Consider the following 108,761-nt stretch of genomic DNA (forward strand, 5'->3'; position numbering starts at 1 on the left):
TTTATAATGGCCGATATTAATTTAGTGATCAAATTCAATAACCTTATGGAAATATGATAACATTTTGTAATGATCATTTAAATCGGATAATTTTTCCAATTGTTTCTCATAAATCAACATCTCAGGAAAATGTTATTAGGTTTGAAATCAAAATATGACTTTCTTTTACGAAGCATGATATCCATTTCATACATGTCCACTATAGAGGACACTAAAAGCATGTTTATTGCACATTTTGGGAGACAACAAATGGACAGAAATTATATTTCAATATTCCTTTGAAATATAAGATATTATTATGAAAATCTTGCCAATTATTATTCCCATTATTAAACTTTTTTTTTCTTTACATGTTGACCAAAATAACAAATTAATATGCAAATTATATACAGTGAATGTACATTGCAAATTATGGGACCGCCCGTTTATGGCCATTTTACGCACATGCTGCATTAAATAAAATTGTAGCCTATTCCCACCTTTCACCAAATTTCCTGTCTGGAATTATATTGGAATAAAAACCTAGTTTTCTCGACGTGATAACAGAGAATCTGTTTTATTTCGTCGAATGAATTATTACGTCAGCAATGAGGAAAAAAAAGCTCTTCAAGCATAAAGTATTTTGGAAAATGAGGTCAAAGTTAGGGTGACGCTGTCAGGTCGACGTGAAGCAGTAGAGTAGCAGAGGGTATCACATGTTTCAATAACAGAGCGAAAACATCTCAGCCAGTCTGTTTCAAAAAGCAGCAATTAGAGAAATCGTCTTACACGAGATAATTAAATGAAGTCCATTAAATTCGTTTACAACATTAATCTTTCATAGGTATAAAGAGCTCGACTCTGTAAAATCTGCTTTTAGTGCCCGTTTCCACCAGGACAACCTCCAGGTTTTTAACTGGTAGAGAGCTGCTCCACATAATCCTCAACTGTAGCCTAATGTAACATAACTAAAACTAGGCCTAAATGTGATCATACTGCAGAAAAAGGAGGGATGGATGGAGATCATTAGAGGTCACTCTGAATATTAATCTCAGATTAATCTTTTTTTTTTTTTTTATTAAAACAACACCAACAATATTACTACTACTAATAATTATTATTATTGTTATTATTATTATATTAATATTATTATTATTGCAGCAACAATATATATATATATATATATATATATATATATATATATATATATATATATATATATATATATATATATATATATATATTGTAACTTGTGAACATATAGGCTAATGAACTAATAATTTCATATAATAATTTCTTAAATCGATCAAGAAAATGAAAAAAAAATTAATTATAATGGAACCTTTTTTAGCAATTATTTCATATAAATAGATACATTGTGAAATTGCGTTAACATAATTTCCTCACACTGTTTTCTATTTCAAACGCAAACCCTTATATATTGTTAATTTAGCTAGTTAATTATTTTGATTCTATTGTAAAATATTTTTGAAACCATTTAAGTAACGCATCTTTCAGAGTAAAAATAAAAATTCTTGACGGCTGATTTTTGGTCTTGCTTTTGTTTTTAGGCAGATCAAACAATTTAACGGAAACAGACGAATAAAACAAATCCTTACAGAAATCATGGCGCTGAAAGTAACTGAAGCGAACAACACACAACCTGTGCTTGCGTTAAAGTGAGGGAACAAATTATGTTATTTTAAGGGCCAGCTTACAAGGCTGGGTTTCATGGTGTCATCAGATAGGATAATCCTGGATTAAACTAATCAGTAAATGTTTCTCCGCTCATTATTTTCCAGAGAAGATTTCCAACCGATTCTCCTCCGCCAAGATTATTAATCTTTTAAAGAGCGTAACATCAAAAAATCGCTCTTTGCTCTAATTTTCTCTGGACATGGCGCGCGGCACATATATGGAGGTTGTTTGACTAATAGACGTGCCACGTGTCCCAATTCTGAGCAGCATCCGCCTCTGGGAAGAGCAGCAGCCCCGCACGCGCGCACTCGTCACCCACCCAACGAGCTGCAAGCAGACTGGCTATTAAGCAATGGGATTTCATACAGATTTCACATTTAATATAGGAGAAAATATTAGATTTTATAAATTAATCTAAGTATGTAAAAAAAAAAAAAAAAAAATATATATATATATATATATATATATATATATATATATATATATATATATATATATATATATTTGCAGTTTCTTAATTATTTGTGAGACTTTTTTTCAATGTAAACAAGAAAAATTACCACAGGACCTTCACATTTTTCTTGAATGGCTTTAGAGGAACAAGATTTCTCAAAGGATGCTTATTGTACAACATTGAGCAGATGTTCAAATCTGAATCCAAATCCTCGACTCTTGGGTAGCTGTGTGTGTCTGTGCTCAAAGGTCAGAGGTCTTATGCGTTTGTTGTGGAAACATCTGGGCCCTTAGATTTCCAGATGTTCCACCCAATCTATTAAGATTCCAGCTGATTTGTAATCATCAAGAACATGACACACTGCTACTTAAACTCAATCTGACCAATCGTCAGTGCTCAACAACTTCTCATTGCTTTTCAACAACACTAGACGATCACGCTAGACAACTTGTTTAATGTTCCACAAATACGCCATCTGGATCACTTAGTAGTCTAAGAAATTCAATCAGAAGAAAGCTGCAACGTCAAGGTTAAGCTTCATCCTGAAATGGCAAACAAGCTGTAACCCAGCATCCTATTTGTCCCAAACCAGAGCAAAATATTAAAAGCGTATATTATTTGTAAGCAAAATGAAATGCCCTCATCCCAACCCTATATAATCTTTTATAAAATAATGAAAAACCGATGCAGATGTCCATTTGAATGCTTTCAAACATGCAAAGGGAGACCAGCCCGATAATCATTTTGCTGCATTAGAGGAGAACAGGCTTAACAGCATTTGTGCACAAAATTTCTGAGGGCAAAGATTTGCGTTTTGACGGGTAATATTCTGTAAGCTGCTGATCGTTTTTCCCCCTAAACGTATGCCACATTAATGCCATGAAATGTAATCACAAAAGTATTCATCCTCATGGTAAATAATTTATGTTGAGATTAGGTTTTTGCATTCTTAGCTCCTCTGGCAATTCATTCTGTTTTTGAAATTGGATTTCCTTTTGTTGCTTCACTATCCTTACACACTCTAATAATTGCTCGTCTGCGTCTGTATGTTTATTTTCACTGGATCTTCAATAAGTCCAGTTCTCATGAGCCAGCAAACCCTGCAAGGTTCAAGCATGCTCTTAGAAATGATTCTCCTCACTGAAATGTATCAATTTTGTTTCACATAATTTCTTTCTCGCAAAAGACATTTGAACATCACTGAACATTGATTTAAACTGTATGAAAAAAATTGCCAGAAAAAACGAAAGTCAGGAACGACATGAGAGCAACTAAATGACAGAATTTACATTATTGGGGAACTCTCTCTTTAAATTTGAATCAATGCATGACATGGCAGGTATTTGACAGGTATTGAATACCTTATGACTTGTTTATCAGTATTAAATGTCTTGCTACTGACAAACATCTTTAGAATCTGTTACCAACCACTGAGAGCAATAAAGGCAAAAAACTAACACACACACACGCTCAAATAGATGCATTGTGGGAGGACGTGTGCTACAGAGAGTGTGTGAAGCGGTAGGACGCGGTTTTCTCCCGCTTTGGGGAATAAGTACAAAAGCACGGAAGAGCCCACCTGGGACTAAGAGAGCTGGGTTAATTAAAAACCTTATGCACACACACTCTCATATTCACACTCTGATCAGATGACCTCTGATATCCCTTCTGTGTCAGTTACACTCAAAAGCAAAGATAAATTGGCAGGTCAGTTACAGCTATGAATCACTTATATTATGTGAATTTGCCCCTCGGGAAGACACTCCAAATTAAGCTAAACTGCTGCTTTAAAATATATATTTTTTTGTGTGAGCATGCTGGATAACAGTCTACTAGAATGTGGATTAGTGAAGTCCAATGTGTCTAGTTGTAGAAAATGTTGCAGATTTTAGGGGTTTCATTAGTTAGGTCACACTTCAGTTTGGGGACCAGTTATCAATATTAACTAATTATTAACTACAACTTTTGCCTCAATAAACTCCTGGTTTGGTGCTTATTTATAGTCATAAGGTAGTTGTTAATGGTGTAGGATTAATGAATCTAAACTATGGTAATGCATTAATATTTGCTTTATAAGTACTAATAAACAGCCAATATGCTAGTTATATGTATGCTAATAAGCAGCAGCTAGTTACACATAGTGTCATAGACTTGAGTATCTTTTTAGTTTATCTTCCACAGAAGGAGGAAATGAATACAGCTTTGGAACAACATTAGGGTGACTTAAATAAACTAAAAGGGATAGTTCACCCAAAAATGAAAATTTTGTCATCATTTACTCATACTCATTTACTCATGTTGTTCCAAACCTGTATGACTTTCTTCTGTTGAGCAAAAAGACATTCTGAAGAATGCTGATAATTCTACTTCTGTTGTATGGACAAAAACAAAAAAAAGGGTGCATAAACTGTTTGGTTACCATCATTCTTCAAAACACCTTGTTTTATGTTCCACAGCAGAAAAAAGACAAATTGGTTTGGAACGACATGAGGATGAGTAAATGATGACAGAATTTTTATCTTTGGGTGGACGATCCCTTTATATGTATCATTACACCTTTAACAGAATCAACAAAAGCTTTAACTGTTAAAAGGCAAGGCAATTTGGCAGATGGAAAAGGAACTCATAATTTGAATCTTGAGTGTTTGCGCGGCACATTGTAAACGATAGCAGTAATTGCTATAATTCTGTATCCAGACAGTGATTATGTCCTGGGTCATCTTTAACAATGCCCTATAAACACCAGACCCAAATGAGTTTGTTTTTAATTGTTTAGCTGGTCTATTGTTTATACTAGATAAGGAGGCAACAATAGTCTGGCCACGCGTCACCCCCTTCAAATCACACCCGTTCACCGCCTCTGGCCCACTAATTATTCAAAAATGCACATTTATGCAAATAGCCCTTGTAGATTAACCTAATTCAGTGATGTAAACAATGGATAGTCGTGGGGTTGAAGTTTTGTAAATTAGTCAAGACCACTAATGATATCTGATGTCTGTCAAGTCTGTGGATATTTGGTCTTCTTAGAGCTTTATAGTCTTGTGGTAATCTCACGTCTGAAGTGAGGCCACGCCACGCGGTGCGAGACACGTTACAAATATGTCAACTTGCGTAAACAACGTTTAGCAGAGTAACAGTTTAGGATTAAAATATTATTAGGGGATGCACAGGGTCAGAGGTATTTTATAAATATTGTAAATAAACTCCATTAGCCTTCCTTTGTAATTATGTTTGCCTTTATATGCAAATCAGCCATGTGCTCAATACAAAGCAAGCTAGATTCTGGCAAGATGCTAGTTTGGGATGGTTCAAGGTAATTTTGGATAATTCAGTCATATTAGAACTTTTTTACATTTTATATGATAACTATGATAATATGATATGAAATATTATAATCAAAGAATAGTGATTGAGTCTTAATCGTCTGGTCCATTGCTTAAGTGTCCCATCTTCAACACTTTCACTAAAGCTGCACATGCAGCTTCGGTCATCCTGAGACACACATGATTAGCAAAGCTTTGTGACCCTGAAAGCATACATTCAATAAAGGAAAGTTTCTTTCTGCAAACATTAATATAAAATAATTAAGAGCCGAAATAGTGGTTTAGACAGCATGTCTGTATTTATTTATTTCTATGTGGGCAAAGCTGCATTTTCAGCATCGTTACTCGAGTCTTCAGTTTCACATGATCCTTCAGAAATAATTTGGAAACTGTTTTTCTGCTCAATATTGAGGATTACTGAGGAAACTGTGCCTTTTTTCAGGATTTTCTGATGAATTGAAATTCACATTTATTTGAAATAGAAATCTTTTGTAACAAATGTATGTATCACTTCTTATCAATTTAATGCATCCTTGCTTAATAAAAGTATTAATTTCCTTAAATCTTACTGAACTCAAAAATGTGAATGATAGTGCACACATATTACTACTGGATGATTGACTGGAAAGCTACACACACAATGAAACAGCTATTTTTAGAAATAAACTATATATATTTTTTTTGTATAAAATAACAAATGTAGTTTAGTTACATCACTGCCAGTAGCTAGTTACACTCCAACACTGATTACTAGTTACTAGACACATGATTTCACAATTTAAAAAAAAGAAAAAGAAAAAAGAAAAAACATTTTGGGGGAGGATAAGCAAGATGAATGAGAATGAGACAGATGAGGCGAAAATATAAAGGTTAACAGATGCGCCTAACCACTGGTTGAGCGCTGGGTTTGTGTGATGAGTAAGCCAGTTCACTAATGAACGACACTCTTTGTATAGCTAAACTAACTGAACAAGACACACTAAGTTCATTAGTGAACTGGCTTACTCATATTCACACGCCATAACAGGCCTGTCTGACTCACTCAACCTATTAGACCATGATTCTTCTTTCACCCACTCCTTCCCTTTCCCCCTCACTCCTGTCTCACTCTACCTTCTTTCTATTTTTTTTTTCTCCCAATTTACTTAAAGTGTGCTAATTGGAAGGAATCAGGTCAATTAAAAGATGGGGCCTCATTATGAAGCCGTGATCAGTGACACAATGTAATGTCCAGACAACCAACCGTCACTGTGCCGCACCATGGAAAAAGAGCCAATGCACTCTTTATCTAAATGTGGCAATAAAAAGCCTCTGTGTCTCAGCTATCTGACTTAGATTTTTAGGTGCTCTGGAATGTTTCATTCTGATTGCTCAGGTGTGGAATTCTGCAGCTGGATATTTTCATTCGATGACCTCGAAACTATATAATTAATCAATGACCCAGGCAAATGATTTCTGTGCTCTCTCGTGGGTCACATTAGAGAATATCTATTCAAATCAATATGATTTCTGTTTTCACTGACTGCACATTATTCCTTACTACACATTATATCCTTACATCTATGTCCAAGAGATGATCGGTCTTTCATTCATAGACTATTGCTCAAAATGTTTTTTGTTAATTAAATATTTGATTCAGCAAGGACATATTATATTGTTCAAGTGTGTCAGTTAAGACATTTATAATGTTATAAAAGATTTCTATTTCAAGTAAATGCTGTTCTTTTGAACTTTCTCTTCATCAGAGCATCCTGAAAACAACATGTACTATGCATTCCCTAAAATTATTAAGCAGCACAACTGTTTTCAAACTTGGTAATAATAAGAAATGTTTCTTAAGCATCAAATCAGCATATTAGAATGTTACTAGATCAGGTGATATTGAAATAATGAATGCTGAAAATTCTGCTTTTCATCAAAGGTATAAATTGCATTTTAAAATGTAACAATAGAAAACATTTATTGTACAATATTTGTACAATGAGATCAGATGAACTAAAGATGTAGAAACAGATGTAGATTTAAATAACACATGTACACTTTGGCCATATTAGAAATTTGACAAAGCTGAACTTAAATTGACTCAATGCACCCCTTGTCCTCAATGGATGGAGAGGAGCGGTTTAGCTTTAACTGGCAGAGGACTTTTCTGAAAGTGATCGCTAGAAATCATAAGAGTATTATAAAAGAACAATGAAAACAAAATCTGCCTTTGATTTGAATAATAGTTGCGATATTAAATCGGACAAAGGGATTATTAAAAGAGTGGAGGGACTATTGTCCTTTTTTATGTCCATCTTAAAAATAATCACATACGTTATGAGGCATATGGTTCATATCTGGGCGGAGGGGAAAGGAAAGAGCAATCTTGCACATGGATTACCAACTTATATCTGCAAGTATCTTTTCTCACAACGATGATGACGTGATTATAATTCAACATCCAGGTCAATGGCAGAAAGTAATCTGTCTTTAACTGTTAGGTTACTGTATAATTGTCCTGTTGAGGGGTTAAGAAATATATTTTTACATTGATATTGATATAAATAGATAATATATTTTCTAATATAAAATCACTTGTCCAAGGGTTGCAAGATACAATAAATCTTAAGGAATTAAAAAAAATTATATTAAAACCATTAATTAGCAGAACATGAGGTTTGATGAAGTGCCCTAAGACCTGTGGTGTTTGGTGCTGAGTGGCAGATGTTGAGTGCTAGGATTCAAAAACTAACCTTGAGGAGTGAGACAGCCTTGAAAGTTCCTAGCCCTTGTCACAATGTCTCTCAGTCTGGCTTCAATGTGTCACAGGTGATGCAGAGCTCCATGAGTGCACAGGTTTCCCTTTCCCCAAGGCCATCCCATCCACCTCATCTGACAAGATAACTACATTTGCCTTTAGATTGAAGTTCTAGTGCCTCAAAATTCCTTTTAAGAACAAAATATATGAGGGAAATTAACAATGAATATAAAAGGAAGAGGCATGGAGTGATGACGATTTTAAAATGAATAAACATTTTACATAAAGTACGTAGAGAAAAATAAAAAATAGGTGAGTTGCAAATAAATTCTTGCATTTAAACCAACTACAACCCATATTTATGAGGCGATTGTAGTATACATTCAGCTCATTTTCTCAGTTAAGTGCCATTACCCATAATCCAGCATAAGCACTGGAGAGCGCTTGTCCCCATCTCTGAGTCCATCTCACCCTTCTTTACCGCCAACCATCATCCACTCACCCGCCACAGCCACCCCACCCTCTGCGGAGGCAGGATTAGGCCAAATGAGGCTAAGAACAGATTGAAAAAAAGGAAGAAAAGGAAAATAAGAAGAAAATCGGATTTAAAAAAAATGCAAACACTTATTCACAATGGATAACAAATGAATTATCCAGTCCTTTCATTTAGAAATCAAAAGTTTGTGGTAAACAGGCACAAATTTAAGTGAAATTTTCATTAAACTGGGAGAAAACATGACAATTACATTGATCATTGGTCTTTTGTTCTATATGCCCAGTGGAAAATAAAAAAATGTACATCTAATAATATATATATATATATATATATATATATATTATTCATTACATTTATACTTATATAGTGCTTTTCTAGGCACTCAAAGCGCTTACATAGTCAGGGGGTATCTCCTCCACCACCAGTGTGCAGCATCCACTTGGATGATGCGACAGCAGCCATATTGCACCAGAACGCCCACCACACACACCAGCTTACTGGTGGAGAGGAGACAGAGTGATGAAGCCAATCAGCAGATATGGAGATTGTTAGGAGGCCAGTGGGTGAATTAAGCCATCCTTGGATTTTTATTGACCACAGAGAGTCAGGACCTCGGTTTAACGTCTCATCCGAAGGATGGTGCTTGTTGACAGAATGGTGTGTCCCCATCACTACACTGGGGCGCTAGGACCCACACAGACCACAGGGTGAGCACCCCCTGCTGGCCTCACTAGCACCTCTTCCAGCAGCAACCTCCCATCCAGGTACTGACCAGGCTCAGCCCTGCTTAGCTTCAGTGGGCAACCAGTCTTGGGCTCCAGGCTGATATGGCTGCCAGCCATATATACATATGTTAGTGCTGTCAAATGATTAAGCGTGATTAATTTCATCCAAAATAAAAGTTTTTGTTTACATAGTATATGTGTATGTATTGTTTATTTATTAAGTATATATAAAAACAGACACATGCTGTATATATTTAAGAAAAAAAATGTTATGTTTATATTTTAAATATATTTATATATAATATACATTTTATGGATATAAATATAATATATAAATATAATATAATATAAATATACATATAAATATTTTCAAAATATATGCTGTATGTGTGTGTATTTATATAAAAATAATAAATACAAAGTACACACACATAAATTATGTAAACTTTTATTTTGGATGCGATTAATCATTGGACAGCAACAATTTATTTTACATTAAATTTGTTAAGGTAATAAGATGATTGTTTACATGAATGACGAATGGGCTATTTGTGTTTTAAAGATTAAAGATTACATTAATCGATTAAGATTAAGGCAATTTAATCATGATTAATCAGAATTCTCATGATTAATCAATCAGTTAATCGCAGAGAATGTAATTCGGTGGTAAATGATATTAGAAAAGTATTTATTTTAACAAAAAAACTGGAAACACTTCAGGAGTGTCGAAGTCACCATCAGATTTCCTGAATTCTACAGGATTTCCGGGGGAAGTGTGTGTCACTATCTTGTAACGATCCACCGGGAAAATGCCTGGAATTGTGGCGACATTTCCATGCCCCGAAACGTGATGCTAAACGAAACGAACTGTGATTGGTTGCTTGACATGTTGGTCATACGGCCTCATCGGGGGGCCTTGGCCAACGAAAGCTGCCATAAATTCCAGACCTTCAGCAATCAATCTGAAGGTGTAGCTATGTTAGAGACCCGTCTGTCTCCCTCCCTCAATGGCGTCCTCAGGCAATTTATGATTTTGATTTGTTTGTTTTTATCTCGAAGAACATTTTGTGATTATAATTTTGTTAATATGTCATGGGCCAAGGCTTCAAAACTTACATTGAAATACTCACACTGGATATAGAGGTGTTTACATGACATACACTACAGATGAGAGGTTTCTGAAAGAACTTTTTTTTAGCAAGGGTGCATTAAATTGATCATAAGTGAAAGTAAATAATTTTACTGTACATTGTTACTAAATCTTCACTTGAAATGTGTGCTTGTGTTATATTGCTCTAATGCCGCTTGAATTTATATTTTGTTAACTGACCCAATAACATTCATGCATAATAAGTAAGCAGTTTTTGGGGCCACTATATGTGTGTGAGCAAACTCAAAATACACACTCAAAGGACACACCAGTGATTTATAATGTGTGTCCATTTTGTTCAAAAGAATGCTTGAATCTGAATTCTAAAGTCACTTATGAAATTATTCTTCATATTTTTGTACAATTAAACATATAACAAGCATTATCATTTGATAGATTTAAGGCCTGTGCTTCAGAAGATTCTTTTACTGCATGCATTAGAAATGTCATTGAAATGTAAGCAATATTTAAATATCATTTAATGACGATGATAAAGAGAATCTTATTGATGGCATATCACTTAATTTTATGGATTATGTCATTGCAGGCCAGAAATCCAAGATAACACAGATTAAATAATCACAGGAAAGACATCAGGAGGCAGACATCTTTATGAGTTAATCTTCTCACCCACTAATGAGTCTTCTACTGGATTGCTTAAATTAAAAGCAAATGTTAAGAGTGATTTGGTTGGCTTGCTGAGAGCCATCCTACATAAAGCATTAAGTTATTTGACTTCGCTCTCATTACTGTTATTATGCCCTGATAGGACAAAACAATGAAATGACCAGGTTATTCGGATATTAAACGGTTCCTGTTCAGAGCTCAATCAGCGTTAATGACAACAGGGTGGCAAACAGAGCTGAACAAAAGAAGGGAGACTTTGAGAGAGGGCTGTAAGATTTAGGGCTTGAGTACTACTTGAGCTGCTTGATGTCATTTATTATTTACTGACTTTAACAAGCTGTGAATGCATTTTCATTCAAATCTGATTTTCCAGTAAAAGCTCCTCTCCTGTTGTTGTAACACAGTGACATGCTTATGTTAAGGACACTTTATTTAAGGCTTACAATGATAAAACAGAAATATGTTTTCGTTATATTTCTGATTAAAGTTGAGATCACATGCTTTAGTGCTGATCTTAGCTCTGCCGGCTTTCTGGTGCATGCGAAGGGGATTTTAGACAGTGACAGTAATCATCCTTTCATTTTAGAACAAAGAACAGCTAATCCTCATAATATTTTATAGCTAATACCAAAGCAGGGTTTTTTTTTAATGTAAAGCGTGGAATTGGTATAGAAAGTGATGTCAAAGTGGACAGGCCATCAAATCTGTTGCTAAAAAATACCAGAAGCATTTTTTTCTTTCTTGTTGTTAAGCATGACATTGTAAGAAATGTTAAAGTGGACAGACCACTGGATCTGTTTGATTAATACCAGATTGTCCCTGAAATGAGAGTTATGCACTTATAGCAACATGCACTGCCATACAAAAGTGTGGAAATGGATAAGACCATGATTTTAGCACATAGATTCATTTCTACATATTTTTGTGAAATATATATGAAAGTCAGAAAATCATAATTGCCAAAAATGTAATCATAATTATAAAGTATGTGCATTATTTTATTTTACTCATTTATTTTTGCTCTAATAAACTAAAGTAATTGATGGTGAGAGAGTCAGAGAGGATATGCTTTTAGTTGGGATTCTCCCTGTTTTTGTGATTTACGGAACATTTCTTTGAGATTAGCCAAACCCACGCAAAGCACATTAACTAAAGTAAATTTACTTAAATTATTCCATTATTATTATTATTTTCCTTGTCCGCTCTCAGAAAAACATTATATAATGAATCAAAAGGCATTAGCCCTTTTATCCTTTTATATTCCATCTATAAATGGTAGAATGTTGGTGGATGAGAATTGGATTTGAACAAGCCATCCATAACAAATGAGAGTCTGGATGAGGTTTTAACGTGCAGCAGAGCATCATGGGAAATCTCAGAGCTGTTACCTTCACTAAGGACAAACTGATTATTATTTTTATTTTTTTTGGGGTTAAATCATATCATGATACACTTAAAAATTATCCTATAATCAAGGAAATAATCTAAGTTGAATAATTTTATTTTATTTTTTAAATTAGAAACTCTTTTTTTATTATAAAGATCTTGCACGTTTCACAGTTTACATTGGAGGCAAAATTTTCTGACATTTTCTGCGAAAGACACACTTGCATAATGACTCACAAAATGAAAAAGGTGAATTATGCTTATAACAGTAATTATGAACTTTTCCAAATGCGACATTTGGTCTGAAAACAAAAGAAGATTATAATTACCTCACATACATATTGACCCTTTTGTGATTGCATGTAAACAAAAACCCAATTTAAGAAGAAAAAAGGAAGAAAAAAAAAAATGATATTAAGTTGAATACTTTTTAAGTGTTTTATTTTATTTTTCTGAAGTTTTGTCAACATACAACTTTCAGGAACACTTCTAGAAGTTAATGCATCTTGATGAAGCTTTTAAAATATATTATTTTTCTTTTTTTTCAAACTGATCTGCAAGAAAAGTAAGGTCAATTAAATGTGTGGTTTTTCAACAGTCATAATTAATTAACTATAGTTAGTCCTTATTATTCTGTGAGATATGATTGTGTTGCAATAAAGATGGTTTTTGATTGTTGCATGACTAATTTGACTCTTAGTTCATAATTAAAAACTAAAGGAGCTTGAAGAATCTCATTATGTTATGTCAGCGTTAAGCATTGGTGGTCAAAACCTTTTAAATGCTTTCAGAATTGGTTCTAGTTAAAAATCTCTCATCATTTTTAAATACATCTATAATACTTTGCCTTAATCAGAAAATACTGAAAGACAGGGTATACCATGTGATTGCCCCCCGCTCTCTTTATTTACACTCTTTCACATACATGTAATACACGTGATTCTGTATAAGAAGGATTATTAGAAAGGATTTAGAGCAGGATTTTATTCACAATAAGTATATTAGAATAATTGTTAATCGATGACTCCTATTACATCTCTTAAATCTTCAGTTGGATTACAAGAACATCTGGAAAGCAAGAAATTTCTAATTTATCCTCTATAGTTATTGTATAAGCAGCCCACGTGGGGTTTCTGATGTTCAGATATGGGGTACAGTTTGGTTGTAATTGCTTGTGTCAATCGTCTGCTCACTCTGTTACATAGAGAGCAAAAATGTTAGATCCTTAAGAGCCTTAAATCACATTGGATTATTTACACTGCCCTCTACATGAAAATATATAAGATACAAAAATGAAATCAAAATGTATGTGCAATAGGATTTTCAGGGAATTCCCGGCTATGCTTCCTGGAAAAAAAAAAAAACACTCTGATAATAAGGAAGAATAACTAATTCCGTTACAGTACATATAATATTATATTGAATGTTCTGAGGTCTTTTATTCTCAGATTAACAGAGCAGGGTTAGACTATTGTTTCATTCTAGGAAGATCTTAGATATCTTATTTCCTGTGTTTGAGCATAGACCTGAAAGAAATAATCTGTTATGAAACAGAGTTTATAATAACGAAATACTATTAAAAGACTTGTACAAGTGGTATAAATATCAGAATTAAGGACGTTTACACAGAGGGGATCACATTATTACATGATCCATTGAACGCCAATGAATTAAGAGAAAAATACGTTTGTATAGGATAAATATGCAAATTTGCTATGCAAACATGCAACATTAGAATATAGGGAAATAAAATCATATATAATGTATAACTAATTTAGACTAGTAAATCCATCTGGATTTTGGTCACTTGTTTTGAAATTATGAAATATTATGTTTCACCTTAAAAGGGGTGTTTGGGGGTATTGGTGATGGTCTTTGTATTTCCATCCATTTTATGTCATCTGAGTCTAAAGACTCAGGTTTAATCATCATTGTTAAAAATATGTGATTAAGGGACCATTAAACATTAAATTGCCTGAAAGCTATTAGGAGCTTACATGCACCATACAAAAAGTAATTTTAACTGTAAAAGATTATAAAAATGCAGTAAAAACATATTCATTGTTCAGTTTTTTTTTATTTTACAGTAAAATATTATTAAATGTACAATTTATGGAAGTGAAATAATTAAGTCATCTTATAATTTACACTGGATTTTTTTTAAATTACATATTAAAACTCTGATGCTATATTGAGGAGTTTAAGAGTGTGAGTGGAAAAGTAGTTACAGAAGAAAACTTGTTCAGACAAACACACTGGAAGATAAATTACCCAGAAAGACTTGTGGTGGAGAACTAACACTGTCTCTTCATCTAAATAAAGAAAATGAACAGCAGATGTTTTGTTAAAACTCCTTTTATCAGCAATACATGCATTTCTTGACCTTCCTTCCCTTTTTTCTCTCTATCCATTTTTTACATTTACATTACATTTATTACATAAAAATCTATTGTTGTCTTACTTTTTAAAGTATTCTCAACAATTTATTTTATACAGTGTAGGAGAAGCCATGTATGCATTGTTCTTTGAGGGGGGTGGTCAGAGTGCAACAGTTTGGAGGGATGGCCATCATCCCCTTCCCCCTCACAGCTGTCTGCCCACACAGATTTTTGATAAGTGAGAATGGTCTAATATTAAGGGGGCCGTGGCCCCTCACCCCCTGTTGGACCTTGTGTCCTAGATAGATGCGCTAACACACATGCACGTAAAATGAGAGCATATTGTCCTTTCAAGCCTGCACTGTGCTTGCAGACACACTCAGTGGGAAGCGTCAAATGAATATCATCAAAACCATCTCCATTGCCTTCATTATGGGTCACTCATTGGCTTAAATTCATGCTAGGATGGGGGCATCACATGTTGCATGAGAAAGTGTAGGAGGGAACCACAGACTGGACCATACAACAGGCCTAATGATGGTTAATTAAGGTAATGAATGGAGATGTGCCACAGGTCATGTAGCTGCCACAGCCTGGTAAACTTTAACAAAACTTAGAGGGCCTTGGTGGAGAAACCAGCTGGTGCCATACTGAAAACAGCACAATGAAAGTGTAATTGGCTCTCTGGGTCTCAGGAGCTTAAGAGGAAAGCATTAAACAGTGGAAATGGGGCTTGAAAATGGCAAAGGTAACTTTAAAAAATTTGTGCAGAACCTGTTGCTCATATGACAGGCACATTTCAAGCAAATTATTTCATTAATGGAAGATTGTATGTTTGTAAATCATTAAATAGATGTATTGTTCAAAATTTAGACAAACATATTTAGAATAATGCCACTTTGATATTTTGTTTTCTTGTGCAATTAAATCTGGCTCAAATGCCCTAATGCAAATCTGCTCAAATAAAATGGATCAACAGATTCAAATTATAATTTGGACTTTTTGGGGGTGGGAAGTATCAATTAACCAATTATTTTCTTACAATCTAAACTGAAAATCAAAATAACTAAAACTAACTTTAATAGTGTTAGTTTTAGGCGTGTGTTCATGAATATAAATATGTATATATATGTAACTAAACAGGAAGGGAATAAAGGCATTATTATCAACTATAATTCTGAATTTGTCAAACGAAAATATTTGAATTTAAAAAAAAAATTATGTAAGTAATTTGGAACCTATAGTCTTTTTTTTTTATTTATAAGCACTCGTTTATTATAACATTGCTGCCAGTACACTGCTGGGTGTGTACGAGGGAGCGCGCCTTTGTATCATTACATCGAGAGCGCTTCGAAAGCTTAAGGAGCCGTCTGCTCTCCATACCAGTCCTCCTCGCGGTACTTTTTGATGTCAAACACCGATCAGTCTGTGTAGCGTCGCTTCAAGTCGAACAAACCTATTGGAACGAGTAGTAAATATGATCCTAGTATTGCGGTTCCGAAACTGCAGTCTCCGAATGAAGTATATTGATTGGAATGTGTGACGTGCTATTCGCTCCACGTCACCTCCACGCTGGACGTTACTGACGTAATCAAAACGAGACAAGAACGACTTTTGACGATATTTCAAAGGGAATATCATGCCAAATTCTGACAATGGGTATTCATCGACAACGAAAACACGACTCGCATTCGAAGGAGTATGATCTCGCCACAGAAAGCTAGGTATAACCGTCTTAAATATATAACTACATTGACTCATAATACGGAGATTGATATCCATTCTCACACTGTGTTCTTGAGAAAGGAAGCATAAGTTAGTTTAAATAAAGTAAAAGTAAAGTATAAAGTAAGTATTTTGGATCAATATGCTCACCACACCTGTTTTGGTGACTCTCTAGTTTGTATTTTCTCACTTAGCGTTAGTGTATGTGCTTATCGCCCACAAACCGATTTAATGCGTCAAATAATGATGATAAATATTGGGAAATCGACTATTCACTTAAATGAATAGCGTACATAGCTATATTTTGAACTGTCATCACAGTCAGAAAATCAGTGTTGACAAAATAACCTTATTTTTCATATAACGCATACATAATGCAGCAGCGGTTTGTTTTTTCATATAAATAATTTTTTTATATAATATGTTATACGAGAACAGGGATGTAAATATGTTTTGGATTTGTTAAACATGTAAATGTTTGTTATCTGTAAATCAGACAACATTGTTTTCACTTGGGTGGGTGATATTTCAGACTAGTTTTATAGCAAATTAAATCTCCTTTTTGTGATGTTTTGTTGTTGTTGTTGTTTTGGAGGTAGTGGAGAGAGTCGAGAAGCCTGCTGCTGCATTAGGAAATTGACTCCACATCATGTACCTCTGGCTCCCATTATGAGGTTCCCAAAGCTAGCTTTCATCTTTATGTTTGTGGTCTGCCTGGTGGTCTACCTCACCTACGTCAAACGTCATTATGACGACTCCAAAACACCAGTATCTGACCAGCTGCCCCAGCATAGGATGGATACCCATAAACAGTGGACCTCAGCTCAGGTGGTCAGTGATAATTTCCAGTATGGCATTATGTTTGATGCTGGAAGCACTGGAACCCGGATTCACATTTTCAAATTTCAGATCGAGCCAAATGGTATGTTAAAATTTTAAAGGTATTTGAGTCCACTTGTCCATTTCAGTCCACTTAAGGACACACTGCAAATAAGACCGCATTTTCGGCCTGTTCAAAATAACAAAAGCTTTCTTCTGTAAATGTAGTCTGGTAACTTCAAATATGTTCACTATATACAAAAAATTAGCATGCAGTGTAATTGTTATTAAATAAAACATTTTAAAAAAATTAATTGATACGAAGCTGAAATAAATAAAAATGTAAATGTTAGCTGAAAAGTAAAATTACTAAAATATATATAAAATAAAAAGAAATAAAAAGAAAATAAATGAAAAGGAAAAAAATCTAAATTGAAAATAATTAAAAAGGACAAAAGCACAGAAATGACTGTAATAGTTTATAAAATAGCTCTATGGTAAATTAGTATGGTAATATTTCCCACCAAAATCCATAAAGTCATCGGTAAATGGTAAAAAAAAGTAATTACGATAAATACAGCTATGGTATTTTGGTGGAAATACTGTGGTAAATGTCTGTATTTCCTGGTTGGATCAATTTGACTATTTAAATAAAACAAACTGATATTTGAAACCAGTAGCCAAACCATATTTTTACAGTTGTGGCTGTCATTGAAATACCGTAATGCTTACTCGCCTAATTATTTATCAAGTTACCTTACTGCCAAATACCATAGCGTTGCTATAGTAAAGCCATGGATATGTTGACTGTGTGGGCGTTATCCACAGATACTAGGTTTACTGCCTAGTGCAGCACTATTTGTCTAATGCCATAGTTATCAAATCCCAATTCTGAGCTAAATCAGTTAAGTGCTGCTTTAGCCTTTATTGTTAAACCTATGATTGTCATATTATAATAGACAGCAAATAGTCTATGCCATTAGGCACACTTTCTCATCCACATACATGCATGTATACATCATAGCTGAGCCTGATGGGTCAAAGGTCAAACTGGAGAGTATGGTTGGATTTGATCAGAGGCTGAAACATTTGTTTATATTGTTTATTATGCAAACATTAATATAAGCCATGAGAACACATGATTGTACTGTTATATACATTATTACTTTTCAAAAGTTTGTTTTTAAAAGATGTTTTTGAAAAGAAGACTTTTCTGCTTGTCTTTGTGTATTAACAGAAGCTCCCAAATTAGCCCATGAGACTTTTAGAGCTATAAAACCTGGACTGTCTGCATATGCTGATGACCCAGAAAAGGTAACCAGTAAAATGTGATTAAGTTTTATAATTGTGAACCTCAAGGTTGTATCTTTTATGTCTGGAGTTTAAATATGATATTAATGTTGTTTTACAGAGTAAGGAGGGGCTTTTGGACCTGTTAAAAGTTGCTAAAGACACTGTTCCTGAGAGATTATGGGGTTCTTCCCCTCTCGTACTCCGAGCCACGGCAGGGCTCAGACTGCTGCCTGGTGAGAAGGCCACAATCCTGCTGGACAAGGTCAGTGAACCATTAGCTGCCAAGTGAACATTCACTATATACCCTCTAACAGTTAGTACTTATGGCTAGTGCTTTCAGTTAACTAAATGCATACGATTATTAAGGTTTTAAGGGATCTGAATTGCATTCACATTTATTAATCTGTCAGAGGTTTTAATACTGTAACCCAATTTGGGAGATGTTAAATGACATGGTAACGTTAGAAATGCTGTAATGCAAACAAAGTTCCAAATCAACTTTAAAGATGGAAGTAACATCTATTATTTGTTTAAATGCATTAAAGGCTTAGTAAATATTATAGAAGTGTGTTAAAGGTTACCGAGACTAGAGCTATGTTTTCAGGCATTTCGTGTTCAACCAGTCGACTTGGTATATCCTAATTATTTCAGTATCTGTAATGCTGTGTTAACTCTAAAGTCTCTTTGCTCCAGGTGCGGGAGGTGTTTAGCGAATCCTTGTTCCTGTATAGACCAGACAGTGTGTCCATCATGGATGGCACAGATGAAGGTATTGTGTTAATTACTCCTGTCCCATATGTTAATAATGTCAGTTTCATAATAAAAAGAGTAATAATTTTCTAATTGTAATAGATTCTAATTTATAATTTAGATAATTAAGCATTGTGTAGCCTATGATATCTGTTTGGATTGCATTTTGAAAGGAATAATCTATTCCAGGGTCACTTTTTAGACTTTACAGTCTGAGCTAACAAACCACAAAAGCTTTGAGTGGCAGCACATTTTTAAGTTGTTGTTTAAATATTCGGAAACCTAGGAAGCACGTCCTGAAAGTTCAAACGGATGACAATGTATTATGTTAGATCGGCAACTAAATGAAATAAAACAACTAAAATTACAAATACAATAATACAATAATAATAAAAATAAATTAATAATTAAATGTAAATCTTTAAACAAAATAAAAAGGATGAAAGTACATGACACAATTACTAAAACTTAAACTAAACTTAAAATAAAAATAAAAACTAATTAAACATTTTATTAAATAACATAATAATTCTAAAGTAGCACTGTGGAGTGGTAAATATGTTTCCCATTAAAATACCAGTGCTGCTAAAGATGGTAAAATCCTTAAAAAAAGAAAAAGATCTCATATTTATAATTTATTATGAATTTGCAGTATGTGCTGGTTAGAGCAGCATTTTAACATGTTAGGATTTATATTTGGAAACCTAAGGAAGCATATCCTGAATGTTCAAAACATGACGTTGCTTCTCATTTCCATGATTGTAATTTTGCAGTGTTTTGCTGTGCTATGATCCATGCTCAAATCTGTCCACCATGAATGTGAAACCAGCAGATGTTACTGTACATCTAGTCGTCAAAAGCATCTGATCACTGTGGTCAAGCATTTGCACTTCTGGAAGGAAGATATAAGTTTTAAATTGTAATTTTCTTCAGTAATAGCTTGAGCTGTGTGTGTTTTAAAGATAGATAATGCATATATGGGACTTTAAATCAATCTTTAAAAATAGTTCACACTAGTAATAATGATCCCAGGGGATAATGTCCCATGTGCACTATAATCTCAGTAAAAAGATTAGCACCCATTAATTTGCTATGCAGTAAAGTCTTTTTTAAAGATACAAAAACTAGTATTTAGCAAAAGCCAAGTTGATAATACTTTTTTGTTGACATACAGTTGCTTTTTCTTAATGGGCACCAATTTGTATTTGAGATTTTGTTGTAAAATGAATGTTTAAACTCTATAATAATCTGAGTCTTATTATCGGTGTGAGTCTAAACTCTCCTGGACGCACAAGCTTACCCAACCAGTTTAGTCCATCGCAGCAAATCATACAGATTTATTGTTAATGCTGTGCCTAAGTAGTATATGTCAGGGAAAGAGCAGGGATGGGAGTTTATAGACACTAAGCGAGTTTGGTTATTTCTGAGTGCTAAAGCCCCATTCTTTGTTAAGAAGTAACCTACATTCAAAACAAACATACCATTTATAGGAGTTTTAGCATAAAGATCCAATGATGCCCTCATTCGATGTCTTTGTGATCCGGTCGGACCTTAACTTGATGTTAATGCTAAACTCTCTAAATTCACCAGCATATGTTGTACACTCAGATTTGATTAAAAAAATATATATTAATATTTTTATTCAGCGATAATTAATTACATTAATCAAATGTGACAGCAAAGACATTTATAATGTTAGTTACTAAAGATTTCTATTTGAAATAAATAACTTTTATTAATCAAAGGAAAAAAATGAATCTTGGTTCCCACTTAAATAATGGTCAATGCAGTTGTTTTCAGCATTGATAATAATAAAAAATGTTCCTTTGGCAGCAAATCAGCATATTAGAATGATTTCTGAAGAAACGTGAGACTGATGGCTGGAGTAAAATGGCTTCTGAAAATTCAGCTGTGCCCGCACAGCAATTTTACAGTGTTTTTGATATAATATATTTCAGACTTAAGACACTTAAGAGCATAAGACACTTCTTTCAAAAACATAAAAAAAAATCTTACCAACCCTAAACTTTGTAATGGTATGATAGCTTAGATTTGTTATACTTTAAAGGTCTCATATGATGTTTTTATATACCTATGCTTTTATGTACCTTTGGTACACTGATAATGTTGGTCATCATTTATTTCATGGCCCTTAAAATTAAGTCTGTTTTTTTTTTTTAAGCTATATACGATAATGCTATATGCAATTTCAATAAGCCTGTCCTGATGTTTTTGCTCTGACCAATTATGCAAACATGAGTTGTAAATGTGAACTGATGGATCATCAAATCTAAACGATTAAGGCTCTAAGATGTATATTTGTTATTTAAATAATGATTGAAGATAATTGTTTAAATTATGTAGTTGATACTTTTGATACATCTCTTTTCTTAAAAAATGTTTAAAGGCTGAAATGTGAAGTTGATTATTTTATATAGCCTTTTGATTACTTGAAAACCTGTATCTGAACTGTAATTCATGCTTTTACAGTCATTTTAAATTAAATTAAAATTAAATTAAATTAAATTAAATTAAATTTATGCATTTATCAGATGCTTTTATCCAAAGCGACTTACAGTGCATTCAGACTATAAATTTTTACATATCATGTGTTCCCGGGGAATCGAACCCCCAACCTTGATAGCCCAGTGCTCTACCAATTGAGCTACAGGAAAACTACATTTTACAGTTTAATATGTCATCATAGACATTGCTCTACGCTGCTCATATGATATTAATTGTATTTGTACAGGTCTCTAAAAGTCTTAAGTCTAAAATGTTATTTTGAAAATCCTGCAGATACCGTGTATGCAGAATTCTTGTACTAACAATTAATGAACATTTGTATTAACATAGGCATGTCAGCTTGGATTACCATCAACTTTTTAGCAGGTAAGAAAATCTTAGTAGTCACATTATATTTCATGTCATAACTGATTAATTTGGACACAAATTTATTACCCTGCCCTAATGCAGTTTTATTCTTTACTGTTACTTGAAAATGTTTGGTTGGATATTAATATAATTATTTAAAGTCTCTCTCTCTCTCTCTCTCTCTCTCTCTCTCTCTCTCTCTCAGGTGGTCTTCATGGTACTGACACTCCTACAGTAGGCATGCTGGATTTAGGAGGGGGCTCGACCCAGATCACATTTGCTCTACAGGATGAAGTGAGCCATGTATATTCATATACGTGCACATATAGCTCTAAATCCCCTCTAATGAAGCTATGTCACTCCTAACAAACTACCTTGATGGTCTCCTGTCCTATGCATTAATTTTATCCACAAATGTCCTGCTAATCCGATACATAACGGTTGTTGTACATTTGGCTGAGAGAGTTAGAGAGACTCTTGCTCTTGAACTAGGTCAGGTCTTGTACAGGGGATTGAGGACCAATTTATAATGTCATGACTCCGTTTCTCCGAGAGCTTTAGTTTCAAACATGAGCTCAGAGGAGAAGTGCTTTGGCGATTTCTGCATAGTTATAGTTGATGACAGATATTGTGTTAAATATATAGTCTTGACAAGAAACTTGCTGAAGCAGGCTGTGATGAGATTAGTATTAGAATAGTAATATTTGTCATTCTACCAAATTTCTACTTAAGAAGAGAAGAAAGCAACCTGTAATGCATCAATATTTGATTGTTTGTGTTTTGTTCCTGTGCAGAAAACCATCCAGACCTTACCCATTGATTATGTGACATCGTTTCAGATGTTCAACATCAGTCACACTCTCTACTCACACAGGTAAAGTGACCGGGGCTTAGGTTGGCATCAGAATTATGTGGCAAATCATGTAATGAATAAAGCATTGTTAAATGGTTGAGTTTCTGAATATTGATCTGATATTGATACTTCTGGTGTGCGATATTGTTATAAGAATGTGCAAGCTGACATAATTAAGAATGTCACTCATTTTGCAATAAATAAGCATAAAAATGTCCAAAAGCATTCACTACATGATGAAGCCTGTCAGCCAATAACTGATATAGTGCTGATATCATGCAGCCATCAGACTAGTCTTCATTACATCCCATTTAATAATCTTCAGCACTCAGAAATGCAGTATCACCATATTACTCCATCTGTTTAAAACTTCTCTGTGGCTTTTCTGTACAGTGATGTGCATTGCAATAGGGTCAAACCTCTGGCCCATGTTTGACACCCCCACCCATTGGTTCCTCTGCTCGGCCAGGGCTTTCTAGGTTATGTGAGCTCAGTGTTTAGTGCAGGCAGCACAAGTGTTTATGAGGCAGTGTGTGTGTTCGCTTTGCCTCCCCTCGCTCTCCTGATTAGAGCGTAATCACACAAGCCTCAAATTACAATCCCATCTCGGGACTCATCTCCAGATTACTAGAATTACTAGTTATTCACGGAGGGAGATTGGACACAAAAAACCCTCCTGCAGGGACCAACCAACGTCTGTACTCCCTGACATTTGAAAGGCAAGATGGTGATGAGGATTGTATGTGGGGTCATCGGTGCATTGCTTCAGAAGTGTGCAATTCTCATATCTCAATCATTCATATGAAATATAAATTTATATATATATATATATAATTTCTATTAAATATTTAACAAAATAAAAAATATATTCATAATAAATAAAATAATAATTGTTTTGTATATTCATCCAAATTAATGTCTGTTCTTTTTTTCTGTAGTTATCTTGGCCTGGGGTTGATGTCAACCAGACTTGCTGTGTTGGGAGGGATTGAAGGACAGCCTTGTATGTGGTCTACAATCTCTCTTTATCTTTGGCTTTTAAAGTCCTCATTCGCTTGATAAATAAGCCATTATCTAATCTCTTAATAATGCACTGAAGATTAATTCCTTGGTGGCCAGCTGTTGCACTGGATTTAGCTGAGGCCAGCGAGGAAAAACTGCCATCAGTGCAATAGCTTCCGCCTGCAGTTTACTACTGCGATTTTCATTTATTACTCTACAGATGTAATCAGATTTCTTTGTTTATAGTTTTGTACATTGTGTAAGTGTATCCCGCTTCTCTCTGAGTGAGCTGTAATGTTATTAAAACCGAAGACATGCATGTTTGTGTAAACGTGTTTTTATGTTTAACCACCAGGTGGCAATATAGAACTGGTAAAAAAAAAAAAAAAAGTTTGATGTGCATAAATAATTAATTTGGTTGCTGTGTGTGTGTGTTTTTATCTTCAGTAGCAGTACCCCAAGAGCTGGTTAGTCCATGTCTCGCCCCAGATTACTCTGGACAGTGGGAGCATGCTGAAGTACTCTACACTATTAAAGGACAGAAAGCAGGTATGAAAAATACTGTCTGCCTGGGTTAGGTTTTTGTATGTTCATTTTTCTGTACATTCAGTTTTACTCCCCGAAGATTTATCATTATAATCTGATCTTTTAGAAAAAATTAGTTTTTTATTAATTTATTATTTATTCAGTGGTGCTTTCTAAGGTACATAATAATTATGATAACAATTCTTATTAAATAATAATAATAATTTAACTTTAATTTAATTTGTTAATTACAATACATTTTGTGTCAATCATCCAACTTAAAACAGCATCACTTGTGTGTTTGCTCTCTTTAAGGGGAGCCCATCTATGAGACTTGCCTAACAAAAGTGGAAAAGATGATCTACAAACGTGTGAAAAAAATCGAGGGAGTGAAAGACATGGACTTCTACGCATTCTCCTACTACTACGACAGGGCTGTGGATCTGGGCCTCATTGGTATGAGATTAGTTTGATTGCTGTCATTAGCTTTCATTCAAACATTGTTTTTCAGATTTAAGTGAAGAAAATACATTGACTTTCTGTGTCTCCGACTCAGATGAAAGCACAGGGGGGACTGTCAGAGTCAGTGATTACATTGAAGGTGCCAAGAAAGGTAAGTGTGATTAACTGATTTTATTGTGATTTTAATGATTTTATATATATATATATATTTAATGATTTTTATATATATAACTTGCTGCGGGAAAAATGTAATGTCATCGTGCCATTATTACTATAATGTTAGATTATTAGAGCTGCTCAAATGCAAATGTAGACCTTTAATGCAGTCAATTTGGAAAAAGCATCTGTCAAATGCATAAATGTAAATGCATAAATTTCGAAAATAATCCACTATACTTTTGCGAAAAAAATCAGTTTACTTTTGCTTAAAAATAAAAAAATCATGAATTCTTCTGCTCCAGTGTGCAATAACATGTCAGCCGGAGGAATAAAGGAGTCTCCGTTTCTGTGTTTGGATCTCACCTACATCTCTGTACTTCTTCAGGAACTTGACTTCCCACCTGATAAAGAGCTGAAGGTGTGCTACTCTTGCTTTATGATTCCTGACTAAATAGGACTGTGAAATAGTTAGTGTGTGGTGACTTTTGGACACCATTAACTACAGCAGTGTGTGATTTATCTGTAATGTTTTGAAGAACAAATGTCAGGGGTGATCCTGTGATTTGGTTTAACCCTGTCATTTCTGTTTAAATTTCAGCTGGCAAGACAAATAAATAACGTGGAGACTAGCTGGGCCCTCGGTGCCACTTTCTATTGCATAGAGTCACTCCATAAACATGCAACGTGCTGAAAACATAAGACACTTGCAACATTTGAACCGCTCCACAACCCAGTAAAGCATGAATTGCTTTTAATGCTCTGGGAAAAATATCTACATTGATTGTATTTGCCATTTTGTCATTGAATTTATTCAAAATGTGAGTTTTTATACATACCTCTGACTTTCTGAATGTTTCTGTTTTCTTACTAGTATGTTAAGATATGTGTGAAGGTTAAATGTATGTGCTGGTTTGGGTGTTTACAGCATGTCAGAATCATATTAGTCAGGGTTAAAACTGATCAAAAACACTTGATTGCCTCAAGCTTGTAACAAGAAGTTATTTCATTTTTATATATTTAATTACTTTGTAGCTTGGAGATTGGTTTAATATATTACATACAGTATGTTTTAACAAATCATGTGTTTGGTATTAAATATGATCTGCTCTCAGAGGGAAGAAAAACAGACCAGAGCTGTTACTGTCATGTCCATGTACTTTTACTTGCTGTTTAATGTGTCCATTATTAGACGTATCAAATGTTTATATAAAATAACATATAAATACAATCTGAGAATGTTGAAAATTTTGCTCTCTGTGAAATATTGAGAAATTGGACATAAAGTTCACGAAGGTCTTAAAGTGAAACAGCAGGATGTGGTCTGCCTTGTGTTCGCTCCCATCACATCTTTCACCGGTTCAGAAAGTAAACTTTCACATCAGCAGGTGTCACAATACTAAAGCCTGCAGGGGTTGGGCTTGGGCATTCCAAATGTGGCAATATATTGCTCCGTGTTATTCACAGGATGTTGATTAAGGTTTTTAGAAAGTGTGATTTATTTTCAAATCCATATAGTATTCACTAAATGATTTTTATGATTTTTTTTTTTACCTCTATGGACCTGAATAAACATATCTATGCCTGGGAAGCATAAGCAGTAATCTCAGTGTGGCAGTGGAAGCCATTGTCCATATAATGAAAAGAGTTCATTGTAAAGAATATATTGAAAAGATGTCTTTTGCCTGAGAGCACAGCTATTCCTCTCTAAACCCATGAAATAATTGCATTGCATTAAAATAACACTTGACTCATGAATTTGTAAATGTACAAATATTACCTGTAATTAGTCAATATGAGATTATAAAATATATTATTTAAAGCCATCTTTCAAGAAACTCAAAGGCAATTTGCATAATATAAATTAATTTAATAATAATTATGAATAAAAAGTCTGTAAAACTATATAGTAACGGAATTTCGGCTCTTATGAAATCAAGAAAATTGGTAAATCTTTAGTTAAAAGAGACAATACTAAACTATTATATAACAGTTCCTGGCCAAAGTTGTTTATAAAGAAAATTTTGGTGCGTAAACCTGAAGCCCGTTAGCGTTGCAAAGATGATTGACATATCTCGCAGCCTATGAAGACGGAAATACGAAAGCGTCACTGGCAGTCTGTAAAGCCCCGCCTACTTTCTCTCCAGTTGACATAAAGGGGTGTGTGTCTCTAGGGAACAGTGCTTGTAAAGTACTTGTACATCGCACCAACCTGTTCACAAGGAGTCAAGGGGTCCAGAGTTTCATTATTTGCTTTTTAAACGTGTTGTCAACATGTCCAAACCTTTAACCGACCATGAAAAGCGCAAGCAGATCAGTGTTCGAGGTATAGCCGGACTGGGTGATGTTGCCGAAGTCAAAAAAAGCTTCAACAGGCATCTTCACTTCACCTTAGTGAAGGACCGCAATGTGGCCACCCCGCGGGATTATTACTTCGCGCTGGCGCACACGGTGCGGGATCACCTGGTGGGCCGCTGGATCCGCACTCAGCAGTATTACTATGAGAAAGACCCGAAGGTACGGAGCTCTTCCTCTTCTTCTCTGTGCAGGCAGGAAGAATGAAGTGGCATGTTTGTGCAATAGTGGAAAATCCAAAAATGCATGTAATATCGAATTATTACGTAGCCCTGTTTTACATACATCTGTAACGGCATAGTAGACATAAATGCGTTTTTTAATAAATGGATAAATAGTTTGATGCTCCAACATTGCATCACTGCAGAATTGTGATACAAGTGACTTCTGTTAAGATTAAATGCATAAACCATAGTGAATCTTAATGTTGAATATAACATAGACAGTTAAATCTTTTATTGTGAGTCATTCATTAATTTCACTGTTATATTTGGAAAGTAAAGATGTTCTTTGCGCAGACATCCATTGACATGGGGTAGTCAGTTGTTAGTTTGGGCTTCTTGTGGCAATTGTGATCTGTCCCTTGTCACATTAGGCCGTGTTTAGTAACTAAAGTATTTTGCAACCACTTGATCTTCTGTGCTCACTAGCAAGTACAGATTAACACCATGATACTGTCAAACCCAGTAGAAGATAACAGGCCTTATCTAATTAATTGACATGATCCATGTGCAGAATCACTAGTGGCTATTAATAGACTCCTTTTACTTTGGAGCTTTACTATGATTTGGGAGGTTATGATGTGTCTTTTTTTTTTTTTTTGGAGAGTAACAAGCTGAAAGTGGTTTTAAAGTCCGGTCTTTTTTGGTTCCACTAATGGCTCTTCCACTATAAAGTCATGTTTCTGAAAAACCTGATGTTACTTGTTTGTTGATGAATATGAAATTTAGTCTTGTATTTTGTCAAAGCAGCCCTCTGTGTGAATCTTCTGAACTTTAGGCCTTTTGGAATTAATTAATTTTTATTTTTATTAAAACACTATCACTTTTTTTTAAAACCTAGAGTATGTTGTGATTAAGCACCATCTACGCATGTTAAACCAAAGCAAGCATTTATTTATTAATGTGGTACTCAAATCTTGTTCAGTGTGGATTTGAGGCCTTCAGCAGGCTGTAAACTCCTCGCAGTGCAGACATCTTATGAATGGACCCTTATGAAAAGTTGATCCCAAGCCAAAGAGATCAAATTAAGCATGTTGTACTTGAGCAACCTAGAAGTGACATGACCAGATTATGATTTTGACTTGGTTAAGAGGGAAAGCGTAATAATTTGTTGTTTTTATTCATTTGTGATTGCATTACAAATGATTCCATTGATTATTACTGAAATGGCATAATTTTTATAGCTCCGTGTTTTACTCTCTTGTTCTGCTTTGAAAATGTACTCTAGAAAAAAACGCAATATATTGGTTTACCATTACTTGGGTATTGTCAGACCATTACTTAAATACATTTGCATCTTATATTGTCATGTTTTTATATGGTCTTCTCTTCTGCCTACATGATCTGCTTCAGATGTCTCTGAACACTCATGCAGTCACTTTTATCGGGGATATATATATATATATATATATATATTTATTATTATTATTATTTTTTTTAATAATAATTTATTATTATTATTATTTTTTGCAGCGCATCCACTATCTGTCTCTGGAGTTCTACATGGGCAGAACTCTACAGAACACCATGATTAACCTTGGGCTACAGAATGCTTGTGACGAGGCCATCTACCAGGTAAAGTGCATCACCTATGATAGCAAATGTAATATTCTAGTACAGCATTTGTTATTTAATTGCAGAACTGGCCCACAGCTCTATTACCTAAACATCCTGAATCTTTAGAAACAGCTGATGTTTTTGCCCTGCTCACCCACAGAGAGTTCAATGAGGATGTACTTTAGACCAACTGCTACAGGCTTGAAAAATGTTCTAAACTCCTTTTCTGAATGTGAAACACTGAAGTTGTCAAAATATTAAACTTTATGAAGTTTAGATGATCAGTAAAAATGTTGTTGCCCGTTATGGAACATTTGTGTTGTTTGTGTATGTTTTTATAATAAGATGTTTTTTTTTTTTGGACATGATGGTGCTGATCTTCAGCTTGGACTAGACTTAGAAGAGCTGGAGGAGATTGAGGAGGATGCAGGACTGGGAAATGGAGGTCTTGGGCGACTTGCAGGTACCTTTTAAAACACCCTACACCTTCCAGTAGAGTATATGACCCCATCATAATGGGTGTTTGGTGTCTGTTTTCTCTCACAGCTTGTTTCCTGGACTCCATGGCATCTCTGGGTTTGGCGGCATATGGTTATGGCATTCGCTATGAGTTTGGCATCTTCAATCAGAAGATCACCAATGGCTGGCAGGTAAACTGAATTTGAAAAATGTTGATATATAAGTTTAACGTTTAACTCTGGAACAACTTAATTTTTTAGGTCGAGGAAGCTGACGATTGGCTGCGTTACGGTAACCCTTGGGAGAAGGCCCGTCCAGAGTACATGCTGCCCGTGCATTTCTATGGCCGAGTGGAGCATGCAGATGAGGGACCGAAGTGGGTTGATACCCAGGTCAGTCAGTCTTGACCTATTTCAGTGAATGATAGGTAGTGATGCTAAAATGATTCTGTTCTGATAGAATCACAGGAGAGAAAAAAAAAACATAGCCTAATTAAAATAATAAAATTCAACCACATACAGATTTTGTTTTTGAATAAAGACTCCCCAAGGCTGCATTTATTTGATCATAATACTATAAAAACAGTATTGTTATGCTGCTTTATATTTCTGTGAAAAGTGTGGTAATTTTTTTTTTTTTTTTTTTTTTTAGGATTCTTTGATGAATATGAAGTTCAAAAGAGCAGCATTTATTAAAACTTGATATTTTTTTGTAACGATAAATGTATTTATTGTCACTTGCTGAATAAAAGTATTAATAAAAAAAATTATCCTACTGACCCCAAACATTTGAATGGTAGTGTAATGGAATTGTTTGTTATAATGGTAAAAACGATGCAATTTTTAAAAGATGAAAGAGAAAGGAACGACATACGTTTGTGTGTCCAATCAAACTTTACTTGGTGCATTAGGCACAAGGTCATCATTTCATGGAAATGTTTAATATGTTAATTGTTTAATTTTGTACAATAACAAATTTTAGCACTGGCTTGGGTTGACCAAAAACCTGGCTAAAATTTCAGAATTAAAAAATAAGAATCAATTGATGTCTTAGTGTCTTTTCTTTGGCAGGTGGTGCTTGCGATGCCTTATGACACCCCCGTGCCTGGTTATAAAAACAACACTGTGAATACTATGAGACTATGGTCTGCCAAAGCTCCTAATGATTTCAACCTGCAAGAATGTGAGTCCACAGAATGATTAGCTCGCATGTGTTTATACACACTCTCTCTCAGACACACACACACACACACACACACACACATGCATTGAGTCCTTATCCAGAAAAAAATAAATAAAAAATAAAAAGTGAGAGGTAAATACTTTTGTAAGTAAGATTTTAAATAAATGCTTTTAAAGAACCCTGAAAAAGAAAATGTATCACGGTCTGACCACTAACATGTGAAAACAAAAGTAGTGTGGCAAAAACGTTACTGTACATGCTGGGAGTATTCCATCTGGATTATCATTGATTTATAAAAAATGTATACTTCTAAATATAGTATGATTTTGAAATGCTCTCTGTTAATTGTAGTTAATGTTGGAGATTACATCCAGGCTGTGCTGGACCGAAACCTGGCGGAGAACATCTCCCGGGTGCTCTACCCTAATGACAATGTAAGTGTGTGTGTGCCTGATGGTGTAAATGTGCAGAGAGAGAGACAACCGAGAGCAAGAATTTGTGATGTGTATTACTGGTATGCAACATATGCTGTAGCTGTCTGGCCTAAGCAGACTGAAAACTCTTAATATTATGCAGTAGTGCCACAGATATGTGTAATGCAATGAGGAAGTATGAAACCACAACATGGAGTCCTGAGCAACTCTGTTGGCTGATATTTCATCATACACTAGTGTATATTAATATTGTTCACACAGCTACTGTATAATACAGGCAGAAAACACCATGCTTTATTCTAGTGGAAAAATCTAGACCGAAAATAAAGTGTTTTGTATTTTTGTAAAGCTTTCAGTGAGTATGCCTTTAATATTAATTCATTTCTTTGTATGTTCATGTGTTAGTTTTTTGAAGGGAAGGAGCTCCGTTTGAAGCAGGAGTACTTTGTGGTGGCTGCTACTCTGCAGGACATCATCAGACGCTTTAAATCTTCAAAGTTTGGCTGCAGGGATCCCGTGCGCACCTCTTTTGAAGCTTTCCCTGAAAAGGTGACCCAAGACATTTCAATTGGTTGGTGTTTTTAAATCTGACACGCATTTCTTGTGCGATTCAACCTAGTATAATGCTTTCAAAACAACTCTCAGGTGGCAATCCAGTTGAATGATACTCATCCAGCTCTGGCGATTCCTGAACTCATGAGGATCCTGGTGGATATAGAGCGGCTGGACTGGGAAAAGGTGTGATGTTCAGGCTGTCCAACTGTGTGTTAAGATAAAGGAATAATAGTAACTAATAACTCATTTGTTCATAGACATGCATTTACTGAAATTAGTAGATTTGGATGTTTTACGGCAGAAATGTAAAGCAAACCAATTCCTTGGTTGTTTTGTTGTTCTGCATTTTTCTGCTTCCTCATTCTGACATAAATAATAGATATAGCAATGTTAATGTAAAGAAAAGTATAGTTCACAAAGCGAGCCAACTTATAAAATGACAAAGGAAGTTGTTTGCATATTTTTTTTGGTATTTAATTTGTTGATTTCAATTTATTTTATGGATTATTTTATAATTTTTATTTTTAATAGAATTTATCAAAATTAGTATAAAAGTGTGTGTGTGTAGCAGGTTTTCCCTACATTTGAGGACCAAATACAGGTCAATTGTGACCTTGTGGGGAAATTTTTTTGGTCCCCTGATGAAACAAGCTTATAAATCATGCAGAATTAAAATATATATATATTTTAATCTAAAACTGCTGAAGGTTTTGTTTTGTGGGCTAGGTTTAGGGTAAGATAGAAATTACGGTTATACAGTATAAAAAGCATTACATCTATGGAATGTCCCGAAAAAACATGAAAACCTGTGTGTGTGTGTGTGTGTGTGTGTAGGCGTGGGAGATCACCACAAAGACTTGCGCATACACAAACCACACAGTGTTACCCGAGGCTCTGGAGCGCTGGCCTATCCACATGTTTGAGACCCTTCTGCCACGACACCTGCAGATCATCTACGAGATCAACCAGCAACATCTGGATGTGAGCATTCTCACTTACGCCAACTCAAGATCATCATGTCGTTAAATGAACTGCTTTGTCTGATGGAGTCTCTTTTGTAGAGAGTTGCTGCGCTGTATCCAGGCGACAGCGATCGTTTGTGCAGGATGTCCCTGATCGAGGAGGGCAACCCAAAGAGGATCAACATGGCTCACCTTTGTGTGGTTGGGTCACACGCCGTTAATGGAGTTGCACGGATTCACTCAGACATCGTCAAAACCACTGTGTGAGCAGAGCGCATCAGTCATTATGCAAGAATATTTGACAGAGGAATGATGTTTATTACATTTATTACAAATACAATTTTATATATATATATATATATATATATATATATATATATATATATATATATATATATATATATATATATATTAATCGGTTTCAAAATTGCATTCTGTGTAGAGGTACTAGTTAGGTCAATTGTATATTGATATGATGGATATTTACTGTAGAAGTTGGAGACACTTAAGACATGTTTTGGTGGTTTAAGATTTAAGGACTTCTGTGACATCGAGCCGGAGAAGTTCCAGAACAAGACAAACGGCATCACACCTCGTCGCTGGCTGCTGCTGTGCAACCCCGGCCTGGCTGACATCATCGCTGAGGTGACCTTCTGAAAGAAGTAGCTCTTGCTTGCTTTACCCACAGGTTTTCTTTCTGTCTTATGCTTGTTTTTCCTTTCAGAAAATTGGTGAGGAATTCCTGACAGATCTTTTCCAGCTAAGGAAACTGTTGGACTTTGTCAATGATGCACAGTTCATTCGGGATGTGGCCAACGTCAAACAGGTCTACAATTATGTTGTTGTTGTTGTTGTGTTTTTTTTTATGTATCTTCTGTGTTTGGTATTTATTGTGTCAGTCTTTTTTTTTTTTTTCAAAAGTAAAACTTTCTTGTTCATGTAATTTATTTATTTTAGGAGAATAAGCTGAAGTTTGCAGCTTATCTGGAGAGTGAATACAAAGTAAAGATAAACCCTGAGTCCATCTTTGACATCCAGGTCAAAAGAATCCATGAGTACAAGAGACAACTGCTCAACTGCCTTCATGTCATCACTTTATACAACAGTAAGAATTACATGTACACACAGAAACGTGTTCACACGGGGTTGATCAGTCTGAAGACAGAGGAAGTGACCAAAGATTTTACACTTTCATTAATATCGTTTTTTCTTTTACTGATGTAGGTTATTTTATTCAGTTAGATATATAGACAGGGTGTACATAAGTGATGCACATACTGTATGGGACCAAAATAAAAAATGCATTGGGTAAATAAGTTTAGACCGCTCATTTGTGCACCGATATGGTTGACCGCTATTAATGCTCCCATAATCACCATTTTAGATCAACTAATACTGAAATACTTTGTCTAGATTTATGCATTCAGTTTGAATGGAAATCTTATAATGTGCTGCTGGTTTAACAGCAAAACTGTGGCATTTCATTCACTGGTGTGCTTCTCTCGATAGCGCTAAAACCAGCAGCGCATAGGTGTACTTGCCAATGCAATCTGCTTTCAGGTTTGAAAATATTGAACATATACGTATGTGTGTGTGTGTATAAGAAAATTTAAATATTAGCATTGTATTTTTAAATGTACTATAAAATAACTACTTTTATTTCTTACTCTTTTTATATATATATATATATATATATATATATATATATATATATATATATATATATATATATATATATAAATATATATATATATATATATATATATATAAACTAATATAATATTTTAGTTTATCATTTTATTAAAAAAAAAAACTAAATACAGTGAAGTAATACTATTATTACTGTTATTAAGTTTTTTTTTTTTTTATTAAATTTATAGTTAATGGCTCCCGCTATATGCAGTGTAGTGCCCCAAACCAAATCTCCAGGTGCTCTCATGAAAACCAGACTGAAAAACCCTGCACCCCTGTATAGATGTCTCCTCTATAGCTGCTTTTTCTAGAGTTGTATTAAAATATTTCTTTTGTTTATCAGAGTTTCCATTTTTTTTAAACTCAAATGAGTGGTATTCTGCACTTTCTAGGGATTAAAAAGGATCCAAACAAGAAGTTTGTTCCCAGGACAGTAATGATTGGAGGAAAGGTATGTGCTTTCAATTTAAATCAGTTCACTTTTTAAATCGTTGTTGTTGTTGTTGTTGTTATTATTATTATTATATAGATATGCAGATCATGGTTATACCTGCTTTTGAAGCATTTTAAAGCTGGGGTCGTCAAACCACTAGAGGGCCTCAGCAAATATCTTAGGGGGGCTACAGGTTGGCTTCAAATGATACGAATTTATATATAATATGTAATGAAAATATCAAACTTAACTGAAAACAAGCTGCTTTGGGCCTTTGAATCTTGTGCTGGACAGTGGGAGGCATTCAGTTAAAAAAGATTGAGAACCATCGCTTTAAAAGAGTCCTAAAAGGTATTTTTGTGTTGTCCTGCACTGCCTCCTGCAGGCAGCACCAGGCTATCACATGGCAAAGATGATCATTAAACTGTTCACCTCAGTGGGGGAGGTGGTCAATCATGATCCTGTGGTGGGAGACAGACTCAAGGTCATTTTCCTGGAGAACTATAGAGTCTCTTTAGCTGAGAAGGGTGAGTAAACGTAAACAACTGTTAATGTATAGCCAAAAAAAAAAAATTGAATCCGGTTTAAGTTTATATATATATTTATTTATTTGTTTTTGATGTAATGGTTTATGCAGATATTTGACTGAATGTGTATCATATGCTCTGTTCTTCAGTGATCCCTGCTGCCGATCTGTCCGAACAAATCTCTACGGCAGGTACAGAAGCCTCCGGTACAGGAAACATGAAGTTCATGCTTAACGGCGCGCTGACCATCGGCACCATGGATGGTGCTAATGTGGAGATGGCAGAAGAAGCTGGAGAGGAAAACCTGTTCATCTTTGGCATGAGGGTCGAGGATGTGGAGGCCATGGACAAAAAGGGGTGAGAGTGTATGGATATAAATGGGATAAACAGGAAACAAAAAAGGTATAGGTTCAAGCAATGTTTCTCAATTGGTGGGTCACGACCCAAAAGTAGGTCGCAAGACTTTTCTTAGTGGGTCGTGGAATATGCAGTCAAAGAAACATCATCAACAACAAAAAGCTAATTCTAAATGTTTTTCTGATGCGGCACACACTGCATTTCACTTTACTGAAGCGCAAGAGAAACTTTATTTTAGGTTTTAGTCTACAATAACAGCACTGTTTGTGATGCAGATACAATGCCAGGGAATACTACGAACGTCTGCCTGAACTGAAGCAGGTGATGGATCAGATCAGCGCTGGATTCTTCAGCCCCAAAGAGCCTGAACTCTTCAAAGACATCGTCAACATGCTCATGAATCATGACAGGTGGGTGTTTGCAACCTCTTTAAAAAAAAAAAGTTAGCATTTTCTTATGTGGCTTTTACAGGTATATCGAATTTATTTGTTTTTATAAATGAGAATACTTACTACAGTTTTAATTTTTAATTGTACCCCAATATATTGATGTTTGTAATTCATAGCCGTTTTATGCAACAATTATCAGATTTATTTTTGCTTTAGTAAGAGGTGCCTACCTTCTGTTTTTCTCTCTCAGGTTTAAGGTTTTTGCAGACTATGAAGCATATATCAGCTGTCAAGAAAAAGTTAATGAACTCTACAGGGTGAGTAAGGACTTCTCAGTGGCTGAGCCCATTATAGTAATACCTGAAAACTGAAAATTATTCCATTGAATGCAAATTTGTATTTTTATTTTTTTACTAATGTGATATGTAATAAAAGCTTTACAAAAAAGATCTTTATAGATTTGTCATTCTCTATTGTTAATTATATATTATTAAACTGTAAAATATTTGAGAACTGAAAATGTCTGTATCTGACACAAGGGGGCGCCAACACTTCTGTTAATAGTTAGGTGAGGGTGATATAATCTCAAAATGACCACTGTTTTGATTGGTCTTACTTTACTTAGTCTATCACTGCTCAAAAGGAATAACTGACCTTGATGAATGGACATGTTTGTAAAACTGCTAACACAGCTGGTTTCCAATAGCTGCTGTTTTATTTTTTTATTTGGACTTTTTCCTTCGTTATGTGTAAAATTCCCCTCTCTTTTCTTCAGAATCCTAAAGAATGGACCAAAAAGGTCATCAGAAACATTGCTGCTTCTGGAAAGTTTTCTAGTGACCGCACCATCACAGAGTATGCACGTGAGATTTGGGGCGTAGAGCCGTCTGATGTCAAGATCCCTCCACCCAATGAACCACGTGAATGAGGGAGTGAGCAACGTGATGGTTAGATGGTGTCTACTGACTCCGTCTTTCCCAGTGTGCTGGTGTGCCTTGACTGGCTTTACCTGATTCAGATTCAGGTTTCTCTCTCATTCTCAGCCTCCTTGAACTTCATTACTTTAGACTACACACAACACAGAACTCTTTCAGGTGCACTTACGTTGTAGTATGCTTTAAATCACTTACTTTCACATGCACATCCAATTACCATGGTTCCATTATGCAAATTCAATTTGTTGGTCATATGAGACTCTTTATACATCAGTTGCATTCCTTGTTTTACTTTTGAGAGTGGCTGTTGTGTCGAATTGTTACAGAGATCATGCTTTAAGGACAACTGATTTCAAGAACACAGTGGGACCGAACAAGAGCCTTTGAGTATTTTATGTAGCTAAATCTGCAACCTAAAAAACCAGTGGAGACTTTACAATCATTCACATTCTCAAATATTTCTTAAATGCATGTCAGACTATTTGACCACCAACCACCTTTTCTCTGTTTGAATTCAGTAGAAATAGTCTTTTTGCTTTTAAAATGCACGATATAACCAGTCAGAAACAACAGCCTTTTTTTTTTTTTTTTTTTTCAGAAGCAGGTTAAAGGGTGCCTTGTGTGCATACTGTGCAATATTAACAACACTAGAAGAACACACCCCTTTGAAATGCTTCATAAAAAAAATGATAGTGGAGGATCTATGGCAGCTGGCTGATGCAAACTCAGGTTGGCGCTGATTCAGTTTTTTGCTTTACCATTTCACATTGTATTACCAAATCACGAGATGTGTGTCATTGTATCGGTTCATTTTACAAAGCACCTTGAATTTTGGCAAATGGAGATTCATAAAGCAAACCCTGCCTTGAGCTTCAGATTGCAGTCTGTCTTGAATGTATGCTTATGGATGTGACTTTGAACATTCACCCATTGTACTGAGGCCTTTTTTTCTTGCTACCTTTTACACAAGTACTGTATAAAATTGATGGTTTTAAAACCATGTTAACAAATAATAAAATGCTGAAAACATAAACAATATGCTGTTGACTTAAAATGAATAAAGGCAATTCTAATCGGATGTTGGAGCGATAGAATAGGTTGATTGTTTTAAAGATTGAATGCTGTTGTCATGTAACACAATATTCGTATCTGTCAGAATAGTAACGAATGACCTGAACAGGTGCTGGGTGTGGTAAAAGTGTACACATGAATGAGGTATTGCCTAAACCTGGTACAGTAAACAAAACGGCTTATCAGCACGTTAATTCAGTTAAAATACCCCAAGCTTCTCATACGTGCTTCCTCGCACTGCTTTAACTAGTTCAACAGGATTCTTCTGTCCCAGTCTAGTAAAATTATTCAACCGGTCATTACAAGAAAAGTAATAATGTGTAAATGTGTCATTTTTTACCATATATTTTTTTTCTGCTGTAAACTTTTTTGATGTTGTATAAAAGCCTTGTAAATAATTGATATCAGAAAGTGATCCATTTCTTTTCCAGTCTTTTTATTGTTTACAAGCAAACATACTGTACTTCCATCTGTGCATGTGTCCAGTAAGGTTTAGCAGCTTAGAAGAAAACAAACATTGTAAACCATTTGGTACAGTTCGCAAAAAGTAACAGTTGTTGTAATAACTGGGCAGTATTTCATTTAATTACTATATATGTATATATTGAATTAAAATATGCAAAATTTGGTCAACATCAACAAAGATGGCAGAATCAAATCTGTGTTCAGAACAGTAACGTCCAAATATTCTGTGGTCCATTTTTGCATCCTAGTACAATGGAATACAGAAGTGAGCCGCTTAATATACATACAGTATAGGTATATATGGGTTGGGGTCTTGTATATGGTTATCCTTCAGCTTTATATGAAATTATTGCACCTGGTGATCTTGTTCAAATGAATTTTTTATGTTATTTCTACATAGTTCTGCACAAAAATCTACTTCACTAACTATAAAGAGATTTTTGATGTTTTTCTTTCAGTGCATCAGTCACACACTGGCAGAGGAAAACTTATTAAAATGATTGTGATACAAATTCTTTCTGAGAATAATCAGCAGAGAGACTATATCTACGATTGAAGCTTGCATGCACACATGACCTTGTTAACATTATTTCCCCTTAACAAAAATAATTAAGCAGAAAGATTTGAGATAAAACAAATACAACCTGACACACCGAGCAACAATACAGCAGATTTGGAGTCTTAAAGGGTCTGCGTTACAGTGAAAACAACTTGAAATATGCAGATAAGAATTATGAAATGGTCAGTGCACAGTGAAGAATATATAGTTAGTATATTTACATGACAAGATGTAAGAGCAAGCCAAAGATGTGTCATTATTGCTCAATGTTTCGTAGAGTCATGGATCTTGGTATCAAAGTCCTTGACTTGAGTATTGCCTCATTTACTTTGTGCATGTTGAAATACATTGCACATATTCCACCTAATTAAAATACACAATTATGAAACATTGCAAGATACACTGAAAGGATCAATTAGAATGGACTTGTTAACGTTACTTCTAAATGTAAATTATTATTTTTTTCCTTTAAAAAAAAAAAAAAAAAAAAATTATATATGTATATATATATATATATATATATATTTATATTCCTGATTTTACTGAACTTCTGATCAATTATAAAGCAGCCTTGGTGAGCATGAGACAAAAAGGTTTCCAATTTTGGTATCCAGCATATTATGGTAATAATAATTTGATTTATTTTATCAAATTTTATTTTTTTTTGGAATGTGCAAAGAGTGCAAAAAGACAAAGAAAATATAAAACCCACATAACCAAGAAAAGGAAAGGTTTTCTCATACTGTTTTGTTATCTTTTGACTGTGCAACAATCTTTTTCCAGTAACAGGCATGCAAACTTGTATTGATCTACAAAATACATTAAAATAATGAAACATCCGTGGATTTAGAGAGTCATAAAAAAAAAGTCATTTCTAAAGCGCATTCAGTTTCTGATTGCAGCGGAGTTGCAATAATATCAACTAAACACGACAGCATAAGCAAAATACATCCCATAAAAATATCAGTTTTAATGCCAAGGCAGCATAAAATTCTGCAATTTAAATTACTATTTCAATTGGAAGAAAAATAACGACAGAAAAAAAAGAATACATTTTATTGTACACAATTCAAGTTCAACCTAAAACAACTCACTGTTTACATTGAGTGCATTTCAGACTTTAAATAAGGTCCATGATATTGTCGACAAGTTTGTTGTTGTACGTTCATAAAAAAAAAAATAAGAGTGAATTGCAGTCAGCAAGCACTGACAATGACATCATTATAGTATGTTGTCCTGCTTCTTCCCTTTGACTGTAATTCTTGTGTGGTCTTCAGAGCACCATCGCTAAAACTTCATCAGTGCGTCTCTCCTTAGAAGAGGGTTGTTGACTTGAACATTATTTCAGTGCATATCAGCATATTATTTTGCATACTTTGTGCTCCAGCTGCCCCTTTAGATCTGTTACCATAGCACCAGGAAGTGGTGTAAGAAATCACCCAGCCCTGACACACTCCAAATGACTCTCTCCCTCCATAGGTTTTAAGTTAACAAAGGAATGCAGAAGAACTTCAGTCCATGATTGTGTATGTGCATGAACACATTAGTACATTGTGTATGTGTTTAACTGAGAGTGTGTGAGAGAGAGGAGTCGGCTGAAATGATCCTGATTACACGTGAGGATGAGGCGCATTGAGAAAATCACTAAGAGAGAGAGAGAGAGAGAAAAAAATTATTTTAACTCAACCACTTTTATAGAAAATATAATGCTCAAATAAACAATAAAAATCTGTATTTAAATCAATATAAATTCCATTAAATGTGTATACAAAACAAAATAAGCACCCTTTTTCGCAAAAAAGTTGGCATTTTTTTCCAATTCTAAAACAATAGCTATATTAAATATATCCAGTAAAAATGACCTTGCAACCAGTTGCTTAAAAGTAATTGAAAAAAAAAAATGTCTAAGCAAGGCAGTTGTGTGAAAAAGTCTTATACAACAATATATTTTGTTATCCAATGCAAATTCATATAATTCACATGTGGACTCATTGTTAAACTTAAATCTTATTTGACAAATATAAGTCAATAGTTAAACTGAATTAATAATATTATGTATAAAACTAAACCTTATTACCGATACTTAAAATCTCAGGTTACTTCACAGAAATAATTTAGATCACATCAGTTTTGTTGACAAATTGTTTGACCTCTGGTGTTCCTCCTAAAGAAATGTGCAGGGTTGCCTTCCTGAATGATCATTAGCAACCGCCCCATCTCAAATAAAACCATATCTCTGTATTCAGACAGGGTTGATGTTCAGTATCAGCACAAACTGGAACATACAGACAGTGACTTCAGTCTGAATTATTATCGCCACAGCTGTTTCTCTGGGACCTGGAGCAGAATGTAGAAACTACACCACCTGGCACAATCCTAAAAATAGCTTGTATTCTCACCAATAGACTAAAAAGATGAACGGAGCCAAACTGTTTGGTCAGCACTAAGCAGTGGGGAAAAACTACAAATAGCAGCAGTTTGTAAAGTGTACACACCTGAGTATATTTGGTAGCTGGGGGCTCTTGTAGATGAACTTGTGTCTGTAGCCCAGAGAGCTGGGGAACGGGATGAACTGAACCTTGTGACCTCTCAGACTCTTGCTCTGAGCTGCCAAATCATACAGCTGTGAAAAAAATTTAGATCTTTAATATATTATATTATATTATATATATATATATATATACACACACACACACACACACACACACACATTAGGAACTATTATGATTGATTATTATTAATGCAATAAGGAGTTATTGTTGTTGTTGTAATATATATTTATTATAATTAACTTCAAATAGCTATAGCACTCTAGTTCTGTTTTATATATAGCATAATAATGTTTGTAAAACAAAACCAGTTTTAATGTAACCTTTTTCAATATATGATTTTCTTTGACATGTAATAATTAATAATTCATTTATTCTCAGTGTTATAATCTGTTGCTTAGCCTGACAACAATGGCAGATAAAGGTAAAAAGTGATCAAATGATGTGCTTTTACAATAGCCTGGAACATGGCTCCTCCAATCAGAATTTCGAGTCTGAAGTATCAGTTTTACAGTTTTAAATGAACCGTCTTATTGTCTGACGCTGATGATATACCTTCTTTCCCAGCTGGAAGGGTACAACAGTGTCATCTTCTGCATGCAGGATCAGAACCGGACAGGATATGTGGTTGACACTAACAAGACAAACAGATAATTCAGTAATATCAGTAACTCTAAATAAGTACTTCCTTATAGGGATTCAGGACACAGGACTGTTTTTGTAGTCTGGGACCTTGCACTGGAGGATTGTGTAATGAATTACATGATCACTTCATCTATGACTCAACAATCAATGCCCACATGCCACTGAATCCTCAAGCGGTTTATTTATACACATGTACATCTAGTATGTTTCTAAAGCAAGTTCTCAGAGAAAGACATGGACTATAGCATGTGAAAGTGCTACAGAATAGAGACCGGGATGATTATCTCAACACAGCTGCAAGGACACTGTGCTATATAAACACAGAACAGACTTTGTAGATAAACAAGTAAACTTACAGAGAAATGGACGAAATAAAAGAACCTACTTCTCGTCACTGGCAAAGCGAATGTCATTTGCAGCAATAGAATCCAGGAAGAACCAGTCAAAGCCTGGTAGATATCTGTAAACCTGTTCAAATAACATAAATATTATTTGTTGCACAATGGCAGTATGTGACACCTTGAGATTGAGCAGGAAGTTGGTTTCTCACCATGGAGAAGGGATGGCTCTTGGCTTCCTCTCTGATATTGGTAAAGGGTGACTCTAAAATTAGGGAGTCTGGGGGCGTTCCTGCAAGCACAGTGGAAGAAAGCTTGCATCATTCCTTCATGTTTAAAATAGTGCCTCAACTACAGGCTTGTGCATCTTAAAGACTTATTGGAAGTGCTTTGTGATTAAATCAGTTCAGTCTTAATCCAGTAAAGCCAGTGCCTATGAAAGGTTGCCTATTTCTGAAACATCAACACAGTCATCGCTTACTTAGATTCATAAACGCTTTCTTTACGGAGATTTAATTCACCTTCATGGTTCATAATATGAGCGAACTTCTTTCAACTAATTTTAAACCCAAATTAAAACGTTAGTTGTTTACACTCAAATTTGAATTTCTTATAACTTAAATACAGCTATTTTGTGATTATTAAAATGTAAGACTTATAATTTGGCATGCGGATTTGGTGCTTTTGTAAAATTGTCTTTACATTCGCTTTGTTAATTTTAATGCATCTTTAATGAAAAAGGTGTTAATTTCTTAAAAAAAAAAAACATTTGAACAGTACTGTACACACATATAAAGTTTTTTTTTTCTTCATAATTTTTCCAGGCCTTGAAGTCAAACTTTTGGATATTTATGATTTTCCAGGGCTGTGTAAAGCCTGATCATTATTTAGTCCCTTTTCCTTGGGGACAAGTCCACAAGGTTATGCTTTTCTTAGGTGACATAGCGTTCATTCATGTATTCACAGTGATTTGTAAATGGCTGGTTGCAATTGAAGAATAAAGCCATTGTTGGAAGTTTCTGCTCTGTTTGTAGTTTCACACTGCAGGCTACTATTTGTTTCAGTTGCAGCATTCTAAGAAAACACAAATGCATGAATGTATGTCCACATACCCCTGTCACAGAGCCGTCTCACTAGGTTAGTGGCCACTCTGGAAAAACAGGATCGTACAGCATCAGCAGCAGTTCAAAAATGCCACAGGGAGTTACACAATCAATTCCTTTACATCAAAGAAAAGCTCAAATGTAATTCCAAGAACTACAGTATATACATCTAGAGAAGGAAACACCATCAACAGTGTTCTTTGAGATGACTCTGGAAAATTCATCTCACCCTGTGCCGAGTGAGTGACCCCATATGTACAGGGGCTTCTGACCAATCCGCTGCCTTATCCACTGGTAGAGGAAGAGAGCGTCTGATGTCATGACTTTCTCTGAAGGGCTTCCATCAGAGTCACCCCAACCTGCACGAAAAAAAACCATGTGGTGCTTCACTCAAGGACAGCGAATTGAATTGGGAATTGCATGATAGGATAATGCATTAAAACTGACACTTAACGTACCTCTATAATCGAATGTGACTACATGGTAGCCTAATGAACAAAGAACCTGCAGAGACAAGCATATAAAAAAAGTGTCTAACATTAACTCAAACAGACAGATGGACAATAAGACAAGCAGTGGTTTCAAATCTTAAGAAACATTTCTTATTATTATAAATATTGAACACAGTTGTGCTGCTTAGTATTTTTGGGGAAATGTGATACATTTTTCAGGATCCTTTGATTAACTATTAGCCAACACATCTTTTGAGTAATATACCTTTTGGCGATTATAAGTGTGGAGGCTGTCAACAATGCATTTGTACACATGAAACAAACCTGTAATCATCCATTTACAGGAAAAGGTTTTAAGATCTGAGGAACGATTTCTTGTAAAACAACTAATGTCATTTATATGTTGCATTGTCCCTGTGGACTGGGCTACATGGGTAAAACAAGCAGACTGCTTAAAACTCAAATTGCTGAACTTCGAAGCGCAACTAGACATCATGACCCAAGAAGTCCTTTCCTCTAATTATGACACTATATGTAATATTTATTACACTATATGTGATATTATATTTTGTTTTGGTGTGTGTTAGTTTAGTTTTTTGCAATTAGGTATTTTTTGGTTGATTTTCGTGTAAGATATTGTTCATTTATATTTACATACATTTATTTATATATATATATATATATATTTTTTTTGCAGACAGGTATTTCTTGATATGTATATGGTTAGTGTTTTCAGTCAATCGTAGTTTTCACTTGTATGCAATATGTTTATTGCCATAATGTGTTTTTATATGTGGGTGATCATGTGATTTAGGTTTGTGCTGTATATGAGGGCTGAGCTGTGTATTTGTTCATTGTCTGATGAAGAGCTTTTAGGCTCGAGACATCACCTGTGGTGAGAACATATTTTTTGTGGTTGAGCAACTTGAGTTAAAGCTTTCAGCCTGTTGGATGTGCGCTCTTTGGGTGAAATTTTAAAAAGAATTATAAAATCTTACTGACCCCAAACTTTCGAATGATAGTATAAATTCAAAGCAGTTGCTCTTATTTCTTATACCTTGTACAGCTGAACTCTGTGATCCCCTCCTCTGAAACAAACACAAAAACACACTTAAGTAAAATGACCAGAGAACTGCAAATTTATCAAATTACAGAAGAAAAATTGGACTCCATTCCCTAACCGACTGAGGATCACACACTAATGTTCAAATAATTCCGAACACGACAGACTCACACAGAAATACACGCCTTGTTGCTAGTAAATGCATAATAAATGAAGGCGATACGCTTTCTAAAATTTGGTTCAAAATATTAAACCGGTTTGTTCTCCAATGATTAGACAGAGTCATAGTTGGTGCACATCATACATTACACAACTGTATGTCAAATCCACAGATCTGATCTCCCAGACTATAAAGCAGTGTAAGTGTAGTGCATTGCAGTCTTAACTCACACTGAATTGTTTTACAACACAGAGTTGGTTTTATAAAGTGATGCTGATCTCTTGTCCCTTAGTGTTTGTGTACCTTGTTCCAGTGTTGCCATGGAGGTAGAGGATGACAGGATGACTGGACTGGAAGCTTTCGTCATACCATTCAGCATCTTTTTCCTGAGCCTCCCTCCACATCACTGAAGGTACTGTGTGCCTGAGAGAGACAGATGGATAAAGAGATGACATGATATACAAAAGAGATACGCAGCTGTTAGATTTCTGCTTCCTACGCATGAAATGGTGAAAAAGAGTACATTAAGTACATGACATGTGCTAGTGTTCAAAAAATGTTTAAATGTTTTTGAAAAAATTGTCTCATGTTCATCGAAATACAGTAAAAACAGTAATATTGTGAATTCTTCTCAAAGTTCAAAAGAACAGCATTTGTTTGAAATAGAAATGGTAACATTAGAAATGGCTTTACAGTCACTTTTAACTGTAATGCATCCTTCCGGAATTAAAAAGTATTATTATTATTTTTATTTTAAAAGAAAAAAAACTGACTGACCCCAAACTTTTGAATGGTAGTGTAGTCTTTACATAGCTTGTTCACTTCCCCAACACTTTAGCATCAAAGATTCTATTCAATACTGAATCTGACCAGTGCACAGCGTATTTATGCATAGAAAACTGCATAAAGCGGCATGAAGTTTATAGGTTTATAAGTTCACTGTTACTTAGTAAAAGTCAAACACACACAGTCACACTCAATGGCCAGCAGCCACAGGGATTTACACATTTTGGGCCACAGGCTGCATTTCAACAAGCGCAGGACTTTTTCCACGCCCTTCAGAAATACAGCCATGGCCATAAGGCAGATAGAGAGGGACAGAAATCTGTAGGGTTGAGAACTTGAGATCAGAGAGTCAGATAAGGCAGAGAGATGGATGGTGGAGGTAGGCCAGTCTGTGTCTGTGTCTGTGCTCTCACCACACTCCAATGTTGATTCCCTCCTCGGGCTGCAGGTAGAAGTTGTGAGTGTGATTCAAGCCCTGATCCTGTGGTCTCTTCAGATCTATAAAATATGGCACTCGCACTGAAAGAGAGAGACAGAAAAGAGTCAACATGAAACTGAATCCGATGCATTTCTGAGTCAAACAGGATATTGATATATATAATTTTTAAGGATATTTTAAAATGGGGAGGTTTTTCCGTCTCTTAAATACAGATACAGTTTGACAGAATAAGAAATAGTTATTGAACATTTACAAATATGGTTGTAAGTAATTTAATACAGAAGTTTTAGCAATTCCTCATACTGCCATGTTTGGTCTGAAAATGGAAAACAGTCATGTAAATTTGAATCATGACTTGCTGCAAGAAACTGCGTGCCACAAGCTTTCTCAGGAGACTGATGACTTTAAGTTCACTGACCTTAGTCACATATTTTTCTCTGAGGAAAGCAGACACAGGGATGCTTACAGTCACACTTTTACACACATTCTGTGCATTATTAGCTCAAACTGAAAAACAGTAGCAGAACTGAGTGTGAAGAAACACATCAGCTGACAGGAGCAATGCAATCACTGCTGACACTACTTCTGCTAACATCAGCCCAAAACACAACACAACAGAACGTGACTAATATCAGAGAAATGAAACTATGATGTGACATAGGAATTATTTGAGAAGACGGAGAGATGTGGGTGAGAGGCTGAGCGGCAAACAGAGTAGACATTTATCTGGATTGATGGATGAATGATATCTTTGTTTTGTCGTTTCAGTGAAAGGCTGACTATGGATTCAAACTCCAACGTTTCGAAATGTCTTAATGAATGGCATGAGATCCAGCAGACTCTGTTCTGTGATGGACATCAATTTAAACAAAAGACATCAAGTGGCAAAACAGGTGTTGAGGCATCAGTAATTAAAAACAAAGTAGAGATTGTGGGACTTTATGTTGATCAAAAATGACTACAAAAGCGTGCGTGACTGAATGTTTCTCAAGAGTTGTTCTGAGCATCCTGAATATTTCACAAGGGAAAATGCAGTGTAACAATCTCCTTGGATACTACATTCCCCTTGAGGCTAATTGCTCTAAGATTGTCCTTTCCTTTGCAGCAGCATAAGATTATAGAGACTGACCCATATTACCATATTAATTTTTTTTAAAATCTACAGAAACTAATGTACAGTAGCATCCAATCCAAAATATAATGAAAACTTACATGGCAGTTTAGCTTGAATAAACAAAATGCTAATGGAAAATGACTGGTCTAAATATAAAGGGTTAAACAAGTCAGGCTAGATCATCAAGACACTCTAAAAATGTAAATAAATAAAAAGTTTACAACGATAGGCTTAATACTTACCAAATGTAACAAAGACAGGGCTAAATACTCACATAAAAAACTGACATGAATACCAAAGTTGACAAATTAGGACTGACCAAGAAACTTGCCAAAGATAGCAAAAGTATGTCTAAAAAAACTCAAATAATCTTTAAAAACTCTAGCCTAACTATCAATGTTTACACACTGTTTGGCCAAACCATTCCCTGAAGTTAAAGAAAGACTGAAAATACTCACCAAAGTTTAAAAATACTAATTTAGCTTGTATTGATGGACAGACTTTGATGATAACAGGGATGGCGATGTAGATTCCCAGCACACAGATCAGAAGCTTCTTCAGCCTCCACATCAAACCACCCCTGCAGACACAGAGAGAAGAACTGATTACATTAAACACGCTTTCCTGTAACACCAGTGTTGGGAACGTTACTTTAAAAAAGTAATTAGTTATAGTTACTCACTACTTGTTCCAAAAAGTAACTGAGTTAGTAACTGAATTACTCTATAATAAAAGTAACTCGTTACCAGGGAAAGTAACTATTTGCGTTACTGTAAAAAGTGTTTTTGGCCACTAGCTTTGTAGATGGGTGTCACACATTACATGCACGTTCTTGCCTTTAACCACAATGAATTTGAAGTAATGCTAATATCTTCACCTTGAAAATGCCAACTTTTCATCGGATTGCTCCTCACTCGCCATCTCTGCTGCGAATCTGTGTAGCTGTTGCGTGTGTGTGTGTGTGTGTGTGTGTGTGTCTGTGTTTGGCGACGCTGGCACAGCCACGTGTGCCGGCATGTGTGTAAAAACACTGGCTCTGATTGGCTACGATGAAACACATGACTCTGCCTTAGCCAATCACAACCGCTTATCTCGTCATTAACCCACCTGCTCACTCGCTGTGTGAGTCAGGGGTCCGATCGGATAGTTTATTAATGCATAGTAACGCACCGCATTTAACGTTCAGTAACGTTAGCGGCGTTGTAACGACTGGAAAAGTAATTAGTTAAATTACCGCGTTACTGAAAAAATAACGTCGTTACCTAACGCCGTTCTTTTAAACGCCGTTATTCCAAACACTGTTTAACACACATATAGTAGATAAAGTAATAAATATAGTACTGTGTCCTATTCAACAAGACCTGCGATGATTGGTTAAGAACAACATTCTCTCGAATTTAATTGGCTGAAAAACAGTTGTAGCATATATTAAGGGAATCTTACATTTTTGGAAAATTTAGGAATGTTTTCGGACATACTCTTCTCTTTTGAACTGAAGGGTTAAAAATCCTCATAACATGGCCTGTCTTTCTCTTGGTCTCTCTCACACTCAGAGGTCAGACAGTAAGCATCTTAGTGGCCAGCGGTGACCTCTAAATTGTGCCGGGGTGTATAAAGTGTCATGATTCAAATTACAGGAGAAAGCAAGAGGAACAAACTCACCCTGTCTGACTTACAGCCCTGATCTCTACTTTATGTGTTTGTGTGCCTTTTTATGCAAAATAAATGGGGTCATATGATGCAATTTCAAGTTTTCCTTTCTCTTTGGAGTGTTATAAGCTGTTTGTGAATAGATAAGATCCCTTAAGTTGCAAAGACTAGTCTCAAACCCAAAGAGATATTTTTTATAAAAGTTAAGACTCGTCCATGCCCACCTGAAATGCCTTGTTTCAAACATGCCCCCACATGTCTATGTCACTGTGTGGGAAGATTTGCATAACTCCGCATTTATGAACAACTAACTTTAATTCCTCGCTGTTGCCCCTGGCGCCATGTCAGATCCAAATTTGAAAATGAAACTACTTTGTTTTGCCTTCCAAAAGAGGACACAACTAGAAATCAGTGGTTAAGTTGTATGTACAACATACAACTGTGTTCTGGAAAAGTTCAACTCAAATATTCAGATGTGTGCAGCACATATTATGGAGGACTATTTCCTGATCCTGGGAGAGAAGACTACAATGTCAGCTGTTCTGAGTCACAGTCTGTAAGTACGTTTACATATTTAAAGGATTTGTCACAGATGATTCAAATGTGAGTTTTGAGAGTAGCGCCTTTTGTTTGTCGTTTCTCTGATCACAAATGCAGACATGGTTAAGGGGAAGTCGTGGCCTAGTGGTTAGAGAGTTTGACTCCTAACCCGAGGATTGTGGGTTTGAATCTCGGACTGGCAATACCACGACTTAGGAGCCCTTGAGCAAGGCACTGAAACCCCAACTGCTCCCAAGTCCCCACTGGATGCTACAAATGCGTTTGTAATGGGTTTTATTGTTTTTGTCTTGTTGCTCCGGTGTTCTGACCGGGCCACGCATCACAGTATGGTAAGGGGCGTAACATTTCCGTTACACGCTTGAGGCATTCGGCCAATCAAAACGCACTGAATAGCTGGCCAATCAGAGCACACCTCGCTTTTCAGACTGATGAGCTTTGTAAAAAAAACTATGCATTTCAGAAAGGCGGGGCATAGAGTAGAAACAACAATGTTCAGTATCTGGAAAATAATGTTTTTTATTTTATTTTATTTATTTTTTTACCATAAACCACATAAACACATTACACCAAATATACAAAATAATGTACTTTTTTTTAGCAACATCATATGACCCCTTTAAAGTGTGACTTTACGATTCTAGGAGGTTTGTGGTGAAAAGCTGCTTTAATCAAGCTCGTTTCATTTCCTTAAACTCTCAAAGGAATTTTCCTACCCAACTCATGACCAGGGGATTATTTAAACACTCAAATACTAACACGCAGACACGCACGTATGCACATGCAAGCTCTCTCATACACATTATACATATGTAAAACTTTATTATGGTTTCCACAAGAATATAAAGCAGCACACAATTAGCACATTTTAATGATTTCTGAAGGACCATGTGACACTGAAGACTAATGGCATTCTAAAATACACTAAAACAGACAACAGTTGATTGTAATAATATTTTATATTTCAGTTTTTACTATATTTTAAAGGTACAGGTTATAGGACCTGCCTCGAGAGGGCACACTACCAAAACAATAACATTCGCATGGTTTGATGACGCTAAGAAGAAGCGTGGAATGATGGGATTTCAACTATTTGCATGAGTAGATTACATACAAAGTCAATGCAAAGGTGACTATGGATCAGACGCATCCTCGTGCGGTCCTAGAGACGCGATGCCCCGCATTTGCCGTGAAGCTGCTTCTGCATTTGACCACGAAACTGTTGTCATGTGGTTTCTACGTCAGTAAAGGTGGTAACAAAGGGTAACTAACGTCATTGACAGGCGACTGCACTGCCCCGTGTCACTGTTTAGAATGGGAATTTTCTCATGATTTACAAGTAGTTGAAAACGTTAGAGACATTGTTAGTAATCAGCTGGACAAAATATATAACACTAGCCTAGTAGTTTTTGGATATTTTACTGCGATCTTACAAACTGTACCTTTTATATAATAAATGCATCCTTGTTGAGCATAATAGACTTGAAAAACTAGAAAAAAGAAAAGAAAAGATTTTTTACAGCTCTGTTTATACTGTATACATTTTACCTTCTTCACAGTAAATGCATACATAAAGATGCAGTCATATGACACCTCAATGATATTCCTAAAACTATTAATAATGCAGAACTGAGAGCGAGTCAGCAAAGGCAGGACATGAAGAAGTGAGAGAATGTCCCAGACAGGGTGAAAAAAAAGAGAAAAAGCAATTATCCAGGAAGCAACGGAGCATCCGGTTTGATCCAGCTGACCCTGGATCAATTCCATAATGGCATCTATAACATCACTACGACCTTTCCTCTGCACTCGACTAGCTAGTATGAAGAAAAACAGTTTAGAATTTCAATTTACAAATGTAAACAAATTTGAACAAACTGAAAAGAAAATTTTTGTTCTGCATTTATGGAAAGGATTACAGGAAATGATGGAAGAATCTATCACCTATCAATGTGTCAGCATGCAAATAACCAATAAGCCACAGCTCTAACCATATTATACTTATTCCAGGTGATTAATGCAGCAGGGAGCTGATCTTGTGTTCCCTGCAGAGATAAGACTGTGTGGTCACTTGGCAGTGAGTCACAGAAGGTTTGATCCGAGTGTGTGTGTCCATGTAGTGCATGTAAGTTTTTGCTTGTGTGTGAGAGTGCAAGTTGACTGTGATGAAGAGCAAGACTATTGTGCAACAACAGCACTGTTCAGAGACTCATTACTGAACAGTGCTTGCACAAAATACTAACAAGGAGCTGTTTGTGTGTGTGTGTGCCCATGTGTACAAACTTTATGGATGTTATTGATTATCTACGCAATAGTATCTGTTAAAACTAGCCATTTATTTGTCTATGTGGCTGGTTAGGTTAAAAGATACAGTTCTGTGCTTGTACGCACCAGTTTTGCAGGTGCATGTCTGCACAGAACATCCAAACCAGAGCTTAAACACCTTCAGGGTAACACTAATGTGTTAAGTCATGCTGATCCAGTGCCATATGGGCATTATTACGGCTGTATGGACATCAGGAGTCCAGACTGCACTGGGACAGAGTGTTTCTGAGTAGTGCACTGAGCAAAAAGACAGGAAGAAATAAGACAAAATAGGCTGAAAATCTTGGCCAAAAATAGAAACAGAAATATATTTAACAGATAGGATAACAGAAAGCTTATTCATATATTAAATTAAGTGTCACAACATGTACATAAAACATTCATCTCTGTAGTTTTTGGCTGAATCACAATATCTCAGTATTTTCTATATTTTTGTATATAATATATCTACATAGAGCATAACATGAATCATGAATCCCTGCATTGATTCATATTTTTACTGCTTACTGATCTGTAATTAAGACAGTTTTGGTTCTGTTCTAGTGCACCACTTTAGTAATTTTCTTCAGTTTGTGTGTGTGTGTGTGTGTGTGTATCAGTCTCTCCGTTTGACAGGATGCAACTCTCTCAAAATGATAACCTCCAACACACTACTCCTACACACCCCAACACTCAAACACCACAACACTTCACACTGAAATCACCAAGTCAAGAGCATGCATCTTAAAATAGAGATGAGATTTTAAACTTGAAAAACCACTAGTTAGTTTATTCTGAAGTCGCAGATGGTTATCCAATGACCTATTAATAACTATTTAGTTATTAATTGAAAATTCATAGTAGAAAGTCCCTAACTTACCACATTTCTTGGTCAATCTGAAATCTACTGTGATATCAGCAATGCCCAAAAAATAAAACTAAGCAGTTGTTTGACTATTTAGCCATTTTAGTGTAATTGTACATAGCAGGCATTAACCATGTAGGAAAAGTGAGAGCCTAAATGCACGTCTGATTCTACATGAATAAAAGATCGAGTCATTTTCAGGTCACCATTTTTGAACAGATGTATAATTGTGTATTACCAGAGCAGACAGGCACTTACATCCTGCTGTACCGAAATGATAAACCTACTTTAGGATTAAAAACTTCACAAGAACATTGAAGTATGCAAGAAACAACCTGAACAACATTTCATCATACCCATTCTACAATACAGCACTACTGAGAAAATACTGAGACATTTATCAATGCATCTTCTTTTGTATTCCACAGAAGAAAGAAAGTTATGCAGGCCGACTTTGTTTTTGATGGATCTCAAGGGCTTCAGATTCAAACGTAACTTCTAAGCCCAAATCAAACCAGCTTAATCCCTCCTCCAACCTCAAACTGTGATCTTGAAAGCCAGTTAGATCACTTCCTCTCGATTCTTAAGAAGTCAGTTTGAAAATGTCTCAGGAAAACTTTTGTCTCTTTCTTCTCTGTCAGACACCAAAGGCTCGTCTCATGTCTGCAGGTACCAGACAACAGCTCCCTAAGTGGCAGACGTTGGCATGAGATATGCTCTTAGACCTCTCAGCTGCAGCTGTCTAGATCAATGTCCTAAATATCCTGGTATGGTTATAGAGCACTGACTGCCTAATACTAGCTCTATCAGTGACCATGATCGATTAGCAGTCAAAGTGGAGGGGGTAAAGACATATATACTTTTTTACATTATACTGGATAATGCTAACAGATAAGTAGTTCAAATACAAACAAAACATTATATAGAACTAATATTGTCTCACGTCAACATAAAGATCAGATTCTTTTATATCTGTTCTGAGCCACTTCCAGTTGTGGTTTTACAATGAATCATATACACATCCAATATCTGGACATCTGACCTTTGTCTAAACATATATCTGGTTTTCATTGGAATTCAAAGCCACCACAAGGAGAGGACAACATGTTTGTCCATAAAGATAATTTCTCTTAATGATGTATTGTGAACCAGACATGCCCCAACGCACCCCAACAAATTAAAAAAATCTTTATTTCAGAAATTGTCCGATTTTCAGAACAGATATATAAAAAAAGGACTAGACATGAGATTTGGACAGACTTTAAATCTGTTCAACATGAAGATGTTAATAAAAAAAGAAAACAGTGGAAGTAGAGAAAAGTGGAGCACTTTAAAAAACCTGCAGCTACAGCTACATTTGATAGTTTATGACAGGTCTGACGGACCGGACTCTCTGAGAGATACTGAGGTGACATTGAGAAACCGAGGTCTGGTAACACAGCTAGGGGTAGGAAGAGGACTTTAATGCTTCCTGCTTTTAGCACAGAAAAAAAAAAAACTGTCTTCTGGTAACATGATACAGGAAGTTATCTGCTAGCTTCCCTCATTAGACAAAATTAAATGGCATTCATAATGCATTTATCTTCAGTAATGTGACGTGTTTTCAGAAGAAACTAGCTTTACAATGGTAATTCCACACTTACTGAATACTTTGATTCTTGGAATAAATGAATCAAGGCATGAGCATTTCTATAACGGCACCTGAAACTGAAAACAACATAAATCAAGTTTCAAATAATCTCCACAAACAAGAACAAGGACTTTTTGAAGGAAGTAAATGTGTCAAGTTTTGATTTCCTTTAAACAACAGCTGATGTAGAATTGCATGCCACACGGTCTGCCATTGCAATGAACTACGTAACAGTAACGCAAATGGGATGAGATCAAGTAAAACACATATACAAAGGACATGTGAAACTGTAGACGCTGCACTCCTAAGGCTGAAAAAGAGATCGAAGCGTGCTACATCTCAAGCTCTCTACTTCCTCCCTCACTCCTTCCATCTTCACTTTCACTCTTCTCTTCTTTCACTCGCTCCACTGAGTGTCTCTGATCCTTCAGTGGAGCTCGGAAGAGACGTTTTGACAGAGATGCCAGAATTAGTTATGGCTCTGTTTGACCCAAGATTAGGCTCCTTTAAACGGCCTCGGGAAGGACCACTATTTGACCAACCCAGAATGAGGAGTTGGAAAACTACATTTATTCAGTATCAAGAAATGGGATTGCTGCCTCAATGTCTAGTCAGCCTTAAAGAAGCTTTTAAAGGTTGGTTTCAGGTTCACCTAATATTGGGATTTCGGAAAGCATTTTTTTTTTTTTTTGCACGATGCAGTTCTTCATTTTTTGCACGATGCAAGAACAGACCAGAATTTCAGGTTGAAATGTGCAGTGTGAATAATAGATGGTTTAAAGAGAAGCAGGGGTTCATTATTTAGGTTGAAGGCTAGTCCACACCTTCTTTAGATGAATGTCTTTACGAACAAGGGAATGCAACCAAGCCATTTATTTTAAAAGATCCCATCAAATCAAACTGACGTTTTTCAGTGTTTCAGCTCTTAAAATCATGATGGAACAGAAATAGCAACCGATCTTTTCTTCCATATTGTCACATTCAGTTAAAACTGATGACTGGAAATAAAAAATGTAAGGTGGCGAGAGAGGAGAGAGATAGAAGTCTGTCGTTTCGCAAGAAGATCGAGTTAATATCTTTTTAGATAACTCATGAGGTCAAAAATAAAGTAAAAATTATACATATGCTTAGATGAATCATGCGCAATAAGATAAGAAACATTTAGAAAAAAAGACATGGTGAAATTTCATTAAATAGTAAAGTAAAAAATGTACCATCACTTCCATCTTCCTGGAAGAAATACTGACACCCAAATTTCCTCTTTCTATTAACAAATAAGTCAACACAGGAAAGAGCACTGTGCTCTTAAACAGTTTAATGGGGTCTTTAACTTTGAAATCCATGTGCAATTTTTACAGCGGATTTTAATTTCATAGATCTTGTGAACTAAAGCTACCCTTTTCACCTTGCACCCGGCCTGCCACGTAAAGGTCACTGCAACCAGACTAACCAGCGGCAGCTCTTGTGTCGGACACATGACCGGCTCCAGCACACAATACCCCAGACCCATACAGCACCGCAGGAGAGTCCGATTACTGTGCCATCAGATAGCATTACAGTTCAAATCAGATGTGATGGTAGAACTTTACAGTACCATTTCCTGCTAGAGTTTCATGCTAATTTGGCAGACAACATCTTTTAAAACAGGACATTTTCCAGGTTTGTTATACTGGAATCTTTCATAACATCAGCTCAGTTGCAACTGCCTGACATAACATCATTGTTCGTAAAATTATTAAAGTTAAGAGCTGTAAGTTTTTCCACATACTGCTAAATCACACTATAAATAAAATTAATCAGATCATATAACATTACAAGCTCATTTATTAAAAATAAGTATCATATTCTTACGAAGGATGCATTCATCTGATCAAACATATAGTCAAATATTACTATTGAAAATAATTGTTTTCTATTTGCATACATTTTAAAATAATATTTATTTGTTATTCAATCCAGTCTACAGTATCACATGATCCTTTGGTTAAGTTATGTTTTGCAGTTTTTTTTGTTTTTGTTTTTGTGGAAGACTGTGATACATTTTGTTTTCAGGATTATTTAATGAATGGAAAGTTTAAAAGAACTGCATGTATTTAAAATAGAAATCTTCTATGCCTTTACTATCACTTTTTATCAACTTAATGCGTCCTTGCTTAAAAAAAAATTTCAATCTTTAAAAAAAAAAAAATTATTAATGCCACAAATTCTTTTGAATAGTAGTGAAACAAGGAAACAATAGCAAACATGAGACACAGGTCTCTAACTGACCTCCAGGATCAAAGGTCACAGGCAATTCACTCAAAGCCAGATAGTATTTTCATGTGACGTGGCAACCATGAAACCTAATACAATCCTGTTATCTTAAAAGCATTTTGGGGTTGCAACACACCAGCTGAGAAGCTGTGATCTGTGGGACATCCTCCAGGAACCCAACTTGCAACATGTTCTGGCAGTACTTATTGTTTCTTTGCCGAGTGTACAATTTTTTACTACCATATCGCTGGAACAAAACATTCATCTTCCTCACACTTTGATCAGCAGAGCAAGTCCTGGCTGAGAAGAATGACGTCACTACACCTTAATTTTTTTTACTGTTTAAACTCAGCCATCACAAGACCAAACAAACAGGAGAAATTTCTAGAACCTTTGCACATAAGGCCTAATATTATGCCTGATAATGTGAGTCATGTACAGAGATATGCCTAGACAACAGCTGAACACGACTATTCCCACCATGCATCCTCCTACAGTGATGCAATCTTACATTATTTTAAATTTAGCAAAAAACATAAACTGTATGACTCAGCTCTGCTTTGAGGAAATCTAAAAAGTTATCACCTTGCATCCACTGAAGCATTTAACCAAGCATTAGTAAAATAACTCTCCCCTGTGAGTAAGGGACCTATGATGGGCTTTAAATCTGGCTTTCCAGATTCTTCCACTCAACAGAATACTCTATTTGAAGCAAAAGAGCTACCATGTACAAGGTCAATGCAATTTAAAAAATGGTAAAGATTGTGATTAGTGACAAAAATAGAGATAACTTCCCAAAGTCAACAATACTTGTGCCACAATTGTACCTCCAATTTACATACAATGGTAATGTAAAACCATATTTCAAGGTTTGCCATCAGAAATAGAATTAGGTTTACAGCACAAAAATATGTAAAAAAAAAAGAAAAAAAAAGGAACATCACTTTTTTTTTTACTGAAACTAAGTTAAAACCTTAATAGTCTTGTCACATATTAAAATAATGATATATATATATCAGCTGAACATTATATATATATATATATATATATAAATATATAAACCTTGCCTGTAATAATTAAATATAAATAAATAAATAAAATAGATAGATAGATAAACATTTTAAATATAAATAAATAATCTGTAATTTCTCAACTTTTAGGAGTACACTGGCATTCAGCATACAGACCTTGTGTCTACACATAGTTTTTAAACTTTGCACAAATATCCCAGACTTACAAGCATCTGCCATAAGACTGCCATACTGAAACAATCTCTTCACACCCCACCCAGAAGTTGCTGATCTAGTTTTGTGACAGGACAACCTAAATACTGCTTAGCGTCTCAAGAGAGTCACGTGGGACTCTGATTCAATCATAGAGAATCATCTATGTGACTTCATGCCTCAGAATAGTTTAAAGCCAACTAAGATTTGAGTGGACTGACAATAGTGCATGTAATATCATATTAAAAAGCATCAAACTGGACTTTGATGCTGAAAATACATAAGATAATGATGAAAACCTATAACATCAACACCGAACCATGGTTTTTAACCAGGAGCCAGTGGAGAAGATATACATCGTGTAATTTGCAGGTAAACAGTTTCCTGCCTTTCTTACCTATTAAATGATTTTGAACTAATGTAGAACTGCTGTAAAAAGTTATCACACAGAATTTTATAATACTGGGGTCTGTACAGGTTGAAAAAAGTTTTGAGTAAGCTTTTCACTGGTAAAAACAGATACAGAGGCAGAGAGCACCAGTGGCACATGTGCAGCAGCAGCTGTCAGTCTCACCTCCTGTAGCGTCTCCCCATCTCGGTCCCCGGTCCTCCTGGCTCAGGAGCAGCGTCTGTCTTTTCGTGGCACTGCTTTAGATCGGAGCTGTCTTCCAGTACTGTACCCGTGAACGAGCTGTCATGGTCTGCGCTGCCTTTTCGCTTTCGCATCACTGAAACTTGAAACAGCAAAGATAAACACACTCAGATGAGACTGGAGATATTATACCGCAGTCCCGCGCGTATCTTCACTGAATCAGGCGGCAATGCTTATAACACAATCTTGCAGCAGAGCTGAATCCGTTTGCTCTCGCGACGGTGTGTGTGATCCGGTGTTTCTCCTCCCGGCGCTTGTGACATTGAGCACTTTTCTCTCTCTACCGTTAAATTGTTTTGCAGGAGTCAGATATCTCTGCAGAGACCAGCTGATCAGCTCAGCCTTTCCCCCTTCCTTCCCTGTACTTAACCAATCACACACAGCGCTTAGTTCACTCCGACGATGCACCAGCCAATCACACACCGCTCTGTTCCTCCAATGGCCAATCACAAGAGCCGTAGCGCCCTCTCTCGTTCAGTGTAGTGTATGTTTACCGGATCATTTGTAACATGTAACGTTAATCTTGTATACTTTTTCTTTACATCTGTGTAAGTATGCAGCATTAGCGCCATAGAGCGCTGCACGCTTTTGCCATGTTATGTTGCACTACAAAGCAAATAGAGTGAATTATTTAAAAAGATCTGGCAACATCAAATTTGTCCTAAAGAGACTTCCGTACGGACCAAACCTGCTGCTCAGCCCGCTCGGGGACTTAAAACATGTCAGCCTCAGTGCCATAGACAATAAGACTAAGTGGTCTTGTCACGTTTTAACAAATAAGTCTTAGGTTTCGCCTGTTTTTGTTTAATGTATGAGATGCGCTAAGAATCTAATAACATGTTTAACTATCGAGCAGCAAAACCGTCGCACCCTCGTCCATATCTAAATAATCAAACACACACTGTGCATGGTTAACTACGACGGGATTCAATAAACTGTGTTTTAAAAGTTTAAAATATAAATGCACATATTAGAGAAGAATTAAGTACAAAACAGTCTCGTTTGCGTCAACATGACAGCACTATCGAACTAATAAAAACATAAGTAACGTTATCCGAGTCCATGCATATGAAGTTGTTGTCATGAATTCAGTAATTATATGAATCATAAAGCCAAACCTGTTCATTCTGATGGATTTCATTGTAGAGGTGTTGTTTTGACAGGACACGTGGACTTCCCAGAGTTCTTCCAGTGAATTTCCTCTCACGTGACCATAACCCAACAATAAATGAAGCGGAAGGAGCCAAGAGGTCCTGAGCATGAGATCGCTGTTTCCAGTGCCTTTAAAATAGTGGCATTTATTTATTTTTTTCAAATGAATGACGGTGTATATGAAGATTATTATATTATTTTGGTTAAGTATATGTCAAAGAAAACACATTATTATAAATATTGTATTATTAAGGTGTGCATTTAAAAAATGAATGTATTTATTATGACACACAAAAAAATAAAGTTATTGGATTAAAACTAATAACATGTAAAATGTTCTACCCATGTTGTAACAGATTAAACTACTACAGGTAGATTAGATTTTTGGGACACGAGCACTGCCATAGGCTAGGCTCACATTTAATGTTTTGAGTTGTTTTGGACAAAAGGTGGCAGTATACCATCACTTCTGTCTGCAGATTCACAATGAAGGAGGGCAATCCTTTTTTTTTTTTTTTTTTTTTTTTTTTTTTACATCTTTATTAAATCTTTACGATACAAACAATAAGAACACACAAATAGAGTCATTAATACAGAAACAAACAAAATATAAAAGAACAGAGCCAGGGGGAGTTTCAAATAAATACATTAAAGATAGAGCATAACTGAATGGTTTTAGCAGCCTTCTTATTTTTTGAATCATGGATGGAATTGATGTACTGTTCTGTCTCCTTACCAAAAGCAATAAAAGAAGGTTTAGAATTACTAAATTTCGCTTTGTGAATATGATATTTCCCTAAAATGATCAATAGATTAACTAGGTATATTTCTTTCTGTTTTTTGTTATCATGGAAGCCAAACAGTACATTTTTCCAAAACAAAGAAAAATCTGCAATAAGATTAACAGAAATGTATCGAAGGAGGGCAATCCTTTCACCCGACCACTTTCACAAAATTACACACGAAAAGTGTGGCGTTTAACGACACAATACTTTCAAGACATACCTCTTCTGTGCCTTTTCACATATTTACCAGTAGCTCAACTGTCTGGCTTGATTTGGTTTAATATCTAACACTTAAAATGTCAAGGAAGTCTGTCATAACACCAACAAGATTAAACAAAAAAAGGTACAAAACTGTCACTGTTGCAAAGTTACACTTTTTTGTGCTGGCAAAAAAAATAAAATTCTTTGATGCTTTTGTACATTAGGGTCACGGTGCAAATTTTTTTTTTTGGGTGGGGGGGGGGGGGTGTTTTGTACCACATATACCACATGTATAATATCATATGGTGATCATCTTCACACTAGCTGCTTCTACTAAGGGCTACAATTGGTTTCTATGTAAGCCCATCAAAAAAAGAACAGAAAAAACAAAACCAAGTAAAAAAAAAAGTTTGAAAAAAGAGTTTGATTTTATGATTTATAGTTTGATTTTTATTTTTTTTATCTAACACTCAGTCTGACAAGCAACATATGTCTCCCATCCATTAGCTCTAGTGCTTTTCTCTCCTGAAGCCATTCTTCTCATTGAGACTGTTTTTAACACTCAAATTAAAAGCAGTTACTGTTGTTCATCTGAATGCTTCTGTGTGTGACATGTGGGTGCATGAGCCCTTCACGTCCGTCGAAGCCTCTCCTCCTCTGTAGGGTCGACGTGACTCGCAAAACTTCTCCTCACATTGATGCTGACAGAAATTTTTGTTGCTTTTGTGCAAACAGCAGTCAGATTGGGCTCTAAATTACATGTTAACGGTCCTCTGATCCTTTTCACATCTCCGCTCAAAGTGCAAGCCCTCTTTTAATATGTCACACGCATGAGAGTCATTTCTAAAGGCTGCTTGAGTGCGTTTGTGTGTGACGCACTCTCATTAATCTGTCCCATGCTGCTTTATGAAGTCCTGATTGCCGGCTCATTGTTTTCTCATTCACTTGTTTGAATACCCAACCTATAATCAGAGCTGTAAAAATAAGGCATTAAAAAGGCATGCTGCCATTTTCATGGTGACACTAACAAAGTACATTTGCATTCACACTGACTTTTTACTCATTTAAGCCATCAAAACTTACAATGCCCATCAGAACAATCTCCAGGCTTCAGCTCTGAGTAAAACTGCATTATGGTGTTAGAATCTGAATTAAACCATGGCAATTGAAGAGGAGGGGTTGAATGCCCTCAAATATGCACACATCTCTCTCGCTGTCACTCTTTCTTTTCCTCTTTTCTTATTTCTTCATTGGGCACAAAGCTAATAATAACATAGATCTCTGATTCCAGTAATTAGAGTTGACTTATCAGAAGGAATATCCGGATGACAGCATGCTCCCATGATGAATAGCAGAATGGAAAGTTTGAAAACAAGCTTCAGGCCGATTTGCCCTTGCTCTGCCACAGTTTCAGTATTCTCAATCAAACTTAATGGTCTCTGCTAAGGCTAAAATGGAAGCTTTAACTACATTTCAAGCAGAAAATTTCAGCAAAAGGTTTTAAATTTTTAGACTGTCAAAACGAGACAATTTTGAAACCTTAATACACTTAAAATGTAATATTATATTGCATTATATAACAAAGCAAGCTGCAATATGACATTAAAAATACAAATAACCTGTCTAAAATTAAAAACAAATGGACAAAAAAAAATTGACACTTTTTTGTGATAATGGGATAGAGTGATATATCCACTAAAATGACTAAAACATTAGTGATAAATTCACCAAAACAACGTTAATGGCTATGAAGTTATACTGTCCAGAAGTTACAGAGGAAATCGTTTGTTTGCACTTGGTTTTATAATTAATTATATAATGCACAGAAAATTATTAATTTCAGACGAGATGTAAGCGTGATGTAAAATACATACACTACTGTTCATGGATAGTTTGGATTAGTCAGATATTTTTTCTTGAAAGTCTCTTATGCTTACCGAGGCTGCATTTATTACTGTGTTGACCAAACATACACCATATTGTGAAATATTATTACAATTCAAAATAATTGTTTTCTATTTTAATATACTTTAAATAATTTGAATTACCAGTGTTGTTCTGTCTAATAAGCTCACTTTTTGTGGACAGCATTGATTTGAAACATTTACATTTACATTTATTCATTTAGCTGACACTTTTATCCAAAGCGACTTACAATTGCTATATATATGTCAGAAGTCGCACGCCTCTGGAGCAACTAGGGGTTAAATGTCTTGCTCAGGGACACATTGGTGTCTCAAAATGTTTTATAATAATGTGAAAGTCTTTACTGTCATTTTTGATAATTGATATGATATAATAAACATGTAATCCAGCTCTGTTCTCATCACTGGACACATACAGAACAGTACAGTATATACATTTTACTGACGCATAGTTTGACTTCAAAAATACCCAGTTAAATCATTTCGGCCCTCATTTCAGTTTTCAGGGCCCTTGTTTGACTTAGTTGTGGGTGTTTCTGTTAAACAAACAAATAACCAGACAATGAAATAATTACAGGATTACCTGATAGAGGGGCGAGGAACATGTGCTTCACAATGCTGAAAATGTGTCAAGCGTCCACTTCTCATGATTTCATGATTCTGTTGGTGACAGAGTTGTGTGTGGGCAGCACCTCTGAAGATGCTCTCTCATTATCACCCTAGCAACCAGCCAAGTTCTGACTGATGATCCCACCTCATTGATAAGCTTCCTAAATCTCTCTATCTCTCTCAAACACACACACACACAGAGAGAGAGAGAGAGACCCTGTCCTGTTTGAAGTTGAGTGGTCCTCCACTCTCTCCTCTGTTAAAATAACACACACACCCCTGTCGCTTGTACAAATAGAATCAGAAGAGCTTTGCGTTTAGACTCATATTTAGACGGGGTGGGATCCTGGATGAGGGTGCTTGAGTCTAACTATAATTGCTGGGTTCATAATAAAATCCTTTTATTAATACTTACCGGCCGGGCGTATGGGCGGGGACTAGTGAGGATGATGTTTTAGTGGCGAGTAAAGTACCCTCAGCACTGGAAAAAGGGGTTAATAAAAACATCCTGTAAGTGAATGATATTAAACTACTTCACACAGCCAGTTCTTTTGTTCAGTTTACTTCTGAAATGTCAGTCAACTCTATACACATAGCATTTTAAAATATAAAAAAATTGCTCTATGCGTTTAATAATTAAATATTTTTTGTGATACTTTAAATATATCTTAAATATATTGTAAGCTAATTTTATCGTATTATTATTGTATTTGTAAAAAAAAAAAATCATATAACAGACACTAGGCGGCAGTGTTGACTCTTTAACGTTATCTTTTTTTCAGCACTAAAATGTGCTTTGGCTTCTCAAATTATCAGATTTTATTTCTCTAATGCCAGGAATTGTTTCTATGCAGAAATTACTTTTAGGAAATACCTAAAGGTAGGCCAGAGTTTAGTCCAATGCATTAATACACACTTTATTCGTTTTGAATAGAAGGAATGCTTTCACATCACTATACTAATAGACTGAAGTAGTTTTTGGTTTTTGTTGGGGTTGTAGTAGGCCACAGCAGTCTGCTATATTGCTTTTGCTGGCGTTTAATACTTTGCTTAACCATAATAATAGTTTAAAAAGTGTGACAGCAGATCTTTGAAAAACAGCATTTCTGAGCTTGGTTTCAATAAAAGCTGTTTTTAAATTAACAAGACAGTTGTGAGTTTTGAAACTTACAGGATGTTTTTATAGTACACTGACCTATTCTATATCAAAAGATCAAGGGATAATTGATTTCTCAATTCATGACCCCTTTAAGGCCCTGAAATCTTTAAGAGTTTTAATTGTTGTACACTCAAATTCAGCTTCAGTCAAGCCAGTCTATAGAAGACCAAAATGTCCTTGATTTCAAATAATCCAGCAAGTATATGTTCTTGTCGGAACAAGAAAACAGTGGCATTTCCCTTTTGAACTGAATCAGTCATTCTTCGCAGGACACAGGAGTTAAGTGGCCACTTCTCAGTATAAAAACCTCATTGAATGGAACAGGTTACAGTTCAATGTCTCCTACATTATAGCTCATTGTCGAAGGACCTAAAATGTACTCTGTGAAAACAAACCAAAAAATGAAGGACCCTTTTCCTTCTAAACAAAAGCATATACTCTTGACGCATCCATAGAAAATGAAAAAAGGCTTATAAACTCTTAAAATCTGGTGCCATTATATACTTTAAGTTGTCAATGTCAATGAACTAAATCAAAGTCGGTGAGAATATTGCTTTTATTTTTGTATAGAATGGTTGAATTTACAAATGGCAAATCTGCCTTTGCAATTAAAAGACAGTTTTAAAGAGGCACTGTACTGCTGTACTGCACATAACTGAAGTAACACTGCCATGAATTCATCTGAAAGAAATCTATTGTAAAGTCAAGGTCTGTCTAAAACCACCTGTTGACAGGAGGTCGGTTAAAATTGATTTCTTGGAGGATGTAAAGAAAGTGTAATAACAGGGGCACCACATTTATAAGGGAATTAGTATCCAGAAAGAAATTAGCTTTAGAGTGTCATAGAATTCAAACAAGCAGCACCCTGCTTACTAAACCATTTTTATTTCAGAACGGCCATATTAATAAAGCACCCTACAGCCCATACACTTATATAAGAAATCTATGAATCAGTTTGTGGGATTGATCTGATTTGGTTAAATACAAATCCAATCAAAAATAAATTCAGACAAAAATAATGTAAATTCATAAATTGTGCCATGACAATTTGTAACCATTTTAGACTTTGGCAAATTGGTAGCTAATTTTTACAAATTCGTTCAAGCTCATTTGTATGTTTTCCTTCGATCTGCTCATGCCCCACTAATGTTTAGATTCATTTGTAGACCTATGCTTACTTTTTTTCTAGACATCATATGTTTCTGTATGAATCACATCATACAAATTCAGCCTCCCTCAGATTTAAAAGAGAAGAATGCTTTAGCACAAGGTCACTCCTGTAACATTTCATGCACAAGAAACACTACAGTCATTTTTTGAAATACACATACTTTTTATTGGGTGACAGTTTAGCTGTTAGTACTTGGCATTGAATCTTTTTGGATATGCATATGGCAAGAGCAGTGACACTGTATCCACTGATTAAAAGTAACCCAGTGGGTATAGTTTGTGAGTTTACACAGCGAGTGGAAGTCCACGTCAGCTCTAGTGAATGACTAAGAGACTTTCAAGCATTTAAAGCACAGACTCTAGCAAACATTGAAATTCTTCTGTTTTTCTAATCCTATGAACTGGTCGGTTTTCTTTTAGCAAAAACCAGTTAAATAAAAGAATTCCAAAAAGCCATTCAAAATCAAATTCACAGTGAATTATTAGCAAACGTCCCTCTACAGCAATGTACCTCTTAATAATTCAGGCTGAGTGATCAAAATTAAACTGATAAACAAAAAAAGAACAAATGGATAGAGCTCTTTATGCACTTGTACAAGCAAGAACTACATTTTATAAAGAGGCTATACTTTGTGTTATCAAAAAAGAAAAAAAATGCACATGAGAAGAAAAAAGCAAATGTTTAAACCAGATTTAATCTTTTAACATTCACCCTATCAGTGCAAAAAGTGTGTTTAATCCACAAATCTGGAGTGTGTCTATGTGTGTGTGCTCTGCCCTACAAGTGCATGCACACATTACACGTGATGACATCACTTCCTGCTTCTATTGCCTTGCACATCAAATGAGAGAGTGATCTGTGGTAGCTTGGATTTTATTATCCAAAGATTTACAATAGAATATTACCAAAAAATAAAAAAAGGTCTCATTTGTTGGTCTCTCATGCGAATCGTGCAGATCATATGTAATTATTAGCAATTAACAATCAAATGAGCAGCGAATCCAGATTACATTGATAAGCTTAAGCATTTTATCCTGCGTGTATCTTGCTATTTTTTTTTTATGATATTATATTATTTGATGATGTTTTATTCACAATCTGTGCAGATGCTTTGTATGATTTTCTAGAGGGAAACTTCTGATCCATCATGTTTTGATCCAGGATCTCTGCTATTCTCACAAATATTAACTGTCCTGTGCGAAAACTATTTGCCGCTTCTTGTCTTGTATTGCTATTGCAAATCTATGGAAAAGCAACTGCATGACAGAGATCCCAAAGATCGCCGTAGTTGAGTTACACACTGACTTTCAAACAATAAAAATGTTCAGTTATCATCAGCTCAATGATCTAAAATGGTTGATTAATACATTTCCATAGCAACATTACAATTTTGCAGCTGAAGCTTTGACACACAGACTTCACAATGGCAGAACAGCATGATGGAATAAGTGGGAATACATTGTAGAACGTCACATTGCAATACCTTTATTGCTTTCTTTTTTTTTTAGCATTGCATTTATCTCAGTGCCTTCCAAACCAAACACATGAATATTGCCTGTCATTAGTGGCATAATCTACAGACCACAAATCAGTCACCTCATTTCCCAAACAAAGTTCTTGTTTCAAATGATAACTGTGATTAAAGATAAGTTCAAAGGTTTTTTCAAAGGTCTTGTTTCTTATAGAGTAAACAAATGCATTTGGGAATTTGAAAATGGGAAATTAGAGGTTTGTTTGGGGTTAAGTTACAAATGGTCTACAGGGGGTGTAGTTTGGGGGTTATGGTTTTTGGGAATGGCATTACATTTCAGACTTGGGGGTCATGTTTGGGTTTGGATTAGGTTAATAAATTAATTTAGTATACAAATGAAAGCTGGTGAGAGTGGAAGAAAGAATGTGTGCTCTTAAGGCCTGCATACACACACTGTTCATAAAGCTGCTAATGCAAAAACAACACTAAAAACCTGTACAATCTCTTTAAATACTTTATATACAGAAATAAACATTTATTTTGTCACATATTCCCCAAAATAATCTCCTAAACAAAAATAGAGAGAAAAACAAATCTGTGGCTTCTCTTTCTAAGGAGCAGGATTAAAGGCAACTAGCATATAGCAATGGCTATTTTTTCAAATCATGTTGCAGGTACAGCTAGCTGTTTCTCTGTCACTGCCACTTCTAACGATTATTAAGATTCACATTCTAGGATTTATGCATTCTCATTCTGCTTAGCGCAACATACTGACCAACAATAAGATATGCTGAATTTCACGGTCCATAACTTCTCACATGCCTTGACTTACAAAAAATAAAATAAAAACAGACAAAAAGTCAACATAATGAGATGTAAGAACAATAAATATTAATAAAAAAAATGTTTTGCCACAGCCCTGTAGCACTAGTGAGAAAAAATGCTGTTTTATAACAAAGTTCGGGAGGAACAGTCGCAGTTCATTAACCTGATTAACACAAGTGGAGACCAATCAGTAATCAACTCATGAAAAGGTATAAATAACAGCAGAACCTATCTCTGTTCATTGACAGTTTTCAGCATCCCTCCTCCACCCCATTTCTCCTCACTTATAGATCCATCTACTCTTACCACAACCGGGGGGAGTACTTTGGATTCGGGCCACATCCCGAGCTCGGAGCCCTCCACCCGGACAGCACGCCAAATACGCATAAACCTACGGTATTAATATACGTAGATGTGAACTCGTGAACTGATAGTAATGTTGTCACAGGAATCAGCACCTTTGTGATGTGTAGCTCAGGTTTCGGTACCATTCTCAATAGTCCTAAATGTTTGCGATGGAGAACATACTGAGTCTATGTTTCAGACTAACAAATTGGTCACAAATCCAGTAGTCAAAACCATCTGCTTTACCTCATCATGGTATCTGGACTGGGCCCTGAAGGTAATAGACCAGAGTTTAAGAGCAAAGCAGTATGTTTTCTAAGAGAAAAATTGTATAGTTCTGCCATGGTGTGTATTTAAGGCTAATGTAGCTGCCTTAACCTGAACTTGTCTTGCTAAGTTATTATAGAGTGCTATCCCAAATTGCACTACTAGCAATATGCAGCTGTATTTAGGCTCTATCCATGCAGAGTTTGCATCTCTGTGCAGAAAATAGCCACTAAGAATGCAAACAGACTAAAATAGAAGCATAAAGAGAATAAGGGACTGAGACTAGATGAGAATCAATGAGACAAAATGAACTCAGCATTGGCCAGATATGAGAAGTTTCATCTTGTGGAGTTCAGTTGTGGATTAGAAATGAAAGAACCAAATAAAATAACACAAATCGCACAACTACTAAAGCAAATGTCACATGGAAGGTCAGCAAAACATGGTATATTAGAGACTCCAAACCTTCATCTCTCATTCATTCTCTATTTTGAATTTTATCTTTCTTTCATGTATTCTTCTATATTGACAACATTTTACTCTGCATTCTGTTTTGCTTTCCAGTCAAAATATCTATACATCCTTTAAACAAAAAAATAATAAATTGAGATGCAAAACTGCACAAGATATTAATACTATTTTAAAGAATACATCTTGAATTAAGTTTTCCTTTTTTGTAAGCATATTTTAAAGATTAAGTGGTTTATGTTTGTAACAAGAAAACAAAAGCATTTGCAAATTTTGTTATTTGTAATTATTACCATAACTCCAGCCTACCGTGTCACATGATTCTTCAGAGATCTTTTGAATATGCTATTTTGGGGCTTAAGATAACATTTCTTATTTTTATCAATTTTGAAAAGAGATGAGCTGCTTAATATTTTAGTGGAACGCACGATACATGTGTTTTTTTCTGGATCCTATGATAAAGTACTGTATTTTTACATTTGAAATAGAAATCTTTAGTAACAAACATGTCACTTTGGAATTTGTATCAATTGAATGTGCAAGTATTCATTTTAAAAAAAAAAAGCAATTTTAAAAGGAACAAATATATCATGTTTTAAGGATGTTTGGTTATTTTTACTGGAAAACTACAATGCTGAGTTTCTGCAGTGTGTGGTTTATGCATGCCTCATCTTCTTCTATTGGTTAAGGAAATCGATGCTAGCTTTGACACTGCGAGAGGTTGCCACGTCGAGAGCCATGGCTCTTATCTCAGTGTCTCCGAACTGCATGAGCGTCTGGATCTCTCTTCGTGCCGCTGTGCTCTCAGTACCGCTCACATCCAGCTTCAGCGTACCACACTTCCTCACACCTGGGTCCGTGATGAAACTGACCGACTCTTTTTCTGAGCAGTATACGTGAATGACGATCACTTGCTGTGATGGCTTCGCCGGCGTGTAGCTGCGTTTTACTGTTTCACCCAGCGCCACTGACTGATCGGCAGAGATGAACGTATCGAAGACGTCGGTGCACCAGTGCGTACCTTCCTTCACAAGCATCTTCTCCGGTGGGTGCTTCCCCTCTACGAAACGGTTCAGGACACCCACGCCGTAGGTGAGTGGAGAGCGGCGCACCTTTATGACGCTGGGATCCAGGCCGAACAGCACCGCCCCCTTGAGGATGGTCAAGCCCACATCATTGGGAATAATGATTCGGCTGCGGCCCTGAAGCATCTTCTGAACTGCCTGTTGCAGCAGAGGAGACTCTGCGAATCCTCCCACCAGGAAAAGAAACTTAATGTCTGTCACCTCTGGCCTATCAAATAACTCGGCTGGAGAACATATAGAAGAATCAAAGTGGAGAAACAGGATTTTGGGAAAAAAAATGGCATTAGTTCATTACAAGATTAATCACAAAACGTTTCAACACATGGGCATTTAACCAAAGAATGTTATGCACTCCTCCGGTTTTCAACAAAAATCCAGTTTACTAGCAGTGATGTCCCTGCTTGTAGTTTTTGATACAGATCACAGCTGGGCTCAACCAACATAAGAGCCAAGGGACTGAGTTCTGACCCAGTTCTGTGTGAGTATTTTGGGCAGATTGTCGAGACTCCCCTGACTGGGCCAATGCTTGCCCTAATTGTGTCTCCCAGTAGCTCATTAGTTTATACAGCTGGAAACATTCTACTAATGCCTGGAATACACTACACAACTTTTGCCCAGATCTTTGCCCCAATTTGCAGTCTGGAGGAGTTGGCACTAGTTGTCTAAATATTGAGCACATACTGGGTCAGTTGACAGATTTCACAGAAAATCACATGATATATAATGTGCACAGAAATTTTTGGCTATTTATCAACTTCAGGTTGTGGCTCCATGTTTGATATTTTGGGATACTTTACCAATAAAAAGAAATATAAATATTAGATGGGGAAACTTAAATGAAAATGAAAAAAGGCGCCTTGGCATCTAACTAAGGTGAAGTGCTAAAATAACTAAAACTGAAATACAAATTAAAAGAATGCTATAAATAAATATTGCTTTAAACTCTAGAAATATCATTTTAAACTCTAGAAATCAATATCATATTAGTGTTCCAGTGAATTACTGCGTAGTTACTCACTCAGGTGCTGTATAATGTGGTCTATAGTTGGTTTGAAAAGTGCATTCATTGCATCTGGATTCATCCTCAGCATGCCCTGCGAAGACCACTTCACAAACTCCACACTGTAGAAGAGACGAAACTAGAGTTATAGACTGAAACAAATAACTGATTTTCCTCATTTGGCCTTGGTGCATTTTTTTAAATCATCTTGACATATTGAAGAAATTTGAGAAACTTGATATTATTGAGTTTTCATTATTAGGTTTTCCACTGCTATAAAAAAGTCAGTGCATGTGTGCTAATAGGTTTCCAGTAAACAGATGCATATATTCCCAATATGGCTGTGCTGTGCAGTTTGATGCAGGGCTGAACGAACGGGCTTGTATTAAAAACTGTCCCCTGTTGGACACGAGAGCTTAAAATCCATAACATTCAAGTTAGAGAAGTCTTACTCATTGCTCGCAAATTATTTTTTAATTACCATGTTAGGAAAGAATATAAAAACCATAAGAACCATTAAATGATGCAAATAATATAACAGGTTCACATTTTTTTAATAAAAAGATAAAACTCTTAATTGGATATTTTGTGTCAGATCTGATACTTCTGCTCAGGAAGCATCCATTACAACTAGTTTTAGAAGACATAAATAAAACTAGTTGAAATTAAATAGACATGATATTTAAAGTAATTTTCTGAGAATTTTTTTCTATCGGCTGCGATGCTAAGAAATTATAGAAGCCTCTGTAAGCAATTATCTAATTTAAAAAATGACTTGCCTATGATCAAATCATTAGAGCTACTTGGTGAAAGTGACATAAATTAATATTCACGACAAGCTGAAAATAATGCATAACGTCCCCTCTCTCTGCTGTTTTTTAGATTTTCTTGTTCCTATGCCCTTTGATTATGAGTGTTTCGCACAAAGTCAGCAATCACACACACAAACAAACATGGTATTCATTCAGCTGACGTGGCCATCTTTATACAGGCCCTGATGGCTTATTGAATGGCTGTGTGTAAAGTATTGACAGCAGTCATGAATAGACAGATTAACTCTCCAGGGGCTGTAGGTCACACATGCCTGACCTCAAAAGAGACCGACAACAATTACCACAAAGGCGGAGAGTCAGCAGGACTCACAAAAGTCACCGCTTTATGAATACAGAGAAAAGCATCAAACTTGACTGGATCGTATTAATGGGTGATTTCTCCTACAGCGTTTTAGACACTCACTTGCTCTTCCTCAGCGCATGCTCTACGCTGTGTCCTCTGAATTTCTTGTAGTAGTCGATGAAAGAGAAGGGCAGGTTAATATTTAATGGGTTGCTTCGGTCAGGAGTCGCTGCCCTTTTACGGGACTCAAACGCAATCATCAGATCCACCCAGGCAGCAGGACGCTTGATCTTAAACTGGTCAATGAAATCCTGTCCGAATATCTTACACAGGAGCTTCTCAAATTCATAATCTATGCCAATAGAGCCATACGGGCCTCCTGCGGAGAGAATGGAAAGATATAAAAATCATTTCGGATGAATGGAAATAATGACATTTCAGAATAGCAGGACGCTTTTCATAGGAAATATATGTTTTTTAAGCAAAATATTAATCTCAAGCTACAGGACATAAAAGCTGTGTCTTGTACCTGAGGCTTTGTAAAGCTCCTTCAAGTGCCCTTCTGGCATACAGATCTGATGCACTGTAAGATCCACCGTCCCTCCTCCACAATCCACAACCACATAACGGTCACCTAGAGAGCAGAGCACATTTGAGTCACCATCAAAAAATAATTCATCAGGGTGGATTTACATCTCGTCTGGCGACATTTTACACTTTTTCTCAGGTACTCTCTGCAGATATTGGATGTGAGTGATGCTGACATGTCCGCCAAGTACTTTTGAGAGGAACAGTGACCTACATTCACGGTTCACTGATTGATAACTCAAGTAGAAGTCTTTGGAATTAAAACTCTATGTAGGTTCTGTTGAATATACACAAACTGTATATTTAAAGAGACAGTTCACCCAAAAAATGGTTGGAGGAATGTACTCTCTCATGATGGTCCAAACCCATATGACTTTTTCCAAAAAATGGCATTTTGGACATTATGCAAAATATATTCACTTGTATTCCACAGAAGAAGAAATAAAATCATACAGACATGGAATAAAATACAATGAGTAATTTGAACTAAAATAAAATTTGAACTATTTTGAAGAAATGTAATTTGTGTGGGGGTTATTCCAGCAGTGTTGAATAGGAAAAGCGTGCTGAGGCAATACTGATGTCTGAGCAGCTGCTGATTCAGACAGCAGAATAAGGGCAGAGCTCACCAGAGCAGGGATTTCAAACTAAGCATCTTATCTTCTCAGCAAGGGTGCATCTAGTCTCAGGAAACACATTCAAGGACCACCCACAGTCTGTTTGCTGACTCCAATGCATATTACAAGCAAGAACAGCAAGTGCTGGCAAAAATCTTTGGTTCCAATCTGACCGACTTTATGACCGATTATCAGCAATATGATCATAATAATAATGTTAAAAGACTATGAAAAAAAAATGCTACATTAAAAACCTGTTAATTGGTGAATGGTAAGTTCCCTATTGTTTATGGTGAAAAACTATAATGGGATATTTAATGTAATTTTATAATAAATTACTGCCACCTTATCATTTACAGTGAAAAAAAAAGTAAAGTGACAAGAAATTCACAGAATTCTCTGTTATAGCCCCCATTTGACAGTTTCTTTATTCAGTGATGTATTTTATTCTATTTAAATGTTTAAACAAAAAGTTTCTACAGTGTAAGCACAGACAGGCTAAAATTCTAAACATTTTGCCTATACACATTTTCCACTATTTTAAATGCATTTTCTATATAACCACATATTAAAACCAACCAAACACCAACTGGTCACGTTACGTGTCAGTCAGACAGTCTCTTCCTGTTTGAGTGGGTGATTCTTGAGCAGAATAAGCTGCACTGAAGTACATTTTTATGCTGAAAGGTCTGGCTATGTGAGACTAGTGTGCATCCTTCCTAAGAGCTTCAGAATTTGGGATTTCTTAACTTACTGTATGACAGCAGCATCAGAAACAGCAGGAGCAAAATACTACAAGAAAAAAAAAGTGTGTGAGAAGACAGACTCTACCTTCAGTGAGTTCAGACCAGAGCTCTCCTATGACATTCTCCACCACAAAGGTACGGCTCTGTCGGTTACGGCGCACATGCTCCTTGGCTGGTTATTGAAAGAGAGAGACAGGAGGTGTGTGTGAGAGGGAAGGCAGCATGAAGCTGTTTGTGTGTGTGTGTGGCAGTTTTATAGGCAATGCGACAGGATGGAAAAGGAACATGGGCTGAATGTGGTTTCTGTAAGCAGAGGGATGCTGCTGGAAAAGAAGTTCCAATGGAACGCAAAACTCATTTAACTTCAGGGAAATTCAAAGAAAATTTAAAGAAAAGCAGTAAAACTGCTGTAATTTTTTGTTGCTTATTTAAAACTTCAATTTTAGGGATATACAATTTTAAAGTTCTGGTTGTAATTATTACATTTAACAGTGAACGAGCATTAGATTACAATTAGATGACCTACAACTATCCATATTTTAAATATCCAATATCAATTGATACCAATAAATAAATAAATAAAAAAATCTATATCTGAAAATTACTGCTATGGTACCAATATATTGTGCATCCCTTGAAATTTTCAAACATGCAACTTTTGTTTGAGAGAAAATCATTTTTGTGAATTTTGTGCATTAACCCCCTATGGGCCAACCATATTATACGGAGCCCTGCACATGACATGACATGCAAGAAAAAATCAATAAATTGTGCGCACGATTTAATAATTTGTTCCCTCAGTGTACAAAAATATGCACACAATTACTATTGCGTTCCCTCGATTTGCTATTGTGTTCACTTGATTTGCTAAATTGTGCGCACGATTTAGCAAATCGAGGGAACAAATTAGTAAATCATGCACACGTTTTAATACATTGAGGGAACAAAGTAGTAAATCGTGCACACGATTTAGTCTACTATTTTTTCTTGTCTTGTGCAGGGCTCCGTAATATTATGATGTTGCAAATAACTAAATATTTAACTAAACGCCTGATATGTAAAGTATAATTATAACTCAATATTGCAATTAAAACATTAAGTCTTAAACATTTAGTGCATCTTCCCACGATTATTCCATTAAAAGAGTTCCTCTCTTTTTCACTTTTGTGAACTTCCTGACTGTGACCAGAATGTAAAAATCTGTTCATTTACTGTGGACGGGAAGATTGTCCTGATCTGATAAAGGGCAGTTGGTCTGATGACAAATGGAAAATGGCCATCCTGGCAGTTTTAAACAGGCCCAAACAGGAAGCTCTACCGCATGGAGACTGACATTTTCTTCAGTGTACAGAAAACAATGAAATGGACCAGCGGACATTTTTTCAGTACAGTGACAGCTTCTGATGGGGTGTGAGAGACCTAACCACTCCAACTAACAGTGTTTCAGACTCAGGTCTGAAATTCTTGCACCACCTTCGTAGCAAATTCATCACTCATTGCACTCACAGCCTATATTAGATGATCTAAACATCAAGTTAGTAACCAAAACGTGTGAATTCAACAAGAGATCATAACCTTTGGTTTTGTGGAACAGTTTGGGGGAATAAGTGGTTCAGATGAATATCGATTCTTCATTGAATCCCAAATAATATCATTTGGTCCACTGCTGTCCTGCTCCACAATGGGTGGCCACACACAATCGCTTCTGTCTCAGGCTCTCCACGTCATTTAAATTTAACCATGTTTTCATTGCTGTCAATTGAATATCAAATATACTGGCTATCAGAGCACAAATACTACCGATGTTAAACTAATCAATAAACACTACTCCTTTTGTCCTTCATTCATTCTTTTTCTCCCTCTCTATCTATAGAAAAGGATATGCAAAGAGGTCAAATGCGATTTCACACCCCTTTCGATGCATCTTGATCATTTAGTTAACATATTTCACCTCTTTTATTTGTCACTGACTGTATCCTTACTGCAATTTTTGCTGTTATTTTCAAATTACAAGCAGAAAATCCATCTGATCAAATTCTTTCTCTGTAACTCCTTTTATACATGCAAAAATTTAGAGTCACAGATGTGCTTGCTGATGACTGTAGAGCTGCTGATGTCATCAGACTGAGGTCACTGATGTCACACGGAGGTCACAGCATATATGTGCACGCCCGCTGATGTAGTGTTCTGTTCTGATAACTCTCTTATCATTCTTAATTGCTTAAATGTTGACATTAACCAATAACAATTAACATTTTATCAAATGTGATTAAGAAACAGTTTAAGAAATATTGTCAACATTTTTGGCATAATTGAAATTTTTGTTTGTAATGCAAGGCATGACCTCTAACAATCACACGATTATGAATAAATGCGCATGCAAATTGAAAAAAAAATGTATGAGGCACTGTGCATTTGCAAAGCTGTTTCTCATGCTGGCATCACCATTCAGCAGTGGTCCAAATGACTGTTACCTTCTGAATGAACATGAAAAATGACTTATCATTGACATTTCTAAAATCACAGGCCACTTAAATGCTATTATGTCTGATTAGATTTTACTTTGGTATGTGACATAAACTCTTCACAATATATTTACTGTGGAATGTAGGATGTTTCTTCAACTATGGGCACTTCTGACCCTGTGGACTCCTTTAAATCACACTTTTCACATTCATACTAGTTTATTTAATTTGTCCATTTGTCTTGTGGCTAATTTCATAGGTAACATTTTATCTAGAATCAGTCCAAAAAATATTTATACATAAAATATATAAATAAATGATATAAATAAATAAATTAGATAAATAATAATAATAATAATAATATATATATATATATATATATATATATATATATATATATATATATATATATATATATATATATATATATATATATATATATATATATATGTTTTAAGGTAAATATCAATCCCCGGGAATGTAAAGCTGCCCATAGTTGAAATACCACAAAAAGACATCTGTGTGTTCATGCATGGTAGTAAATACACTAGTGTTCAAAAGTTTGGGGCCTTTAAGAATACATTTTGAAAGAAATTTCTGCTGCTCACCAAGGATCTTTTCATTTGATCAAAAATACAATAAAATAGTAATATTGTAAAATAGAACATTTTAAAACAGATGTTTAAATCTATTTTAATATTTAAAAATCTATTCATCAGAATTCTGACAAACACATCTACTTGAAATAGAAATCTTTTGGAACAACACGTCTTCACAGTCACCTTTGAGCAGTTTAATGTGTCTTTGCTGAATAAAAGTATTTTAAAAGTTTTCAAAGTATTTCTTTACAAAAGACTTATGGATCCAAACTTATGAACAGTAATGTACATGCAAACATCCATCTATCACTCCCTCCCTCCCACTGTTTTCTGCAAGCATCATCACCTTCTCTCCCTCACTGCGGTGAGAGTTTAATAGGCATGTTGGACTGCAGGAATCCTGCAGTTCTAGCTCAGGAGTAATCCTCAGTTTAGTGCTACAGTAGTTTAAAATGTTAGAACTGATTTACATTGCACTGTTAATCTAGTTTAAACTCCCCATTAGGAAGGAGTGAATGTTGGAAAAAATGAATAATTTTATATTGAACAATGGAAAAACATCTTTACAGTTACTACTACTATACTTGGTCAAACATTTTTGCAAGGTCTGTCTATATCTCTCAAAAAGAAGAACCTACATCATGACCAGCCCAACTTAACTACAGACTCTATTTGGACTTTTGAAGAACTATTCACTGGCCAAAGGTTGGTGGCTCCAAAATCTTGGTTTATCCTCAGCAGAATGCTTGTGGTTCACCTGTAATATGGTAAAAGATGATATGGGTGGCTTACCCTGGGTCATTCCCATCCCAACATTCTCAGCTGGGCTGTAACCGTTCAAAGCCGTTTGGTTGCCCAAATCAACCATTTGGTGGAGACGGAGTTTTCTGCAGTAAATGGACGCAGCCTCTGGTTCCAGAGCAATGATGATTTGATCAGGGTTTTCACGAGAAGCCAAACCAGCCTAGATGAGTATAGAGCACAACGGCAAGACTTTAAAACAGGAGTCTGAAACCCAGGATCATCTTGACTTATACATAAAACATACTAATGATTATAAATGAAGCTTTCATTTGTTATGAACATTTATTCTCAGTAAACTTTAATACTCCAGCAAATTCACATTTACTCATCTAAACATTTACTTATTTACTTAGCATTTACTTATCTTAACTTAACTGTACTTAATTGAAATAAATAGATATAAAAAAAAGAATTGAGACGCAAAACTTAAATTAACATTTTTAAAAAGTTAAAGCAATAAATTGCTAACAGAAAATAAATGTAAAATAAAACTTAAATAAAAAAGTCATGAAAATGCATAAAATACAATTTTTTTTTTTATAAACTAAAAGTAAACATTTAAACTGAAACTATGAAGAAAAAAAATCTGGTAATTAATTAAACAAATGTTTTCTAATAACATTAACATTTTGGCTAAGTATACAGTTGCTGGTCATATAAATAGAATATCATCAAAAAGTTGATTTATTTCACTAATTCCATTCAAAAAGTGAAATTTTGGACCAATCAGACACACAACTATTTGTTACATTTAACAAATAATATCGCCTCTTCATCTAACCAAAGGGTTTATGAACCCTTCCCCAAAAAGGAAGCTATCACCTCAAAATGGACAGAACAGGCCTCTGGTTCCCTAGCTACCAAAGGCCCACTATCTCATAACACTTATTCTCATAACACAGTCTTATTAATTGACAAATTAAGTATCATATGCACCTTTTACAAAGGTGTGTTTGAACTAAGAAACTGATGTTTCCTTCAGGCTGTAGATCTGCTGAATATCAAATTGTACCATAGCTTCATGTCTTTATTTCTTTTCTTTTTACTGCTTAAGCTTTAACCCTTTTTTCCTATGCCAACTGTATGCGAGTGTGTGTGAATGTGTGTGTATGTTAGACCAGTTTAAGTGTTTATGCAGTTAATAAAGTCTTATTTGTATCACACTTGAGATTGTTCATTGTTTTCTCATAACTGAAGTCCCTAATCATGCAGATTTTTGCTACATGCTCTGAGTAGTTTTGTACAGTTAGAAAATTATTTTCCTTAACCAGGAAATGTACGTTTTTAGAATTGACAGAAAGTTGACACTGAGAGGTCAAGTAAATACTTAAAACGGATCTAAATATTTATAGTTACTCATAACTAGTTATGATTGATTATTCATATTTTCCCTTTGAGCTGATTCGTAACACTTGTATATTATATTAATTCATTACACACAGACTGATATATTTCAAATGTTTATTTTAATTTTGTTGATTTTAACTGACAACTAAGGAAAATCCCAAATTCAGTGTAAATTTGAATATTACTTAAGACCAATACAAAGAAAGGATTTTTAGAAGTCTCGGCCAACTGAAAAGTATCATCATGTAAAGTATGAGCATGTACAGCACTCAATACTTATATGGGGCTCCTTTTGCCTGAATTACTGCAGCAATGCAGCGTGGCATGGATTCAATCAGTCTGTGGCACTGCTCAAGTGTTATGAGAGCCCAGGTTGCTCTGATAGTGGCCTTCAGCTCTTCTGCATTGTTGGGTCTGGCATATCACATCTTCCATTTCACAATACCCCATAGATTTTCTATGGGGTTAAGGTCAGGCGAGTTTGCAGGCCAATTAAGAACAGGGATACCATGGTCCTTAAACCAGGTACTGAAAGCTTTGGCACTGTCCTGTTGGAAAATAAAATCTGCATCTCCATAAAGTTGGTCAGCAGTAGGAAGCATGAAGTGCTCTTAAACTTCCTGGTATACAGCTTCGTTGACCTTGGACCTCAGAAAACACAGTGGACCAACACCAGCAGATGACATGGCACCCCAAACCATCCTTAGCCACGTTTCCACTTGCGAGCTTAAACCGGGCGTGCTAGTGCGTGCCAGGGCCAGTCGCATTTCCACTGTCACTTCCGGAGCTTGATTGTGCCTCGCTGGGGCTTCCTCTGGGCCAACGGCCAGGATTTTTTGGCCCAACGAAAACCTTGGGCCAAAGCGGGCCAGCTGGGGCTAGAGGAGGGGTTATGAACAAAGGCGGAGTTTCTCCGCGTCTGGAGAGCGCCAGCGCAGCAGATCATTTTGAAAGATAATAGCTATATAACTTTAGCATTAAAGACTTTTTAAAATCAGTTGAGTTCAAAAATCACTCTTACTCAGCAGCGAGTGTTTGAAATAACTTGATCCGATGTAGATTATAATCACTAAAAAAGGCAGAAATCTTTATAAGCGATGTAAAAGATTATGCACGCTAAACATTAATAACGTTACCATAGTAAACATGGTAAATGCAACCAGGAGAGATCAGACGATACAAGATAATTTTACATCACTTCAAATATGAAGAAAGTGTAAAAATGTAACAAAAAACTACAACATCCAAAAATCAAATCATACACACACACACGCAGTAATGCACACACTCACACACGCTGAGCTGAGAGACACTCTTTGTTTTTTGTGCACTGCAGGGTTTGCTGAGTTATGAGGCGACAGTGTGAGCAGAATGCAGAGAGCGAGAGACAGAGGTGAGGGAATGCAGTGTCCTTTCTTTCTGTTCTCCTGATCCTTTAAACAAAGAGCTGAGTCACTACACACACACACACACACACACACACAAAGAGCTGAGTCACTACACACACACACACACACACACACACACTGAGGCAAGCTTTGCAGGAATTCCCACTGCAGGTATCAGGTGTTGCAAACTCCCCATTCTCCTGATGTTTTCTCTCTTTTCTTGATGTGTATCTATATACAGGTATGTCGCTCACTCGCTCATGGCTTCCCTGCCTCATTTCGTCTTTTCTCTGGATGGAGATGAAAGACGCCGAAGCCACACCCTGCTCTTCCTCTCTTTCCGTCTCTCTCTTCAGTGTGAGAGAATGCACCCCTTTGATGACACTTGTGATCACATCACATTTATATTGGAAACACTAATCTGTCCTGAAGCATCCTAGATAAGATTAAAGCATTACTTACTTGTTAACCAATCATCGCTCAAAAACAAAGCTTTAAACTTTGCTATTTACATGGCAAAATGAAAAGAATAAAATGAATGATCTAAAATTTCTTCACAGAAGAAACTTCTGTATGCCGAATTCTAAAACTCAGTTACATGTGATTAACACTTACATGTAAATATCAGGCGTAAATATATACAACAAAATAAATAAATAAAAAATAAATACAGCTCAAATACATACCCACCCCCAGTCATCCACAGATCCACACACATGCACACAAATCACAATGGTGGCAATTGTGACAGAGACAAAGCTTTAATCAGCTTCACATGTATGGGGTCTCTACGGTGGTCCAATGAAAGAAAATGAAAACAGACAAACAGTGGCTGTATCAAATTAATGAGATCACTGTCTTTCCTATTTCCTTTTCCATTCTCTGTCTTTCTCTCTACACCCTGTATTTCTGTATATCTCATTCCTTTTCTATTTTAGATGGACATGACAGCAGAACAGTGCTCCTTTACCTCCTCCTCTTTCACTAACGCTGGTGGAAGATCATAGCATAACTCAGCGCTGCAGCACCAACACCCACTTTGGATATGTACAACCCATCCTTCAGACTTGTGTGAAAATTACATTCATTGAAAACACATTACACGCATTCTACACAGACCTCTCTCTAATTTCAAAACACAAAGTAGGTGGTTAAAGTGAGATGTGTATGTTTGTGCATATGTGGCTGTGAGCAAGAAATGTTATACCTTATACGATGCCTCTCTCATAAACTGCTTGGCTGGCATTTTCCAGATGGCCGGTACAGTGATGACCCATCTGACGTCAGCATTATCAAAATCTGACCCTGTTTGGTCACTCAGCTCCTGTATCCAAGGACAAAAATCAACTGTTGACACACTGATAAAGTTTGAGGTCAGTATGATAGTTTAAAGAAATTAACACTTATTCACATTAAATTGATTAAAGGGGTCATATGATGCTTTTTTAAAAGATCATTATTTTGTGTATTTGGTGTAATAGAATATGTTGATATGCTTTAATGTTTAAAAAAAAAAAACATTATTGAAACATAGGTTCTCTATGCCCCGCCTCTCTCAAATCCGACAAGCGCAGTCTGCTTTGATTGGCCAACTGACCAAGTGCATTGTGATTGGCCGAACACTGCAAGCACTCTTCAGAAATGTAACACCCCTTTCCATAATCACATCTTCACAGCTTCATCTTTCAAAATAAATGTAATGACAGTTAACAATGTCGTTAGTTTTACAGCACACACACACACACACACACACACACAACCTGATGCGTTTGAACATTCAATAGCAAATCCTTAAACTAACAAAACATACTTCCAGCAGCTGATTCAGAAGTGCCAGATTTTCATAGTAAAGTGAGAATTACCTCCTCTCCTAGATTCACGCAATAAATCCATAAAATGTGTTGCTGTTTTTTGTAACTTGTACAGTAATCTTTAAGATTCCTAAATGTATCTACTTAAGTGTTTTTGCTTTCGCCCTAAATACACACAGCATCTCCTGAAATGGCTGCTTCAACAATAACTGTGGTTACTGAAACCATGCCTTCTTTCTTTTTGCATGAATATTTGGGTGGCATTACGCAAATATTTCCACATAGTGATGTAGACGTGGGGGCGCATTTGAATGAGCCATTTTAGGAGGCGAAGTCTTAACTTTGATAAAGAACATCTCTTTGGATTAGAGACTTTAGTCTTTGCAATTTTACAAATCTTCTTCATGCACCAAGAGCTTGTAACACTCCAGAGAGAAAGGAAAAATTTTAATCTCATCATATGACCCCATTAAATGACAATAAAGACATTTAAAATGTTACAAAAGATTGTCTATCAAATGCTGTTTGAACTTTCTATTCAAAGAATCCTAAAATAAAATGTATGTTTCCACAAACATATTTTTGACAATAATAATAATTTAGAACAAAAATAAGGAAAATGCTTCTTGAGCACCAAATCACCATATTAGAATGATTTCTGAAGGATCAAGTGACAGTGAAGACTGAAGTAATGGATGCTGAAAATCCAGCTTTACTATCTAAGGAAACAGATTACATAAAAAAATAAAATAAAATAGAAAATAGTTACATGAACATTTTATATTTACTATATCATATTTCACATATTACTGTTCTAATGTAAAACTGTAAACTGTCCAAAAATCTAGCATTAATAGACATAAGAGACTTCTTTCAAGAATAAAAAAAATATCTTATGAACCCCAAACTTCTGAATGGTAGAGTGCATTTTAGAATTATGTAAGTAGGCCGGTTTTAACTGAATGTCCAGGATGATAATGGTACTAAAACATACCTTAAGTGCCTGCTCCTTAAAAAAGGCCAGAGCATAAGCAAAAATATCCAGAGCTTTCACCTTTTTCCCATTGGCCGCATCTAAATCTGTACCAATGGATAGATTCTGAAGAAGACAAAATGATAATAACACCCCTCAGAAACAAGAAAGAGCATGACATCTCATTTAAAATGTATTTATAAACTTGATAGACTTGATCGACTTATCACCTTATTCCCAGTGAGGAAAATATACTCTAGTCTATCTAGTTTAGAGATTTATGTTAAATGTAATAAATTAGATAAATCATTAACAGTTTAATTCAGTTTCATGAAGCTTTGATTGGTTAACCTGTTAGTTACGAGTTTTTCGTTTGCTTGCAGTAATTGTTAGGTATGTTACCCAGTAGCAATGATTTTTGCAGTATCAGGCATGAAGCATATTTTAGAGAAGTCCATGTCCTCATTCTTAGTCAGTAATTTCCTTAACACGTAAATCTGCTGGGAAATTAACACGTAAATTTCCCCTCAGGTCCAACAACATCAAAAAAATCCTTATTGTATGAGTAAGTCCTTACTGCAGTGGTGTGGAGTTTCATTTTAAACTTCTCCAGGTAGAGCCATTGCTTAGACTCAGTTGGATCCAGGTCATGGTAAAAATCTCGGGCTGCATAACCAAAACTGTGGAACTTCCTGTCTGGGGTCAGAAGAATGGTGGTGGGCGTCTTCTGATTGTATACACCTGGGTCCCCACCCTCCCAGCGCCTAGCAACAAAGGGAAATCAACCAATGGGAGAGTGAGTTTTACAAACATCTAAAGTAATCAGGAAATAATTCCACTGGGCAGAATGTGGAGATGCTATAGCTTTTCACCTCTTCTCCTGATTAGGAGAGACCTAAAATATCACCCAACAGAGCATCCTCATCCTCATTATCCATATCAAGGCAGTCATAAAACCAGCACAAGCGCGGCACAGAGACAGAGGTATTTAAAATATTCATGGGCTTTTACTTCCAGGACGATGCACAGAACAAGCAGACTGACTGTCTGAGCTGACATAGAGCGAAGCACATATGCCAAAATTTTCATAATAGAGAACTGACATCATATACATCCTGTGATTTCATAGATCCACTAAAATTATACTGAGAACAACCAGTAAAATGTATTGAAAGAATGACAACGTAACTCTTCAGAAATGGAAAAGGTTAATTCTGAGGAATGGATATATGTTTGCTGCTTGGTTTGATATTTCATTATGTAATGAACTAAAATTGAATCATATTAAATCATATTCAATAAAACAAAACAAAAAAATTATAATAAAAATTGTAATAGACCAAAATAATGAATTCTGAAACTGAAACATTATGGACTATGTAAACAACAACAACAAAAAATTACTAATGAATTCTGTGGAATCCCTTCATCTTTCTCAAAGCAGCTGTCTTCTTGAATCTAAACCGATTAGTAAAAGAGTTTTGTGAGTTTTTTAAAGGGAAGATGTGTTTATGTAAAGATTAAGGGACTAGACAACCAGTCCACCCCAAATAATCTCAAAGGAATTTTTTTTGTGTGTGTTGGGTGTGTAAATCTCTAGCAGGAGACAAACCACAATTTGAATTAACCATACTGAACAAGTGCACTTGTCTTTCAAGAGAAGGGCAACCTCTCACACTACAGTGTTGATTCAATCATGATCCTATATGTGACTGTGGTCTTAAGTGTCACTTTTTCACAATTGAGGATAAGATAATATTTGTCCGAGATACAACTATTTGAAAATGTGGAATCTAGAATGTTTATTTACACTTACACTCAAACTTTCATCTTTTATTCAAAATGTGAACATACAGTATATAGTGAGGTGACTGTCTATAGATGTACATGTGCCTGTACTTGTGCTGTTTAACAAATAATCGTATTTCTAACTTTCAAAATGAGTCTGATGCCTAAAATTAAGCCCACATGCCTGTTTGGGCGGGAAACACGTAGCTGGATCTGCCCAACAGGTACTCTGGAGAACTGACCTTAGGGTCAAAGGTCACATGACCAAGTAACAGAGCAGCTGTAGGTTTATCCTATTATAAAACACACACAGACACACACTAATGTTAGACAGTTCGATATAGGGTGGGTGACATACTGGAAGACACGATTAACCGGTAGAAATTTGTCACCTGGCAGAGATGTTTTACTATCATCTCTATCGTGGTTACATGCTCATGTGACGTTACTGTGCTACATAGTCATGAAAACTTAAAAAAAGTAATTTAAAGCAGTTGAAATGCAATCAACAGCAAAAGAGAACTCATTTCGCTACATGCACGCGCTGTCTAATTCTATGAAGATGGTGCTCATAGAACACAGGAGTATTGAACAGAGTTATTTGAATTTATAGGCCTTAAATGATTAAATACACACACTTTTATGTGTCAAAATGCCCATCTTTTGCAAGTGTCCTCGTAAACACAGTAGGTCTTAAGTGAAAGCAAACAGCTGAGAAAGAAAACACATGTGGAAACGAGTCAGCTCTTAAAGTGATAGCAGTGTCTGTCATTTACATTAAACAAAAAAAGAGAAAATCTCTCACTACTATTGACTAAATCACTTTTGTAACTTTATCAAGAAAAAAATACATATTTAATTTACACAGTGAAGGATATGCACTGTTTCTATACAATTGACTTTGTAAAATGTAGTACAGTTTGTAGCATTTCTTATTTATTTGTTTTACTATCATCTTTTTTCAGTGAGTTTTTTTTTCTTTTTTTGAATTCAGGCTTGAGTTCATTTTTAGCTAAATTGACACTGGTGACAAGAATCATCAAATCAATTTCTATGGTACCAAAATAAATTATATAAAAAAGACCTTATTTAAATCAAAAATAACTATATTGTGGTATATATCGTTACCATGAAACAAAATTACTCAAATTGTGATATAAGATTTTGGTCAAATGCCTACCCCTATTTCGGACCAGTACATACACAGTGGGACTGTATATTTCTAATAATTTTTAACGGGGCATCTTAGTGCCCAGAAAGAAAGACGCCTGTGTGTTTGACTGAAATAGAAACATGACCATCTATAGACATTCAAATTAATGTGTACAGAAGAGTGGAGAGTCTATACAGAGTAACTAAATTACTTTTAAAATTATATAATTATTAATAAAATTTTATTATTTATTTTAAGAAACAAAAAAAAACTAAAAAAAGGAAAAATTATACTTTTACAAGTATATACTTAATTATAATATTTTAGATTTTATTTAAATTTTTAATTTATTTATTATTTCTTCACAATAAAATCACACGCAAAAAAAAAAAGTCTCACCTCATAGTGTAAATGAACTCTGGTTCATTAGTGAAGGCATATGCGTACCCACTGGAGGTGGTGCCAAAGTCGATGGCCACCACCACCACATAGGGGTGTCTCGTAGGCTCATTTTCTTCAGAGACCTTCTGAAGAAAAATGAGGGATATAGAAAGAGGAAGAGAGTATATTTCAAGTATTAAATTGTTGCATGAAATTGCAGCTCAGTGTAAATAAGAAGTTCCATTAAGGCCAGATTTGCACACTGGACATTTCCTTCATGTAATGGGTGACGTCATGCTGGCAATAAAAAGCAGCGCTCACCAGTATGTGTGTGGGGGAAAGAGGCGTGATGCCTGGGTCGCCCATACTCTTGGCTGGAGATGGAGTGGCCATTGCATCTGCAAAGAAAGAAAGAACAGTGAGAAACCAAACATTAAAACTACAAAGACAAAAATACAGACATGTTAGTAATTTTGCTTATATAGCTTGGTAATACTAATAAATTCAATGTTTTAACAACATTTTTGTTTTCCTTTGTACAATTGTCGGTTTTATGTTGGGTCTCTAGTAACAGGACGAATCTGAAAATGTGTTTTTTTTCCTAAAGAAACACAGTTACAATACATTCTTGTAAATAAACACCTCACCAATGCATACTGAACTTCAGAAACACTCTCAAAATCCATTTAAATGGCGTCAAAAGCACTCTAGGGTTCAGTTTGATGGTCACAGATGGAGAACAGGCCTAAGTGGCACCATCAATGGTGATTCTTCACTAGAAATTATTTTCAGTGAGAACGACACTTAAAAGCATCAATTAATGTTCAACGAATTTGTCTAAAAGACCATTCATTTGGCCATACTTTTTTTTTTGTTATAACATCGCTTATGTATAACATTTTACATTATTTGGTCATAAAATCATCAAATCCTTTAGAGCTTTAGACCACTACAGCAACAGCTGCTCCCCTTCACACTGACATTTGAATCGAATTAGAGGTTGTTTTTGTCCATTCCCGTCGTCCTCATTAGCCGGGCCTAATAGCTTTACTAAAACACTCAGATGCTGAGCACCCTGAACGCTAAACGAGCGTCTGGGTTCCTTGCTCCACGGGACGCCACGTTTTTCTGAGCGTTCATCCTTTTTTTACCCGCCTTTACCCCATACTGAGCGGTGGAGTGAACAGAATGAGCATGGTGCTCTTCAGCGAGTAATTATGGGTTGAGTGACTGGCTACCTGCGGCTCGCTCTTCATTTCAACCACTCACCACATACAAGCGCTCCAGCTACCGAGATTGATTTGAAAATGGGACAATGGAACATCAAAATCAATATCGATGGAGTAAAATGATTGTCTATAATGATAAATGCTCATAAGTGAACTGTCATTCAGAACACACTTGACCATCTTTTTATAGTTTTCTGCGAATGGATTTGCGGTTTAAAGGAACTTATGTTTGTTTACATGGCAACATGGCTCACTGTATGGGGACTTCATTATAACACATTAAAGTTGCGTGAGGGTAACTACTCGACGTCAGTGGCGACCGTTTCCCTTGCGGCTGATTGAGTTCTACTTGATTAGGACTGTGATTGTGTTTTGTATGTGTGTGTGTGTTGTGTGTATTACACAGCTTTTCACTGAGGCTCTTCAAGTCAAAACAGAGAATCCAAACATGTATAGGAATTGGAAAGCAGAAAATGGGCATAAATGGTGGAAAATTACTTGCATTATGGCCAGAGTGCGGAACAGACCAATTCCTTTAATTTCCCTGCTGTTTTAAAGACTCATAAACACACGAGCATGACAGTGTTTTTATCTGCAGTCTGGCCTGACCTGAAAAAGTGTGCCACCAATTATTGTCAACAAGAGAAAAACACACACACACACACACACACACACACACACACACCCCTTCTTTTACTCAGAATTGGCTCACATAATGAAATTGTTTTAACACAATATCTACACAATAAACATGAAATATAGTATAAGATAAAAGAAAAATGTTTTCTCAGATACCTTGTCAGATACATTATTATTATTGGGCAAAAACTTGACTCATTTGCTTGGCAGTTTTTTTTTTGCAAAACTTCAAATCCAGCTCACATCTAAGGTTTCTGAAAACATTGAAAACAGAAGGACACTGTCAATAAGGCAATCATACTATTACATATGCGTTGATCCAAGCAGCGAAAATAAATAGAAATCACAGAGAGAACGAGAGATAGAGTATCCTGTTTTCACCCCTCCTCTCATCCACATGAGAAAGGGAGTAAACGAACGGGTGGTCAAGCTCCATTCTGGAATGTTATAAAAAATTCTGACAGGAAGCAGGAAGAGTCAGAGGTCATACCTCCTCTGTGGAATTACAAATTCAGAGGAATTCCAAGAAACTCAGTAGACAGAAACAATAGAGCTAAGAAACATATGGACCACTGACATGCACAGACAAAAGTGGATTTAAGTCTGGAATCAATTATCTATCAAATATGCAACACTGATATATTGGAATCAAAGTTAACAGAGACAATCAGAGATCTGAGATATTTGAAATACAATCAATCAATGTCAGCCAATGGCACTTTCCTATTTATTAATTGTATTATTTTTATAATTATTATTGATAATTGCATATACAAAAAAAAGGAAGTTTAAGTTTCAAAAAGCATTCCTCCTTTTCTTTTTTCCACCACTGTTTTTTTTCCAAAAAACAGATATTAATGTACTGTAGAATGACTATATGTCTGAAAATGCAGGACAAAAGAAAGAACGTTAGAAAACATCTCCTCTTTAGAAGATCAAACTACAAGTGCCTTCAATCCAGTTAATGATTTTATTCCATTACACACAGAGAAAGGACAAGACAATCCCATCTGTAAAATATTACAAATCTGGATAACGCATAGAGTTTTGTTCTATTTTGAATTATTATAATAGTAGTAATGTTAAATTAAAGCTCACCATGCCTGAGACAAATGGCCTGTAACTTTTGGTTTGAATGTTTTCCAAAATGTAGATACAGAAAAAAGAATTTCCTGGTAGGCGAAACCAAAACAAAAAGGGAAAAGGGAAAACATAAAATGTATGGCTATCTCAAGCTGTAAAACAAGTGTTTTTGATCAATTTAATTAGATTGTATTTCTCAATAGAACTTTCCATGAATGTACACATTACAGTCTAAAGCTGATTTTAGGCCAAAGCTAAACACACTGAGCTCAGTTATATACTCCAGCTAAACAAAATCCGTATCAAAGTGGGGCCACTAACAGGGCAGGACTGCTCCAGTTCACGTGTATATGAAGGTCCGTTGAGATACACAGCACTATAAATGCCAAAAACCGAACACAGTCGGCATTCCTCTCGCTCACACTGACTGTCTCCAGCTGGCCCTGTTCACTCACAAACAAACACTCAATACAATAATAAACACACACATTCATACACAAGCACACATCCCACACACAGTGGGTGAGAGAAGCTGGGCAACAGCTGTGACTGCTGCAATGTTATTAGTTTCTCTGGGTTAGGGTTATAAACTTTAGCAGAGACACTCGCGCTTTCTTCATAGGAAAACAATGCACACCATTTAAGATTTTTTTAAACACACTAATATTACAATTCTGCTTGATACCTACCCACACATTGCTAATAACTTCACACTGTGGCCATGAAACAGCTGAAATTTAAATTCTGTAATATTTATTCAAAATAAATAAATAATGATTTAAAATATGTTATTTTAAATGCTGCAAGTGAACCTAAACATCACAATGCTATAATATACATAACGGAAAATGGATAGTTATCTTAAAGTAAGATTACATTAAACAGAGTTATTAGATTTTCAATAATATGGAAGATCAACTTTAAGTGAGTTGATGAGCTGATTCTGTTTGATATGGGACATAATGATCTGAGAGTGTTAGATTCAGGCTAAATAATAAGAAAGAATGTGTCTGTAGGAGTTCCTCTCATCTCATAACGCTGGAATGTGAAGTTTGGAGAAAAATGAGAGGGTTCGGAGAGTGCAGAAAACTCCTATTACCTTGCCAAAGATGGAGCAGTCGAGTGTTTCGACATCTGCATCTAGGCCTACAACTCCGTCACACCCCTAAACCGCAAGCCATAAATCTTAAATAGCATTACAAGTGCTTTTAAGACTGTTTAGAGGGGCATATGACGCATCATCTCATCCCAACAGTCTCCTCCCAAATCAATACCAGTGCCCCACTACCTCAGAGACACATGATACATAATGAGAAGAGCAGAAAGATATAAAGCATTGATTTTTGCTGAACTGAATAGAGCTTGAACCAGCAGTCATCTACACAACAGAGCAGCTTTCTCTTTGCAATGTTATACTAATAAAGTCGAGAAATCAGAGTCTCCTGTGAACTCAGCAAGATTCAGTATCTTACCAAACCTGCACTTTCGTACAAAGGGGAGGAATACATAAAATAGAAAAAGAAAACATATATAGTAAAGAATAAACATAAAGAGACATTAATGGAATGCCATAATGACCAGCTAAGACCAGCAAACTAGCTTAGGCTGGTTTAGGATGCTTTTTTCAGGAGGGATAGTTACTTAACCATAGCTATTACAAGCATAGCAAATGGAATTTTGTTAATGAAAAAAGAACACTTACTAAAAAATTGTTACCATCATGGAAACTGAGTTAATATTAACCTTTCTGAATGAAGGTGAATGCATTGGCCAATGTACCCTGGGAGAACACAGACGGTTTAAACTGTTAAACGTGACTACTAACGAATACTAAAGAAAGAATGTCTTTTGAAAGGAAGTTGAAAGTCTCTGTATTTATATGTATACTCATTTGCTTGTGTCTCTGAAAGGAAATTCTAAAAATGGTCTCTTGGACAGCCTGATTACAGCTGCAGCATCAAAGCATAAGGAAAACCTCTCAAACTCAAACAATCACAAATGACACAATCCACAGTAAATGGTCAATCAGCAACTTTCAAAAGACCATGAGGTTGCTTGAAAATCATTTTGTTCAGTGAATGTTTCCCATTCCAAAAACGTTAAGCTCTACATCTGTGACAATCTGTCAATCACCATGAAAATCATTTTGATTCATTTGAAAGACTAAAAAGTGACATTATACATTAACTCAAGACTTGCATGATGACATTGCTTACTAATCTTTATGTTATTCCAAACCTGTATGACTTTCTTTTACTGTGCAACATAAAAGAAGAATTAATTTAGGTCCATCCATACAATGGAAGTCAATGGTAATGGCAACTCTTTGTTGTAATGCCAACTCTTCAGTGTTCCACTGAAGAAAGAAAGTCATACAAGTTTTGAACAACGTGAGGGTAAGTGAACAATTTAACTTTTTTTTTTCTGAACTGTCCCTTTACAGATCTTAACTTAGGCCTATTTCCATACAAATAAATAGTTTAGATTCCTGCAGTCATGCTCTGAAATTCAGGTTAAACTCAGCATTGTACACTTGAAGTACATGCTTCCCTGTAATCCCACTATATAAACTACTAATATATATATATATATATATATATATATATATATATATATATATATATCCATTTATCTCCCCCATTGCCCTTGAGAGTCAATGCCAGACACAGCTTGACTGGATTATTATTTCTCTCCATGCTGGTGGGGTCAGATTCCTCACACAGTGCTGTCAAGCCCACAGGGAATTATTGGCGGCATGTACTGTAAATGCTTCTTTTCATGCCCACCCTTGTTCAGAACGCTACAAAAATAAGACCACATTTTCACATGAATGCTGTCTGGTTTGAGGCAGCACAAATGTGTCACTAACAGTCTGTAATCTGGCAAAACACATCAATGTCTTTTTCTATCCAAACTGAAGATGTCTACAATCTATGAGTAACATCTGTGTGGCTGGCCACACCATCTCTCCATATACTACTGAAAGGAGTATATGAATTATTCAAAGAAATGTGAAATTATTCAAACCCTCTCCAAAGCAAAGTATACCACCAGCACAATGCACGACAGACCTAGTAACTCTCTAAGCAACAGTCAAGATAAGGATCAGAACTGAAAAAAAAAACAAAAAAAAACTAATTTGCTCATGCAGGTTGCACAACACAAAAAAACATCTGCCCTTTTCATGTCTGAAACAAAGATATCAGAAAGTGCTGAGTTCCCTGTTGAGGGGATATACTGTATATTTGTATATTTCCTATTGTTGCATCCTATTTAGAAATAGGTTTAGCAGACTCGTCAACAGTGACTATATTAACTCAGGGTCTCTTCTATATCAAATTAATTCTAACAAAGTGTTTATTGTGTTATGATGCTTTGCACATTTTCACAGCTACTTCTGTATTTAAAGTTTGGTTTGATTTCAAAGATATAACAGCCACAATTAATTATGGTTAGAATTTAATTTAATTCTATTATTTGCTGTTATATATTCTTATATAAATTATGTGCTGTTATATACACTACTGTTTAAAGGTTTGATTTTAAAAATATTTTGGATGCATTGTTACAAATATATCAATACAAATATATCAATATATATATATATATATATATGAAGAGTTCAGATGCAAAAGCCTCTAAATGCCATCTGAAATTATCATCTAAAATTAGGATTTTTATCAAGCTCCTATATTTATGTTCAGTTATTTCACTTTAATAGCCTGGAAAAGAACCTGCACATTGCCATTAAAGTAAAATGACTCAACCTAAGCATAGGAGCTTGACAAAAATCCTAATTTTAGATGAAAATTTCAGATGGCATTTAGAGGCTTTTGCATCTGAACTCTTCATATATATATATATATATATATATATATATATATATATATATATATATATATATATATATATATATATATATATATATATTAACAAAATATATTTTAACAAAATTTACTGAGTTGAATATCACAGATGTACAGCATATGAATGTGCTGGGTGGAGTCTGCTTGGCCTGACTGACTGTCTCTTGGCAGACACATATTTTGTAAACGAAAGCTTGACTGTGCATAAAGGGTGCTAAAAAGTTCTTTATTTTCAGTTGTAAGGCTTCAAATGGGTTTTTAACATAACACTACCACGTGTATGGTCAGTTGACATTTAAACTGTCCCTACTCACCCTTCTACAACCTTCAACTTTCCTTTCAAAACCGAGACAACCGCAGCGAAAGCCTATACCATGACGTAATGCCAGAATGGAATTTTTGAGCTTTTGTGAGTGTCGTAGCAGGCTTCCAAAACTCTACATCATTCACACCATGATTTTCAACTACATAGAAAAAAAGACCGCTTTCTGTCCCATCTGCACGTTTTCCTGCCTCGACAAACCTTGCATTTTACTCACTGAACACATGATGGAATACAGAAAATACTGCACTGGTTAATAAAATTCACATGCATTTTTAGATCTAGCAAAAACAAATTCACATTTTTGTGCATGAAGTAAAGTGAATGATATAATTTGCTCATTTATTTCTAAAAAGACACCATCTCTACATTTTCTCTCCTCAGCCATGTGTTTTAGTTATTAAAACAGATGTGGATCCACATCACATCTTGTGGCCATACCCTGACAGTGGACATTATCTCCACTCTCTTGGTCACGTCATACTGCTGAGTCCAGAGTAACAGGGTTTCTGGGTCTGCATGTGTTAGTTTGTGTATGTTTGTTTGTTAATCATCTGTGTATTTGGCGATTTGTGGGTGTGTTTGCATGCATGAATTCTGAAGACAAACATGATACCCCATATCCCATCCATGCTGACTAAGCAGTCCTGCCCCAACCACAACTGTTTAACATCCAACCACCTTCAGCATTGCAGTCAGCCTCACTGTACTCCAAAGGACATGCTATTGTGTGGTATGTGATCACAAACCTGGTTGATTCATAGATTCAAAATAGTTTTTCAAATGATTTTTTTAGCAGTGTGATTTTAGTATCATTAAAATACTATTATAGTTTTTGTTTTTATATTTTCAGTTTTCATTTTAAAGTTTTAGCTATTTTGATGTTTTTGTCATTTTTTTGTAGCTTTTGTTCATATATTTATGTGTGTGTGTGTGTGTGTTTGTGTACACAGTTTTTATTAATTTTATTTTATTTAAATTAATTTTTATGTCAGTTTTAGTTTTAGTTATTTTAGTAAACAAAGTTTAACTACAATAGAAAAATACTGCCTTTTTATATTTACCGTAATTTCTTTATACTTTTTAATAATTTATTTCAGTTAACATTTATTTTATTTCAAATAACAAAATAGGTTTTCATTTTAGTTTCAGTTTTAGCACAATACTACAATAACCCTGATTAATGGGGTATGTTTAAGAAAAACAACTTGTACAGTGAACAATGCATCAAATTCAGAAAATAGTATATTCATAGAACTCCATTAAAATGAAAATACATCAAGAATACATCTAAAGTCTGAAAGCCATGTTTGTTTACATAAGGCCTGAGCATGAACAATTCACGACTACCCATCCAATAAACCATTTCTGGGTCTAGTCTTCTCTTCTGTACCCGCCTACATGTGCTACCTATGAGGCCTTTTCCCCTTTCCTCAAACAATGACTGCTTTATACTCAAGGCCCGAAGTACCACCGTGGGAATGTGCTGAGGGGGAGGACATTTTTTATTCTGCTATTGACACCCTAACCAGAGGCTGGCGACGCAAAGGTTAAAACTGCTACATACAAGTACTCAAGGCAGTTGGTGTGGAAAAATTGTCAATTTAAGGACAGTATGGAGTTAATTTGCACATTTTAACAATTGGTCCAAAAAACATTTGGCAGCAAGTTTAATCTTCCCATGTAAATCTTCTGGCGAGGTGCAATTAGCACATCAGTGCCAGATCTGCAACATCCTGATCTATTAAAGTGCCCCTATTATGGATTTTGAATATGACTTATCTGCAGTGTGTAACACAGCTATAAGTGAATGAAAACACACTCCAAAGTCCAAACCTATAGGCCAGGACTTCCCCATGCAAGCAAGCATGTCAAGCCTGTTGTTGGGGACTCCAAAAAACAATACCTTTCATAACCTATAATAGGGACGTTCACTGTCCCACTTATTTCAGCGAATCGATTCTTCTTTTAGAAGAACGGTTCAAAATTTTTTTTATTTTTTAGAACGGTTCATAAATGATTCAGTGATACAGCCATGTAACTGCGATCAGCGATGTAACTGCGTCACCACGTGGTCTCTGACATCCCGGCGTGGACTATATGATCTAAATCTCTTCAGGTATAATGCTGTTTATTTGAAAACGTAGTCATTTAGAACCAAATAAATAATTTGGATCTCTTGGCGGATTTTTTGCACGTTTTAAAAAGAAGCTTTAACTTTCATATGGTATGTGTATCAATAAAATTGTCACACAATCAAGTCAATATAGGCTACGTTTAGAACGTTTTATTCATAACTTTGCAGCTCTTCGGCTAATCTTAACTTTTTCGATCCTTTCGCTCACACGGTTCAATTGATTCTTGGTTCATAGCGAATCGGTTCTCGGTTCAGCGAGTTGACTCGGCATGTGCTCGGATCTATCTAGTGCGATTTATAGCAACAAACCAACGATTGTGAAGCAGTGTTCTGACGATTTGTGCTACCCTGATATATTTTGCTACCTCCCATTAAAACAAATGGTAGCATAATTCGATAGCGAAAAATGCTACCTACCAGATTTTGCTTCCAGCATGATATTATTAGGTGCGGTACACCTACCCCAAACCTAAACCTAACCTTACAGTAGGATAAATACAGTGTCGGTAGCATAATCTGATAGGTAGCATTATTCGTCAGATCACCGGTTCAACAAGAATTATTCATTCACGATTGGTTCGAAAAGACGCCAATGTCGTAAAGATATTACGCATCCCTCTCTCTGAATATCACCTTGACGCCGTCTAATGATGTCTACCACACCAACAACATCTGGAAAACCATGCGCATGATGACTATACAGATGTTGTTTCTGTGTCAGAGATGCGCCCCTCCTGAATCACATTACCTCGCTTCAGCAGTCAAACTGGAGTCCTTCCTAAAGCACCGACAGCAGCAGTAGTAGGCTAGCCTCGTGCTCATTTACCTTGCAATACGCAGAACTGTCAGAAACACGCCAGACCTTCAAACAAGCAAAATACACATCCGCGCTACTGTAGGAAATGCTGTTTTGATCCCAAAGCCATGCTGTAGGATAAACAATCGCATTATAATAAATTTATCAGCAGTACGATTATTCCGTATCAAAACGAGGAAATTACCGTTATGTTTAATATGTGTTATGGACGTATATTTCAGCACTGTGGTGTGTTTGGTTCGGTGGTCGAGGAGCCCTACCTCGTTCCAGCTTCACCTGGGATGATGATGATAGAGCGCGCAGACTTTTGCTGCAATGACTCAACGCTCCCAGGAGCGAGACCACGTGACCCAACTCTGCACCCCTTCTATCTCAGTCATCCAAATCTACACTGCGCTTTTAAAGTCAGATACAGTTTAATGCCATGGTAGTCGTGAAGGGATAAAATCCCGTACAAGATTAATAATTTTCTTGAGATGGAATATAATATTTAGATCCAGTAAACGTGCTTTCCAGGTATAGGCTACACTGTAGAAAATGTCAAAACTTACTGGAAACTGGTTGCCAGAACATAATAGTAAAATGACACCAGTGTTACCTAATTAAATCATATAACGTCCCATTTTAACAACGATTCATCATGAAAAATATTGTTATATAAATTTAGATATATAAATGTACATTTTTGTAAAATATTATTTTAACTTAGGCCTATATGGGAACTTACCAATTTTTACTGTAGTAACCTATTTTTATATTATTTCCCCGTTAAAATTTACATATTACATTTTTTACAGTGTATCTATGCCACGAAATAAAGCAATTTAAACGTTGTGGATCTGTCTCAGAGGGGTTTGTGAATAATTACACTTACTGTACAGTAGGTGGGCTCTTATTCTGTGAACGTTGATAACGGGTTGCACCATATAGAATAAACTGCTCAAACTGTTATAAAAGTGATTTAACTTTTTAACTTACCTGATGTCGTCAAGTCTCCTAATTCCTGTTACAATCCCACTTAATGTCTAACTTTAAACCCATCTTGTTTCTTCACTATGCTCTTACACCCACCAGACTTCCAGCACAAAACTCTAAGATTAACTCTTTGGTGCTCATTTAAAAGTAAGTATCTCAAGTTTGACCAAGAGCTGTGTATTTTTCAGCCCGTCTGACACCCAGAAAAAGGAAGTGTACCAATCCAGACTTTACGTCTGTTGGCTGGCCATGCATCCCGCCCTGCCCTTCAGCTTGACTCATGTGCAAGACTAGACCATTGAATACAGTAACGGAGTCAACACAGGCCTCTGAGAACTGAAGTGGAGCAATTAATTCTGTATAGCTATACTATCTCTAGACAATGTACAATGTGAAGATATTATACATGAATTGTGTAGTAAAAAGTGCAATATAAATGTTTACACTCATAAAAACAAAACTGTCACTGGAACAGTAAAGTTAGTACCAATATGTACTTTCAAGGTCTGTCTGTCTGTCTCTCATTACACTAGGTAAAATATTGTTCCATGGAAACTCATCAAATATCGAATCATATTCCACAGCAATTGCACATGGTCAATTAATACTGCCACACTATAAACAGTATTGTTTGGAAAATAATAGTGTGCATTGTCTTATGTAGTGTTGTCATTTAATAGTTTAATAGTGGGTTTTAGATGCACAAGTGGTGCTTTGAGTAGATCTGAGGAAAATTATTATTATTTTAATCAGCACATGGGTGTGATCTCAGCAGGTTGGAGTTTACATTTCCACTTTTGCATTTAGCAGAGCTTTAAAGTGACTTATAGTGCATTCAAGCTATACATTTTTTTTTATCAGTATGTGTGTTCCCTGGGAATCAAAGCCACAACCTTTTGCACTGATAATGCAATGTTCTACCACTGAGCCACAAGAACACTTTTTACCATTTACATGACAAAGACACTAAATATTCATGATATCACACAGAATAAAGCAGAACACAAAACATCTCTACTGTAGACACTTTCACAGAAGAATCCTTGGGCGAAACATGGACAAACATTTCACTTTACATTTGAGGTTACCTGCTGTTACTTACAGACAGAAAAATTAATTTGGCCAAATTTTAGCCTATTAGACACATCCATTTATACATACAATTAGTGCTGGATGTTTTTAATTACTAAACTAAATTCATCGACTATGGCATTTAAAGGAGGAAACCAATGGCCAAGTATGGTTATCCCTATCGTTGCTAGAAAAGTCTCAATGCCCCATCTAGTGGTCAATCTGAATTTGACCCAGAGGACCCCAATCAAACTCCAAACATACATTGTATTAACATAATGCTAATTTTACTCTAATATATTTGTAAAAAATATTCAAAGTGTCCCATACATATTCATATTTGAAACAAAAACTTGTTTTTGAAAATGTAGAAGTTAAATGATAGAAACTAAAAACAAATGGCTATATGAAAAATTTGTCATATTTTAGATGGTTTTCTATTTCCAGACAAAAAAAATAAAAAAAAATGCATATGTCGACTTGCACAAATGGCACATTTATTGCTGTTGGATTCCATTAGCTTGTTTTGACACTGTATTAAAGGGTTAGTTCACCCAAAAATCTAAATTATGTCATTAATATAATAACTCACCCTCATGTCGTTCCAAACCTGTGAGACCTCCATTTGTTTTAACTTAGAGGGAGTGTCAGCCACATTAAAAAAGTTAACAGCTTAAGTCATTTGTGGATTAATGCGTATTGGAGACGCGAACCGTTTAAAACGATTCAGTTCGATTTGGTGAACTGGTTCAAGAAGATCCAGTTACATCGAGTGATTAATTCGTGAACTGGATATCACTAATCTGCAGTGTTTTGAAATCTCACAACAGACCCGGAAGAGAAGAATATGCTGAATAAAGCCCTAGTTTTTGCTATTTTTGGATCAAAATGTATTTTCGATGCTTCAAAAAATTCTAACTGACCCTCTGATGTCAAATGGACTACTTAGAAGATGTTTTTCTTACCTTTCTGGACATGGAGAGTATACCGTACACACAGTTTCAATGGAGGGCCTGAGAGCTTTCGGACTAAATCTAAAATATCTTAAACTGTGTTCCGAAGATGGACGGAGGTCTCACGGGTTTGGAACGACATGAGGTTGAGTTATTAATTACATAATTTTGATTTTTGGGTGAACTAACCCTTTAAGCTTCTTGTTCACTGCTTAAAGATTGGGGTGATTTTGCACCAATACCAGACTTCAAAATCTAAAATCAAATTGCTGCCCCAGTACTGGCAAATATTAGCTGGAACTCAAAAAGTATGAATGAGCCATGTCAAACTGGATTGTAAGAGTACTGGAGAGGTTTTTTTTTATATGGATATATCAAGGCAACGGTTGGTTGAAGCAAAGTCACTCAATCTGAAACACATTTGCATTTTGGATATATATATACTAGGTAATCTATCCAAAAATCACATATAAGGATATATATTTAAATGACTCAATTTAAATAGTTTACTAGGCTTGGATTAATTTTGTACCTGATGTAAAACAAAAACAGAATATCACTTTTGACACATGATGTTTTGCAAACATGATGACTAAACTATAAAACTATTAGGCCTACTGCCTTCATTTTTGTAAAAAAAAAAAACAAAAAAAAAAAACAAGCTTTGATAGCTGTTCAAAGTTAAAATACATGTGCAAAGAATGTTTCCTGAACAAGACTGGACCCTTCTTTACAAAATATATTGAAAATTGTATTGTTAAATTAATTTAAAATAATTCTGAATTGAGATCATTTCTAGTTAACTTAAAGCTGCGGTAGGGAACTTTTGACGCTCTAGCGGTTAATAAACAGAACTGCTTGCGTCTTGCGGAAGAACATCGTAGCCGGAATTACTTCTCTCTGTTTATGTCTATGAAGAATCACAAAGGTACTGCACTGTAAAAAGTTTAACTATTATTTACTCAATTTTTTTGGTGAAACATTTTTACACTCAAAAAAATTGAGTAAATTTTAAAGCTGTGAAATCAATTAAATATACGGTTTAAATTGAGTAATTGTCAGTAAAAAAATTAAGTAAATCTGAGTAACTGAATTACTTTATATGAGAAATAAAATTAATTGGATATAATCAAAATTATAAAACACCACAACTGTAATTCTATGTAAAATAAACAAAAAATATTGAGTAGATATAATTGAAATATTGGATGAAATTTTACCAAAAAAAAAAAAAAGTGCTACGTTTACTACATGTAAAAGTGAATTTAACTTAATATTGGACTATAAATTATCAAAATGCTGCATTCACTTTTTTTTTTTTTTTACACCATTTACCCTTTATAATATAATAAAACCAAATAAAGAAAGAAACACATTTTTTATTGAAAATTTATTTGTCAATTAAACATAAGACAAAGTCTAAAATCAACCTTTGAAACATTGTATCCATTTTAATATTCCAGTAGATTGCAAAAATTAAAAACTGTAAAGTAGCCATAAGGGAAATGATTAAACCTTATGAAACATTTAATCCATCTTAGTATTCAAGTAGATTACATGTAAAATACGATAGCCGTAAGAGAAATGACATCTTTGTTCCTGGTGCATACCAGCCATTTGCAGTCACACTCAACATTAAACCATAAAAAAATATAAAAGCAACACTTACATCAATATTAAAGGGATAGTTCACCCAAAAAGATGTTGTTGTCATAATGTACTCGCCCCCCCGGGTTGTCCCAAACCTGTACGAGTTTCTTTCTTCTGTTGAACACAAAATATATTTTAATGAATGTTGGTTAACAGATAGTTGAAAATTGTCATTGACTTCCATGATAGGAAAAAAAAAAAAAAAAAGTATACTATGCAAAGTCAATGGCAACCTTTAACTGCGTTAACCAACACTCTTTAATACTTGGCTGAATGTCACATCACTTCACTTAAAATATCTTTTGTGTTCAACAGAAGAAAGAAACTCGTACAGGTTTGGGACAAATTGAGGGAGAGTAAATTATGACAACGTCATCTTTTGGGGTGAACTATGTCTTCAACAGAATTAATCAGATAACAGAAACACTTCCATCAGGAATACCCATTCTGTGGGATGACCATGAACCACTACTATGCAAGAAGATAATTTTTTAACCTCTGAACATTAACAGAGTTTTGGAGAATCCAGCTCAAGAAACAGTTTTTGGAACAACTCAAGTGAGTACAGGGTCCTTCTCAAAATATTAGCATATTGTGATGAAGTTCATTATTTTCCATAATGTAATGATAAAAATTTAACTTTCATATATTCTAGATTCATTGCACACCAACTGAAATATTTCAGGTCTTTTATTGTTTTAATACTGATGATTTTGGCATACAGCTCATGAAAACCCAAAATTCATATCTCAAAAAATTAGCATATCATGAAAAGGTTCTCTAAACGAGCTATTAACATAATCATCTGAATCAACTAATTAACTCTAAACACCTGCAAAAGATTCCTGAGGCTTTTAAAAACTCCCAGCCTGGTTCATTACTCAAAACCGCAATCATGGGTAAGACTGACCTGACTGCTGTCCAGAAGGCCATCATTGACACCCTCAAGCGAGAAGATAAGACACAGAAAGAAATTTCTGAACGAATAGGCTGTTCCCAGAGTGCTGTATCAAGGCACCTCAGTGGGAAGTCTGTGGGAAGGAAAAAGTGTGGCAAAAAATGCTTCACAACGAGAAGAGGTGACCGGACCCCGAGGAAGATTGTGGACTGAGTCTGGAGTAGAAACATCCAGAGCCACCATGCACAGGCGTGTGCAAGAAATGGGCTACAGAGAAGCAGCACTGGACTGTTGCTCAGTGGTCCAAAGTACTTTTTTCGGATGAAAGCTAATTTTGCATGTCATTTGGAAATCAAGGTGCCAGAGTCTGGAGGAAGACTGGGGAGAAGGAAATGCCAAAATGCCTGAAGTCCAGTGTCAAGTACCCACAGTCAGTGATGGTCTGGGGTGCCATGTCAGCTGCTGGTGTTGGTCCACTGTGTTTTATCAAGGGCAGGGTCAATGCAGCTAGTTATCAGGAGATTTGGGAGCACTTCATGTTTCCATCTGTTGAAAAGCTTTATGGAGATGAAGATTTCGTTTCTCAGCACGACCTGGCACCTGCTCACAGTGCCAAAACCACTGGTAAATGGGTTACTGACCATGGTATTACTGTGCTCAATTGGCCTACCAACTCTCCTGACCTGAACCCCATAGAGAATCTGTGGGATATTGTGAAGAGAAAGTTAAGAGACGCAAGACAAAACACTCTGGATGAGCTTAAGGCCGCTATCGAAGCATCCTGGGCCTCCATAACACCTCAGCAGTGCCACAGGCTGATTGCCTCCATGCCACGCCGCATTGAAGCAGTCATTTCTGCAAAAGGATTCCCCACCAAGTATTGAGTGCATAAGTGAACAATTATTTGAAGGTTGACTTTTTTGTATTAAAAACACTTTTCTTTTATTGGTCAGATGAAATAAGCTATTTTTTTGAGATAGGAATTTATGGTTTTCATGAGCTGTATGCCAAAAGCATCAGTATTTAAACAATAAAAGACCTGAAATATTTCAGTTGGTGTGCAATGAATCTAAAATATATGAAAGTTTAATTTTTATCATTACATTATGGAAAATAATGAACTTCATCACAATATGCTAATTTTTGGAGAAGGACCTGTATTTGTGGGTCTTGGGATATCTCAAATCCAATGTGACTCCTGAAAGATGGCAGCAGGCTCTGCTGAGATTCCCAAGATTACGTCGCTGACTGCCCCATTATTGTTCCGAAGGATGTAGATTTTTATGACCTCCTCTGCCAACTCTACTTGTACGAAGACGGGTAGATCAGCTGAACCCTACAGGCAAATTTTAAAGATAACTGGTTAGAGCTAACATTCAAAACTGAATTTTACAAGAAAGTGACAAATACACAAAACAAATAGCACCTGTAGAAGCAAACATTCTGTTGGACCATATGATAGGTAAAATCTCAAACAAAGTTTACTAGGGGGAGGAGTTGCAAAAATTAACAGCATTCTTCTTAACAAGAGGACAGGTTAATTTTCTACATAGGGACATTTATTTTTAACAATAAACCTAAAAGAAAAACGAAAAGAGACCAACTGCGAGCTTCTATGCTGTAAATCAATGCTATAGGCTTTTATTGAGGTCCGCATTATTTCAACCAATTTCTTTATAAACATGTTTAATATTTAAGTAAAATGACTAATGGTTTTGAAACAAAAAAGCTTGTTTAATTGCACTACTTGAAAAAAATATGCATTGCATTAACCCTCACACTCAACCCTTAACCCTCTAAATAATTCTGTGGCTTAGTAAATATTACAGTAATATTTAACTTTATTAACTTAATAAAATCTCTGAATATAGTTCACTTGATTATACAAAAGATGGCTTTCCTGTAGCTCAAACAGTAGAGCGTCGGCGCTAGCAAAAATTGATTAAATTGTAAATGTGTACCTTGAAATGCAATGTAAGTTACTTTGGATAAAAGTGTCTGCCAAATGCATAAATGTAAACATATTAACGGACTAAAAAAACAACAGTTTATTTTATCTAAAATGTACAGTTATATTTTATTTTTTCCACTAAAACAATTTAGTATTAGACTAACAAATTGTTTATTTATAATACACATAATATATTTGTGAAATTTCTATCAATTTATTTAAGGATGGAAAATTAAACTGATCTGTTTCAGGGAACAAAAATATTACAAATAATTTCAAATCAAAATGAATATATTTAAACACACTCTTAAGAAATTTAGGAAGTTTACTCAATTAAAACAATGTACCCCTCCCCCAGCCTCCGCTGTCCTTCAATACCCACCAGGTCTGGATTTGTTACATTAAAAAGCTTACGGTTTTCAAACTTTTGACCGATATTGTATGTGATCTAGGTTTCAGTGCACTAGAATGATTTTACAATGGAGCAGGCCTTAAACTGGCTGACTCCCTATAGTGGGAGCTGATTAAAACGCACCAGTCTATGTTATGTCCACGCCATTTTAAATACTTTTGCATGGCGTATTTGTAGTGGTGATTTAAGAGCTCATACTTGAGTTCGTGTAGTAATTATGATGTTTTACAACAACGTGACAGCTTTTTACAAGAAAGAATGTTGTCATTTGAAAGTTCATAAATGATGTGTTCCCTTTTGACAAGCCACTGACCCCAAAGGGGAACCTGTACAAAATCGTTTTCCATTGGGCATGTATATTATAGTTGCTGGACCACGGTACACTTATCGTTAGACTTTCAAATGGCGGTTGAAATAAACGGTGATCCAAATAGTACGAACGTTAACCCACTCCAAAAAAAAAAAAAAAACTAACATACATATGGCTGCCCCACTAACTAACTTCGAAAACTACACTGTTATGTACACGTACACACGGTCAATGTTTAATCAACTTTTGAAAACATTATTGCAAATATACATAGTTATAAAAGGACTACGTTACTTACAGGAAATTCGAGTAATGCTGTTCACGTCGTTGCTGAGACGTCCTTCAGTGACAGGTGCCTCTTGTTTGAGCCGCGAAACTTGTTAAACTTCTTAAGATAACGCAAAATACAAACACAATTGTTAGGAAATCCTTAATAATTAACTTCTGAATTAAACATCACAAACATAATTAGTATTAGCTGGCTAAATTACATAACGTACCACAATATGAGAGGAGTGCGGGTCTTGCCGTTGCTGAGGAAAGCCATCCTTCAGGTGACTTCGATTAAGCTACGAAACTTGTTGAATATGACGTAAAATACAAAGACAATTGTTAGAAAATGCTTAATAATTATTAACTTTTTAATAAAGTGTTACAAACGTAAGTAGGATTAGCTGACTAACGTTACTTACCAGGAGCTGTGAGGTGTATGGCTAGTCGACGTCGCTGCTGAGGAAAGCAGATTTTTTTTTTTCCTGCGGAGCTGCACACGTGATCACTTTAGCCGCGAAATTTACTCAATTTATTTAAACTGTCATTTATTAAGTTGGAACTTTATTTAGGAAAATTGGTTGGAAATACTTAATAATTTTAGTTTCTAAAACAGATCAGTACAAGTAAATAATTATCAAATATTTCTATTAGAATTCACCAGAAATATTGAAGGTATATTAAAAATATAATTAGTTAGTTAAATACTTATTTATTTTCATTACATAAACTTAAATAATATATGTAAATTTTAGAGAAATTATTTGTTGGATTTTTAATTATTCTTTTTAATCTGACCCACTCAAAATATCACTTAAATGATTTCAAAAGATTTTATTAAGTTAATATAGCTCTTTATTTTTGTGAAATTTACTAAGCCACTGAATTATTTTTTACAGTGTGGGTTACTCCGCCGCGGTATCCCCGAAGCAATCTAAAATAGTCCGAATATAAACACTTATTATAGGTGCACCCTAGTGATTCAGGACAAGCCAAAAACACGGTTTGGAAAATGGATTCATGGTGTACTCGCTTATTATATACATTTTTCTACATTTTGAACACAAACAAAGTTACGGACCGCAGCTCTGATAGGTTATTTTTTACCGGGAGCGCATGACTTTCTGCAAATGGCAATAGGACCACTGGGAGGAGCCAGAGGTGCTTGATTTTTTCACAGATTATCTGTCTCATATTCTACTGTCAGGACATAATGACAGATTTAATAATATGTAAAAAATATTTTTTTTTACAAAAGTTCCCTACAGCACCTTTAAATGTAAGCAGTAATGTAGCCTAATCACCATCAGAATTCAGAAGATAAAAACATCTCTGGTGTTTTTTTGATACATTGTTCTAGTGTGCTTGATTTTTGAATTTGAATACAAACTTCTTTGCTTTTGCTTTGGTAGCAATCTTATTAGTCTGCTCCCGATGCACTTGTCATTCACAGTACGCGCAAATTGAAAGCGTCGCATCTGGCGCGTCAAACAGCGCTCGCGCTTTTTTAAACTTGAATGATGTGTCCAGATATGAAGCTGATAAACAGAAAAAGTTTATATTTAGAATACATTGCAATCATTCCAAAACAGATGACAATAACTCACACACCTGCATTAGCTGTACTTCTTTCTTGTTTAGCCTTTTGCAAAGGTTCGCAGCACCTGAAAGAAAGATATGTTAATTACAGCAAACATTCAGAAGGCGGGACCTGCTTTGAAACGGCAGCATTAATTGGTTTAATTGCAGGTGAGTGACAATCCAACTATATCCAATGAACAATGAGGCTAGTATTTTGCTGCCGTGACTGACGGACTGGCACAAGTTGAGGCCCCGCCCTCGCCTCAAAGCCCGAGGCCCCGCGCAGTTGCCTGCTCTGGGCCTGCTCTGCCTATAGGTCGCGCTGGCCGTGTATAGTATACCACATAAACCCTTGAACACACACACACAAGTCGGGAGTTCTTTCGGTCCAAAGATTTGAGCAGCATTTACTCACAATCCATAGCTTTCCAACTGATTGGAGCCGCGCTCAATTCCAGATTCATTGACATTACAAAGTCCGGTAGTTTAGATTTACTTGTGAATGGTGTAAAAGAGACATTTTTACTTTACATTATTGAAAACAATAACGTGGCTTGGTAGGCTATATGTAGGCTAATAATGTCCTAAGTGTTAAAATAGCTACAACGGGATGCTGCAGTGTTACAGTAATTGATATGTGTAAGTGCTAGGCTATGATATAATGAATTTAATTTAGTTGCCATTTCGCGTTTATTCATTTCATAAACTTTTCACCGTTAGGCCATTAGGCTAATTATCATCAATAACATTTTAATGTCTCTTGAATGACATGCTTGTTTTAAAAAAACCCTGTAAAGTTCTACTTAATTACGTTTTATAGGCTACATTGATTTCAAGAAAAGACAAAACTGCAAAGGCCATATAAATTAGGAATGAGAAAATTACTAATTGTTTTTATAAGATAGGCTATAAAGTGGCCCTGTTGTATCTGTTTTTGTTGTTGTTTCTTGAAAGGGGATTAATTAACCTTATAAACTCTTAGGCTAAACTAAATACACTTCCCAGT

General features: G+C 35.6%; 4 protein-coding genes across 11 annotated transcripts; 2 read left to right on the forward strand and 2 right to left on the reverse strand.

Moving 5' to 3' along the window:
- Nucleotides 1-16,310: 16,310 nt before the first annotated feature.
- On the forward strand, nt 16,311-26,658 carry LOC113094553 (ectonucleoside triphosphate diphosphohydrolase 6). 3 transcript variants are annotated; one of them, XM_026260126.1, is made up of 14 exons: nt 16,311-16,683; nt 17,284-17,606; nt 18,741-18,817; nt 18,915-19,058; nt 19,490-19,565; nt 22,403-22,438; nt 22,626-22,714; nt 23,215-23,294; nt 24,212-24,276; nt 24,723-24,824; nt 25,116-25,256; nt 25,357-25,413; nt 25,724-25,839; nt 26,020-26,658. In XM_026260126.1, the coding sequence occupies exons 1-14, from the start codon at nt 16,661-16,663 to the stop codon at nt 26,110-26,112; spliced, it is 1,422 nt and encodes a 473-aa protein (XP_026115911.1). In that variant the 5' UTR covers nt 16,311-16,660; the 3' UTR covers nt 26,113-26,658. The 3 variants fall into 3 exon arrangements, with proteins under 3 accessions (XP_026115911.1, XP_026115912.1, XP_026115914.1); XM_026260127.1 differs by having other exon boundaries at nt 24,726-24,824; XM_026260129.1 differs by having other exon boundaries at nt 16,314-16,683; nt 17,280-17,606.
- Nucleotides 26,659-27,692: 1,034 nt separating this feature from the next.
- On the forward strand, nt 27,693-40,062 carry LOC113094588 (glycogen phosphorylase, brain form-like). The gene is made up of 20 exons (XM_026260179.1): nt 27,693-27,935; nt 29,468-29,569; nt 29,936-30,014; nt 30,098-30,201; nt 30,271-30,402; nt 31,081-31,192; nt 31,544-31,626; nt 32,032-32,175; nt 32,272-32,364; nt 33,016-33,162; nt 33,243-33,406; nt 33,674-33,788; nt 33,868-33,969; nt 34,101-34,248; nt 35,228-35,286; nt 35,654-35,795; nt 35,945-36,152; nt 36,428-36,562; nt 36,792-36,858; nt 37,317-40,062. Exons 1-20 carry the CDS (start codon nt 27,693-27,695, stop codon nt 37,467-37,469), a joined length of 2,532 nt encoding a protein of 843 aa, XP_026115964.1. The 3' UTR covers nt 37,470-40,062.
- A 151-nt stretch (nt 40,063-40,213) lies between these two features.
- LOC113094589 (monoacylglycerol lipase ABHD12-like) lies at nt 40,214-60,592 on the reverse strand. Of its 2 annotated transcripts, XM_026260181.1 has the most exons (14): nt 60,471-60,592; nt 59,275-59,434; nt 48,679-48,800; nt 47,081-47,186; nt 46,185-46,304; nt 45,716-45,746; nt 44,665-44,710; nt 44,436-44,565; nt 44,216-44,253; nt 43,316-43,395; nt 43,151-43,233; nt 42,676-42,754; nt 42,067-42,194; nt 40,214-41,215 (listed from the first exon to the last, which is right to left on the reverse strand). In XM_026260181.1, the coding sequence occupies exons 2-14, from the start codon at nt 59,424-59,426 to the stop codon at nt 41,182-41,184; spliced, it is 1,149 nt and encodes a 382-aa protein (XP_026115966.1). In that variant the 5' UTR covers nt 59,427-59,434; nt 60,471-60,592; the 3' UTR covers nt 40,214-41,181. The 2 variants fall into 2 exon arrangements, with proteins under 2 accessions (XP_026115966.1, XP_026115965.1); XM_026260180.1 differs by lacking the exon at nt 60,471-60,592 and having other exon boundaries at nt 59,275-59,708.
- Nucleotides 60,593-68,967: 8,375 nt separating this feature from the next.
- Nucleotides 68,968-98,031, reverse strand: LOC113094563 (heat shock 70 kDa protein 12A-like). Of its 5 annotated transcripts, XM_026260140.1 has the most exons (13): nt 97,945-97,995; nt 97,616-97,729; nt 87,913-87,989; nt 87,610-87,737; nt 84,847-85,033; nt 84,291-84,395; nt 82,693-82,809; nt 78,739-78,910; nt 74,968-75,054; nt 73,461-73,565; nt 73,052-73,310; nt 71,834-71,937; nt 68,968-71,039 (listed from the first exon to the last, which is right to left on the reverse strand). In XM_026260140.1, the coding sequence occupies exons 3-13, from the start codon at nt 87,982-87,984 to the stop codon at nt 70,408-70,410; spliced, it is 1,968 nt and encodes a 655-aa protein (XP_026115925.1). In that variant the 5' UTR covers nt 87,985-87,989; nt 97,616-97,729; nt 97,945-97,995; the 3' UTR covers nt 68,968-70,407. The 5 variants fall into 5 exon arrangements, with proteins under 5 accessions (XP_026115925.1, XP_026115930.1, XP_026115928.1 ...); XM_026260145.1 differs by lacking the exon at nt 97,616-97,729 and having other exon boundaries at nt 87,610-87,734; nt 97,945-98,031; XM_026260143.1 differs by lacking the exon at nt 97,616-97,729 and having other exon boundaries at nt 97,869-97,949.
- Between the last annotated feature and the right edge of the window lie 10,730 nt (nt 98,032-108,761).

Source organism: Carassius auratus, unplaced genomic scaffold (assembly GCF_003368295.1).
Source record: "Carassius auratus strain Wakin unplaced genomic scaffold, ASM336829v1 scaf_tig00215410, whole genome shotgun sequence".
In the NCBI taxonomy this organism is placed as follows: Eukaryota; Metazoa; Chordata; class Actinopteri; order Cypriniformes; family Cyprinidae; genus Carassius; species Carassius auratus.

What these genes read in the sequence shown, in the direction of transcription:
- LOC113094553 (XM_026260126.1), top strand. Translation starts at nt 16,661, where the DNA reads ATGATCTCGCCACAGAAAGCTAG. An exon ending in CATTGAAGGTGCCAAGAAAG is followed by an intron (nt 25,414 to 25,723) that starts GTAAGTGTGATT and finishes CTTCTGCTCCAG; the next exon opens with TGTGCAATAACATGTCAGCC. An exon ending in CACCTGATAAAGAGCTGAAG is followed by an intron (nt 25,840 to 26,019) that starts GTGTGCTACTCT and finishes TTTAAATTTCAG; the next exon opens with CTGGCAAGACAAATAAATAA.
- LOC113094588 (XM_026260179.1), top strand. Translation starts at nt 27,693, where the DNA reads ATGTCCAAACCTTTAACCGACCATGAAAAGCGCAAGCAGATCAGTGTT. An exon ending in ATGTGGCCAACGTCAAACAG is followed by an intron (nt 33,970 to 34,100) that starts GTCTACAATTAT and finishes TATTTATTTTAG; the next exon opens with GAGAATAAGCTGAAGTTTGC. An exon ending in AAGTTAATGAACTCTACAGG is followed by an intron (nt 36,859 to 37,316) that starts GTGAGTAAGGAC and finishes TCTTTTCTTCAG; the next exon opens with AATCCTAAAGAATGGACCAA.
- LOC113094589 (XM_026260181.1), bottom strand. Translation starts at nt 59,426, where the DNA reads ATGCGAAAGCGAAAAGGCAGCGCAGACCATGACAGCTCGTTCACGGGT. An exon ending in AGTCACATTCGATTATAGAG is followed by an intron (nt 44,566 to 44,664) that starts GTACGTTAAGTG and finishes TTTTTCGTGCAG; the next exon opens with GTTGGGGTGACTCTGATGGA. An exon ending in GAGACGGCTCTGTGACAGGG is followed by an intron (nt 43,396 to 44,215) that starts GTATGTGGACAT and finishes CTGTGCTTGCAG; the next exon opens with GAACGCCCCCAGACTCCCTA.
- LOC113094563 (XM_026260140.1), bottom strand. Translation starts at nt 87,984, where the DNA reads ATGGCCACTCCATCTCCAGCCAAGAGTATGGGCGACCCAGGCATCACG. An exon ending in TGAGAGAGGCATCGTATAAG is followed by an intron (nt 78,911 to 82,692) that starts GTATAACATTTC and finishes ATACTCATCTAG; the next exon opens with GCTGGTTTGGCTTCTCGTGA. An exon ending in CATGCGCTGAGGAAGAGCAA is followed by an intron (nt 71,938 to 73,051) that starts GTGAGTGTCTAA and finishes TCTCTTCTACAG; the next exon opens with TGTGGAGTTTGTGAAGTGGT.